The 144,179-nt window shown below is 37.0% G+C and overlaps 2 protein-coding genes across 5 annotated transcripts in view; one reads left to right on the top strand and one right to left on the bottom strand.

The window, feature by feature from the left end:
• The first annotated feature begins 31,624 nt into the window (after positions 1-31,624).
• Positions 31,625-109,738, top strand: LOC145675808 (U-scoloptoxin(01)-Er1a-like). 2 transcript variants are annotated; one of them, XM_081746518.1, is made up of 3 exons: positions 31,625-31,744; positions 92,616-92,795; positions 105,977-109,738. In XM_081746518.1, exons 1-3 carry the CDS (start codon positions 31,664-31,666, stop codon positions 106,217-106,219), a joined length of 504 nt encoding a protein of 167 aa, XP_081602644.1. In that variant the 5' UTR covers positions 31,625-31,663; the 3' UTR covers positions 106,220-109,738. The 2 variants fall into 2 exon arrangements, with proteins under 2 accessions (XP_081602644.1, XP_081602645.1); XM_081746519.1 differs by lacking the exon at positions 31,625-31,744 and adding an exon at positions 88,568-88,975.
• Positions 109,739-123,553: 13,815 nt separating this feature from the next.
• Positions 123,554-144,179, bottom strand: part of LOC145675487 (uncharacterized) — a 184,349-nt gene continuing 163,723 nt past the window's right edge. Inside the window, exons 12-14 of one of the 3 annotated variants that reach the window (XR_014129130.1) lie at positions 141,114-141,182; positions 130,448-130,542; positions 124,042-124,084 (exon numbers count right to left, since the gene is read on the bottom strand). Coding sequence is in view for 2 of the 3 variants with exons in the window: in XM_081745929.1 (XP_081602055.1) it covers positions 123,937-124,084; positions 130,448-130,542 (243 nt within the window). In the remaining variant the exon portion in view is untranslated. Of the gene's footprint in view, positions 124,085-130,447; positions 130,543-141,113; positions 141,183-144,179 lie in introns of all 3 variants that reach the window. The other 2 variants (XM_081745929.1, XM_081745928.1) reach the window with 2 other exon arrangements.

Here is a 144,179-nt window from a genome sequence, read left to right as displayed (position 1 = left end):
ATGTGAGATCATTCCCGCCTATATATAGCTCTTTCTTTCATATGGACAACACGTACAGTTGGAACATTATAAAATATTCGTTTTCAGCCATACGTTTCTTGCCATTCAAAAGAAATAAAAAAATGTTTTAGGAATCCATTTGTTTGACTTCGTCTTTATGTGTGTAACTAAAAGATACAGCGCACTAAACTTTCTCGCTCTAATTTCTTAAACTAAATCATGTTATGCTGTAGTTATTACGGAAACATTTATTTATGAAATACGAACAAACTTATGTTTTACAAAATCTTTGTTCGAACAAAAATCAGCCTCAAAAGTAAAATACTCTTCGTGAACTTTTCAACGACAAATGAATACAATGTACAAAGGTCGTTCTTGCACAGATGGGTATATTGTTTATTAGTTGCAATGCGATGATGAAATTTTAGATGAACATACCTTGATCCTTTAGTAAGAAGACCTTCTACCCAATGTAGCCTCCATCTGCTGTAACGCATCTCGTCCAACGTTCTTTCCATATCTTGATTGCACTTTTCATAAAATTCAGGTGGATGAGTTTTACACCATTTTTTGACACAAGAAATGAGGGTCTTGTTACTGTCGATTCCTGACAGTGCTTTTCCTCGAAGCTGAGTCTTCAGACGACCAAATAGGAAGAAATTCAAAGGAGCGAAGTCCGGACTATAGATAGGCTGAGGCACGACTTCCCATCCCATTTTCATGATTCTTTTGAGTCATCATGGCTGTGTTAAGCTTGGCGTTGTTATGATGGAGTTTGATTACCTTACATTGCAATTCTAGTATCTTGGTGTAGAGAGCACGTTGTATCTTATCCAATGACAAGACATAATGTTCGTTGTTAATTGTGGAACCATATTCTGAAAAGTCTATGAAAATGACACCGCACTGATGCAAGAAAAATGAGTTGATAATTTTTTTGGCCTGATCTGGAAAATCTAGGATTTTTAAACTGCTGCAACCAACGTTCGATACCGCGCGGTCTAACGTGTGTGATTCCCGTAAACCAGAAGCAACTTCCTACGAATTGATGTGGCTTCATCACCGGTTTTGAACAGGAATACCATTACCGACTGCTGTTGGGTTCTTATGTCTACTTCAGTGTCCGTTGTGATTTACCTGTGAACAACAAGAAACAACAATTATTCCCATTTTGAACCCAAAAGATCGTAATATGTTTACTTAAAATTTCATCATGTTTTTTGAGATTTTTTTCCCGTTTGATTACTCTGATCTGCAAATTTTCAACTTTTTTTCTGTTGTTTTCAAATAATATGGTGTATCCAAATTGATTTGCACTTTGCACTTTGATTTTTTCCCTCGCTTCCTATTGTAGCTACGGCTTTCATTTTCTATATGGTTGATATGACTATGTAAGGAACTCGTATTAATTTCTTTTTACCAACATATAATAACTAACAGTGTTGCCAGCGTGGCCGGAAATTCAAAATATGACTTTTTTTTCAAATATTTTGAATTTCTTCTTCTTCTAGGAATGAGAGCTCAGATGCACCAAACATAACTCGTTGCATTACTGGTTCTATTAGCTTTCCAGCAAGGGGTCGTTCATGTCTCTGCAACGATTAGAAGAGGCACCAGGGATGACAACGTCAAGATTTGAATTCCATGGCAGGCGTCTACAGGTTAAAAAATACGTTTTTTTTTTAATTTTGACATTTTCGTGATTTGTGAAAAACGTAACGTGATACACAATTTTGAAGAACATTTTCGTAATCTGCAGAAAAAATCGATTCCAATACATTTCTTCAGTTGAAAACAACAACAACCTTGCATATCAGTGTTATCATTAAAATTATACATATAGATTTTTTTTGCGTTGTGTACAGTTTAACTCCTCTGGGTTTCAGTCTCCCATCTTGTTTTCAAAATATTACCAAATGTAGTAACAAGACAATGCATTGTTGCACATACTACTTAATCTACAGTTTATGTTCGATATAAAGTAATTTTTCAGTTGTATACGAGGCGTGTCCGTGAAATAAGGTCTCCAAGGCGTTGAGGACGTGAGGAACGCTTTGACACGATATCTGGCAACACTGGTGTGTAACTTGGCTCCTCCTTTCAACATCACCACAAAGCAGAGCCCGCTGCGGCGCTCAGTTTGGAGTGGACAGCCATTCGCGGTAGAGCTCCCTCTCCCCAGACAGCACAATGCACGTACAGTACCTGTATAGTACATGTATAATTGCACGGATGCAACATGTGCATCATCTGTATAAATGCACGTCTGTACATGTGATGCACGTATACATCACAAGTCCTATTCAACATCTTCACGTGCACAGGACATGTGCAATGCACACGTACACGTCCTGCACAAGTGATTTACACCTACTGCGCAGGTGATTTACAAGTAGCACATATTCGATTTACACGTAGCACACAGGTGATTTACATGTAGGACAGCGGTGATTTACATATAGCACATAGGTGATTTACACGCAGTAACCAGGTGATTTACATGTAGAACAGAGGTGATTTACACGTACCACATAGGTGATTTACACGCAGTACCCAGATGATTTACATGTACAACAGAGGTGATTTACACGTAGCACACAGGTGATTGACACGCAGTACCCAGGTGATTTACATGTAGGACAGAGATGATTTACACGCAGTAAACAAGGGATTTACATGTAGGACAGAGATGATTTACACGCAGTATCCAGATGACTTACATGTAGGACACATGTGATTTCCTCGTAGTGCAGAGGTGATGTAAAAGCATATTCGAGATGCAACGGAGAAAAGAGTTTATATATATGGTGCCTTACGCAGTAACACCATCTATAACACCATTTTTTTTTTTTTTTTTTTGAGGAGTTGAGTTTAAACAAGGAATAGGTTTTAATATAGGATATACATTTTTGTTGAAGTATTTATTGATTTATGGGACATAATTCATTCTATTAGCATGAATCATCAAATAGTTGCATATTGAACTGCCTCTAGAGGGTTACGCCCTCTCTCTCGGCAAGTGATATACTGAAAACAAGTGCAAACATAAACAACGTTAGTTGGACAATGTGATATAAAGAAAATAACTAGTGCTAAATAGAACGAGTACATTCAATGGTGCTGAAATAGATCTATGTGCATGAACATAAATAATAAACATTGTATGATATTGAACTGTGGAAAAGATATACATATCATGAGGAAAATATTAGCAATAAATAACTGGAAAAAGGTATATAATGATAAATGATATATAAGACTACAAGGTGAACATAATTGAAATTGTAATTATTTTATCATGATTGATGAGATGAAAGTGCCTTATACGCCACAACACAGTGAAATGGTTAATAGTAACGAATGCATGTTATTCTTCTGTCTTGGGGCGTCTCAAGACTGATGTAGACATGGGGAGCCCAGATTAATGGTGAGGGAGAACAGTGCAGCTATGGAAAAAGATGAGGGACGGCTTGATGAATGATCTGACGTTGAAAGAATCTACGATGAAAGTGATCCATAGGAAGGTTATTGACGTGAAGTGTGATCAATAAACTCAACGGTGTATGACAATATTTGAAAGAGGAATCCTGCTCAAAATCTATGAAGATTGTGTCCAGAAAAATATCTTTATGAGATTCTAGGCATTTGGCTATATATCGCTTACGTAAGAGTGAGATATGTTCTACAAGTGGTGGAAAGTCTATTCGATTGTATAGTTCTCGGTTGGGATATGGTAGTTTGATGCGGTATGCTAAGCGTACTGCATGGCGCTCCATAATTTCGAGCCTACTGTAGAACTTAGATTTAGTTGGAGACCAAGCAATATGGCCAAATGTAAGAATGCTGCGCATGAACGCTTTATATGTGTTGATAAGCAATTTTGAATTTAGCCCCCAATGCTGTCCTACTAGCCTGCGAAGTAATTGCAACCGATTTTTTGCTTTAAGTACAAGTTTCTGGAAATGAGCAGTCCATTGTAATTTATTATCGTACGTTATTCCTAGATATGTAACTGATTTAGATGGTTCTAATCTGTGTGTTCCGACAGTGATATCAAGACGATTGGGGTTACGGTGAACTTTACTGCGGCATTTAGGTGGTATGATGACTAGGGTCTGAGTTTTCTCTTCATTGACGGTGAGCTTCCATTTCCTACACCACACAAGAAAGTTATTAACTGTAAGTTGTAAGGTTCTATTAATTTGTTGTATAGTTGTTCCTAGAGTTAAGAAAGCGGTGTCATCGGCATATTGGAATAAATAAGTAGGAGGAGCAGGTACTGGTACGTCTGATGCATATAATATGTAGAGAAGAGGTGACAGGCTGGACCCTTGAGGTACCCCGGTATATGGAAATATAGGATGGGAGATGGAACCGTTGATACAGACATATGCGATTCGATTGAGTATGAATGAAAAAAATAATCTAACGTAAGTAAGGGGAAGTCCAAATTTTAGCAATTTATAAAATAAACCATAGTGCCAAATTCGATCAAATGCTTTCTCCAAATCCATTAAAATTAGACAAGATGGTAGTGATCTGTTATACTGGTTTACAAGTGTAGTCGTTAATCGAAGCAACTGATCATTAATACTATATGATGGTCGAAATCCGGTTTGGAAAGTGGGAAGAAGTTGACGGTCTTGCAAATATGGATGTAAGCGTTTCACTAGAATCTTTTCCAATATTTTCCCCAGTGTGGCAGTTAGTTGTATCGGTCTATAAGAACTTACAGAATTCGGAGGCTTGTTCGGTTTTAGGAACATACATACTTTAGAGACTTTCCACTCAACTGGATAATATCCTGTACGGAGAATAAAATTATAGATAACTGCAAGAAGCAGAAAAAACTGTACTGAACATTCCTTGATAAGTCGGTAAGATATTTGGTCAAAACCAGGCGCTGTATTACGTTTTCTTTTGATACTCGTCTGAATTTCATCAGAAGTTATAGATACTGTTAACGGTTGAGTTTCATCTAAGGTATGTGTAAGTGATGGTTGTAAGAGTTGAGTGATGTTTTTTTCAGAAACTCTAGGGCTATCTTGATGTGGTTCAACAGGCGGAGTGAATACAGCTTGTAAATGAGAGGCGAAAGCGTTGGCTTTATCGCGATCTGAATGTAAAGGATCGTTGTTTTGAAACAGTGGATATCTTGTTGTTTTTTGCTGTCCTGTCAACTGATGGAACTTTTTCCAATAGCGTGTGGGATGAGTTTCATCGTTCAGTTGATTACATGTGTTGTGCCACGTCAACCGTTTATGGGCAACAATATAGTTGTGCACAGTACGTTGCCATCTACATGCCTGTGTTAGATATTCAGGATTACGAGTACGCTCATATTGTCTATAATAATGACGAGATTTTCTGACTAAATGCAAATATTGCGGAGGCAAAATTGGCTGATAAGTTTTACGGTGATAAGTAGGAATGTTGTTACGTGCGCTGGTGGTGATGGCCTTGGTGAGTGTAGTTATGGCTGCGTTAAGAGTCTCCTCGGTATCCGGTGGTCGTACAGTTTCTAAAGCAGCGTCAATTTCTGAGCGATATTTCTGCCAATTCGTTTTGTCGTATAAGTATATAGTGCGTTCTGCTGTATGAGAAATATTTTTAAAACAGCATTGACTGTTATTTTTACCGGTAAATGATCACTACCTATGCAATCCAAGACTTCGATATGACACCTGTCTATGAGTGAAGTGGTGGAAAGAACAACATCCGGTGTAGTTTGGCTACTTGGTCTGGTGTGTTTCGGAAGGGGATATATGTGACCATGTAAGTGAAGTGCTATATGGTCAGCAAACTGCCTCTTTTCCCTCTCGGAGCGGCTATGGATATTGATGTCTGCTAGTATCAGTAGATGCCTGTATGATTGAAACAAACGGCTGAAATACTCGAATGGTATCACCTGTCCGGGACGTACATAGATTGTTGCTATCGTAAGTGCTATGTTAGGTAGATAGATAGTGGCTATAAGATGTTCAGGAAGTTGATAAGGAAGCTGAATCTGATGCTGTCGGTAAGATAATTTGTTATTGATGCCAATTGCAACTCCACCTTGCGCTCGAGCATTATCTACTGGAAAATCATAGCGCAGGAGTTGATACCGTGGGAATCTCGATAGCATTGATGGTTTTAAAGCCGTTTCATTCAAAGCGAAAATATCAATACATTCTTCTAGAAGCAAGTGTTCGAAAAGAGTTTTATGTTGTGGCAATGATCGAATGTTCATAAATAATAAAGCCAAACCCATGATGATGACACAAGCTATTTGCTTAGACAGCAGTTTCTTTTGGAGATATGTGAAAGTGCACATAGTTCCCGGAATATGTGGCATACAGATTAATATTGAAAATGCTCGTGGCGGCAGCGATAACATGTTCGAGGATGAACTGTCGTTGAAAAGGAAAAATATTCTGAAGGACAAGCGTGAAATATCGGAGGAAGTTTTCAACTGTAAGACCTGCTGCGATTGATTGATGGGCATGAACCGGTGGATCAGTTGTACGTAGTGGAACTGTGAGTTCAGGATGATCTGCGGGTGGAGCTGGCTTAGCTTTACATTTGTAGCTGTATGTAGGATGTGACCCGGGACATACAGAGCAGTGAGCAGGCTTTTGATGATTCGGACAGTCTTTGGTCTCGTGCTGTTCGGCACAGTATCCACACTTAGGAATGTTGGGACATTTTGACGTTACAAGCGAGTTATAAATCTGGCATCGTTCGCAGCGAATAGGTAGGGGCGAATTGGTACGTGAAGGTTCGACTCTGTGCCTTTGCTTAAAGATGTACGCTCCCTCCTGAAGAAGCGTATCAATAGATGATTTATTGGAGCTTAGCACACAAACCATGTACGTAGGTCCCATTTGATTTCTGATGCGAATGCATTTATCGACAGGGATGCCTTCAGCTGTAAGCTCTTCGAGTACTTCTGCATCAGTTATCTCAGGTAGAACACCACGGATGACAACAGATAGCATTGGATTTTTGGACGGCGGAGGTGTTTGCTTGACTTTACTAGTAAGCTGCTTCATTTTCGCATTTTTACTAAAGATTTCATACCTAGCTTTGTTGCGTAGTGTGGTTCCAAAGTTTTGATCCTCTGAACGTATAATGACACCATTCTTGGTGAAGACTATCTGTTTGATGCTAGCACGGGGTAGGTACTTAACAACTTGGTTGAAAATGAGCCGTGGATTATTGTACTTCGGATCGAAATCTGTTAACAGAAATGAATAAACAGGTGCACGTTGTGCAAAGTGATTGTTAGGGGTTTGGTTATCAAGAGTTGCATTAGACGAACATTGCGTAAGGTTCCTCAATGCTGGTAGATGGAGCAACATAGTGCAGTGATTTAGAGCGAGAGCGTTTTTCAACGGATCCGATACTGCTTTCAGAAAGCTGTCTACTACGGCGCTGTTGACGGGGATCCCTCACCTTATCCCCCGGAGGTGGCGGGTCTGGGCCCTTAACTACCGGAGGCAGGCGATGCATGGTCTCTCGGACCAGTAATATCCCAAAAATGCAATAATAAGCACTCGAGTGGCTTGAATCACGATTAGAAACTCAAACTATGATCGAGTTGTCCTGATAACAGAGATGATAAATAAGTCTCACCCTCCAGTACTGAAAAGCACTGTCAATCCCAGTGAGAGCGTATACGTGCTGGTCTCGATTGTGCGTATGCAACACAATGCCATAGGAGGCACGTTAACACTTCTCAGCTAGGCTAGGCTTGGTTCAAAAATCAGCTTGTGACGTATGGTACGTCAAGCTGCTAAGTATGTTCGGTCTAACACCAAATACATCACCTTCAAAGTATTTCACAAATAACTAATAATTGTCAGTGAGAATTTTACTATTGGAGTTTATTATTTGCAACGAGCAAAGTTTTAAGTAGTATCTTTGACATGTTTGCCAAGTAACAAATAACGCAACATATTCTGCTGTAATAGGTCACGAAAATAATGTTATAAACCTATGAACTGTCTGACAGTAGTTTTAACGGTACAGTGCTGCCATCTGTTCATCTTGTATCCTAGCTCAGAGGACGGTATGAAGTTTTTACAATCATTCAGCTGTCACTCGTCGAAAAGTCTCTATAATACCGCTTGAAGGAAAAACGACACCTACCAAAAATGGAGGTTACTTTATATTGTTGATTAGAATCAGAGTAAAAGAATGAAAGTAAAACTACACACTTGCACGGTATTATGGACGTCTCATACACACGTGCAGTAGCCGTGCAAATGCACATGTGCACACAACGGCTTAAGCACCGGTAATTTAAATGTGCTTCATCTACGCAAATGCACATATGTACATGCACGGCTCAAGCATGGGTTATGTACGTGCGTGCGCTGCATCCACGCAAATGCACATGTGTACATAACGGATTAAGCACGGGTTATATAAATGTGTGCTTCATCCATGCAAATGCACATGTGCACATAACGGCTTAAGCACGAGTTACGTACGTACGCTGCATCCATTCAAATGCACATGTGTACATAACGGCTTAAACATGGGTTATATAAATGTGTGCTTCATCCATGCAAATGCACATGCGCACATAACGGCTTAAGCACGGGTTACGTAGGTGCGCTGCATCCATGCAAATGCACATGTGTTCATAACGGCTTAAGCACGGGTTATATAAATGTGTGCTTTATCCCTGCAAATGCACATGTGCACATAACGGCTTAAGCACGGATTACGTACGTGCGCTGCATCCATGCAAATGCACATGTGTACATAATGGCTTAAGCACGGGTTATATAAATGTGTGCTTCATCCATGCAAATGCACATGTGCACATAACGGCTTAAGCACGGGTTTTGTATGAGTGCTTCATCCACGCAAATGCACAAGTGCACGTAACGGCTTATGCACGGGTTATATAAATGTGTGCTTTATCCCTGCAAATGCACATGTGCACATGCACGACTTAGTCACTGGTTATGTACGTGTGCATAACCCACGCAAATGCACATGTGCACATACACGAGTTATGTATGTGTGCTTAATCCACGCAAATTCACGTGTACGGCTTATGCACGGGTTATGTATGTGTTCATCATCCACACAAATGCACATGTACACATGTACGGCTTATGCATGGATAGGGCACATGTGTCGTACACGTACGTGTTGTCTGGGTCGCTTCTCCCGCCAGGTACTAGTTGTATGCAGTGATCCGTTATTTGAGTGCCAAGGTCACTATCCCTATTGACATTCATAGTCAGTTATGCGAAGTGAATGGGTGAAAATAGGTGAGAGAGAGTTCAAGGACGGACGCACAGACATCCATGATGAACAACGTTCTGGTCGGCCTTAGTTTACGGCCGAAACAATTGCAAAAGTGGAGTAAGCAGTGATTGAAGATCAGCAAGTGACAGCGCACGAGCTGTAAGAATGAATCCCTGAAGTCAGTAAGAATACGATTCACATGATTTTGACTGAACATTTGCATGTTCACAAGGTGTGTGCGAGGTGGGTCCCAAACTGCTCACCGAAGATCATAATTGACAACGTGTTGAAGGAGTCCACGGATACCTAGAGCGCTGTGCAGAACAGGGCGAGGAATTTTTGGAGTAAATTTTCACGGGTGACGAAATCTGGGTGCACTACTCGACACCTGAAACTAAGAAAATGTCGCGTCAGTGACAGCATTCGAATTCGCCGAAGCCGCGAAAGTTTAAACAAACAGTGTCTGCGTTCAAAGTATTGGCCAGTTGTGCTGGACATAAAAGGTGTATTGTTATGCTAGTTTATGCCTACCGGCACAACACTAAACGATGATTGCTACTGTGATATTTTAAAAAAACTCATCGTGGCATTCAAAATCGAAGGGGAGGGAATGCTAAGGAAGAGTGTGTTTTTATCAGGACAACGCTCGTCCCCATACTGCCTGTGCAACAGTCAATCTCCTGGCCCAATTCGGATGGAACATCTCCTCTACTCCCACTACAGCCCAGACTTAGCACCTAGTGATTTTCATTTGTTTCCTGAGTTGAAGGCACACCTGAGTGGAACGCATTTGCAGACTGATGACGAGTTGAAGAACGAGGTCGAGTACTAGCTGCACAATGTGTCGTGAGCGTTCTGCGACAAGGGTATACGAAAAATTCAAAAGCGCATGCAAAAGTGTATCGATCGCAACGGTGATTACGTCGAAAAATAACTGAAAGTCTAGCCTTTGCATCGATGTAACATTTGTTGCCAATAAACGTGTTTTCTATGTGAAAAACAAACGGAAACCGTATTTCACGAGCACGCCTCGTATTACATCGATTGTTCTTACATGTGCTACATCAATTCTATACAAATACTGTGCATAAGCTTTAGGAGTAGTATGTATTTCGTCGCTTCTGTATTAACAAATATGATCTCAGGGGGATGGTAATATGTTGCCTCTTCTAAATCTTCTTCAAAAATGCCCATTTTCATGATGTTCCCCCTGACATCGGAACGTGTTAATCTTACCTCCTGGAGCGAGATCAGGTAAGATTAGAGATGCTGCTTGGGAAAGAGGGTCAGAACTGTTACGAGCCTGGAAGAAACATTTGCTTTACAGGTTTGAAGAGAAAGAAGAACGGTGTGATCCCTGAGATCATATTTACCCAACAAAATATTCTCTATATTTGTGTTGTAATATTAAAGCAAGTAGCATTGTCACGTATACGTACAGGACGTGAAGGTATTGCGTTCGTATGAAGTGGTATTTTCTCAACTAAGATTGAAACCGGAAGGGGTAGAAATCTACTATCACTTCCGGTTTACCAGAGAGATATTCTTGTGACGGCTAAACCGGAAGTAGTTGATTTTTCACTTCAGGTTCGAATAGAGAGTTAGGTGAGAATGTGGTATGTATTCTTAAAACGGTTAATCGATTTTTTAAGAAAAAACTTTCTCACTATTTCTTATCGTTTTTGCTTCATGTAAATAAATATTGAAACCGGAAGTAGTGAATTTTATAATTTCCGGTTTTAGTAGAGAGTTAAGCATCGAGACGAAATGTTTTCTTGGGACACTTAATCGATTGCAGGAAAACGATACTTACTATCTATTACTGTTTTTGTACTATAGCGATCAATGTAAAAAACCGAAAATGGCTTATTTCTACCACTTCCGGTGTCGGTATCACCTCCAACAACGACCTGAATTCCTAATGTTTGACCCCTCTGCATCCTGACTAAGCTTGATGGTGGTGCATCAAACAGTTGTTGAGATTTTTTCTCTCTGATGGATGATAGAGTAAATACTGTATATAAGGAAGTTTTGGTAAACTAAACTCTTTAAAAATTAAAACTATGCCGAAAGGCAATTATAAATTGAATGCTTATACTACAAAATTAATCATTATATTCAGTGTTCGAAGTGGGAAAAAAAAGCAGAGGCGGTATATTTTATTACGATTTTGACTCGACATACAGGCTATCTAAATGTTGAAATACACTGAGGGTATGCTGCCTAAAAGATTACATTTTTATTTATATAATGACTGAACGCTATTGGAGAGCTTCTCCGCAGTTACAGGAATGGGCATGGAGAGACTGATTTCCTACCAATAACTTTCTTGAAAAAATATCCTCTTATGTTGTATTATAGAAAACTATACACGAAAATGAGATTTATATCAAAAACCGAGATTTATATTAATAACTTCGTGCGGGAAAACTCCCGCATCCTCCACTCGACTGAGGGGTATTCCAAACCTCTGGAAGATCCGCTCCTCTCAGCAGACAACCTCTAAATCCGCCCATACTTTAAAGATGATATTTACATGCATTCAGGCCAGAACACACACACACATATACAAACATGAGAAACAATTCAATATGACACATCAAAATATAAACTAGAGGATCTTCTTTGAAGACAGTTCATTTTAGAAACAAAAGGTAGGAAAAATATAACAAAAATGTTGGTGGTGTCAACTTAGAGATTATTTCTACATAAGAAATACAATCTTTTTATTCGCAAAGCTATTCCTCAATTACTGTGTATAAGAGTGGATTCATTACAGGCATTTAGCATCTACTCTCCAGTGACTGTGTCTTGATCACTGGAAAACCAGAGGCGGTATGGCATACCATCGCATACCGTCTCACTTCCACCATTGATTATGTTGATTTGTTGGCTGTGAAACAACTCGTAGAGATTACTATGACAGTGTCGCATCAAAGACAGATTTCCCCAAGAATGTTAGGAATAGACAATGGAAACGCATATCATAAAAATATCTTGTTCAATATTCTCCGGCTTTTTAAATTTTAAAAGATGCTTACCATCCCTGCATGTATTAATACATTATCACAGTGACGTACGCAGAAGTTCGTCAATGGAGGGAGGTTCAAGCTCCCAAGTTCACTTCATGCCAGGTGTTTATATATATGAACATGGTAAACATTTATTCTCACACAATATCTTCATAAAGACAGTGGCGGACCAGTAAAAACTGAGGGACCAGCCAGAACCGAGACTGTGATAGGTATATCATAAGTTTACTATAAACTTTGAAAAATATAAAAATAATACCTTAAATTATTTTGTCACTCAAAAAGCTTGGGGCTTGGTCCCATCCCCAGGGTAGATCCGCCACTGGATAAAGGAGGACTAAAACTCCGAAACTCCCCTTGTGTACGCTACTGCATTACCATCGACATAATTACAATTGTTTTAAAGATATATATCCACCTAAAGCAAGAAAATTGCATCACCTTTTTCGTACGTGCAGTTGCAGCCTCTAGTCAACAGGAAACAGGTGAAACTGGAATCTGCCTATTTAAAGATCCAAGTAATGAACTCAAGTAACCTGACTGGAACAACAAAAAAAAAAAAGTTTATTATTTCCAGACTATTTTTGAACTGTTAATTCTTGAAATCACGGTTAGTTAAAGTGATATTCTCCTCAAGTAATAAATTACTAATGAAGAAGGCATTTAAGTTATGCGGTGATAGTTTTTTTTTTTTTTTTTTTTTTTAACTTGTAAAATATAGAGGAAAAAGTAGCATATGACGTGTACAGAAAATAATGGTGCACGGACATTGGGACAACCTGTTATGTGCCTCGCCTCTTTTACTCCTTCGCAAACGAACAGTGATATATTTGTTCTGTTAACCTTGGGAGAAGGTTGAGCACCAAGTCAACAAAACGATCTGAAAGCCTTTTTCTGATTGTTCTGCAAAGGAAGATGCTTTCAAACATGCTGAGAGGATTTGCTTTATTAGTATAACGGTTATATTGAACGATGCTTGCTATTTTACGCTGTTTTTCCTCTACGGTATCTTGCAACCAGAAGATTGATTACGCCATTCGCGTTGGCAGTAATGCGAGAAGGCAGATAATGAATTGTCTATACTCCTTTGTGCTTGTATGCACCATATCTTTCTTGTCTCTGGCCGGCTGGAGATTTCCTCGACCTCACCCTATCACGCGTATTAGGTTACTTTCTGCATGAAACAGTGTTACCAGTAATAACGAGTGGCCAATACTGTTTTACATAGACAGTCATATCACTTAGACTTTCAGTAATTTATATCGCTCGAAGTAAACTGTTCATGCTCGTGATGGCCAATTCCGGAATTTTTACTTTCCAGAATCTGGAAAGTAAAATCGGGAAATTCCGAATTTCGGAAAAATTCCGGAATTCAGAAAAATCCGAAATATAGAAACTTCAGATTTCGAAAAAAATTCGGATTTTTTTCTGAATTCCGTAATTTTTCCAAGATCCAGAAAGTGAAATTTCCGACTGCAAAAAATTAATTTTCCGCAATCCGGATACCGGAAAATTTTGGCCATCCCTAGTTCATACGAAATCTAAACTTATACTCAGGGATGCCCACAAGGGGGGGGGGCTATGACGCAAACTGCGTCATTGAAATATTTGGGGGGGGGGTAAAAATCTATATAAATATGTTTGAGGGGGTAAAAATTAATCGAAAATATTTTTTTATGGAAGAACGCCTACGGATAGGCAATTGAGGGGGGTGTCATGGACATGAGGGGTGTTGGCACCACTGTTATAGTTAACGTTTATTAGGAAGCGAGAGAAAAATCAATAAAGAAATGTGATGAAAACAATTGTTTCAATAGGAATAAAGCGGTCTTTATCAACTATTGAAGTAGATGCTATGAAGTTGAACATGTGACTGATTTCTTTTCTTTGTCTAGGCACTAATATTAACAAAAACCGGCAATTATGCAAAATAAACCACCAAAAATGGAAGGTAAATGTATTACACCACATGAAGGACTGCAAGAAGGATTTTTATTAGGCCTAATATAAGTAAAAAATGAAAATGAAATTTTTGAGTTTTACGTCCCACGTTTATGCCGGCTAGGCTTATAGAATAATGTGCCTGTGTGTATCTATGACTGTCATCAGCTTTTCTTATACAAAGGAGTGACCTAGAATTACCAAATTTGGTACACAGATCTTTAGATGATTACAAAGTGTAATCGGCTACGAAATCCTTTTTTCGAATTTTGGCACGGGGGCGATTATGGGGTGTCAAATGTATGCATAGAATGAGATAATAAATTGCCGGAAATCCGAATATTAGTTTTTTGGAGTTGCTGAGATGAACAGTAACACTTCCGACACCGTTCAGAAGTCTAACTTTAGCCCTGCCTCTTTGTGGGGTTGGTAGGGAGACGTGAAAATAGTATATCCAAAATGACCGATATCAGTGTCAAATCCACAGTTTTCGGAATCTTTAAGCTGATTGGTGACAGACTCGATGACATTTGAACCCAAGTTTAGCCAAGAAGGGACATGGTAGCTGGTCGCGGAACGGGTGTTGCTCTTCGATGTCTATTTATTTTATTTACTTCTTTACCTTCGAATACAATATATTTCATAAACGTTATGCTCCTCTTGCGTGCTATTTCAGCTACTTAATAAGTCTAACTTTGTAAGTTTCATAACCAGAGCTCTTCAAAACGAAGAAACAAAAATTAAATTACAAAAATTAGAAATCCAGTATCAGTGAGTTAACTAACGGGTCCGCAACGCAAGGGGGTTCACGGGAAAAAGTGGACTCATTTACGTTCCGAAGATAAGCTTCATGATATTACCATGTTAAAACTAACTTTTCAAGCTTCATATTATTAGACGCTTTTTCCTCAATTTTGTTTTCTAGACTTCTAATATTATCAGATTAGAAACCCATTCAATTTACGGCGAACACTTTGTATAGAGACTGGAATAATAAGCATAAGAATTAAACAATATTCAGTAAATTTTACCTGGAACTAGAGATGCAAAACAAGTCGGCCTTTTTGAAATGGACTTTTTTTTCAAACTCAAATTTCCTTCTTCAAGTATTACTTTTGTTACCCAGTAGTGCATTGCATAATTAAGAAAATGCGTTTACAACGTTCGGTACTTGTAAATCGTATCTTCTGTTGACAGATGCCTGTTTTGATTGGTTTTCAAACTGGCATTACAGTTGTTGCCACCAATTGTATATTATTCAACCATCTTAGCGCAAATGTTGTTGAAGAAACAAGAAAACAGAACAATGAACTAATGAATGATAGAAAGCAAAATATCAAACAAGAAACAATTTTCAAACGTTCCTCAAGAAATGTGTGGAGAACGACGTTTTCGTAGTATCATTCGGCTCAGTATAAGATGGTGGTACAAAGGTGTGATGGGAGTCACTACATTTCTGACGACATAATAACATATACTTTCTTTCGATTAAGGGAAATAGTTATTCACAGACTATTTTATAAACGTGGAAAGTCAAAATATATTGAGAATTCACCCTAAAATTTAAAAAAATAACACATTATACATAAAGTTTTATTTCTATATTTTATTATTATTATTATTATTATTATTATTATTATTATTATTATTATTATTATTATTATTATTATTATTATTATTATTATTATTATTATTATTATTATTATTAACAACAACAACAACAACAATAATAATAGTGAACGTGGGAAATTCACATGCAAAATGGGATTTTATAGCTTTTCAGATTTTCACCACTATTTAAAAAATATTGGGTCTTTGGAGGTAAATATTTTATTGTGCTTAAATGATTAAAACAGCATTAGGAAACTGAATATATACCATTTTGTTCCACAAGCTCCTGACATATTTCTAACAACCCTATAATCCCGTTAATTATGAACTTATGTAGTTTCTGGTCAGAAAATTGTGCCATGTGATTCTCACGGCTCTCTGTTGAAACTAACTTAAAACAATTCAGGTAGTTCTGCAAAGACAATATTATCAGACCAATTATAGTCTGATAGAACCAAGTCCGTGTTATACGGTGGATCCATTAAAACTTCCTAGCCAGACTTTCGCAAATTCTGACGGGTCATTAAAGATATATGCGGTCTGACGTTGTCAGCGTGGTATATGACCATCTTATTGTTCACCATCCGAATCTTTCTGTTAAATTGCTAGATGCACGCTCTATCTGCCGACAGTACAGATCTGAGTATATCGTTTTGCCGGGCAGCAAGGCCTTTTAATCTCGCCAAACACATAGCATAACCTTCCTGAGTGTCAGTGTGAGCTCGCTTTGATCACGATCATTGTCACACATTGTTGTTATAGGTCATCCACTTATCATCACTCGTGTAGATCCTTTCAAAAATGGCACTCGATCGAAAAATGTGTAACACGCTTTTTCAGGCCAGCCACCCTGAATGAGGTTTTCCTGGGTTTTCCTCATTCACACCAGGCAAATGCCAGGGTGGTACCTAAGTTATAGGTCTCAGGCCACTTCCTTCCTTTCCCAATCCTTTCTTCCTTTCCTTTTCCCGGATTGTGTTCTCGCCGAGGGACGTCATCCCTCAGAAACGTGAAGGGCTGAATGGCCTTAGATGCCGAAAGCCCAGAAATCTAAATCCCATCCCCCCCCCCTTTTAAAAATGATTCGAGTTCGTTACATTTCAGTGGAGAGTCTCAGATAGAGTACATTCGATCGAGTACATGTTTCTAAATCAGATCATATGGCTTCCAAACATCGAGCTTTCTCCAAATTGCTGTTTGGTTTTGGATGTTTAGATCATTGACGATATAATGACTGCTACATGCCGGTCTTGCTTTACTTTTGCCAGAATATCCTTCACTTTTTCTGTGAGTGGTCGCTCACTGCGAGGAGCATCTTCGACATCGAAATTCTTAGAATGAAAGCAACAAAATCATCTTCTGACTGTTGGTGCTGATAACGTATTTTTACCATACACAACACAAATTTCTTCACAATCCTGCAATTATCGAAGCAAAATTGAAAAAAAAAAAAAAAAAAAAAGGATATAGTGTGGTCTGCAAGTGGGCGTACCCCTAATTGGTGTTTTCTGACGGTTTTAGGCTTTACCCACATTTGTTTGGTAACATTGCTTGGCATTGTCTGGCAACATTGATATCCATGTTCATTTTGTTTCCTGCTGTTTTCTGCTTGGTAACAGCGTATTTGCAGTGAAATTGGAGTAATCAACAATGTGTGATCAAAAGTCTATATAGCATTGAACAAAGATTAGTTGTTCCGGTTTGGCTTCACGAAAGGCTGATACCATGGAAAGTGTTAAAGCGAAATTTACAGACCGCTTTGGTATTAATCCACCAAGAAAAGCAACAATGTTGGGCTGTGGAACACGCCTTCTCCCTCGTGACTCCGGAGTATCTCCGCAAAACATCTGCGAGAACTTGGCGCAGAATTCAGCTGTGTTACGATATGGATGGTGATCATACCGATGTTTATGACTCTTAAGACTTCAAGGTAACTGTGTACAGACATTCTACCATAACTAACACTTCCGGACCACCCTATAGTTTTATGTAGGCAGTTCACTCATCTTCACAGCACAATACATTACGTCTCATTCTAACAGTTTCGACACTTTGGGCGATTGTTAGGCAGGATCTCAGTGATGCCAACCTGAAACTTTATAAAACCCCTTCTCGAGAGACAAAAATTCCCATTTTTTCTTGAATTTCTGACACTATACTAATTAGCAAAACTTCAAAAATATGAAAAGAGAAACTCCTGTATGTCACTCACTTTCTTCAATGTGTGAGTGTCATATATTCCGATCTTCTAAGCTTATCAAGTAGTTTATCTTTCTTAATTCAACGAGATAATTCATACGAGATCAGAGTACAATTCTCGCGTTCGTTTAAGTTGTTTTTTTTTTTTTTAAAGCTTTACAAGTCATTGTGAACATTACCTTCACACTAGCATGCATTTTCCAGTAGCAAAATGTGAAAATGTAACAATCAGCACTAATTCCATATTTACTGAAGACCCACTAGCTTACTCCTTGCCCATAGAGGATGGCAATGTTGGCGTAGATAAAGTAAATATATTAAATATCCCTATATAGTGCCAATTTCTACGAAAATCCGCTTTATCACTATTCGAGAAATTAATGTCAAAATATCCCACGAATAGGATTTTTTCCAAGGGTTGGCATCACTGCGACTGATACAGTATATCCTGAGGTTTAAGACACTAAAGCCATCTCGTGCACAAAAAGGGTCAATACTTTTTAGACAACCTGATAGATTGGACTAATTTTGTTTGTAGCAAAGGGAAAATGTTATTTAACGTAAAGAAGTGGATTTCATTTCGGACTTTGTTTGAAACTATAACAGACTTCCGAAGATTAAGATTCATTATTGAAAGGACAACTATAAAGAAAAAATAAATGTACGAATAAACAATTAGAAGTCCTCTAGAACATAAAGATCCTCCAGAACAAAAGGTTTGTTATACAACTTGTCGCTTGTATGGGTGCAGAATTAATTAACAAATTTTGAGGAAAATGGGCATTTTTGTACTCCATGTTTCTTCCAAAGATTATCCAAAAATCATTATGAAGACAATGCATTTGTTTGTAAATATTCTTTTATTGTTGTAAATAACAATGACTTACACAAAACTATAAATTATCATAGTAACACAAAATTTTGTGTGTAAAATGGTGACACGTATATATTAATTTGGTTCACTTTCCAAGGAAACTTGTAGAAGCTAAATGTGTAAGTATTAAATAATGTGTAAGAAGTAAGATAAGTACAGAAGCTGCTTAAAAATTGTTATATTTATTTAAGAGCCATGTTTTTCTCTTGTGATTATTCAACATGCAAGGAACAAATAAAGTCCTGCAGGAAACTAATACCCAGTAACGTAACTACTATGTTTATGAAAACAAAGTTTTGGGTGGAGAAGAGTTTTGTAGTAGCCTTTGTACTCAATTATGCTTGAATTGGTGACCAGGTGACTAAAGATGACGTCCATACAGGAAACTGCACTCTGTTTGCTATGAATTATCATGATTATCATATGTATTCTCCCGTTATTGGTAGGTCACTTGCAGCAACTAGCTTCCATACTCCATGCTTTTCCGCTGACTTCTTCGTTTTCACATACGATTTTTCTATTTTGATATCGTCCATTAATTGTAACCTCCTTACCCTCCGTCTCTTTCCTGCCACCATACGCTGTAACACCTCCCTCATGCTGCAGTTCCTTTTTAATCAATCTCCCAATCAGTTTCTCTTCCTCTTCTCAATAATAACTGTCCTTCTCTTCTCCACCCTCTCATTCGTTTTCTGCTCAACACAGCTAATTATCTTCGTTCTTCTCCACACCCACATTTTGAAAGCTTTCTGTCGTTTCTCGTCATTTTTGTGTAGGGTTCGTGTGGAATATTGTACAGAATAATACTCCAGATGAACTACTTTATAAGTTTTTTTTTTTTTTTAGTTCTATTCAAGGTTCCACAAAATAAACTTTTCTTCCTTCTGAAGGCTTCTTTCGCCATATTTGCTTTTCTTTCACGTTTACACTTCGTATCAGTACTAACAATACTACCCAGGTATCACAAATGAGTCACCTGTTCTATTTTCTCCTCTTCTACTTCTATATTTGACATGGACCGCTTCGTTCCAATCATCATCACTTTTGTCTTTTTAACATTTATTTTCATTCCATATTCTTTACAGCTCTTTCTCAAGTTTTCTAATATCTTATAAGATTTTCACATCAGATTCCACAACAAGGGCCATATCATCTGCAAACCCTATACACCTATTCATTTTACCTCCTACTGAAATATCGTCTTCATTTTCTAGGCTCTTTTTCACTATCTCTTCTAGATAGATATTAAACGATGCAGGCGAAAGACAGCATCGCTGTCGAAGTCCCCTTCCAATTGCACTCTCCTCTGTCATTTCCTCCCCTATTCTAACACTTACTTGTTGGTTTACATATAAGTTTCTCATGAGTCTTCGACCTTTCCATTCCAGCCAGGAGCGTCATTTCAGATTTTGCTTGGGGGGGGGGGGGGGCAAGACCCCTTGATATTAGTAAAATTTCGCGTTTCTCACTCATTTACTACTATTCTATTGATAAAATCTTCCCTGCACCCCCTAAATGACGCCCCTGATTCCAACTTGAAGTAGTATAACTATTGGTAGTAATAGAGTAATAAGATCAAAGATAGAATCTGTTTCTCGGACGCTGAATCCACATTAAAAAGCCATTACTATCTCTTTTACTGTTTCTGGTCTACGGTGGTAAATTGAAAGCGGAATCGGTTTGAATATTGTGTTAAAAGAGGAGATAGAACAAAGGGCGCCCATGTTGTGGTTTCCAGGGAGGGGCAAGTATATGCGACATTTCAAACGTAGTCTCAAATTTTGCGATAACTATTCTAAAAATCTATTGGGTTTTCGATCTTCCGAAATACAATTTCCTCTAGAGGGGGGCGAGCGCCCACCTTGTCCCCCTGGATGGGCGCCCTTGGATAGAACCTATTCTTGGAACGCTGAATTCATTCCAAAAATAGCTTTGGTGTGTTGTCTTTAGACGCTGTATCGCTTGCTAAAAAGTTTCTAGCTACAGTATCTGTTACTATTTCTTGTTCCATGAAGCTCACCGTTGAAACCAGAAACGGTTGATTTTACCACTGCTGGTTTCAATAGATGATTAACGAAAAAAAATCCAATCTATTCTTGCGATACTGAATTGATTACGAAAAACCGATTCTCGATATCTCTTACTATTTTTGTTCTGATACCTGTCGGCAGACAGATTTATGGAATGACATATAATAGACGTTCTATAAGACTTCCTACAGTTATGCTAACCATACTTTCGAAGGCTAATAATAATAATAATAATAATAATAATAATAATAATAATAATAATAATAATAATAATAATAATACGTCAGTTTACTTCTTCTATCATTTTGTTTCCTGTGTTGATTCTACATCTCTGCTAAACTAAGTTGACCTAACAAGTAACTGAAGTGACGTACGCCACATACACTATGTGTTCGTGCATAAGGAATTACATTTAATTTGTTTACGAATGTTATTTGGCGCGTGATATATCAGTATTGTATCCTGTATATAAAGGATGGTCCCGCAGCCCCTGAAGCATGGACATACACATTCCAAAAAGAATCTTAAGCAATCACTTAACAAGGAAATGCAATATCCAGCAACAATTGATTTTTAAACAGTTTTGTTATCATAACAGCACAAGGCATCAAAAATATTGTTGTGGACGCTGAAGGAATTTTCGTTTATCATACGCCACATATTCATACATCGCGTGTGTGTACTCTTCATGTCTTGCATTGTTTATACCTCAGCAAAACGTATGTCTCTGTGAATGTATTTATCTTCTACAGTTGTCGCTTAAGATAAACGTAAAGTACACGTGAGTTCAAAAGCCGTGAAATTGGCCTTCCTAGTTGATGGTATTAGAGTTTAAACACCCAAGGAATGTTTAAACAAAGGTACAAATAGTTGACATGTAGAATATTGTTATCAACAATACGTATATTGTCGATGTTTAAAATACTAGAACCACATGACTGTATAAACAGGTGAGAATAGCTTCTTGTTCGCAATATGGTCAAGTTTCCATTTTCAGTCTCATCTATATATTAAAATGCTAGAAAAGCATATGTTTGTGGGCGTTTATACGTTTGTGGCCAATCCTTTCGACAGTGAGTTCTCGGGAACCATAGGCTCTAGAAAGAAGCCATTTTCACTGATCGATTGCAAATTTTGTGTAGATTGTCTAGTTCTAATTGAATATTAAAAAAAAAAGTCCGTTATTTCTTTATTACATTTTTAGGGGTACACTGGAAGTGTTGAAATTTTAAACAAGTAAAGCATCATATCCTACGCGTTATACATTCCAACACCACATATTTTGTATACAGGGGTTGTTTGTCTCTCAGGCGTTTGTTTCACGACCGAGTGATAATGAAAAACAAAGGTTAACCATTTCTCCAGTCTAAAATGAATCTTTAACGTTTGGAGTGTTTTTCCCAATGAACACCACATATCACTGACATAATTAATTGTGCGTGTAATGTATTTACTTATTACATAGGTACTACATGCAAGAAGAAAGAAAACACTGATCCTACATGAATTTGAAACTCCAACCGGAAGTGGGCTTAAATCTTGCAAACTGTGCGAGATATTGAATAAAATCTCCCCTTTATAATACCCCTTGCCGATTTTTATCGACGTCCTTCACTTGTGTCTGTAAAGGGACATGTACAGATATGAGGAATGACGAGGAGACTCATGCTTATATGTGAATGATGCGCTGTGTAGAGGGAGCAGGTTCAGCTAGTGGCCAATCATTCTGAATGATTTTTAATTTCATGTAAGAATCATGAAGTTTACAGATATTTGAATTTTAATTTTCAATTTTCGTACCATGCTTGAGTGTATTTGGCATTAGTATACTGATTGCGAAAAAAAAAAGGTCCTTTATTGATTTCAGAAAATCTGTATTACAGTTTACTTAATGTTGAACAGCTTAGCGGTTAACCTCAAATGAACTTTAACAACGTTACGTCACGACATGTTTAACATTTCATTTAATTCATGTTCCCCCTAAATAACAATATTTTTCAACGAACGTAAAAAGTTCGTTACTGAATATTCTCTATGTCCGTGTGTGTGTCTGTTATTTGCGAATTTTTCAATTTTGAGCCCTCCATTGGAAGAAGCGTCAAAAACTATCTGAAAGCACTAATGGAATTTTTCGCGTCACTCTTACCACTCCTGAGATATTGGCTAAAAAAGTTCCGATTTCTGGAGACTTAAGGTGCCATATCTCGAAAACCATAAGTCATAGAGAAACTATATTTTGCGAATTTTTCAATTTTGAGCTCTCCATTTTGATCATGTGTCTTCGTAAAACAACATATCGTAGAACGTTTTAACAGAACTCTTAAACAAAACATGTGGAATAAACTACTGCGGAAGGAGAGTATAAATGTATAGATATATTCCAAGAATTGTTTAAAGAAAATGAAATGAAATCTTTGAGTTTAACGTCCCACAGTTATGCCGGTTAGGCTAAAGGAGACGGTGATAATGAGTAATGAATGAAATGCACTGGAATGAAGCAAGTGGGAGGAAACGGGAAAACCCCGAGAAAACTTACGCACACGGTGTTTGTCCACATCGAGCCCGGTACCCCAAGCACCAGAGGTGAACGCTCTACCACTGAGCCACCGCGGCCCCCAAATTGTTTAATGAGTTTAATAATAAAGTACATAGAACAATTGCTACAAAGCCTGTAGAAATTAATAAGAAAAATTTATTCTATTTAAGATTGTTCGGACAATGCTCTTGGAGCATTCTCAACTGGTTTTGATCTAGAATTAGATTAGGTCTAAATCCCATTTTTGATAGTTAATAACTATAAGCGCGAAAGGTTCACATAGAAAAATATTGTACATGCATACGCTAAATTGCGTTGAAATCGGATGACTTCTATAAATCACATTAATCTCAGCCCCGTAACCACGTCTCTTGGAGACCAAATAGTGTGCTGGGGAACGTGTTATCTTGAATCAACGTCTATATGTAGTCCCCAAATGTACCGCCTACAAGCCTCGGTAGTGATTCGGAACCACGCTAATAGTTGGTATCATCCATCGTGACCTCGCTGCTGCAGAAGGACACAAAAACTCGTGTTTCTTTTAAGCACTTCGATCTTATCCTGTCCGTCCGTAAATCTCGAAAATACCTCGTACATCACCACAAGTTCTGACCACTATTGCGAAGGTCAAAAGTTGGGGAATTAGAGCATTGATGAATGTGATCCATCCACTGGAAGTGGCAGATATCAACCACGTCCGGTCTAAACGTTCATTAGTATAGAGCAGTGGTTCTCAACCAATTCCTATCACGCCCCCAGTTTATTGCATCCTCTTGTCACCGACTCCTTTATAATTACTGGTTTGTAATAAGCTTGTGCAGAATTTTTAATATCCCTATTGCGGAGATCTCACCTGGTTCTATATGGATATTAAACTCCTTCACTGAAGAGGCCATCAAAGTAGCTTATCTAAATCCACAACTTCGTAACTAACTAATAGAAGTCCTTGCAACTGGTTTTCTGTAGGGGTCGCGGTGGCTCAGTAGTAGAGCGTTCATCTCTGGTGCGGGGGGTCCTTGGTTCGATCCCAGCTCGCGCCAAGTGTACTTTGTGGTGGACAAACACGGTGTGCGTGAGTTTTTTCGGGGTTGTGCCGTTTCTTCCCACTTTCTTCATTCCACCATTTCATTAATTTGTCATCATCACCGGTTTTTTTTAGCCTAGCCGGCATAACCGTGGGGATAAAACTTACAGATTTCATTTCATTTTTTAAATTTATTTCTGTAATGAAGACTTGGACAAGTTCTGGCTGAAGAGAAGAGAAGAATATCCTGGTCTGATATCTGCTGCTTCAAAAGTAATAATTTCATTTGCTACATCGTACCTTGTGAAGTTTTTTTTTTTTTTCATGGTAAGCATTAAAACAAAGACAGGAAATCATTTATCACTTGAAAATTATTTGATAATGTGCGTCATGAAGATTGAACTGGATATTGTCGAACTAGTAAAATCACACTATGCTCAGGTATCTCATTAGCTTTCAATTTTAATTATATTTCAATATGCGTGTTTTGTTGCATTTGTCTTTTTCTGGTATTTCAATATGAAGTTCTCATTAGTTTCATATCGTACCTCTTTAATTTAAATTGATTTTTAAACAACTCTGCACATGTTGAAAATGTTTAGTAGATCTATTTTTTGTTGTTCTTAACAGTATGTATAAAAATTAAAAAAACATGCCTATCAGAACCAAAGTAAAACTTAGATTCAATTATATTTATCTCTTCCGTTTGTCTGCGCGACCATAAGATTGAGAAACCCTGGTATTAACAGATATTAGGTAGCAACAACAGGTTTTCTCCAATTAATTGACCCTCCTAGGAATATATCCCATGTCTATTCTAATCTCTCTCTCTACTAAAACCGGAAATGGCAGAAATCACTAGCACATCCGGTTTCGGTATTAATTGAGAAAAAAACACGCCATACGAACGGAACTGCTTTACGTTGTGTACACGTGACTGTTGCTTGTTTTTAAACATGTGAAGAACGAAAATAGTAATGGAGGGAAAATTCCAGGTGGGATAAATGCTAAAGTGTGCCTCTTCAAATTGATCAAAGCTATTGTTTAATGATGTAACTTAGTGCTTATTATTGTTTTTCCTCTGAAAATTATAACGAAATACGCTGCACTGAATGCAACCTAACATTACACAAAATCAACTAAATTTCCATAAAATCTTCCAACAGCTGTGTGGTGGTTCCCCTCAGAGAAAAAAAGGGCGGTGAGAATCGAATGCCGGAAATAGATTGATCGGAATGGTAATAATACGTTTAATGTTAAGAACATGGAAACTTGTCACGCACCGCGCTACCAAATTGAAAAATAACATGTAATTTATACTTCTTACTTTTTAACATGTGCTAAACATAATTTGAGTATTACAAAGAATAAAAGAAAGAAGTCATGATGAACGGTAGCTGCAAATTTCAAAAGTACTTGAGCAAACAAGGGAGACCCTTAGGACACGAGTGCAGAGTTGGTAATTCATAGAATCATAACAATCGTTCCCAGTGATCACAATTACAGTACTTTTTACTAAATTGTATGGAATCCCTCCTATACTCTTTGTCGTTTCTTTATTAGGTTCACAAAAGGGGAGATACACTATATTGTATGTTAGAAAGTCTGTTACTCCTCACGATAACTCTTCAACAGAAGCGAATTTTTAAATTATTTTTTGGCAATGGATAACTGGAGCGATTATTATGGTTCAGTTCGTTAACAGAGTCAATCCCTTAAGAGGCCCCATCAAAGCGAAATTAGAATACCGCTAATTTTACAGTAATTACGTGATATCTTCACATAGATAAAAGATAATCGAAAAGCTGAACAAGAGCTCGTAAGACAATATTATTCTACATGAGATACTGTTATCAGGACTCACTTATCTGCTTTCGATTTGCAGCCATTTAGAAAATCGGCATTTATTTTAGCGTTTCTAAATGGCGGCAGACTGAAAGCTACTAGGTGACTCGTGATAACGATACCCCATGTAAAATAATATTGTCTAGCGCGCTCTTGTTCCACATTTCGATTATCTTTTATCTACTTGAAGATATCATGAGTAGTGTAAAATTAGCAGTATTTCAATTTCTCAGTGATTAAGCCTCTAAGGGCTAACGATGATTTACATTTGTCGATTAGCACACACGATAACTTTTGATTTCTTTTCTTGCAGTAATACCTATAGCAATTATGTTGCCAGAGTTCGCTAACAGAATCAATCAGGGAATGGTGAAATATGTCTGTCCGTTACTTCACACAATATCTCTTGAATCAAAGCGAATTTTTGAATATATTTTTTGCAAAGATAGTAGAAGTTAGACATCACGCCACGAGATGGCAGCAAACGCGTTGCACCAGCTCAGATCTACCGGGCGAAATTGAAATGTCTAGTGCGTGATCCTCTTTACTGTGTTCCAGACTATTAAAGTATAGCGTGTTTTTTTCAGCACTGAGATCATATCAGACGTAGAGTTACAGTTTAAGGTACAATCCGAACCACCGTAATTTCTAAGCTCTCCCACTAGGAATCGAACCCGGAGCCAAGCGCACCAAAGGTGTACGCAGTAGCCACTAGACAGGTGAGGAAGGCTATATTATTAGGATCACACATTTCAGACTTATAATATTGTAATGTTAACATGCCCGTTACTTCAGACGATAATCCTTGAACGGAACGGAATATTTCAATTCTTTTCTCGCAATAGATACAGCAGGAGGAGACACGAGTTCGATTCTCGGCGGGAAGTCATGATGTCTTTCGGATCACATGTTAAGCTGTAGGTCTACGTCTCATATAGGCACGCTGCTGAAAGGGACGCTAAGCTGAAATCAAAATTTAAAAAATCAAACGCAATATATGGCTTCGCCGATTATCTCAGCTGAATTCCTTAATGAAATCAAACCATTAAAAATATCTTAAACAGAAAATGGCGACTTACATCTTCCCGTTAGTCCACATAGTAACTTGAATTCTAGAGCGCAATAGATTACTTGGACGATTTTCACGGTTGAATTTATTAATGGAGTCAATTCGTTACCTTAAATGGTAACGGTGACTTTAAAGATATATATCCATATAGTCCATTTTCTACTATTGAAACGAAGGCAATAGATAAGATGGTAGCAAACATACTACGGCGATTGACATTTACTACACGACATTGAATTTTGTATAGACTGAAATAGTGATGTCGTCATTTCCTCTCCGTTACCATGGTGATTGCCATGTTTTTTATATATATATACAAACGCGTGAAGCGAATGGTGTATTTTAAAATCTAGCACAAACAAGGACAACGGCTGTAAATTTATTTACAATTATAAAATGTTTTAACGACTAATAAAGTTATTGGAAAAGGGTACAGATTTAGAATATGGAAATGAATTTAGAAAACTACGAATAAAATCAGGAAAATTCATAGAGAAAGAGTAATATCTAAGAAACTTATTTCTAAAAAGCGCCACATCTCTAACTGATAACATAGAAATCAAATAATTAATGTAAACGTAAGTATCATATAATCCACCTCAAGCAGCAATTATACACAATATAAACTCCCTAACGTGCAGATTAACAAACTATCGGGACAAGAAAAACTGTAAATATATATGATTTTTAAAAAGAAAATATCTTTTAGAACAATGTTATTTCTATTGGGACATTTACTTTTCTTATGTCCATTTTTGATAATGGAAGTGCACGATATTAATGTCTACATACAATATTACAAAAGAAAGGCGAAAAAGCAAGCCTTTGGAAGTTTTCAATCCGGACCATCAGTGGATATAGGTCAGATCTTTTCTTATATTTCCTATCAACTTTTTTTAAAGCATCTAGAAACAGTACGATAAGAAAACATCCAATTATGAACGATTCAGCATATATTCTAAACAACTGTTAAACATTAATCCTGTTCACCTATGCAATGTTATGATACTTATATTAACAAATCAAGAATTTTCCAGAATTATTTAAGGTTAATATCTGATTGTCAACAAGATGAGTATATTTGTTTTCTCTTTTTCTTTTTCTGGGGGCGCGGTGGCTCAGTGGTAGAGCGTTCACCTCTGGTGCTTGGGGTCCCGGGTTTGATCCCAGCCCCCGCCAAGTGAACTTTATCGTGGGTTTTCTCGGGGTTCTCCCGTTTCCTCCCACTTTCTTCATTCCACCATTTCACTCATCTCTCATGATCACCGTCTCCTTTAGCCTAACTGGCATAACCGTGGGACGTACAACTCAAAGATTTCATTTCATTTTTCATTTTTTCTTTTTCTTTTTCTATATCTCTGTTTTTTAGTTACATTGATTAGAAATATTTAAAAAGAAACATAAATATTTCATTCACTCTAATGTTTGCAATTCTAAGATATTTCATCACTGTTTTCGCTTTGCGTTTAGGTCCTTTAGGTATTTAGGGTACTTGTTGTTTAGAAAATAAAATGGCGATCATCATAGTAACGAGAAGGATATGACGTCATACTATTTCAGTCTATTGTGTGATTCTTTTCATTCTCTACTAGAGTTTATTATCCTTGTTATACTTTCAATCTATGGTCTGCATAAGTATAGCAAGGGTCCGTCCTTCTGTCTGTCCACATGTATCAGAGCAAGAAAGGCAACAAATAGGGGAAATGTTTCCGGACATGTATTCAATGTTTCATTCATAGGTTCCATCTCCACCGTGAGCCTTGTCTTCAAGTTGGAAATGGTACAAGTAAACCATTTCCAGTTTCAATGTCCATCACATAAAGCAGAAGGGGTAATGGAGAGCGAGAAGTTTCTTTTTTTATTTTTTACAATTTACTCAACGTCCCATCATTTCTGCTGCTATAACCCTATTTCTTCACTGAAACCGGAAGAACCACTTTCGCTTTCAATATTGATTTTTATAAAGCATAAACGGAAAAATGGCTTTACGAGATAGATTTAGCTTTCCGATAATAAGTTTCATCTCCAGGTTTATACTCTATTCAAACCGGAAGTGGTGCAAATCTACAATTTCCGGTTTCGACACTAATCAGAATAGAACAAAAAAGGAGAGAAGGTATTTTTTTGATATGGTTTCAGCATCTAAAGGTTAACTTCACACTAACTAAATCTGGAAATAGTAGAAATTTCTACCACTTGCGGTGTTAATATTTATTTCCATAGAGTGAAAACGGTAGTAGGAAACGGTAAACAGTTATATATATATATACTGTATACAGTGGCGTATTTACGATTTTGTTTCGGGAGGGGCTTTGCTAACTTTCGGGGGGGAGCTTTGCCTGGAAATGTGAAAATTCTGCAAGATATTTCATTTACTTTACTATACTAAGTAAGATTTCGGGGGGGGGGGACTTAAGCCCGGAAGCCACCCCCCTAAATACGCCACTGACTGTATATATAGTTTGAGAGTGGCAAGAATAGACTCTATCTCAGTTCATATACTAATACTATAACCGGAAGTAGTAAAAACTAATATAGTTTCCGCTTTCTATGTTGATTCCTATGGAGCAATAACTCTAAAAGATAACTGTTTTTGGTATGGATTCACAATATCCCTCGTTTCGTCTCTATTCTCGACTCGAAAACGATACCATACTTAATATGTTTCTAATCCCGGCTCGAAGTTAAGATGGTACTTTTCGTCTCGTTTTGGAGACAAGACATTTGTCGAGACTCACGAACAACTCTAGTTCACGTAAATCTCAAATCTCAAACATTGTTTTAATGTTACATAATTGATATTATAAAATTATACATTGATAAAGGGGTTGTATTAACTAATGAAGAGCACTTGTTAACATTTAAACATATGCAACTCAATATATAATATATTCCAATTATCAAAAAATCAAACTAAAGATTTCAGTTTAATATCTCACGATTATGCCCTTTAGGTTAAGTAGGGCCGCGGTGGCTCAATTTTAGAGCGTTCACCTCTGGTGTGTGGAGTCCCAGCTCGCGCCAAGTAGACGTTATGGTAGACAAACTCCGTGTTCGTGGGTTTTCTCGGGGTTCTACCGTTTCCTCACACTTTCTTCATTCCAACATTTCCCTTATTTTTCATCATCATCATCTCCTTTAGCCTAGCTGGCATAACCGTAGGACGTAAAACTTCAAGATTTCATTTTTCCTTTAGGCTAAGGGAAATGATGGTTAAGGCAAGTGAACGATGATAGAAGAATTAGTGAAATGAGAAGTGGGAGGAAACGGGAGGACTCCGAGAAAGCCCTCGGACCACGATGTTGTCCAACACGAACTTACTGGGCGCGGGATTTAACCAAGGGCTCCATGCACCAGAGTTAAGCACTCTAGCACTAATTCAAGAACAAAGATGTTTTAAACGTTGGTATATCACATTCTTAGTGGATGTTCGTAACGCAGAAGAATTCTGATTACTTCCAGATGAAATTAAGAGAAAAGTGAGATCATCAATTTTGTTCATGAATTTACAAAACGGAACGAAAGGAGAAAAAATTTTCAAAAAATCGAGACGAGATGAGAGAGTCTTCGAGAATCGTGAGATAGGAAGCTTCTACAACCATGAGAACAGGATGATAAAATCTTATTTTTCTTCTCATCTCGTCTCGGAGGCACAGGTTGCATTTTCGATCTTGTCTGTTGTCCATCTTTTGCAACCGGAAGTCTCCCTCGGTTCTACAATGTAAAACGATTATCAAAATACTTTAACTTTCTTTATTAAAGAAATTTCTTTCGTTTTTTCTTTAAATGTTAGTCTATTTTAAGGAAGGGTATTTGAAAATATACAAGTAAATTACAACGCGAAACCCATGAAATTACTAATGAATACGGTAATTGGCGTGGAATTTCTGTTCGTGGCGGGAGTGTGTGTACGTTGGAGCAGCGGAGATTCTCTTTCAATCGAGAGTCCAATGAGACGGCGACGCAGGTGAGGAGCGACTGTGCGGCTGGAGTCCTTCCAAGGCCTCGACAATCCTTTTACACAATGACGTCTTGTGCACGGGGTCTCTTGGCTTACGGCGGAAGATGAGATGATGTTCAGAGGAAGGTTTTGGACCGCACGCACTCGCCTGGAAAACAACGAATCTCCCCTCCCCCTCACTCTTGCACTTCGTATGGGCCTGTACCTTCCCCTTTGCCCCCCGAGATCTTTATAAAGGAATTGCAAGCTCTCCGGAAAAATTCTGTTGCTTCTGCACTCGCGGATTCTCCTAATGCATCACCTCACAAGCAATATGTGTTCGGTTTGGTTTCTTCTTCTCATGTGTGTTGTGCTCACTTCACAGAGGAGTGTGGTAAGTGATTTTTTTTCCTGTTCCATATTTACATTTGTTCTTGGTAATGTGGTTCCCACAAGCGCCACTTTGTTAATCTGTCTATTGAAAATTTCCAAACACAGTTTACGTAATAAGTACGTACGATCAAATAAAATTTTGTAAGCAGTAACTCGGACACACTGCCTACTCACATGCAATCCAATGGTTACAATTTTCCGTGAGCCGTCCTGTGTTCGATTCTAGGTAGGTGCTCAGAGCTATTCAGAAACTTACAGATTGGTTCATTTAGGAAGTAGCGAACTCTGGCCTGAAATCTCGAAAAGCATGGATGGAAGCTTATGTACAGTTACACAACACTATTCACTAGTGTTTCTTCCAAGTATACTTCTGGGGGGAGGTTGTGCCCCGGAGTTAACCAACCGCCTCCTGGAGCTAAGATAAACTAAGTTTCGTTTCCATGTCTCTTTAGTACACGGTACGTCGTTTAGCAAACGGTATCCCAGTGTAGCCCCTTTGCATGTTGATTGCCTAACCCCCTCCCCAGACAAAATTTAATGAGAAAACACTGCTCATCCCCCGTGTTATAACCCTCTGACAGCGACCACGGACAATTGCGACATTGATCGTTATGGAGTTCACATGTTACTATCAGTAATTATATGAATACAGAAGTAGACCTTCCTCAATTATTCACAATAGTAGTTCCGGAAGTATGGAATCAACACCATGTTCGGAGAAAACATAATACTGTAATATATTTTATCTTAAATTGAGCAAAACATAAGCTAACAGTTTATAACTAAGACTGCACCGACTGAAAATAAAATAAAAGAAAGGAAATGAAATGAGATATTTTACTTCCTACGGCTATGGCCTTTAGGTTAAATTAGACGAATGATGAATGATAGTGAATTAATGGGAAAGAATTGGTGGAATGAGAATGCGGGATGAAACAAGAACTCCGAGCCTGACCTGGGATCGAACCTGGGACTCCTAGCACCATAAGTAAACGTTCTACCACTGATCCACCGAGCCCCAATTATTAGTAAGGGCTTTTTCTTATATACTTAACAATATATTATGATTTTTACTCCTTTCGACCTACAGAAAGTCTTTTCTGAAACCTTCCAAACTATAAAGAAGTTGGGCTAGTGGTTAGCATTCTTGCTTCCTAATTGTGAGGCCCTTGTTTGGAATCTGGTGGCTGGACATCCTGGCTGAGATTTCACATGCTTTTTCTTTAGTTTTACGAGGTGAATGGGATATTACCTTAAACAAGAATCCTGACTGAATTCCCTTCACTTCTATTTCCATTCTCTCCATTTTTGTTGTTTGTTGATCGTTAACCATTCCAGAGTTAGCTTCTCAAGCTGTATCACGAAGTTTGCCCAATATACATAAACACGTGACTGCATACACCGATCATCTTACTGTTAGACTCATCATCCGCATGATATTCGGTATTGTTTTCATGTTTCTATTACTGAAGTTTGACTATTCCCTACTTCAGTTCAGATTTTGCATAATGAAAGGGTACCAATGGTTTGATGTAAAATTTGAATGATATTTACCTAATCGGAAATCAAACTCAGGTCTTACAGGTCAAAGTTAAAAGCGCTAACCACTTAGTCACCAGGACATTAACAAACACGGTTGCTTAGTCACAGAGGATCACCTCTATTGCGAGTAGAAATAAAAAAAAAACGGCTTTCTTCCTTTGGGATGGAGTATTTTTTCCAAAAAAGCTTGATTCTTGGAATTTCGCTTTCTTTTCTTTTTGCCTCTTGCGACTTTTTCTATTCAAGTTTCGCCTTTGTTTTCCTGTAGTGGACTCTACAATTTAAAAAGTCCCTTTACAAAATCTGTGAACCCTTTGTTAAGTGAGGGCTGACTATGTTGATTGCGTTCGTAACTAGCATATCGTCAGTTCCCAGGAAGTATAAGTTATACAACCCCACACATCCATGGTGTCAATTTGGTTGACTAAACACCTAATCCAGTGCCCAAAAACCATAGGTCATACAACCACACCCATCCATGGTGTCAATTTGGTTGCCTAACCACCTAATCCAGTGCTCAAAAACCGTGTAAGTTATACAATCCCACCCATCCATGGTGACAATTTGGTTGCCTAACCACCTAATCGAGTGCTCTAAAATCATGTAAGTTATACAACCCAACCCATCCATGGTCTCAATTTGGTTGAATAAACCACCTAATTCAGTGCCCGAAAACCATGTAAGTTATACAACCCCACCCATCCATGGTGAAAATTTGGTTGCCTAACCACGTAATCCAGTGCCCAAAAACCGTGTAAGTTATACAACCCCGCCCATCCATGGTGACAATTTGGTTGCCTAACCACCTAATCCAGTACCCTAAAATCATGTAAGTTATACAACCCCACCCATCCATGGTGTCGATTTGGTTGCCTAACCACCTAATCCAGTGCCCAAAACCATGTAAGTTATACAACCCCACCCATCCATGGTGACAATTTGGTTGCCTAACCACCTAATCCAGTGCCCAAAAACCGTGTAAGTTATACAACCCCGCCCATCCATGGTGACAATTTGGTTGCCTAACCACCTAATCCAGTACCCTAAAATCATGTAAGTTATACAACCCCACCCATCCATGGTGTCGATTTGGTTGCCTAACCGCCTAATCCAGTGCCCAAAACCATGTAAGTTATACAACCCCACCCATCCATGGTGACAATTTGGTTGCCTAACCACCTAATCCAGTGCCCAAAAAACCGTGTAAGTTATACAACCCCGCCCATCCATAGTGACAATTTGGTTGCCTAACCACCTAATCCAGTACCCTAAAACCATGTAAGTTATACAACCCCACCCATCCATGGTGTCGATTTGGTTGCCTAACCACCTAATCCAGTGCCCCAAAACCATGTAAGTTATACAACCCCACCCATCCATGGTGTCAATTTGGTTGCCTAACCACCTAATCTAGTACCCCAAAACCATGTAAGTTATACAACCCCACACATCCATGGTGTCAATTTGGTTGCCTAAGCGTCTTAGTCAGTGCCCAGAAACTAAAAATCTCGTCAAATGTATTATATGAATTACCTAAATTCAAACTGGCAGACAAAAAAAAGAAGTATCACAGAATAAGAAAGAGATAAAATATCATTGTGGTTTTGGTATAAAATTTCGCTTGCATTTCGTTCTCTGTTGGGAAAACTAACTCTTTTAGTTTAACGTCCTACGTTTATGGCCTTTAGGCTAAGGGAGACGGATGATTAAGGCAAATGAATTATAATGGAAGAATTGGTAGAACGAAAATGTGCAAGGAAACGGAAGTACCTCCATAAAACCCACAGAGTCGATGGTATCCACCGTAAACTTACTTGGCAGGGTATCGAACCAGTGACCTCACATACCAGAAGTAAACACTCTACCACTGAGCCACTCTGCCTGACGCAACTCCTGGAGAAACGCGGCCCATCAGTTGAGTAACAGACTTAGGAAAAGGATGAGTCACCAATCCGATACTCACTGTCTTCGAACGAAGTAAACTACGAATTCCACATTCTGACCGTCTGTATTTTTTTGTATATTGGTTTATCACATACAATATTTACTAGACCGGTACATCTGTCAGAATCATAGTTCTTCGTCCAAAGTAGAGGCACGGTGGCTTACTGATAAAGTCATCACTTCTGGTGCGGGGGAAACCTCGTTCGATCCCAGACCATAAAAATTCGTGGTGGACAACATCGTACCCTGAGTTTCCTCAGGATTATCCTGTTTTTTCCTACATTTTCATTTCACGATTTTTTCGCAGTATTTATCTTTTGTCTATTATCTGTCTCCATTATTGGATCGGATTTATCATCCTTTCGGCAGCGAGGCTATATGAGACGTGGAGCTACAGCTTAACATCAGATTCGAACCTCATGCGCTCCCGCCAGGAATACAAGTCAGGTCTCTTATGTCAAAGTCGTGTACGCTACCCACATAGCCATGAGTGATCTCTGTGTTCATTGGAATACAAGGCATAAAAGTTAAATGTTATGGACTAGTTCTTCCTGCAATAGCCAATTTTGTTTGGAGACGAAGTAGATCAATCAAATATGTGTATCTATCCTTTCTTTTTCGAATTCTATGTTATTCTAACTTGGACTACGTACTGTGACTTTTGTTTGCTGAAATACCGTATTTAATTGTATTGCCTCAGTCAACATTTGATAAAGTATCCCAGGAATTCGTCAGTTTCTTTGGGGGTCACACTTGCGCCACTCCTGCAGCACATTGAATTGTGCATTACTGGCACCTACGTTTAAAAATAATGGACATTTTCTTTCTACCGACTTTGATCCGACATTTCGTTCTCCAATTATGGCTGTTTTCGCACTTTTCAGACAAATTTTTCGTTGGTCGTAGCGATGAAAGAAGCATTTGTGCACCCAGATTGGTGTATACTTTTTGTCTTGTCTTGGTGTCCAGATCGGTGTTCTTTTGAAACACCCTATATATATCAGTAGTATTGTAGTCAAAGAAAAACTTTCTCTTGAATTCGATTTTAATTTACGTCTAAAAAGATTGTTTTTAAAGAGTTTCTCGGCAAAAGTTTCTCCATCTCTGTAAATCTGAATAAACTTGAGGATTTTTTAAAAGTAGTCAAGTCTTCCTAAGTAATATAAAATATTCCAATTCACTTCAAGATTTTTTTTTTTTTTTTTTTTTTATTCATTCGCTCAGCCGCGTTACTGTCAGCCGGTGCCTTGAGCATTCAAAACCGGCGAAGTATCATCATTGCGAATGATTTCTCTTTTGGGTTTATTTATTTCATAATTTTGAAGAAGGAAAGGGGAGGAAAAAGGGACGTGAAACTAAAACAAAGGATTTGACAAAAAAAAAAAAAAGATAAAACAAACAAACAAACAAACAAAAAATAACTAAACTTAATATTTGCTTAACTCTACTCTCATTTCTAGTCTTGTGAGATTTTGTGTGTTTTTTGTTTTATTGAGTTTGAGTTTGTTACGTGTGTGTAGTTTTGTATGTCGTATGTTTTGTGTTTTGGTGTTTACCTATTGGTCATCTTCTTCTTTCTTCTTTTCTTCAGGTTTTCACTCTGTATGTTTGGTTTCTCTGGTTTCTGCCTGCATTTCTCTCCTGTGTGTTCTATTTCACATTTGCACTATTTACACTGGCTTTTCACCTGTAAATTTTAACTCTTTTCACTATCCTGCATCAACACTACACTACACTCACTACGGATATTGACACTGACTGCTTTTGATGAAATCACTAACCTTCACCAACTAGTACTTACACTATGAAACACACACACACTACACTTACTTTTATCTAAATTTTCACATTTTCAAAAACTTTTAATTTTCTTATGCTTCTATATAAGCGTTTCCTGTTACTTTTGCTTTGATGCTTTAGTGTTCTCAGTTTCGTATCAATGCCAGTTTCTACCCATTTGTGCTGGCTTGAGGTCCAGGGCCCACTCAGAGCACTTAGTGCAGGCCCTGGTCCGTTTTATCCTTCGGCCGGCACGCCCGGGATGGGCCGTCCTATTTGCGAGAGTTTCTCTATGTTTTCTCTCTGAGACACTATCCTCGCTTCACCTCTACTCATGCACTCACGCAACATTCACTCTTGCACCGGAGTTCCTTTCCAAACCGAGAGGCTGGAGGTGCAGCACGCATTCTGGTCCTCGGCGAAAACACGGTAATCCAGTGCTTGGGTTCCAGGAGTCTTTTCTCCGGTCCGAGGACTTCTTCACACATTCTTCCACTTGCACTCATCCTTCTATTCTTCTTCTGTAAGTTTTTCGTCTTAGTTCGGAGTATTCATTTGTCAAATTTTCCAATTTTTTGCAGTCTTCCTCTACTTGTATTATTTCTTTCAGCGGTTTTTCTCTTATTTGAGTTCTTAATTCTAAAATTTCTTCTAATAATGGACACCACATGACATGGTGCTCAGGAGTTCCTTCTTCTCCGCATTCACACATTGGACTGGGTCTTAACTTGATTCTGTGGAGGTGTTGTTCGTATGGTCCATGGCCTGATAGATAATGAACCAATCCATATGTTGGATTTAAGTGATTTATTTTTAGTCTGTCGACGATGCTAGGAAAGATTCTATGTAATCGTTGCGCTCCACTGTATTCCTGCCATTCTTTATCCCATAGTTGTATTATGTTGTCATTAATTTCTTTCTCGTCTTTTAGATCCCTGTTAAAAATTTCTCTAATTTTCCTTTTCTCTTCTTTTCTTAACCAGTAATTAGTTGCCCTTTGCAGTAACACATAGTTCATTGGTTGGATACCAAGGATTATACAGAGTGCGCTATGCGAAGTAGTGTTAAAAGCTCCAGACATTCTGATTAATAGGTTTCTTTGTGGTCTATTGATTTGGTTTCTGTAGGTCTTATTTCTTAATAGTCTATCAATCCAAACGCTGGATGCGTACGCCATTGTAGCTGACAGAATAGTTTCTTGGTATAGTCTTAGTATTTTTAATGGTAACCTGTATCTGTTTCTTGCAATAGTGGTCAATTTATTCGCTACACTGTTTCCCCTTTTTACTATATATTTCAAATGTTCATCAAATTTTAGTCTATCGTCTAGCATTATGCCAAGGTATTTTATGCTTTGTACTCGTTCTACTCCTACTCCATTTAATTTTATAGTCGGATTTCTTTGTAGTTTTGTGCCGAAAATTAGATATTTGGTTTTCTTTGATGATATCCTTAATTTACTCTCCATACTCCATTCTTCAAGTGTTTCTGTTATCTTTTTAACTTTTTCTTCTAATTCCCTTCGGCTGTTTCCTGATGTTGTTATTACGACGTCATCGGCGAATGCCACTATTTTATCGACTTCTTGCTTTTTGTTTATTTTTTCTAAGCATGGTTGTAATTCTATGTCCCATAGTAGGGGTCCTAATATTGATCCTTGCGGGCATCCTTTCTCTGTTTTAATTACTATGTCGCCCTCTTCATTGGGTATTATTATTTTTCTGTTTTCTAGATAGTTTCTTATCAAATTCAGTAAGTATTCTGGCATTTCCAGTTTTTTTACATTTTCAATCAAGGATGGAAACCATAAATTATCAAATGCTCCTTCGATGTCAATGAAGAGCGCTAATACATATTTCTTTTCGTATATCTTTTCTTTGATATCATCTAGGAGAGTGTTTATGGCGTCTTCTGTTGATTTTCCTGCTCTGAATCCAAATTGTAGTTTGTCTTCAGTTACGTTTCTGTATTTTTGAATTCTGTTTAATATTATTCTCTCAAAAATTTTTGATATATTTTTTAATAAGCATATAGGTCTATATGAGTTTACTTCGGATGGATCCTTTTCTGGTCCCTTTGAGAGAATAATTAATTTTGATGCTTTCCACGGCTCTGGAATTTCTTGTTTCTTTATTAGTAGGTTGAAAAGCTTCGTTAGGTAGGGGACCCATAAATCTTTAGTCTTCTTGTATATTTCGTTTTTGATGCCATCTAGACCCGGAGATTTCTTGTTTTTAAGTTTTCTAAAGATCTTTTCTATTTCTTCGTTAGTAACTTTGTCCGATTCTGGTACAGTTCCTGTATGCTGTTCACCCATTTTGTTTCTTAGCACTGTGTTTCTTTCTGTGTCGTTATTGTCTTCATCTCTGGGAAAAAATTTGTTCGCTAAAACTTTTAGGGTTTCTTCTCTGTTTGAGGTGTATGATCCATCTAATTTCTTGACTGTATTTAATACTAATGGGTTTATTTTTTGTGTTATGAGTTTGTATGGAACACCCCATGGATCTATTTCAATATTTTTCTTTAGGTAAAGATCCCAACTTCTTTTCTTAGCCTCTAATATTGCTTCCTTATATTTATTCTTTGCGTTTCTATATTTTTCTAATCTTCTTTCCTTTAGTATTGGGTTGTAAGTTGCTTGATAACTTTTCCTGGCTGACGTTGCAAGTCTTTTTAATCTTTGTAATTTCGGTGTCCAAAAGTCTTCATATACTCTTCTTTCTTGACTTTCCGGAGTAGCCTCTTTTAAAGCTTTTTTTGTTGCTTGTTCAATTTCGTTGATTATTTCGGTTAAGTTTTCATCTTCATTTATTTGGGGTAGATTTAATTTGTTCTTGAAAGTAATCCAATTTGTCTTAGCTATATTAAATTTGTTTTGTTCTTTTCCATTTTTTTCAATTTTCATATCAAATAGTATTATTTCGTGGTCGCTGAGAGTGAGTTTATCTCCAATCTGCCAATTTTCAATCCTACTTGTTATTTCAAATGTTCCGCATGTCACATCAATATGAGAGCTGCCTCTATTCCCTACAAAAGTTGGTCTGTTTCCTATGTTTGAGATTACAAGTCCGTTTTGCATTACAAAATCTTCAACTATTTCTCCTCTATCATCTGTTTCCGGGGCACCCCATAAGATTGATTTTGCATTTGTATCGGCAAGAATTAATATTTCCGTATTATTCCTCTGCCATATTATCTCTTGAATTTTGTCTATGAAGTCACGTGTTTCTAAGCTGTATTGGAAATACGCATTTATTAGCCAGAATTTCATGTTTCCACACTTAACTTCAGCTGTTGTTATCCAGTTATTACTATATTGGGTTAGTTTAAGTACTTCAATTTCTCTATTCATGAAAACTATAACTGTTTTAGATTCCTGTCCTCCGTACATTATTTTTGAGCTTGCTGGAAAGGTTGTTAATTTCCCTTTTAGTAAATATGGTTCTTGTATTGCTACGATATCAATCTTTTGAATTTCTATTTGTCTTCTAAGTTCCATTGTGGCTATTTTACTTCCTTGTGCGTTATTTTGCATAATTTTCAAATACTTCTGATTTTTATCCATATCTCGTATATATGTAGGCATCCGTTCCTGATTTCGTTGGGTCGAAGTATACTCTACCATGCGCACGCACCAGTTGTTTGTAAACATTTTCTAGCGTCCAGTATATCCCTCGTCTCTCAAAAACCTCATCCACTAGATCAAGTAACTCCCATCCGTTTGCTGGGAGATCATAGATTCGTAGTTCAATTCTATCGGCTTCCTCCAAGGTTGGAAATGTTATAGTTCTTCCATTTATATGAATATCTCTTACTATCTGTCTTAGTGCAGTCATTAGGATTTGTTTTTCTTCCAATTTTGCTAGCCTATACATATGGTTTATATTTTCGTATAATTGTACATTATTTATTAAGATTTCTTCATTTATTGGTTTTACTGGAGTATTTTCTGTACTTGAAACTTCCGGATCTTGGATTTGTTGTATATGTTCTTCTTGAATTGGGAAAAGATATTTTTCTTCACCGTGGACAAATGATTCATTAATGTTCGGGGTCTGTTGCATACATTTATAATTCTTTTCGTTAAATTTCTTTTTCCTGTTCTTTTTTCTATTTTCTAGAAGTGTTTCTAGTTCTCCTTTTTCCTTGTCGTTTTTTGTTAACTTCCCCATTTCGTTTTCTTCAGTTTTTATTTTCAATTTTTCATTTTCTTTTGTATCATATGTTTGTGTTTCTTTATCTCTCTTTTCTTTAAGTAGTTGTCTTTTTCTTTCTAGAAAATTTTCCAATCTTTGTTTGTCCCTACGTTTCTTACTTGGGCTTTTTCTCTTTGTATTTACTAATTCTTTCTTTTTACTCTCCATAGTTTATTTTAGAAATTATCCTTTCTCTGGCTACTTTGTATGAGACACATTCTTCCGTTTGTGGGTTTTGACATACTTTGTGTCTTAGTTTACATGGTATACATATCTTTTTTCCTTTGTCTTCACATTCGTCGCTTTTATGTTGCAATGAGCCACAATATCTGCATCTCACTTTTTCCTTATTGTCGCAATATTTCGTAACGTGACCGAATTCTTGGCAAATAAAACATTGAGGAACGACCAGAAAATCTTTTATTCTATGTGCCTCATAATCGATGTAGACTTTTTCTTTTTCCACTAACAGTTTCCTTATCTTCGGTTCAACTTCTATCACCAAGTGGCATCGTTTCTCTTGTTTCTTTCCTGCTCGAAACCTTGCTTTACTCTTTTTGGCTTCTTCCATCTCGTTTTCATCGAAATTCTGTTCGATAAAAGCTTGGAGTAGTTCTTCATCCTTTAATTCAGACGGTACCCCATATATGATCATCAACGGGTTTTTCTTCTTAGTTTCTTCGCACTTGAAGTTTTTCCTTATTTCTGCTTTAGCCATTATTTTCCTAATGTCTTCTTTCGTTGCGGTTTCAAGTACTACCATATCTCTGGTAGTTCTTAAACCAGTTATCTTTAATTTCTCTTTTCGTGGATCAATAACTCCTGTTAATCTTTCCGCTGTTTGTTTTGATGTCTCTCCTTGATTCGGTTTTATTATCAATGCCGGTTTTGTTTTTGCTTGCATTTCCTGTATCTTCAGTTCTTTTTTCAGTAGGTTTTCTTTTTTTCACTTCAAGATTGAAAAAGATTTTAATACATGAAAATCTAGATAAAAATCCTCGTAAGAAAGGATTAAAGCAGTGGCGTAGCACACTTTTACGCCCCCCCCCCCGCAAAGTATAGAGAAGGGTCCCTAGTTGTAAAGCCGACAGAAGTAAGGTTGAAGTTCTACTTTAAATCTTTATTCATCGCAAGACTTCGGGGCCCGTATACCTCGGCTCCCCCCGCACTGCGGGGGTTGCGGGGGCAGCTGCTACGCCACTCGATTAAAGCCATTCCTTTAAGAGAGTATTAGGATTATTAGGAGTATGCTTTTTTCTCGATCCACTCTAACAGGCAATTTACAGAGGTTTACCACTCAAGTGTAAACATTCCCTAGAGAACGACTCGCTAAAGTGTTCGTTTTAAAATTAGTTTTCTACCTAAGACAATGGTACTCAATCTTACACTATGCGTCACTACATATAGTGTCCTTTGTGTAACAACAGATATTCAATTTTTTTTTCTTTCAAATGGTACAGTACAATACGTATTGTATGTCAACTGATTCTAAGGGAGACCTGCTTGTCACGGGTTCGAATCCTGCTCGGGGCATGGGTGTTTTGTGTTATTCCTTTACCGCTTATTTCATAATCGTCTTCTTTGGCTTAACCGTAAGAAGCACAATTGAGAAACGAATAAATTAATAAGTATGGTTAACAACAACGATATTTTAAAGTGAAAATGGCTTTGAATCTATGTAAAGCTTTTTAAGATACGTAAATATATTGATTACTGAGCCAGCATCAATTAATAGTGTCCTGTTTTAGTAATAAACAAGTCTTGTCCTTGAATCCCATGGCCAGTTGTGCGTGAGAATCTTCTTTTCTATGTTCTATCCTACGAATGCTGGATTGATACCTTGTAATGTGTATCTCACAAATCTCGTTCATTACTTCCCATTTTTAATATTTCTAATATTAAATACCTTCGTCGCAGTATGTAAAACCAGTGTTGTTTACGAGGCGACAAATAAAGTAAAATTTGTAAAACTTTCAACTTGTCACGATTGTCGAATTCTTTCTCCTCTCATCTCAATTATTCAAAATATTTTTTTTGTCTCGTCTCGAAATTTTTCTCCTGTCGTTTTGTGAATTTATGTACAAAATTTATGCCTTGATTTTTTCCTTTATTTCCTGTAGAAGTTATCATAATTCTTCCGCTTCTCGAGAGGTCAACGAAGGGTGTGATATAATAACATTGAAACTAATTCTATGGCCTATGGAACCCGGAGACTAAATGCCGCGTTCACAAAAGCTCTCCACTGACTTCTATCCTTAGCTAATTGGATCCAGTTTCTACTTTGTATTCATATTTCTGCGACATCCATCTTAATATTATTCTCCCATCTGCGCCTAGGTCTTCCTAATGGTCGTTTTCCGATTGGTCTTCCAGTCAAGACTTTGAAAGCGTTTCTACTTTCTTCCATTCTAGCTACATGACCCGCCCACCTAAGCCTCCTAGACTTCACGACCCTAACAATGTTGGATAGACCATATAAATTATGTAGTTCCTCGTTATGAAGTTTCCGCCATTCCCCATTCCCGTTCCTCTTGGGTCCGAATATTTGTCTTAGGATCTTGTTCTCAAATACTTCCAGTTTACGTTCTTCCCTTAGAGTAAGCGACCATTTTTCGCAACCACACAGAATAACGGGCATGATTATCGTTCTATGCATTTTAAGCTTCAAATTCTTCGAGAAAATTCGCGACGAAAAATATTTTGAACTGAATAATAACACAAATTCCGTGGTTTCAGTCAACATTTAATTTCCTCATGAATATCGTTTTGATCTGTGAATATTGATCCTAAATATTTGAAAGTATCCATTTTATCGAAAGTATTATTTGACACTTTAACGCATTCATAATTTGCAGTATTACGATCAAGTCTGTTTATTATTGAAGTATGACTTTTGTGTGACTTTCGTATGCATAAGCGTTGATAAATGCTCTTCATTTTGTTCGTACAATCACATTATAGTTTTTATACTGTAAATGATGTAACACTAAAACAGTGTTGAAGATCTAAGATTGGGGTGAACCAGTGTTGCCCTAGAGACTCGAGAAATTTTTCATCTCGAATCTAAAGACCTTCTTCTTTTCTTTTTCGAGACCAGATGAAAAATATGTCGCCTCATAGACTCGTCGGCAACAATATATTGAGCGTCGTTCAATATGTAAACGAAGGTTTGACACTTGAATCTGATCAACCGTATAAACCAGTTTTTCCCAACCGGTATGCCGCGGCACACTGGTGTGCCGTGAATGGGCCGCTGGTGTACCGCGATTAATCGAAACAAAAATATTAATTTTATAGCAATCAAATTGCAAACGTAGGGAAAAATGTATATTTCTATTTCACATTACTATGAACCTCTACTATCAATCTACAATTTTAAGTTTCATACCGGGTTACTGTTCTGTACATTTCTAATGTTGAAAAAAGTATTTGTTATGATTGTTATGACCATTATTGCTTCTTTATTGTTGCAGACTATTTCGTAACTGGAAAATTTAAAATATTATTCAATCCTTTCGACAAATTACCTACATTTGTGTTTTAAAGGTAAAAGAGATTTGTTCGTTTGTTATTTAGTGATCTTCCTTCTTAGTAAAAAGTTGGATACAGTTTTTGAAAAGAAAGCGTATTAAAAAAAAAAAAAACCTGAGTCCAATATTTCATTGCAATTGTTTTCTATTTTTAAATTAGTTGAAAAATAAACATAATGATTTACCAAGGGGGAAAAAACAGTGATAGAGCTTTCTTCTCTGTGAGAAGAAGATCAATAATCGCAGAAAAAAATACCACTGTGTTTTATATTTACAAACAATAATATCTATAAGTGTGCCGCGAGAATACAAGTAACACCCGTAGTGTGCCGCAAACTGAAAAAGGTTGGGAAACGCTTGTATAGACGATTACATTTATGTGTATAAGTTTGTGAAAGACGTTTCTTACTGCGTCAATGAGATACTAGAACTGGCGCCAAAAGAAAGTGGTTAAATGTAGTTTACTATGTCAATCAGATAAGAAATGAAAAAGATATCAGTTCATTCTTCAGAAAATTGATTATTATAATTGTTTTATTAATAATAGAACACGAAGGTTTGTAATAACTTAAAAATGTGATCAAGCACTTAATCTCGACGTCAAAGATCACATCGAAAGTGGTCGTCAATCGAAGAATCACCTGATTCAGCACTGCTTTTAGGTCACAAAGATATGCCGAACAGTTAACAACACTGGGTGCTTCTAAAGAAATTGTAAAATTTCCTAACTGAATAATCTCGGTTAAAATAGAACGATTTCTCTCGAAGTCCTCCGTTTCTACTCCATTCTCCAGCTATCGTTTCCTTTCACAATCATTTATTTGTGTCAATCATGTTTTCTTCATCCTAACTGTGTAATTTAAACCTACAGATTTAATTTAATTTTTATGATTACTGTATACGATGGCGTACCAACTGGAGGTAGATTTTCAGGTTTAAATTTCTCCCTTTCAGCAACGAATGTAGAAATAACCACTTATCATACTAATATATGCATACAAACACTTGAAGTGATATGACTTTGGGAGCTTGAACCCCCCCCCCTTTAAAGAAATTCTGCATACGCTACTGGCTGTACATAAAAAATATACTTATAAAGAATACATTGTATAACGCGGTTAATTGATTGCAAGAAAAGTCAGTGTTGTTCGAGGTTTATTTACGTATAGCCGTAAGCACCCGTCGTTGTCGACTCTAACTCAGAACCTGGATAAAAAAACGATTGCCGACTCTTAATTCAGAACATAGAGCTGCGGTAGCTCTGTTCTAGAGCGTTCACCTCTGGTGCATGGGGTGCCTGTAGTGTTGTCAACAACTCGAGCAGCTCGGTTCACAGTTGAATCACCTCCGAGCCGAACGGAGAGGTGAGCCGAGCCAACAGCTCACCCAACCGAGTCGGTTCGAGCCCTCGGCTCAGTTGTGCCGAACCAAGCCAAGTCGATGGCTCAGCACAACCGAGCCGGCTCGAGCTATTGGCTCAGTTGAACCGAGGCGGAGCTCGAACTGAGTCGGTTGAAATCCCTAGGTCCCTGGTTCAATCCCAGCTCGCGCCAAATGAATTTTGTGGTGGACAAACACCGTATACGTGGATCTTTTCGGGGTACTCTCGTTTCCTCCCACTTTCTCCATTCCATCATTGCATTCAATTCTTATCATCATCTCCTGAAGGGGACACATAGCCTCGATGCTGACGTCCCCTTTAACTCCTAATCAATCAATCAATCAATCAATCAATCAATCAACCAATCAATCTCATCATCATCGTCTCCTTTAGCCCAGCCGGCATAACCGTTAGACGTTAAACTGAAGGACTTTTAATTCAGAACATTGATTAAAGGAGAGGAAAACTCCTTACTGCATTCCCTGGTTTATCCTCTGATGTTATATAAATCCGCACAATCATGGAGGAAGCTCATGGGGTTGCATACATGCAAGGCGTCGTTACAACTGTGATAAACGTGCAGTTTTATTCCCCGCCCCAAAGACAACCCCATGAGCTAAAAATCGAAAAAAGAAGAAGAAAAACGGCTCAGTACAGGATCAACCTGATAAAGATCGATCTTTGCTGAAAACTTGATGGTTATAGGGTACTCTTTCCTGTGTGAAATGCTGATAACACGAAGGCACACACATATACACACCTACACTTGCACACACACACACACACTGTTTCAGTAAGTTAAAGATGGGTTTAATTGAATTTCTTCATCAGATCACGAAAATTTAGGATGTTTTTTTCTTAAATATAAACAAAGAGAACAGATACTCATTTTAAACATATGACACGGTGAATGCACAAAGGATTCAAGTCCACTTTTCGGTGGTTTTGATCTGATTTGATTTTCAGTTTAGTGTCCCTTACAGCAACGAGGCTATACCAGACAGACCTACAGCTTAACGCGGGATCCGAACTATATGAGTTTCCGCCAAGAATCGAACCCTGATCCCCAGCGCCAAAGGTGCGTACGCTAACCGCTTAGTCGCGAGGGAGCTCACACTTTTGTTCGTTTTAGACATATTTTACGTTCAAAATCTCCATATGAAGTCCCTTTCAGATCTTACAAGATCCATGTCCAGACGTTGTAAATAACTCTTTCATAACGTAAAAAACTGTTCACTTTTCCATGTATTTAAATGGACAGTGTAAGCTTTATGACTCTTTTTCTCAAACTTTGCTAATTGGATTGCAATCTCTTGTGCTCTGAATGAAGCATATAAAAAATGTATGTAGAAGAATAAAAGAAGAAACAACTATTTGTTGAATTGTAAGAGAAACTGACTTGACGGTATATCGTATAGTGTCTTGCGCAACCTTATATTACGTCAAATAGTTGAAGCTAAAAGTGATGGGTGATTAATGAAACTCAAAACTGGTGGAATGATAATGCGGGAGGAAACAAGAAACAAAAAAAAACATGCACACGATGTTGTACAGTACAAACTCAGTTGATCTGAGATCGAACTAGAGACCCTTTGCACGAGAGGTTTAGCGATCTACCACTGAGCTAACATACTCCATTATTCAACTGTGATTAATACAGTCACATCAGAAGCTAATAAATGACTGGCTCATGGCTGCCGCTGTGAAGGGCAGTTGCCCTCCCGGATTTTCGAAGTGTGTTCAGTTCTTGGAAACACATATCAAAACATACTAATTTGTTTCCATTGCGTAAATAACTGTTATTTTACATGATGTATTATGTGCACGCGTGCATAAAAGGGTATGTCTTTCCGAGTGCGCTTCTGTATCGTTCTTTTTCTCACCCCCATGGAATTGTTCTTTTTCTCGCCGCATGGAATCGTTCTTTTCTCCACCCTCATGGAATCGTTCTTTTCCCCACTCCCATGGAATCGTTCTTGTTCCCACCCCATGGAATCATTCTTTTCCGGATCCATATGGAATCGTTCTTTTGCCCATCAGGCTCGTATTCAGGGGGGTCTAGGGGGCCGAGCGCCGTAAATTTTTACTGGCCCCCTAAACTTTTCGCGATAGGCTTGCAAATGATCTATAATAAGGTGATGAACTATGATATGGTCGGATCGGGTCCTCCCTAACTTCTACCGGCACCTCCTACATTTTTGGGCTGGCTACCGGCCTGTTGCCCATCCTCATGGAATCCCTCTTTTGCCTCAATTTGGAATAATTCTGCAGCCATCCCTAGACTGGGCTAATACAGCATTTTCATCTACAAATGCTTACGTGCCATCTACTGCTTTAATTTGGTTATTTAAGAAAACAATGAATTGGCAATCCTATTGGTAAATATGCGTATATTAGAAACTGTGCTATATTCCAAGATAATAGTTCGCTGAGCTTTGTAAATGTCCGGAAAGTTTTCCCCTTTGGGCACTCCTTGGATTAATCTCTGAAATTACTTTCTTTTATGTAAAAGAAGAAGAGAAAACAAAACATTTTGACTCGTATTGTAGCTTCTGGTAAAAGATCTTCCAGAATGTTCATTTTTGTGGATACAACAAAGAATGAAAATTAATTAATGATCATTGAATAAGGAAGTGCAGCGTAAATGGTAAACCCCTCCCTCCACACGGGGACACTCAGCACAGCGTAGGTAGAAGTAGCTCCTTATGTTTCCCAAGATTAACGACAGGAACAGCAGCTATCCACACCACATAACAATAAGAGGCTATCCATTTACAGTATTGTTTGATGCGAGTACAACACGAAAAACAATTAATTTTCTTTTTCGAGTAAACAATCTGTTGGAAGCATTTCAAGTGTCCTTGAAGGTATTCCCTTGAACTTCGCACGATGAGAATTCTCAGCAGAAGGAAAAAAACAATCGTGAATCAGGTGAAAACGCTTCGTCAGGGGAAGTGAAGCTACGGACAACACTCCATTCTCATATAACATCACACAAACAAGTCTTACACTTAAAAAAGACATCTCGCATCTAACGCTTTTTTCTAATTATTTGTTCCTTTTGGTGGATTGAATGCAAGTCACTTAAGAATGTCAATTTATACCTCACAAATAAATAATTAAATATTTTTGTAATTTCATCGTTTTCTTAAATAGTTCTCTTATGTCGCTGAGTAGTTCGCTTGTATTTCCTTGATGCACTTGGTCCTAGTGGGTTCGATTCTCGGTAGACCAATAGCTATATGATGCTCTCCCGTATTGTGAAGTAATCGGAAGTTATCTTTAAATAACTCTTCCTTACTCTTGTGTCCGTTTGTCTCTTAACAGATATCAGAGTATAAACGGTCAAAGCAGTGGTGGATCTACGCCGGGGTCGGGGGGCCTAACCCCCCAGTTTTTTGACAGAGAAAAATAATTGAAGCTATTATTTGTAGATTTTTGAAAGTTTATAGTAAACTCATGGTATACCTATCATAGTCTGGTTCTGGTTGCCCCCCTCCCCTAGTTTTTACCTTCTAGACCCATCTCTTGGTAAAAGATAGGAGACCAATGTTCAGAAATCGAGTCAGCGTCCCAAGAATAGATTTAATTTCCTTCTTTAACGGGGGACAGACATCTTTAGAGACGATAGAAGACGATGCTTGAATCCCTTAATAAAACAAGTAACAATGTTATTTAAACATCACTTAAAGAGTCTTAGTTTGTTTTATATGGTAGCCGGAAGTGGCCTTGACAATGAAGCCGGAAGTAGTAGTAGATTTCTACCATTTCCGGTTTTACTAAAGATATTATAGTCGGGCTCGCTATCTACTAACGTTTTCACTCTATAGCTATTATCGTTAAAACCGGAAGTAGTTGATTTCTACCACTTCCGGTTTTACTAGATGGGTAAGAGAGAACATGGTATCTAATACTAGAACGCAAAATAGATTTTAAAAATTGCTTCTCGATGTCTTTTATCATTTTTGTTTTATGTAGACCAATCAGTGTTGCCGACGAGAGGAGAAATAAGGGTCTCTAATTTTGTCTCGTATTTTTTTTGTCGAATTCTCGTCTCGTCTCGTTTCTTCGAAAGTTTTTCTCGTCTCGTTTTATTTTGGAAATTTATGCCCCGATTTTCTTCTTAATTTTATCCAGAAATTGATCAGACTCCTTTGCGTCACGAGAGATCGACGAATGGTGTGATATAAAAAAAGTATATTTGTTATGGGAGTATATTATGTGATGACTTATGTATCTTTAAACGCTGATAAATACTCTACAACATGTTCGCATAATCATTTTAACAATTAATACTTTGAACTTTAAGTATGTGCACATAATTGAGATTTAGACACTGAGTCCAATGGCGATCGGAAATTTTATTTTCCGGATTTCGAAAATATTCCGGAATTCGGGAAAAATCAGGAATTCGGAAAAATCCGGAATTTAGAAAATTCCGATGTCGGAAAAATTCTCTAATTTTTGTGAATTCCTTATTTTTTTTTCGCGAGTTCTGGATTTTTTCGAAATTCGGAAAGTGAAATTTCCGCCGGATAATTTTGGCCATTCCTAGTTTGCGTCGGTCCAACGCAAAATCAGCGTTTTAGTTTGTGATAATAGATACAGTTTTACCATTAAAATTTTGCGTATTTTGTGATGCGCTACGCTTCGCAATTTTTGCAAAGGCTAGTAAGAAATAAGGTCCTTTATTTTTCAAACAAGTTTGTGATAAGAAACTGGAATCAAATTATCATATTAAGGGTATCATTTGGTAATAGTTTTAAGTACGTATTGTCAAATTTGCTTCTGATTAAGAATGAAAATTATAAAAATACATGATGCCAAGAGTTTGACAATAATTTCTATCTAAAAGGGGTGTTCCCTGGTATTAACCCCCCTCAACAAGATTTTATCTACAAAAAATACCATATCAATATTTGCATACCAAAATCATGAAACATTATCAACTTGAGAGATTGGATTGATGATATTCTTCGTACGCCAGTGGTATGATTGTCATTGTTTAACTTTTAAACGCCCTTTGACGCAACTGCAGCGCCAAGGCTTCAAATCGCAATACATCTGCTCCTAATTAAGCTAGAAAGATAATTTTGGTACCAATAGTTTCTGAAGGATGAAGCTTTCCACCGGTACGCATGTTATGTATGTGGGGGGTACCACGCGGAGGGTGAGGGCAAAGATTATGTTTTTTTTTTTTAATTTTGCATCTTTTTTTTCGAGAGCCATTTCCCCCTTGGGGGTACATTCATAAAAATTGTTATGAAGCAATGAAGTTGTTCACTACATGGCAATATCCTGTATGTGTACTTGTTGCTTATATGCAAGAGGAGGGGCCAATTTATTCAGTCTCAATTCTTTGATGTAAATTACATTTATTTTCATGACGGTTCCATACAGTTTTTCTTTCAGAAAAAATGTTCCGGGAGGAACACTTAGTATGCGGAGGGGCACACATTATTTTCACACGGTACTATTCTATTCATTGTTATATTATAGATGTATTAGTTTGTCTCGTCCGGGGGCACTCTTAGGGCTCAGGGGACAGTGCCCCCAAAAACATATATGGAAGAAACACGTTCCATACAGAGTTGGCGTGGGTCAATGAAAACTTCACCCACGACCCACTGACCCACCACCCACCGTGACTCACGGCCCACTGACCCACCACCCACCGTGACCCACGACCCACTGACCCACCACCCACCGTGACCCACTCTGACCCACCACCCACCATGACCCACCACCCACGGTGACCCACTCTGACCCACCACCCACTGTGACCCACCATGACCCAGCACCCACGGTGACCCACCATGAACTACTCTCATCCACTTTGACCTACTCTGACTCACCAAAATCCATCGTCATCAACTCTGAACACGATCCACGGCCTCTTCTGAACTGACTAAAGAGTTTACAGTTGTAATAAAACAAGACTGTGAAATTGTCACTAATCGGAGTTTGAATTTCTAGTCAATCGCTCAAGCACCACTCTGATACAATAACGGTGGATCTGACCTTTACGATATAAAATGGTAAAGTGTTTGTCAGTAAGGAAATTGAAACAGTTCGAGGTGGGGGGAAATTAGTGTGTGCCTAAAATATACTTGTACTAAGAGAGTATTCTTGCAAGTGTTAATTTCTGAACGCATTCCACACGAAACTTCTATTCGCAGGAAAATATCCCTGTACAATATGGAAAAGGTTATGGTTTCTCAGTTCACAGTATTTTTCTCACCAAAAACTTGAAAAATCAGTTTTTCATAGTGTATAAAGATGCTCTGGTACCCTATGTGAGAGCATTTCCATAAAGCATGCTCATAATTGTAATTTGTGTAATCACTAAAACACCACGTTAAATTTAAGTTACAAATATGCATAATTTCAATTATTATGAATATTTATTCAAAGTAATTTACCTAAAGCAAAGAAGGGACTTACTAAAAATTAGGTACAAAGTTGAATAACATATACAAGCCATTAGTAATACAAATATACATTTTCCGTAACTCGTAATTTTCCACCTTAAAACAAATCTGAAATCGGATTTATTTCCTGTTGGTAACTTTTTCGTGGTAAATCGTCCGCAGCGGAATGATGTCCATCCTTCAGCCAAGAAATAACTAGCTCGTCTACTTTGAGCTTCTCTAGCGGTGGGCCATTAACATTGATGAGCAACTAGTTAGACAATGTTTGAGCACTTAATCTATTTCTAATATCAGTCATCTGTAAATTCATAAGGGGAAATCCCCGTTCGCACTCTGTCGTGGAAATTGATAATACATCTACCCGATTTCTGCTACTTCTCATCGACAATCTACTAGTTAGACATAAGTCTGATAACGATTTTTCTCGGTCAGTTTTGAAATACTCAGCAAGAAGTATCTTCTCTCTATCACCATACAACATCTTTTCCATATCGACCATGTCAGTTGGCAATGTCGACCCAAGTAGAACAGAAACTTCATCTACCACGCCTTTGATAGGGAATCTTGTGAATAAATATCAATTAAAGCCTGATAAACCGATGATTTCTTATTTGTTTATAAATTTAATTTTTGTAATTATATATGAAGGTTTGATACCATTACCAACTTCCTTCCCCCATCTAGAAAGCGAAAGAGAACGAGGTTTCTGGAAAGTATTCAGAGGTGAATGGGAATTTCCCTCCTTCTTCAACTTCAATTACCACACTGCTGTTTGCCATGTGCCAAATTACGATGAATTTCAATTAAATTATCATAATATAATTATTTCCTTGTTGAATTATCAATATTTTTCAGTGGAAAAAAGGATGAAATTTCAAAGTTCCAAATCAAAGTAAGTAGACCAACGTAAAGGAAAAAAAAAAGTGTAAAATTTTCCATACAATTATGGGTACAATCCAAACTTCAAATTTCCGTACTTAAGCTCACAGTACAAATTTTATGTCCATTTTTCTCACAACTTTATGGGTTGATTGCCCTGTGCTGTGAGCGCTCCATATAATAAACATAAGCTTCAGCAATTATTATAGCAGAAAGCAATGGATATATGAAGCCAAGCACTGTATTTTTTGTTTCTGATTTTTTTTTCTGAAATAACATCGATCGTTTTCGATCCTTTTTACAAACCAACTCACTACCAAGTTTCCATATAGAAAGTGCCTTCCCCCAGACACATAAAGGAGAATTTAAAAAAATGCTAGGACACATTCTGTTTATTTTCAATAAAGAGTTAGTACACTGAATTTCAGCTCCGTAAGTTTAACGGCTTGCGAGATACTAATTTTTTTTCGCAAAAATTCGGATCCTCACTACCTCCTTAGGATATTATGCATTATAATAAAAGCAATATAACATCCCAATTTGGATTAAGGCCTAACTACAACCAAAAGTAATTTCATTTGACTTTGCAATTTGACCGTGATGATCAGGCACACATAGTTACATTCAATTTTTTATAAATAATTTATATATTACAGTGATTCTAAAATGTATTTTTTCCAGTAGTAGCTCTAAAAGCCCACAGGTCTCGAAAGCCAAGTTGTAGTGTAAGTCCTATTGCTATTATTACAATTAAAAATATCAATATCCAAAAGTGCCCGGTTTTCTTTTCACTTGGTTAGATATACTCACCTCAGGTAAGTAGACAGAAACAAGTGGAAAAGAAAGGGAAAGGAAGGTCTTGAAAGTAAAACGGAGACAAATTTACTAGTCTTCAGAAGATATTCTCTACAATACAGTGAGCAGAGAGGGTCGGTAGATCATACTGAGTCGGTGGGTCACAGTGGGTCACGGTGGGTGGTGGGTCGCAGTGGGACATGGTGGGTGGTGGGTCACGGTGGGTGGTGGGTCACAGTGGGTCATGGTGGGTGGTGGGTCGCAGTGGGTCTCATGCTGTTGACCCACGACCCACTGACCCACTCAGAGAACTTGACCCACTGACCTACCGACCCACTGACCCACTCAGAGAACTTGACCCACTGACCTACCGACCCACTGACCCACTCCAACTCTGGTTCCATATAAGACAATTTTTCAATGAATTGGCCTACAAGAATAATTGTTGTTGCTGTACATGATGTGTGCAGCAAAAAAAAAAAAAAAAAAAGCGCATATAACGTGGTACTAAGCTGGAGAAGGGGCGAATGTCAAATTTAATGATTTTTTTCTTCTACGCATAACATTATTTGAGAATATTTCCTACACAAAATGAATTCATTACGCTTTTCTTTTTAGCAAAACAAAAGTTCTAATTTCTTTGACAAAGACACAAACTCTCACATATATTTTAAGGGTTTTATTTCTGCTTCTTCTACGAATAGAGCGGGAATTGCACAGATATTACCTCGTTGAAATCTGTGATCCACAAGGTTTCCAACGACATATAAATCATGACTCTGTAATAATTAGAGATTCACCAGCGGCCCCAATGCGAGAGTCTACGATTTCGATCAAATCCCTGGGGGGGGGGGGGGAAGAGGGCGTAGAAAGGTTAATAAGAGCAAGCACTTGTAATTTAGTTTGTCGTACGAGAAACAAAAGTATTATTTCTAACTAAAAGAAGATTGAACCTACGTCTCTCATTAGTTAAGGTCCATGATACCACTGAGTTAACAGAAAAATGAGTACTTCTACCTCGGTAAAAGTTATGAAAAATCATTCTTGATATGGTTTTAACGTCTCAAAAATATATTCCATATTCGTCTGTATCCTATTGAAAAGAAACTGTTCATATCTCTTCTGGTTTTAATGCTGGGTTTCTGCAGTTTCGAGGTCTGCCATACTTTCGCAATATAAAAATAGCTTATACATGTCACTTGAGGACAATATGTGTAAATGCTGACAGTATACTCTTAGGCACTCCAGTAATAAGGTAGCTTCTTTCCTAAGAGGAAACTTAAATTGACAGTCGAGTTTTCACTATTCATTTGTCTCCATAGTTGTGTGTTTTAGCATCAAAACTACAACCGAAAAACAGGCGAATGTTGGACTTGAACTTAGAATTCATTTTGTCTATATCTCATGAGAAGGTGATGACAGATGACGGGGGAAAAAAACAAACAAATGAGAAAAAGAAGTTGTTGATGCCTTTATGTAAGAGTGGAAATGACGATGACGTTGAAACTTGGGTTCATTGTTTTCTTGATTCGTTTATCGTCCGGTCATTGGTCACAGCACAACTTCCTCAATAGCTTTTTCTTAACAATTATCGTTTCCTTTTTTCATAACACTTTTATTTATTCTTTTCTAGATTCTCATATTATATTTCTCAACAAGCATTTGAAGATGTTGAAGATGGCTATTTGCAAACAGTAATTATACGATAAAATTGTAAAACTTTATTACTACAACCATTTAAATGATAGTAGCGTAAGGGTGACTCAATGGTAGAAAACTCATCCCTAGTGCGAAGGTCTCGAGTTTGATCTCAGTCCATGTAAGTTTGTTAAGATTAGAATTAGCATTTAGATTTCTGTGCTTTCGACATCTATGACAATGTTAGCCCGTCACGTATGAAAAATGATGTCCCTTGGCGAGCACACTATCCGAGGAAAGGGAAGGAAGGAAGCGGCCTGGGACCTGCATGTTAAATACCATCCCCGTATTTGTCTGGTGTGAATGAGGAAAACCTGATTCAGGTTGGGTGGCCTGAAAAAGCTTTTTAAAACTTTTTCGACCGAATATCCCAACCGGGAATCGAACTCGGGATCTCTCATACCAAAGGCAAAAGCGTTAGCGTGATTTTATGATGGGTATCCAACTTTCGTTAACGACAAATCTTTTTATTGACGAGGGTTTACGGAATTTTGCTATCGAAACCGAAACTTTTCGTTAAAAAAAAAATGGAAGTTTTCCCACAAAAACTGAATAACTGAACTCTCTATTAGTAGAAAAAATTACCTGTATACCATTTCATTCTATTGAATTTTATATTAGATATAATCTATCAGCACGCGGGTATTTATATAACTTGTTTCAACCAATTACACTATTATCTAATAACACAGAAGAGAATCATAAATGGAAAAAACATTAAATTATCAAAAACTATAAATTTCTCATAACAACATTTAGGAATTAGGCGAGTATTGGACTGTAGTCTGGGGCTGTAAATTGGATTCTCAACTAATTTTAGAGGTTACAAGGAAGCAACAGACTTACCTTTTACTCTAATATAGGGATGGGGAACCTTTTGGTTGAAAGGCCACATTGACAATGTCCATTTCCCAGGAAGGCCGCGCAACATAGTTTTGAATACATCTAATTTTTGTATTTATTTTAGTTATTCGTCGCATATCTACATTAATAACTTGCATGAAAATGTGTAAAACTGTTACGCATTAAAAAGATAAACCAAGAAAATTTATCATTTATTTATTTTTTGCTCATGTATTTCATGTTCCTTACCAAATTTAGGTCCCTGGTTCGATTCCAGCTCGCGCCAAGTTGACTTTGTGGTGGACAAAGACCGTGTGTGTGTGTTTCTTCGGGGTTCTCCCGTTTCCTCTTACTTTCTTCATTTCACCATTTCATTCATTACTCATCACCGTCTCCTTTAGCCTCGCCGGCATAATCGTGGGACGTAAAACTCAAAGATTTCATTTTTACTTACCCAATTTAGAATTTTTCCCAACAATCTAAGAAGGTGACATAGGTTCCCACCTCTGCTCTACTTCGTGATGGTGACTCCAAATTACTGAATTTTTCACCAAAAAACTCTGTTGATTTGATTTGGGGATTAGCGTCTCTTTCAGCAGCGAGGTTATATGAGACGTGGACATACAGATTACCGTAAGATCCGAACCACATGAGCTCTCGCCGGGAACCGAACGCGGCTCAAGCTTAACGTCATTGGACAGCTGACAGTTGAAAATACAGAAGTGCAAAAAGTAATGGAATCTTATAACAAGACGTACGGTATTTTGCCATGAAGATGAGTGAACTCTCCGTGAAACTATGCTACATTTTATAATTTTATTTCGATAAAAGTGCAAATGTTGCCCTAGCCCGTGATAAAATTTGTGCTGTTTATGGGGAAGATACATTTTCAAAAGCAAGAGCCAAAAGCTGGTTCATTCACTTTCCAAGGTGCTACTCGAAGTGGATGACCTAAAACGGCAAAAATAGATGATATTTGGGCAATCGTTGATACGTAAGCAGAATGGCCTAAACATCTATCAGTAAAAAGTGTTGAACCATTTGGAGAAAGCGGATTATAAACGATTCTTAACCCCTTTGGTATATGCAACCCACCTTACTTTGTTGAATTTCTGGTTGAAGCATATTTTAGGATAATTTTTTCTCGAGATATATATATATATATATATATATATATATATAGAGAGAGAGAGAGATATATATATATATAAATATAGATATTAATTTTATCAATATTTCATACATAAAAACCTTTCTTGGAAATAGCTTATTCTATTAGTGCAAACCGGATTGAAATATCACGAACGCTTCTTGATATAATTGCGAATATTCTTACCAATATACATGCATGTTAAGCTGAGAACCTTTTTTTTAAGAAAAAAAAAAAGTTGCTTCAAAGGGGAGAAAATATGTTATTTCCCTTAACTATTTTGACAGCTGCTTTTTTATTTACTTGGAAGCAATTTAAATTATGTACACCTCTATCTGTATATTTTAAACAGACTACATACCCATACCACAGAGTGTCCAAAAATTCACGCAAGAAGTAATTTTGATAGAAAACACAGGTTATAATTAAAAATCGTATTTTTTTTTTTTGTTGATTCATAAAGCACACAGTGTAGGGTTATGTATGGAATGACATATAGTGTAAATGGCTTCCACAGCTTTTCTGGCACATACTTACTCTTTTGTTGAAATTTTCCATGACCGTTTTGCATAAATATGGCTGAATTTCGTTGATACACCGCTGAAATTTCTTCCCTCAAGGCGTGGGTGGTCGTGAGCATGTTGGCATAAACCTTAGACTTCAAAAAACACACAAAAAAAGTCGAACGGTGTTAAATCGTATGATCTGAGCGCACAATTCCGGTCACCAAAAAGGGAAATTACAGGTTCAGGAAGTGACTCATGCAATAATTGAATTGTTTCTTGCTCTGTATGGCATGCGGCACCGTCTTGTTAAAACCACATGTCGTCCACATCTATATATATTGCAATTTATGCACAAAATACTAGTTTATCATGTCGCGAAAACAAGCACCATTAACTGTTACTTGCCTGACCAGCCGCATTTTGATGCCTCCTCCCCAAAATCCGAACCAAACATTGACAGGTTGTGGATGCACTTCTTTCTCAACAATCACTCGCGGATTTTCTGAGCTCCAAATGTGACAATTTTTCAATTAATCTCTTGACAATTGATGAAGTTAAATCACTATTTCGATCATATTTTGTACAAAAATTGTGAACTGAGCTGCCAAATCTTCATTATTTTTAAAACATTGTTCAGCAATGAAAACGCGTTGCTCTTTCGTGTAGCGCTGCATTTTTAATCGCCCTGAACAGTCAGTTATCACACTGTTTTTTTTTTTCGTTACAAATAGCGCAAAAATCAATTCTTGCGTAAATTTTGGGGACACTCATTAGTTTCACGACTGAAATGGAAAGAATAAAGCTTTGTACCGAACCACATTATGCATTCCTAACAGTAAGTTGTTAAATGTAAAAGCGCTTCGATTTGGGGATAAAACGTTTTGTAGATGCTAAAGTCAGACAGCAGTGGGTTAAACTGCAAATTCGAAAATTATTTGAATTGTTGCTTAGGAAAGTAGTTGGTTAAGTAGAAAGTAGTTTTTTTTTTTTTTTTTAAGCGTTGTTTATTCCAAGTTCTTAGTGGCAGTCATCAAATTCTGCCTGCAAATCATGAACCTTCTCTAACGGAAGAAGTTGGTGTGCCTTGAAGTTGCACACGCGTCGTTTGGATCTAGAGAAAGCAGCAAATGTTCTATCTTGACAAAACTCTCACTGAAGAAAGAGTATTTAATGCACGATGACGGGAATTTTGAAATATATATATATATTTTAAAGTTCCAGTAAAAGAACAGGAAAGGGGAGAAAAGAGGTTTGGAGCCAGATTAACGGATAAAGAAATAAAGGAACCAGAAAAAAAAGCTAAAAATACTCCTACTCCTAAATAGAAGCAATATTTAACACATCAGGTACTTTTGGAGATCTTGTTTTTGCTCGAAGAGAAAATAAAGTGTGCATTTAAAAATCCGAACTCTACTAATGACATTGATACGAACAGGTTCTGAAATTTTAATAAGAAATTGGAGATCAATTGGCCTCCATTACACGTAGTTCCTTTATCTGTGTACGATTTCAAAGTTCAGTTTGCACCAGGTAACTTTAGAGGTGGAAAATATGAGAAGTTCCCTTATGAGCCACAAATAAAAGGTATGGGCCACCCCACTAAACTTTCTTGCTCCCATATCTTAAACTCAATCTGATCATGCAGTAATCACCGAAACACTTTTAAAAATAAAACATAAACTATGCTATGATAGGCGTTTTTGGAAAACTGTTCGAACAAAACTCGTTCCCAAGAGTAAACACCTTTTGTGGTTTAAAAAAAATGGGAAATAACATACCATATTACATGGTTGTAGATGAAATATTGTTTTAAAAAATATAAACAAAATGTTTGACCCATTTACGAGAAAATGGTAGTTTTAATCTGCATCATCCATTAAACTACCCTTATTTTGGACATTAGGAATAAAATTCGAAAAATGCATCTGGAGAACCTCTTAACAACCTTAAGAGGCAGACTTACTAAAAGATAATACAACATTTACCATTTTTCTTTTGCTTAATTTTCGTAAGTGAAAGAAGATAATGAAATGCAACTTACCACAATTATAGATAATATTATTCTACAATAGAAAATATGAAACTCAAGAATTTTCAGTGTTGCTATCCTAGAAATTAGAGTGTTGCCAGAATAACATTTCCCCAAAAATCTGAGTTAAGACAGCGACTGGAGGAACGAACTCAACTGCATTTAATTAGGTATCATGTTGTTTTGGTATCCTGTGAACTACTTTTTAAATAACATTATTATTTAATTTTAATAATCGTATGTTAAAGCTATTTTGTTTCTTACAAACCAAATACAACTATTATTTAGAAAGTAGTTCGCAGGATTCTAAGACATGATACGTAATCAAATGCAGTTAGTTTGTTCCTCTAGTTGCTGCCTTAACTTAGATTTTGGGGGAAATGTTATTCTGGCAACACTGAAAATTCTTTAGGTTCTATTTCCTGTTATACAGTAGAATAACATTATCTATGATTGTGGTAAGTTGCATTTCATTATCTTCCTTCACTTATGAAAAACAAGCAAAAGAAAGATGACAGATGTATTAGTTTTTAAAGTAAGTCAGGCTCTTAAGGTTGGTTTAAAGGGACAAGTTTTGCCGATAGATGGCACTACAGTCTTCGTATCTCTCCTATGTATTTTTTACCTTTCACGAAAATTTACAATTTCTCTTACAAATTTCAACCTAGAGACTTCAAATTTTTAGAAAAGGAACTTCATAACCTATTAAAGAGAACAATCCGTGCCGATTTTTTATTTAGAATTTTCTTCATTCTTGAAAGGCTTGATTGTTGAAATGGATACCCCAACCTTTAACAATGCAACTGCTTCAACAGTGAAGAAAATTCTAAATAAAAAATCGGCACGGATTGTTCCCTTTAATAGGTTATGAAGTTTCTTCTCTAAAAATTTGAAGTCTCTAGGTTGAAATTTATAATAGAAATTATAAATTTTCGTGAAAAGTAAAAAAAAATACATGGGAGTGATACGAAGACTGTAGCGACATCTATCGGCAAAACTTGTCCCTTTACACTAACCTTAAGTTTAAAATTTGGTCCGGATATATTGAACAATATTGCCTCTAAGCGAGAGTACGAACAGACGGAGGGACATTGAAAATTCATTCTTTGTATAGAGAAAATATATAGAAGACATGAAACATGTAATTCCGTTATATATATATATATATATATATATATATATATATATATATATATATATAGAGAGAGAGAGAGAGAGAGAATAAATGAAAGTGACTATGTTTGTAACTTAATAACTCTTGAACCACCCGACCGATCTCGATCAAAATATCAACATAGATCAGGTTCGCGACTGGGATTTTTTATCAATTCACTCTGCCGCTTAGGGATATATATATATATATATATATATATATATATATATATATATATATATATATATATATATATATATATATTTGGTCTAGGAATTAATTCGTGCGGTTGGTACGCACACATTGAAGCTGTAGTACAAACACAAAATACATAAATACCTTAAGAAAAATATTGTCCATCGCTAGCCACCACTTTCGCCCATCTGTCAGGCAATGTACGGATTCCGTGGCGAAAGAAGTCCTCATCCTTGGAAGCGATCCAGTCAGAGACCCATGTTTCGATATCTTCTGAAGAAGTAAACCGCTGTCCAATCAAATCGTTGTTCATGCAATCGAACAAGTAGTAGTCCGAAGGAGCAACGTCTGGTGAATACGGCGGGTGGGGTAAAACTTCCCATCCGACATTTTCTAAATAGGTTTTGACCGGTTTTGCGATATGTGGGCGAGCGTTATCATGTTGAACAATAAGTTTATCATGTCTGTTCTCCCATTCTGGTCGTGTTCTGGCCAGAGCTTGCTTCAAACGCATTAATTGTCGTCGATAACGTTCTCCATTCATAGTTTCACCCGGTTGCAGCAGCTCATAGTACACCACACCTTTCATATCCCACCATATGCACAGCATAACCTTTGCACAGTGAATATCTCGTTTTGGTTGTGATGGACCTGGTTCACCTGGTTTCACCCAGGCCTTTTTTCGTTTAGGGTTCTCGTAATAGATCCACTTCTCATCACCCGTAATAATTCGATGCAGAAACCCCTTTCTGCTCTGTCGTTGAAGCAGCAATTCGCAAATGGATTTTCGTCTTTCAACGTCTCTGTCTTTCAATTCATGTGGAACCCAATGTGACATCTTTTGAATCATTCCCATGGCTTTCAAGCGTTTGGAGACTGTTGTTTGATCAACGCCTAATGCTGCTGCAAGTTGTTCCTGCGTTTGACACGAATCCTGCTCGAGCAATGCTGTCAATTCTTCGTCTTGAAATTTTTTTGGCTGTCCAGCTCGCTCTTGGTCTGCCAAGCCGAAATCACCACTTCTAAACCGTGCAAACCACTTCTGACACGTTCGCTCAGCTAGAGCATGGTCACCATACACTTCCACCAAAATACGATGACTTTCAGTCGCACTTTTCTGCATGTTAAAGTAATGCAGCAGGACACCCCGCAAAAACACTTTATCAGGCACAAATTGCGCCATGTTCACTTAACTACAAACTGGTGTTGTTGACGCTTTAATCCACTGCCCTATACTACGAACGATACGCGATGACAGGGGTTTGCAACACATGTGTGGATACACGGAACTGTGGGACGCTCCGTTCGTTGTGCCATCTCTTGTCCACCCGCACGAATTAATTCCTAGACCAATATATATATATATATATATATATATATATATATATATATATATATATATATATAGAGGAACTGTACCAAATCCGGGCCCGGGTCCATAAAGTGGGCCCCCTCGATTACTGCTTCGGGTATTAGCGTAGAATGCTGGAAATACGCTGAGATATAGTTTATCGTTACTGCCACATGCAGCGCTGGTTCCTGTGTTGATCAGTTAATCCTTTGTTCTGTAGTCAGCACGTGACTAGTTTTCACGCAGTTAAAAGTTTTGGAGCTCCGGCGAGCAAGTGTTGTTTTCCAAAGCTAGTAAAAAGGTAAGTGAATCAACTATTTATTTATTTAATCTTAATGGTAAGAGGTATGTTTTTATGTAATTAACTAGTAATTTGGACGTAGGGGTGACAAATAATTTGGAGCGAAAGTAAAAACACGTATGGTCGTAAAGTGGGCCCCCTTGTCAGTCCTAAAGCGAGCCCCCTATTATGTTGTGCAACAAGTGAAAAATATATTTCTTACCAAATTCTCATGACTCATGCAATTTATTTGCAGCTTTCAAGGGGACCAAAATGTCCAAAAGAAGTACGAAACTAAGAATGTGGAATCAAAATGATATGGCCAAGGCCATGGATATCATACGAAAGAAAACTATGGGTTGGAAGAAAGCTAGCAAAACATTTCAAGTTCCCAGAGCAACTCTTCAAAGGTTATCCAAAGAAAAATATGGAAATCCACTGATGGCGGCTACGGCAAAACTAAGTCGACCAACAATTCTTGGTCCTGAAATAGAAAAAGAGCTTGTAAAATACTGTTTAGCCATGGAAGCTGCATACGTTGGCCTTACCCGTGAAGATCTTGCGCGTATGGCTCTAGAATTAGCGGAACGAAATAACCTGAGACATCCTTTTGGGAAAGAGATGGCTGGAAGAAAATCGGTAAAGCTCTTCCTGAAACGACACAAGAAAACACTTTCGGAAAGGAAACCTACAGGGACGTCTTATGCTAGGGCACTGGGTTTCAGCAAAAACAACACAATTCTTTTTATGAACTTCTCGAATATGTGTATGCAAAAGCACATTATACGCCGGACAGAATATACAACGTCGATGAAAGTGGAATAGCAATTGTCCAATCTAAGATACCGAAAGTTATTGGCTTACGTGGTAATAAAACAGGTGGCATCTCTTACCTCCGCAGAGCGTGGGCTTCTTATTACGATTGTTATCGCAATGAATGCAGCAGGGTCATATGTTCCACCAATGGTTATCTTCCCTCGCAAAAATATGAACAGTCAACTTGAGAGAGGTGCTCCGCCAGGAACAATTGTGACAGTACATCCATCAGGATGGATACAAACCGATCTATTCACGAAATGGTTCCAACATTTCATCGATACAGTGAAACCTACGAAAAAGAAATCCGTAGTTCTGATTTTGGATGGTCACTACAGCCACAAACACAATATTGATATCATTGACTTGGCTAGGGAACATCACATCACAATTGTTTCCTTTCCACCCCATTCTACACACAAGATACAACCCCTAGATAGGACGTTTATGGGTCCATTGAAAGTGTATTACAACGAAGAAATCAGACAGTGGTTAAAACACAGCAACAGACCTGTTAATGCATATGATGTGATGGAGCTGTTTGGAAAAGCCTACATCAAATGTCAGACAGATGAACGAGCCATCAATGGGTTTCGAGTGACGGGGATATATCCAATGAATAAGGATACCTTCACTGATGCAGACTTCTTAGAAGACGCTCAAAGTAAGGACAAGCTTTCCTACTACGACTTGCCGGGTGAAAGAGACGCAGAATACGGTGGGAACAGTTTCGCTACACAGGACTGTCATCACAATGATCGCCATACCTCGCCATTTATACAACCCTCGACTTCATCACCTTCTCACACCAGTCATCAATGTACAACCTCTGCTCCAGAAACGCTTGGGACAAATCAAACTCCAAGTTCCTGTTCTACATCACAAGAAGAACAAACAACTGTTCAGCCGTTCAAAACTAGCCCTTTCCATATCTCTCCAGTGCCGCGACTCACGAAGAGAACATCTAGAAGAGGACGTAAGTCAAGCATCGCCGCTGTTCTAACCTCGTCACCTTATAAGTCTGAATTAAAGAAAGCAATGGAAACACGCCGAGTGAAACAGAAAAAATCAACAACAACACAATGTCGAAGCCAAGGGCATGGTGGTGTTAAGGCAGTATCAACATCTTGTCATCCAGGAAAAGAAAACACATCGTTGAAGTTTAAAGGAGGAACCAAGGAAGACGATTCTGATTGCGACTCAATCTCTGATAGAAGTGAAGTATCAACAATACCATCAACTTTAAACGTTTCACCGGGAAAAACACCGTCCAAAGATGACGATGGTACCTGCATATTCTGCACGGAAAATATTTTGAGTGATACGAGAGGTGAACTCTGGGTCCAGTGTGTCATGTGCTCTTACTGGGCCCATGTAGATTGTGCTGGGGCTGACAAAGACATTTATATTTGTGACTTTTGACAGTAGCAAACTTAACTATGTGAAACATTTCATTTATAACGTTTTAATTTGGAAGTTCTGGTTCTGAAGTTTGATAGTTCTTTTTTGTGACAAATGAACAGCTCGAAGGAAGGGAGATGATTAGATTTCTTTTTTCTACCTGTAGAATATTTCAGTTTAGAAGTTTGTTTTCAAGTTTGGTCTAATAGAAAAATTGTGCTGTAGTTCAAAAAAGAATTTTGGATTTGCTATTTCCGCCAGTAGAATGTGGAATATTTAAGTTTTGAGTTCACTTTTAGTTTGTTCTTTACATTTAGGAATTTGTTTCAATTTCTTCTAATAAAGTCTTTTAAACATTCGTATTTCGTTCTATTTGAATCTCCAGTGTTTAGAATATTGTTTTTTAGCTTAAATATGTAATTCATTTAAAGCAATACTGTTTTAGCTTTGTGTAATTTATCTAAATTTAAAGGGGCCCACTTTTGGAACACTTTTCTCGAATGCCGAAAATGCAGTCCATATGAAAATTATTTTTTTCTCAAAGTATTTTTTCCCGGATTGTTATGAGAATAAACAAGCAAAGGGCTTACATATCATATTATTTTCAACGTGAGTGCCATTTCTCTCTGATTTGTATTTTCTTAGATATATGGAAAAAACAAAATGGGGGCCCACTTTTGGTACAGTTCCTCTCTATATATATATATATATATATATATATATATATATATATATATATATATATATATATATATATATATATATATATATATATATATAAATGATCGAAAATGACCGATATTAGTGTCGAATCCATAGTTTTGGGGTAGCTGAGACGAACATTCACACTTCCAATGCCGTTTTTAATCCAGATCTAGTGCTCTATGTCCAAAATGAAACGTATTCTTCGCGTCCGAAGAATAGCATTCCGCTGGTAGAATATAAAAAGAAGAAATCCTGACTCGCTGACTGATCAACACCCCCAGCCAATTTGCTTCAGCTAGAAACTTGAAATTTGGACAATACATAGCAATTATGACGTAAGACATCATTAAAGAAGGTTTCTGGAAATTCGAAGTGGAAGAGATAGTGAAACGAGTTTGCAATTATTATTCTAAGATATACATATTTTGGAATTCCTTAAGGTCAGACACATGAATTTCGCTATTTCGATTTTTGATTTTTAATAATTAAATATGTGTTTCAGCCTTTCCGGATACTTGACTTAGGATGAAGAAAAAGGGGATTGGGATAGTAGAAACTGGGAAAATATATGGAATAGAAATCAACATAGAAAAATCGAAAGTCATCTTGTGGAAATACGCCGTTACGAGTCAGAATAGAACAAAGAGAACTTGAAGAGGTCGATCATTTCAAGTATCTGGAAAATATTTTGAGGAGAGACGCTTACTGTACCAAAGAGATCAGGTCAAGAATTGCCATAGCCAAAGAAGCATTCAACAAGAAAAGATCACTCTTAACTAGCAAACCTTAATATTAGACTAAGGAAGAAGTTGGCCAAATGCTATATATGGAGTACTGGACTAAAGAAGAAATATTTAGAGAGCTTAAAAATGTGGCGTTGGAGGAGGGAGGTAGAGAAGATAAATGGACAGAAAGAGAGAGAGAGTAACAAATGAGGCTGTTTTGAAACGGATAGGAGAGAAGAGGACGCGTCTAGCCACCATCCTTCGTAGAAAGGCCTATTGAATCGGACACATGTTGCGAAGAAAAGTTGTGTTCTTCATACTGCCATAGAAGGAAAGGTGGAAGGAAAGCAAGGAATAGGAAGAAGAAGAACACAAGTGATCAATGATTTGAGGAATAGAAGAAACTGATGGGACTTAAAAGAAAAAGCTGAAGATCGAAAAACGTGGAAGAAACATTTCCAGGGTCAAACCTAAAATTAAAGTAGAAAAAAAGCATTAGACTCAGGACCTGCCGAAAGACAAAATACTTTAATAATAATAATAATAATAATAATAATAATAATAATAATAATAATAATAATAATAATAATAATAATAATAATAATAATAATAATAATAAGTAGCAATCTCACAGGTCCTGCGCAAGCGCAGAACACTATTGTTGTCTGAATGATTGAATATGATACAAAATTAAAAATATTTATGGCTAGCAAAGTAGTTTTAAGGAAAAATAGTAATACGTTCTCTTTTTACTGTTACTAAAGCGCTCTTTGATATTGGTCATTTTCGGTTATTTTTATATATCCCTCTCCCCTCCTCATGTTGCGGGACACGCCATCGGAAGTATCATTGTTCATGTCAGCTTCCCCAAAAACAGAAGTATCGCTGTTTATCTCACCGTCCCCAAAAGCTATAGATTCGACAGTAATATCGTTCATTTTTGATAATTTTTAAATGTCTTTCCCCTCCTTTGAAATGTCTCTCCCCTTCCCTTAAGTTAGACGTCAAAGTGATATGAGAAAAACATTCAGATTCGAACTTCATCTAGGTTGAATAAAATTTGATCGAGATCGGTCAGGTGGTTGAAAAATTTGATTATCTCCTTCTCCCACTCCCCTATGTTGCATCGTCAAAGTTAAATGATAAAAATTATCCCAGGTCCGAATGTCATGTATTTTTTTTTTTTTTACATATATGTCCCCCCTTCCCCTTCCTTACATTGTGCCGTCAAAGTAAAATGATGAAAACATTCCAGGTCGGAACCTTATCTATGTTGAAAGTTTGATCGAGATCGGTCGGATGGTTCAAGAGTAATTAACTTTTATTCATTTTCATATATTTACCCTCCTCCCCTCCCCTCCCCTAAGTTGTACCATCAAAATGAAACAATAAAAAACTTCCCAGGTTCGAACTTCATCTATATTGAAAATTTGATTGAGATCAATTGGGTGGTTCAAGACATTAAGAGTCGCAAACAGTCACTTTCGATTTGGATCTGAAGTTTTTTGTTCACAGACACCGCTATTAAGACATAGATAATAATGGTTCACTCAGGTTCCCAGACGAGTTGTCCGATTTTGCGCGAGACTTTTGAGTTCAGACGAGTTCTATATGAAAGACGCAAAAGGAAGAACGCAAAATATGGCCCACAGCGACACATGCAACATTCGCTAGTCTACCAAAATATAAAAGTTAAGAAGCCAATCTTCTGTTTACAGAGGCATAAAATAAATCAAACTGACACGGGAAGCCGCAGACACAACAATTGATGTTAGAATATTCATGATGATTGGTTAGAATATTGTTAATGTCAATGATGGGAAAAATCATAAAATATACATTGTTATGGTCAAACACTCGTGTCAATAAATTAATGTGGTGACGAATGGAAGCCTGAATCGTAAAATATTAGAGTTTTAGCATCATCATATCGCATTACGAAAGAAGAGAAATAGCCATGGAGTTTTCGCATTAGCATATCTATTATGTAAAGAGTGAATCACTTTCTGTTTATGGCTTCGTTGTGTCACATATTACCTTGAACTTCAATATTATATTACCGCTTCGTGTGTGTCTTCTCTTTGTAAGGTGAACTCAGTGCAATTGTAAACTGAAATTTAAACATAATCTTATTCTGCCAGAGCCTAAGCGTAGTTTAGAGACTGAACTGTGTGCTTTCTATCTGTGTGGTCCTGAGTTCGATCATCGGGGAACAGAACCTTGGATAAAACTATTAATAATACCGCACTTTAATTCCACTTTAAGCAATAGGTGGAAGAGGAACGTCATATTGCCTACGACAGTGGTTCTCAGCCCTTTTTGGGGCTGACATTGCGACACACTTGTTTGATATTATTATTATTACCTGTTACAATAGTGAAGCCAATTAGGTTTTATAGCACCGAGCATTGCTACCGCACGAGGTGTTGATTGGTACTAATTACGATTCGATTACGGTTACGATCTCGATTTTAACTAATTATTATTAAATTCTTCATGATTTTAACTAATTATTATTAAATTCTTCATGATTTTAACTAATTAAGTTCTTCATGATTTTAACTAATTATTATTAAATTCTTCGTGGTTTTAACTAATTATTAAATTCTTCATGATTTTATCTAATTATTGTTAAGTTCTTCATGATTTTAACCAATTATTATTAAATTCTTCATGATTTTAACTAATTATTATTAAATTCTTCATGATTTTAACTAATTATTATTAAATTCTTCATGATTTTAACTAATTATTAAATTCTTCAGGATTTTAACTAATTATTATTAAATTCTTCATTATTTTAACTAATTATTATTAAATTCTTCATGATTGTAACTAATTATTATTAAATTCTTTATGATTTTTAAATTCTAAAATTTCACGATACACCATAGGAACTGCGTGACACACCAGTGTATCGCGACACATTGATTGAGAACCATTGGCATACAAAATAAAAAGTACATTTTTAAATTCGAAACGAGACTAATAATAATAATAATAATAATAATAATAATAATAATAATAATAATAATAATAATAATAATAATAATAATAATAATAGCGGAACCAGCGTCATACAGATTTGAGATATTCCAAATTGGACAGCAGTTTGGAAAATTGAAAGTATAACAGACTAAAAGCAAATGAAGGCTCATTCGTCACTTCAAACCTTTCACGTCGAGCAGATATCAATTAAGATCAAATTTCGGTCTAAAGTGCGTTGTATACAAAAGATTCACCCACGGTAGAATATTAATTTTCGTAGCGCTTAAATCAGCAACAAGAAAAGGTGCGGGCCGTAATACAACTCATTATTATGTATTCAGAGAAGAGAAACACGAAAATATGTGAGTATGTAAACATGTGAAAACGATAGAACCCATCTGCAGAGATGATGAACAAATAAGATGATTGAGGTGCAATGCTCTTTGTCGACTGTGGGCGTTGAGGACCGAAGGACTTCGTGAGGAAGATTGACAACTCGAACTGTTTGCAGTGAATGGTTTCCACAGGATACTGCAACGATGTTGTTGACTGTTGAGTAACATCTTCAAATTCTCTCAAGTTGTATTTTGTGGCGTCCCAAGTGGTTGTTGTGTCATCAACAGCCCAGCAAATTAACTTCCGTGAGAAAACACGAGAAAGAATCAGCTGACCCTCAGCTTCCAAGGAAAGAACAAAGGACCTTTCACTGTTCAGAAGCTAACTAAAGTTATTTCAAGTATCAATTTTTACTACATAAATGTCCAAAACAACTTGTTCTTTTTGCTTTTATATTTCTGATGTGTGCAGGTGGCATACATCCTAGAAGACTGGGCTTATCCAGGATTTACCTGGCAAAAATATGTTCCGTCCTACTGAGTAAAACTCCCGGGTTTTGATTGGTTTATTCGAGTTTGACGTCCGTTCCTCATCAGCACCAAGACTATATGACATATAGGACCCAATATTCAAAACTGAATTTGTATCCGAGGTGAATATTCTTACACTGAGAAAAATCCATTATCCGGTCAGCGGTATATTGTACAAATATACGGAATCCTTACGTTTACTACAGAAAGCAGAACGGAGCATACGTTATCTTTATGCTATATACGCACTGCCCTTAGATGTTACATCATTCTGTTGCAGGATGTCTGACATCTAAAAGTCTTTCATAAGTAGAGACCGGATGTTAGGCAAAATACCTATTCTTTAATATTAAAGATATGATCAAAAATAATGTTTTAAAGTTTATATGAGGGGTTATAGTTTCGATTTAAGCCAATTTGATTTTGCCTATTTGCCTATTTCGACCTTTACTGCCTAAATAATTACTTTAGTGCCTAATATTGCCTATTCTATGCATTTTCTTCAAAATAAGCCTTCATTGGGAAAATATATAATTTATGTAACATAATACACACATATTTACGTATATTATGTGTTTGTAAACACAAGCATGTGGTACGTTGCAGTATATAGCTATACAAGATTAACTTCAAATATGTGCACATACTTCGGGAGGTGATTCGTGACATGAAAAAAAGACAAAAGTCCTCATGAATGTCAGGAATCATCTCCTGAAGTATGTGCGCACCTTTATGTTCCGCTCCAATTGTCAGGATTCGATATTCGATTCCAAGTTGGTACCCATGTCACTCGAACACGACGCAGAATTCGACAACATACAACAATACTTTTTGTCCTCTTTTCATGTCACGAATCACCTCCCGAAGTATGTGCACATCTTTCAGGTTCACCAAGTATGTGGAATGCATAACATGCCTCGTTTTTATATATACAATAAAAGAAGATATTCTTTAACAAACAAGTATATTTCTATATTCTTTGAACATTATCTATGACTTGAATCTATTTTTAATGGTATTGAGTATTTATCTTCATTATTTCGAGTTACATTTTAGTGCCTATTTTACTGCCTATTTTTTAAATTTTAAGTGCCTATTTGCCTGCCTATTTTCCAGGTTTTTAGTGCCTAAACATCTGGTCTCTATTCATAAGTTACATACCGTAATTGCGGGCTACTTGGACCCTTTAAGGGGCTACTTGGACCCATACCAAAAACTCGTTTAAAATCCCATATGCAATGCAATAATGAGTGAGTTCAGAGTTAGATTCGTTAGATGGGATCAAAATGCAGGTGAACACACATTGAAACTAGTTCTGTGGTAGGCTACGATTGAGCAGCATTGGTGAGAAAGGTCGTTGACGAAAAGAGTGTATTTATTTACCGCCAAACTTTTATGTGTGGACACTATTTGCAAGGAAATGGAACCAATGCTAAGTAAACACATAAGTAGTTACATATAGGTGAATGAAACTGACATGGTAAACTTTCTCATATACAATAAGATGTGTGCGTAATTAGATTATACAGTATATGAAGTGTGTACATATGACCTGGAAAACATGGATATATTGTCCCACATCTTTTGCTATTGTCCCACCCCATCCTTTGTTATCTTTATCAATGAAAAATAAAGGTCTGTTGTCACGTGTCACACAAGTAAGGACTTTTCATTGTTTCCTTAAGGATACCGGTACAAAATGGTACATCAATATAAAAGATTGCCTGCAGGTCGAAAATATGCTGATTTTTCATAACAGCTTGAAGAATATTTACCAGCAATTCAGTCGGGGAAAATGTCGCGAAAAGAAACAGAAGCTCACTTCAAGATAAGTCGTTCCACCATAGAAAGAAGATTAAAGAACAGGTCAAGGCAGAATCCGGGTCATCTGAAAGTGTTCACTGAAGAAGAAGAATTAGCCTTCGCTAGTCATCTTGATAAAGTTTGTGATTTCGGATTCCTCGTTAATTAACTTGATTTTAGATTTATTGTGAAGTCCTATTTTGCCATGCATGGGAGAACTGTCATTGCTTTCTAAGACAATCTTCCCAGTCGAGATTGAGTGAAGTTATTTTAGAAAATGCACCTCCAGTCAACGACTAGATTCGCTGCTAATATTGATAGGGCTCGTGCAGCTGCAGAAGAAAACGTAATCAGCTATTACAATCATTATATTTGACAGTACCTCTTAACATGTTCTCTTTGTGGTTTGCAGCAAATAAAAAGTGTTGTTCTTGGAACACCTTCGTCCTACTTAGTCTCAGAGCAGATTTCAATGGTTTTCTGTAGGAAAATATGGGGGTGGGTTCAGGTAGCCCGAACGCGAGTCTTACTTGGACCCATTTTTTACAATAATCGCCTGTGCTTTGTTTTCAATATATGTAACTAAAACTGTCCTCGATATGTGCAATAAAGCCTGTAGTTCCCTTAATATGGGTTATGACAATAACTTTCGAGTTTTCGTGGATGAAAATAGGCCGAAAGAACGAATTTGTTCCAAAATTGGGTCCAAGTAGCCCGCATCTACGGTACGTATACGTATGTAATATATGTCAGCTGTATGTTATAATGTCCATCTGTATGTGAGATCCTGATTACGTATATACAGTTCTTTCGTTCATACGGAAAGTACGTTTACTCATATACGGAAAGTAGGTATAAAATATGCTTTTTCCAGTTATACGTTTTCTGTACGTCAAGTCCAAAAACTACAGGCTTTACGAATATAACCAACGTATTTACGTACGCCACATACGAATTTCTTCTCTATCGTGAATCGAACCTAGGACTATCTTTGCCCCTTGCCATTTAACTATATATATATATATATATATATATATATATATATAATATGTTTAGCTGTAGACCTAAAAGCAAGAAGCACGTTGTTGTGTTTGAGCTTACGTTAAAAGTTTTCATGGATTAAGAGAAGTACAATGGATGACTCACTGGACCTAAGAGGGACCGCGGTAGCTCAGTAGTGGAATGCTCGCCTCTGGTGCCTGAGGGTCCTGAATCGATTCTAGCTCGCACCAATTGGACCTTGTGGTGAACAAATTCCGTGTGCGTAGATTTGCTCTGGGTTCTTCCGTTTCCTCCTACTTTCTTTATTCCACTATATCATTCATTCTTATCATTGCCGTATCCTTAATTTCGGCCGCGGTACACAATTCTTTTATTTCAATAGACAGATGATAACCTAGTTTACAGTCCTTATGCAAGGGCATCGATCCTGGGCGGCTGAGAGGCCCAGGCCCCCCAAAGCTCATGTAGACTCCCACCCCTTTTTTTTTTTGTAAATTTGCAATATTAGGCATAATTTGAATGCAATTTGTCTTAATATCATCATATATGCTTTCTGCATCTGAAGCCCCCCCCCCCTTAAATTTACAGAGAAATCGCCGCTCTTGTCCTTATGCTCTAAATTGAATTCATACAAACTTAGTATGCAATTCTAAACACGTGTAGTGCAACAGCAAGAAGGTCCTTCCCTTCAATCGTTGGAACGGATTCCAAGAGAGTTGCCAGCGAATGATCCCTAACCTTCTCGAGGCAAAGTTTATCTCGTTGTAAACAAACAACGATCGACGCTTCCTGTTCCGCGTCTTTGAGATGATCAAACAACAACAACAACAATAATAAAGGAAACAAGAGGCATTCATAATGTTTACCATGTTTTGTTCTCTTTTAATTTCCACACACTGAACATAAAATATCGTTATGATACAATAAGACGAATATTACCAAATCAAAGGATGTTCCACAACAATATTTCTTTCCTTTTGAAAAAAAAAAAAAAAAATCTCTGACCTTGTACTGGGTAACTAAACTATGACGTAACTGTTGGTGTTCTAACCTTCACATACGGACAATGACTGTTTTTGTCTGTAGGTAGATATACACTGCTCATATTTAATTAACAAAAGGAAATTCTCAAAATCCAGAGTTTTGCTTAACAAAAGTTGCAATTGTTGAAAAGGAGGTATTGAAGGTCTTTCGCTCGTTCAAAGGATACAACATCCGTGAAATTGAATGCAATCTTCACTTTTACGTTCCATGTATTGTTTCGCACAAGACGAGAAAGTTCTTGTCTAGTATCGAAAATGAGACGACAAAACGAGACGAGACAAGACATGTGAGAATTTTAGTCACGTTTTCGATCTCAAAAGTACCATGTTATTGTTATATGATTTGTAATACATAATAAAGAGCATTTATTATACTATTACTAAGTATTCTGCCTTTCGGCAGGTCTTGGGACTAATGAGGTTCTTTTTTTTTTCAATTATAGATTTAGGCCTAGCAATGTTTCTTGTACGTTCTTCGCCCTTCAGCTTCCTCTTGTAACTCCCAGTATTTTCTTCTGTTTCGCAAATCATCCACCAATTGTGTTTTTCTTCCTATTCCTCGCTTTTCTTCCATCTTTTTTTATTGCGGTATGAAGAATACAATTTCTTCGCAAGATGTGTCCAATCCAATTGGCCTTCCTACGACGGATGCTAGCTAGAAGCATCCTCTTCTCTCCTATCCGTTTTAAAAACATGTTCGTTTGTTGCTCTCTCTCTGTCCATTTTATCTTCTTTATTTTCAGTGTTTAAACAGACACAAGTCATTACACAATAGGCTCCAATAATAGGACTAGCTCAGGAGTAATACTCCCGGAAGTAAGAACGAAAAACACAGTTCTAATTGGTTGGCGTTATCCATTTCTTGCCACGTTGCATTCAAATAGCAGAAATCAAACGATTGTTGTCATCGGTCTTCGTGGCCGAGCGCTATATGCTAGTAATAAAAATCTCTTTTGGCGTGAGTTCAAACCCGGCCCGAAGAGTTTTTTTTTACATTTTTATAACACTTTTTAAATTAAAATAATAAGAAAATAATGCTAAAAAAAAGTTACGGGTTAGAAGCCCCGCAGGGCTCGTTTTGTTCCCCTTGTACTCTATGATATAAATTTTGAGACCAACTTAAAACAACTGGCTAGGATAGCGCGTAAAACAGCTGGCTAGAGTAGCGCGTGATAAAACGTATTTCCGGGAGCATTACTCTCCCGAGCGAGTCGTCCGATAATACGTACAAATGGTTAAATGTTGTTATATCACAATTTTCGTAGACTTCTAGTGAAGCAGAAGGACTCTGATATTTCTATATAAAATTAAGAAAGAAAAATCAAGACATAAATTTACAGAACAAGACGAGAAAAGCTTTCTGAGAATTGAGTCGAGACTTCTGGAAAATTTACGTGATGACCATTTCTTGTCTCGTGGGAAACACTAGCTCCATGTTCTGTAGCTAAAGCTGATATAAATGTAAATGTAACTAATAGCTGGAATGAGAAGGTTAAAAAAAAATAAATAAATAAAAATAAAAAAAAGTGACAATCCCAAGAATGATGCTGCCCACCATAAACTTCAATGGCCTAGGTTCAAACCTCATACTCCTTGCGCCACCATCATAGGTAGAATATTCTGTTCTTATTGGCAGATCACTTGCTGGAATTGAGAAGCTTCCATGCTTCACGGTCTTCAACTAACCTCTTTGTCTTCACGTACGATTTCTCTGTTTTGATATCGTCCATTAATTGTAGTTTCCTTCGCCTCCTCCCTCTCTTTCCTGCCATCATATCCCCTAGCACGTCCCTCATGATACAGTTCCTATGTCCTGACCAGTTTCTCTTCCTCTTCTTAATAAAGTCTAAAATTGTTATTTTCTCCCCAACCATTTCTAACACCCTCTGATTTGTTTTCAGTTCGACCCAGCTAATTATCTATATTCTTCTCCACACCTACATTTCGAAAGCTTCCAGTCATTTTCCATAATTTTTCCGTAATGTCCTTGTTTCCTACATCTTTTTCCTCCGTCCCTTATTTACTCTGCTTGACACTTTTGATGACTGTTAGACTTGACAGGAACACAAACACAGAAACGTCGAGGAAGTCCAAAGCGCCCCTGCTCTTGAGAGGGACTCCAACCCTCGATCATCAGCGTAATGTAGACTACTCGGCTACACCTAGAGCCTTTCTGTTTCAACTGTGCCCTTGCTGGTGCTGCTGTCGATCTGTGTTTTCCTGTACCTCCCTCGAAAGAGGAGGAACAAGTTGCTGCGGATGAGATCTTTCAATTGTTGAATGTGGAAGCGTTCCCACAATGAATTATTTAACGGACTTCGCTGTGGACTATCTTGTTAGCCATTCTAAGTAGTCTACGATCTTCACTCGTCCATACCAAACCCGACTGAATGACAAATTGGCAACACAGCTGAGATCATTCACTTCTTTTCTCTAATCAAAGGGAGGGTTTCCTCTGTTAGAGGCCGGCGGGGGTGAGGCCGAAGTATGTTTCACATATTTTCCGAGGGCACACCTGAAATAGACAAGCTCTACCAGCATCAGTGAGCTAATGCGTTTCCCTTACTTTTCGTCCTTCGTTTGATTCTTCTCTATGACGTCATACGAATCCAACCGAACACATTCGATCGGGATCAAAATTCACTGGACGGTAGACCTTTGAACCATTATATAAACATGCGAAATATAATATTTTATAGAATAATATTTCTCATCTCTGGACATTTTTCTTCTGTTCAACACTTATAATATTGGAGCCCCTCGTAGATGCATGGATAACTACGCGTTGTCGGGTCAAAGGAGCAGAGTTCGATTCCCAGTAGCTGCTTATGTGGTTCGAATCCCATGTTAACCTGTAGATCCACATTTCATATAGCCTCAACGCTCAACGGGACGCGAAACCCCAAAATCCAAAGCTTATAAAGTAGAATATTAATAGCCTTATGCATACTAACATGTGTATGGAGATGTTTTGTCGTTTCCGGGTCACACTGAGTCACGGTAGAGACCTGCACGGGCCGGGCTTGGGCTGGCCGACACTGATTTCTCTTCAGGTCGGGCCGGGCTGGGGCCGATCAATTGCAATTCTTTAATAATTATTGACTTTCGTTAAACGATAATTGGAATAAAGCCAAACGTTGAAGAAGTGAAAAATGTTACAAAGAATGCAATAGCTATTTACAGTTTGTGTTGCTTAGCGGCTCCACTTTCACTATACAGGATTGCAGTCATTATGCGGTAAATTGAGCTCTGACCTTGACCTTCACTGAACTCAAAATATAAAAAGAAGGGGTGGGAATGTTTTGCCTGTCGCTAAACAATATTGCCATCTTCACTTTATGCTAAAAAAAAATCAATTAAGTTAGATTTTTGTTACAGGGAATGGAGTTTTTGTTCTCTCGATGACAGGCAAAGTTCTAGGAAGCAATGGTACCATTCGGGAGGCAAGCATCAGGTTGTGAACCAGAGTTTAGAAAATGTTTCTGAGGGTTAGGTCAAATTTAGTACTAAATTTTGAGAAAGATTCGGGCTCAATCTAATTTTTTTAAAAAATTATCGGGCCGGGGTCGGGCAAAACACTTTTAAAATTTATCGGGCCCGGGCCGGGCTTGGGCCAAGAATTTTGAAAAACTTATCGGGCCGGGCCGGGCTCGGGCCGAAAATCTCCAAAAGTTTTCGGGCCCGGGCTGGGTCGGGCCTAGGTACGTTCAGGCTGTGTGAACGTCACATTATCTGTGTTATAAGATGATTTGCATATGTAAATTTTTCGTGAAATTATGAATAATATTTCAATTTAATTAGGAATTTGCATATAAAGAATTTTGAGATTTAAATAATTACCAGCGGGAGCATATAACTTCTATTAATATTTCTATGTATATTTATGGTTTATTGTATTATGTAAATGAATAGTAATGTACAACAGGGCAGGACTTAAGTGAGAAGAAATGAGAATTTGATATTAATTTATATTAACGTCTAAGAAGATAGCGAATTTTGTATTTGATATGCTAGTTTGCATGGATAGAGGCAGAGAAAGCTTCACAGAGAAAAAAAAAAACTCAAAGAAAGCAAGTGTGCTTAACGGAGCGTTGGACTCCCACGTTGAGGAGATTTTTGAAATCAATATAACCATCTGAATAAGGATAGAAAACCTATGAGATTCAGATTTTGCTTAGATGTATTGCTAGTTGAATTTCTTAGTGTTGTTATAGGAAGTAGCATACACTAGCACCGCCGAGACACAAGTCCTAGAGAAACAATACTTTAAAAATCATAAAATTTTTAGCATGTCCATGAGAGAAATCCGTATACAAAGAGGTGCTATTTTTTTTAAACACGCCCATTTTTAGCGTGTTCGACTTGTGAAGCGTCGTTTTGCCAACGGAACATTCTCAGAGAAAGAATAGTTGACTATTTTAAAATTATTGACGAGTCCACTTGAACTAGAGGGGAAGCTGTCTAGAACGTTGTTTGTAATGGTTCCATGACAACCGCTAGATGTCTCTGTAAAAATATAGTTATCGTCTGCTCCGCTGATATGATTTGAATGATAATATGTGTTATGTTATGTAAATAAACTTTCTGGGTGTTCCCGTAGTATTAGACATATGTAGTTCGATATATATATTTTGTTTTGTCAAATTGGCTTGTACTAATACCAGTTTAGGCTTAGTTTGTGGTTGTGGAAGGTATGCAGGGAGACGAACACATACCTTTGTTTTTTTTTTTTAAATATAACCGAGAAGGCAATACTGTTACAAAGGAAAAGCGACCTTCCAATCAGTAATATTATGTTGTTTATTATGTGTCAGGCTACTTCAGCCTTATCTAAAGTCATTTTAATGTGTTTACATCTTGCATAGTTCATTTAATTCGTTTAATTAACTTCATTAATTTGTTCAGAAACCAAATCCTTCAAATGCATCCGTTTCTGTAATTCATCATATTCAATGTCACTTGTTCAAGCAGTTCCTGCTATCGCCGATAGGTGGTGTCACCTGACAAAGGTGTTTAAGTAAACATGTCAAGTGACAGAGTTTAAATAATGTTGGTGTTTGTGTTAATATTTATCGTAATTACGGCACAGTGTGTGTCCGTAACAGATACTAAATTGAAGCTTGATTATTAAGCAAGTTAACTAACATAGTGACAGACAACGATGCCATTGAAGTGATAGACAAAGTGGAAAAGAACATGAGCAAGTGTGTTTTTTTTTAAGTTATTTTGGTCACTGGAAACTCGCAGGTGAGGGACGCACCTTCACCCCTATTCCAGTGGAGCGGGCTACTTTGGTTCGGCCCAACCCAGCAGTTGAAAGAAACAATGAAACTGCAAAGGAATAAGACAGTACTCGGGACAACCAGAGAGGTAGTTATTGCTAAATCGCGAGACAGTGCAGATCAAGCACTGCAAATCGTAATAGTGTTAACCGGCAGCTTTTTGGAACTCTGATCATTCAGAGATGTGTGTATAAGAATAGTGCATTAGTTACACACTGATATTCTGTGCGTGTGTGCTGTAAAATGAGCAACCATAGCTAGTTTAATTTCCGTATTTCCTCATTTTTCTCCGGACTAACATTCTCGTGGTGGAATGGGAGAGTTGGAGATACCGATTATGTATATATTTAAAAGTGTGTTTTCTCGAAAGTGATATGAGAACAAGTGTCACATATATCACCATTAACTGAGTTGAAGAGACAAAGCTTTACATCATATTTCGTAAAGTGCTTCGCACCAGTGTCAATTTTGTGCCATGTTTACGTCACACGCAATATCACTTGTTCACGCTATTAACAGTGAAATCAAAAGAGAATACCAATTTTAGTTAAGAAAAAGCATTGCCGTGTTCTATAGGAAATCTCCAATGTTATCGTATAGCATAGTTTAATTAAAACCCATAAAATACAAGAACTGAGCTACTTTTGCTTGTATTAAGTAGGCGGGTTTTGTGCAAGAGAACGTCATGAGAACTTTCGTCAAATAGCAGACGTATTCTATCGTTGTATCACACCAAGGAATACCCAGTTGAACAGCCCCTGGTGTTTACTGAAATTCCATGACAGAGGAAACCTGACGGTTAGCAGAACCAAGGAAGAGGATGGTCCACAACTTTGGGAGAAACTCGACCCAGAAGCGCATTCAGTTGTGAAACTAGAGACACTTCAAGAAAGAAGAGTGCGGCGTGATGAAAATAAAAGTGCACAAACAGTAATACGAGCTCAAAGTGTGAGAAAGCAATATAAAAAGAAATATTTTTTTTTCTTTCTTTTGCTTAGGTCTCTTAGCAAGACCACGCGCGCGAGTGCTTTTGTAAAAATAATTTCTGTGTGCTCTAAAATTACGGAAGTGGTGCATTAAAGCAGGATTACCACTGGAATGTTGACTCCTTTTATTGTAGCAGTTGGCCGCAAGGTAATGTGTTACCCTTTTTGTCTTTCTTGTTTGCTTTTCAGGCCAGAAGCTGGGTCTATCTATGGATCGTAATTGCGATGAGCATATTGTGGGTATCTTTCGCATACAGGATGGGTGTTAAAACCATATGAACCTGTAAGTTAGAGTTTCATGCATAACAGGAATCTTGTTTATCTTTTCAAAATTTTAATTTTTATTCAATCTAAGACTCTACCGACTGACTAAATTCACTAAATTAACTTTGTGGCAGGAGGCTAAAGTAATTTAAAGTAAATTTCAGTTTAAATATTCAGATTCCTCCCACATTTGCATTTTTGCATATTAATAATTTTAGTAATTTATTCAGATTATGCAAATTCACAGTCCTCCGCTCACAAAGAACTTGGCTGCCTTACGCGTGGGGCACGACACACACACCATCCTGGATGTATGTTTTGTTTAGAAATGTCCTTTGCTAAATTTTGCTTTTGATAGTAAATCTTGTGGCAAGAGAAGTAAAGTAAAGTCTTGTTTTCTTTTTCATTTTCTGGTCAGTAAAGAATGTTGCCACAAGAAATGAAAGATACCCAACGTTTTTACGATATTTAGTGCAAGCCAGACGCGGGTAGCAGTAGATGTGTTTTTCTTTCAGGTTGTCGCGCTGCCATCCAGAAAGTTTATTATTTCTGTGTATATTATTGTTGTGTTATATGCATTTATTTTGTTGAAGTGTATTGCCAAATTTTAAACCTTTTGGAGGGGAATAACATTTAGCGAATCAAGTTTAGGCATATTAGAGAACCTAGTTACTTATTTAGAGTTCATAATCACTTGATGGTAGTAACGCGAAGTCAAGCTAGAGCGATGGAAGGCTTTGTAGGCGACAACAGTATTAACGATCAATTTGCGCAAATAATGGAATTTCCATCGGAGTCTCAGGACACCGGAAGCGATTCAGTAGGAAATGTAAACACCGCTCTTCAGGAAGTAGTTCCGCCTGGAGAAGGTACCGCTAGTAATGAGAGGGCTAATGAATCGGAGCAGGTTAGGGAACCGGTTCCTAGCACCTCAGCGCAAGTCACATCTGTATCTGACCCGTGTCTCGCGTCACTTTTTCAAATGTTGAAAGAAATTTCAGGCAAATTGGAATCGCAGGAAAAGAAACAAGAGAAATCATTAAATGACATTTCGAATAAGTTAGAGAATCAAGAAAAGATTCATGAAAAGTCACTTTCGGAAATTTCAAGTAAATTAGAAACTCAGGAAAAGAAGCAAGAAAGAACGCTATCAGAATTAGCAAGTAGGCAGGAGAACGCTAGCAGAACCATGTTAGAGAGGTTAGAGGCTGTTCAAGAGCAGATCACTGACAGTTTCCGGCGTGAAATGATGCAAAACGTGACAAAGCTAGAAGCAAGGATCGATTCCTCAGCGGAAGCTCTGGAATCCAAGATAACAGCATCCTGCCAAGAATTAAAATCATCAGTAGAGGCAACCGAGAATAAAATCAGCGAACTAGAGGCACATACCGAAAGCAGGATAGGCGAGATATCTGAGGTCCTTGGTTCAGACCTCGCTCAGGTCTCTCGAGATGTCAACCATTTACGTGGTGACATGGAGAGAGTGGGGGAGAATGTAGCTGCCGTTTCTACTGAAATAGATAGAGTAAAAGCTACAGTAGATAGTTCAGTGGGCCACTTACAATCTAAGTTGCGTAGAGCAGAACTGAGATGGGAGGAACAGCTGGAACTGTTAAAGGAGTCGGTGCGAGAGAACAGTTCCAGTTGTCAAAACACAGCCTCTGTCTCGCATGAGAGAATCGAAACGCCGGTCGCTGGACCGAGCCATGCGGGACAGTTCCCTGAGCTTCCCAGGCGTGAGAACTCAGACGAGCAGGCTGCCCCTCCCCTTCAAAACATAAACAACGTTAGCAGTAGCAATAATAGTGTGGCGAATTGTCAGGTAGCGTCAGCCTTAGGGCTGTTACATCGAGATCTGTCACTTCCTGTTTTTACAGGAGTCGAATCAGAAATACAGGCCCATAATTTTCTGGTAGAACTAGATAATTACTTCGATTTAACGGGTGTACCAGAAGAGAGACGGTTGGCCTTCTCCTCCCACTGCTTCCGTGGCATCTCACGTCAGTGGATGCAGGTGACTATGAAGAAATGCGCTAATTACCAAGACCTCGTTAGACATTTCAAGAACGCCTATCTTAGCGAGGAGAAACTTGCTAATCTCCGTGCCTCTATTTTGACGTCACGCTTCGAGACACGGGGAAGCAAGAAGCCGACAGAGTACTTGTTGGAATTACTGCATACCAACAGTATTCTCGACCCCCCGTTACCGCCCCAGGTACTGTTGCGAGTTCTTCCACGGCAATTGCCATTCTCAATCTATAGATGTATTGTGTCATCTAAACCTCGATCTATAGATGAGTTGTTGAACATTGTTGGTGAGCTGCAGTCCACCTATCAGCCACCAAGTAACAACAACGGTAGGAGGGGAATAAATTCACTAACTGTAGAGGAAGAAGAAGAAGATGTAGGACGATCTTCCCCCCCCCACGAAACAGTAGGCCGAGTAACCCCACCAGAGACAGGAGGTTCCACAGGGACAATGGGCCTTATTATAATAGGGGTTCACGAAGAGGCAACGTAAACAGAAATGGAAATAATAATGGCAATTGGCGTTCGAGAAATTCCAGTGGTCAGGAGCGTGACACTGGGGATTCTCGAACGAGAAATCAGGGAAATCGAGGACAACGACGTGGAAGGAATAGGGGTCGTGCACAAACTCGCAATAATAATAACAGAAATAGTGACTATGCTGCGGAGGTTAATGAGCTCCGTGTTCATAACGATAGGACTGAACAGTCCTCGAGACAAGTCTCGTCTCGTGGGAATTCACGAGCAAATAGCCCTGGAACTAGTCAACGCCACTGAGAATTGTCCGCATGTTCTCAGAGCGGTGACTGGAATACTGGAGTACTGAATATTCAGGATAAACCGGCGAAATGTATTTCTGAGGATATGCGTAATTGTGTTATTGCATGCAACAATGTTGTAGAAGAAGAAAAAGAAGAAAGTAGTGAAACATTTGTAAAGACGTTAGAGACACTTGAGAATGGGGATTGTGAAACCTGTAGACGTATAATTAGCACGACACATTTCAATCGTGAAGGAAATAACGACATTCGTCAGCCCGAAATTATGCTTTTACAGAGAAATGGGGACAAAATTAAAATAAACAAAGAGTTGTTTGAAGAGACGAATGCGATTTTTAGGAACCTTTTAGATAGTTCGACCGAAAAGCTACCCAATAACAATTTGGTTACACTTCCTGAGGTAGAAGTAGGTCTATTTAATAGCAAAATTCTGCCATTATTGGACAGTGGCGCGAGCATCTCAGCTATCTCATTGCAATGTTGGGAAGAAATACGTAAGCGAGACCCCCCACCAGCGTTCATTAAGTCAGCAAATATTAGAGTCAGTTCAGCGTTCGGTCGCGCCGTCGCTTCGATCATCGGCCAAGTATTGTTAGAGTTAGTGATTGCAGAAAAGGAGTACTATACTTCGGCAATTGTAGTGAAAGGGCTGAACCGTGAACTCATTTTGGGTTCACAGTTCTTTGTAGAAAGTAGAGCGATTTTAGACTACGAGAGAAACGTCCTTTCGCTTAACCATCCCCACCATATAGAAGTTTCTTTTCGAGACATCGAAATAGAGGAAGAAGACCTTTTCATAAGAAAATTATCCTGGGAGTTCGAAGAGGATGTGGTTGATTGTGAGAATCCCACACTTAGTAGTATGTGCGTGTCGAGGAGAGGACCGCTGACTACAGAGCAGTTCGAGCGAGCGTCAGCAGGCGGAGGCCACCAGGGAGAGTTGGCTACCCTGCGCAGCCAGTTGGACGATGGGAAGTTCCCAACTGCAGCCGAACTTGCAAACGTCGTTTACTCGCCACAGGAATGGGCGAAGGTTCGAACCCAGGCTACCCCAGAAGAAATTAGAGATCATGTCGAAAAGTATACTGATTTGAGTGGGGAGGAAAAGCAAAAGTTGTACGACGTGCTCTACAAACATCGAAGCATTTTTGACGAGAAGCCCGATACCATTAGGGATTACCAGCATTCCATTGAGGTGACCGATGATCGAACCATGATGACGAGGATGTATCTTTACCCTCTGTGACCTAGATTCGCCGCTAATAATACGTTTAGTTGATAGATGACGTGGGGACTAGTACCGAAGAATACCACTTCGTTTTAGAGTCCGCTGGTTGAGTGCGAAAGTAGAATGAATTATTGCACCACTGTAATAGAAGAAATTAGCCAGTAAAAATTAAGTTTCCTTGCACGATAGCATAGCGTAGAAAATTGAAGAAATCGTTAAGAGCTTGAAGCCGTGGTGAGCTTCGCTCGTGTGTGTGCCTCTCAACCATCCTGGTTGATGAGTAAAGAAAGTGTCAAGAAAATATATCGGAAAATTAAGTCTTAGTAGCTCTTCCCAAAGGAATATCATTAACGCATTTTCGTCGGTTATGCGCAAAGTTCAGTACGCAGTATTCGAGAAAGCATTGCTGTAAGATAAACGATCCTGAGTTGAGAGAAATATTGATGAAGAGAAACGTGTTCCACCTGAAGAAATACGTTCAGCGTGAAGCCACGCCTCCTCAGGACACAGCTGACCTGATGACGTAGGAAAGGCAGGAAATAAACACAGCACGTCATACAGGATGGAGAGCTGAAGAAGAAAGAATCACTCCCAGACGCACCTCTTTACGTCTGGCTTTCAAGAGAGTAGTTGCGCGGAGTGTAATACAACAGCTGAATCAGGATGTTATGAAAGAGATGAATTTTGTATAGAATTATGATGAGTATAAAGTGATTATGATATGTTAGGGATTATTTTTATGTGTTATTAGTGTTTAGTTTATGATCTTATTATTGCTATGATATATTGATGTATTTAGGGAAATTTCTTGTATAAAGTTAGTATATACGGAATATGTATGTGATTTACGTAAAGTAGATTAGTGCAACTTCTGAGAAAACGCAACGATTAAGCGATTAACGGTTGCATTTCCTTATGAGGGGAATAAATGTGAACGTCACATTATCTGTGTTATAAGATGATTTGCATATGTAAATTTTTCGTGAAATTATGAATAATATTTCAATTTAATTAGGAATTTGCATATAAAGAATTTTGAGATTTAAATAATTACCAGCGGGAGCATATAACTTCTATTAATATTTCTATGTATATTTATGGTTTATTGTATTATGTAAATGAATAGTAATGTACAACAGGGCAGGACTTAAGTGAGAAGAAATGAGAATTTGATATTAATTTATATTAACGTCTAAGAAGATAGCGAATTTTGTATTTGATATGCTAGTTTGCATGGATAGAGGCAGAGAAAGCTTCACAGAGAAAAAAAAAAACTCAAAGAAAGCAAGTGTGCTTAACGGAGCGTTGGACTCCCACGTTGAGGAGATTTTTGAAATCAATATAACCATCTGAATAAGGATAGAAAACCTATGAGATTCAGATTTTGCTTAGATGTATTGCTAGTTGAATTTCTTAGTGTTGTTATAGGAAGTAGCATACACTAGCACCGCCGAGACACAAGTCCTAGAGAAACAATACTTTAAAAATCATAAAATTTTTAGCATGTCCATGAGAGAAATCCGTATACAAAGAGGTGCTATTTTTTTTAAACACGCCCATTTTTAGCGTGTTCGACTTGTGAAGCGTCGTTTTGCCAACGGAACATTCTCAGAGAAAGAATAGTTGACTATTTTAAAATTATTGACGAGTCCACTTGAACTAGAGGGGAAGCTGTCTAGAACGTTGTTTGTAATGGTTCCATGACAACCGCTAGATGTCTCTGTAAAAATATAGTTATCGTCTGCTCCGCTGATATGATTTGAATGATAATATGTGTTATGTTATGTAAATAAACTTTCTGGGTGTTCCCGTAGTATTAGACATATGTAGTTCGATATATATATTTTGTTTTGTCAAATTGGCTTGTACTAATACCAGTTTAGGCTTAGTTTGTGGTTGTGGAAGGTATGCAGGGAGACGAACACATACCTTTGTTTTTTTTTTTTAAATATAACCGAGAAGGCAATACTGTTACAAAGGAAAAGCGACCTTCCAATCAGTAATATTATGTTGTTTATTATGTGTCAGGCTACTTCAGCCTTATCTAAAGTCATTTTAATGTGTTTACATCTTGCATAGTTCATTTAATTCGTTTAATTAACTTCATTAATTTGTTCAGAAACCAAATCCTTCAAATGCATCCGTTTCTGTAATTCATCATATTCAATGTCACTTGTTCAAGCAGTTCCTGCTATCGCCGATAGGTGGTGTCACCTGACAAAGGTGTTTAAGTAAACATGTCAAGTGACAGAGTTTAAATAATGTTGGTGTTTGTGTTAATATTTATCGTAATTACGGCACAGTGTGTGTCCGTAACAGATACTAAATTGAAGCTTGATTATTAAGCAAGTTAACTAACATAGTGACAGACAACGATGCCATTGAAGTGATAGACAAAGTGGAAAAGAACATGAGCAAGTGTGTTTTTTTTTTTTAAGTTATTTTGGTCACTGGAAACTCGCAGGTGAGGGACGCACCTTCACCCCTATTCCAGTGGAGCGGGCTACTTTGGTTCGGCCCAACCCAGCAGTTGAAAGAAACAATGAAACTGCAAAGGAATAAGACAGTACTCGGGACAACCAGAGAGGTAGTTATTGCTAAATCGCGAGACAGTGCAGATCAAGCACTGCAAATCGTAATAGTGTTAACCGGCAGCTTTTTGGAACTCTGATCATTCAGAGATGTGTGTATAAGAATAGTGCATTAGTTACACACTGATATTCTGTGCGTGTGTGCTGTAAAATGAGCAACCATAGCTAGTTTAATTTCCGTATTTCCTCATTTTTCTCCGGACTAACATTCTCGTGGTGGAATGGGAGAGTTGGAGATACCGATTATGTATATATTTAAAAGTGTGTTTTCTCGAAAGTGATATGAGAACAAGTGTCACATATATCACCATTAACTGAGTTGAAGAGACAAAGCTTTACATCATATTTCGTAAAGTGCTTCGCACCAGTGTCAATTTTGTGCCATGTTTACGTCACACGCAATATCACTTGTTCACGCTATTAACAGTGAAATCAAAAGAGAATACCAATTTTAGTTAAGAAAAAGCATTGCCGTGTTCTATAGGAAATCTCCAATGTTATCGTATAGCATAGTTTAATTAAAACCCATAAAATACAAGAACTGAGCTACTTTTGCTTGTATTAAGTAGGCGGGTTTTGTGCAAGAGAACGTCATGAGAACTTTCGTCAAATAGCAGACGTATTCTATCGTTGTATCACACCAAGGAATACCCAGTTGAACAGCCCCTGGTGTTTACTGAAATTCCATGACAGAGGAAACCTGACGGTTAGCAGAACCAAGGAAGAGGATGGTCCACAACTTTGGGAGAAACTCGACCCAGAAGCGCATTCAGTTGTGAAACTAGAGACACTTCAAGAAAGAAGAGTGCGGCGTGATGAAAATAAAAGTGCACAAACAGTAATACGAGCTCAAAGTGTGAGAAAGCAATATAAAAAGAAATATTTTTTCTTTCTTTCTTTTGCTTAGGTCTCTTAGCAAGACCACGCGCGCGAGTGCTTTTGTAAAAATAATTTCTGTGTGCTCTAAAATTACGGAAGTGGTGCATTAAAGCAGGATTACCACTGGAATGTTGACTCCTTTTATTGTAGCAGTTGGCCGCAAGGTAATGTGTTACCCTTTTTGTCTTTCTTGTTTGCTTTTCAGGCCAGAAGCTGGGTCTATCTATGGATCGTAATTGCGATGAGCATATTGTGGGTATCTTTCGCATACAGGATGGGTGTTAAAACCATATGAACCTGTAAGTTAGAGTTTCATGCATAACAGGAATCTTGTTTATCTTTTCAAAATTTTAATTTTTATTCAATCTAAGACTCTACCGACTGACTAAATTCACTAAATTAACTTTGTGGCAGGAGGCTAAAGTAATTTAAAGTAAATTTCAGTTTAAATATTCAGATTCCTCCCACATTTGCATTTTTGCATATTAATAATTTTAGTAATTTATTCAGATTATGCAAATTCACAGTCCTCCGCTCACAGCTGGATTGGGCTCGGGCCGAAAAATTCGGCCCCTGCAGGTCTCTAAGTCACGGATCACGAAATTCATGATTTTTCCCACCGCTACTCTGTAAGTTGGTCATTTAAAATTGAAACGATGGTGGCCAAGAAAAACACGTTTCACTGTATATGTTTTAAACCAAGAATCTGCTGTAAATGTTTTTGTTTATGCATAAGGGGCCTTGTAAGCTTCCGTTCTTCAGTTGAAGAATATACACTCCAAATAATTTGAGGAATTAAAACAAGATATACACTGAAAACACTTCCAATCCTTGTTCACACTGCGACTATAAAGCAGAATGGAAGAAGGGGCGGCAACAGAGTTTTAATTGTCCTTTTCAGATGAAGCGGATATTTGTATGTTAAACCCATTAGCAGATACGAAAAGGAAAGTGTTGTCTCCGACTCTTAAGCACTCTTAATAAGGGACTCCACTGCAATAAAGAAAGAAAGAAAAAAACAAAAAAACTTAATGTTGTTCCGTACTTAGCGGCTATATTCGTCCTTAAATATGAGTGATGAGTTTGTTTTGTGACACGTCGAGCAGTATGGAGGAAAATGACCGACGAATACACTTGTACTTGAGAGCAGCTACACCAGAAGCAACAAAAGTGTAATGGTGACTGTAAATAAAACAAAATAACACGTCAATTACCAATTTGGGAGCCGGAAATCCGGAGGTCAATACATGCAGTGTACTTGTTCCCCCATTAAAATACATCTCTGCTAAACGCAGTAATTAAAATATAAACAGAATCTTTGGTTACATTATGTATCACGTTTTAAAAACCCAAGTAATAGTCTCTTGTGCAAGTATATGTAAACAGTAACATTATCAAAGGCTTAACGATTACTTCATAATGGACTTGAATGAAAACTCTATAAAATATTATTAACGTTGAAAAAAATCCAAGGAGACGTATACCGACCAATAGATGTACTTCAGCTGAACCAAATGATATGCGTGACTTACAGTGTCCGATGATCTCAGAAGGTTCCCCACGGAAGGGGAAGGGAGTTTAATAAATAGGGAATGAAAGTAGTACTACGAAACGGTGCAACGACATTGTGCAAATTTTTCTAAGGATTGGATCGTTGATAATCTCTGTAATCTATGACTTATTAACGAGGAGCAGAAAGTACTGAAATTGCGCAAATTTCCCCCACGACATTGCCAACAACAGGGTTCACAAAATTGTGCGAAATTTTGCACCGAAATGAAACGTACAAGCGCTATTCCATTGTGAGATATACTTGTATTCTATTCTAATATTTACAAAGCAATAGGCTATATATGACTATAACAATTTATACGATAATACCTAGGTAATATATAACAAATCTTTCTCACAGCAGCTAAGACCAGTAAGTAAGATGCAAATGCAAGTATAAGGAAAATTTATAGAAAGGTGAAAGGACAATTACCAAGATACGTGGTAGACACACCTGAGATTAGTAAACAAGTGCTTGTTTGTGATTGGTCAAAACTGGAAAATGTAAACAAATCATTATCTCTGATTGGTCGAACGTCTGTCCACGATATATAAAGGGAACTTTTAGAAATATTTATATTTTTATTTATATAGGGTATATTTGTTTCTCTTATAGTATTCAAATAACTAATTATTTTCACAGATTTAATCTTACAGGCAATCTTAGTTAGACATAATACAGAAAATTATTGACTGGGACACGTTCCCCGTCTTCCTCTATAACGACGCCCGTGTACACATATAATAGGGATAACTGAAAATGCTACTGTCATCCATTACTTTGTATTTTTCCCCTAGAACGACTTGTTTTGGTGACTGTTTTTATTAGTCGAAATGCTTATGGTAATGATTTCAACGTTGCACAACATTTCTTGTGCAATTTCCAATTTCTTTGCCTGCTTTATCGTTAAGGCTTTATCTGTGTGAACAGATAACGGAGTGAAAGTTTGCGCAATTTCAGTACACCTCCACCAAAATACTGGTAATTAAGGTCGGACACGATGAAAAAAAAATACTGCACGATATAAGGTCGGACACGGTATACGATAATTTTAAAGACGAAAATCAATAATTTTGTTGAGGTTGGAAACTCTGAGGCTGAAGGTTTGCATTACTTTTAGTACAATTCTCGTAGCTAAAGAACATAATTTTTCTCAACGATCGGAATTTTTTCTTTCTTCATTCAGTTAGTATAAGGAAACAACACCTTAAATTTGGCTATTTTTGCTGTACTACTTTCAACCCTGTGAATTGGAAGTCCCCATCCGGAGGAAACCTGATATCCCCATTGTTGTATTTTAAGGAATAATTAACACTTTTGATCAGAGTATATACACTTATTTATTAAAACTAAATTACAGTGTACAGCGGAATGGGTTCGACAACTTAAAGTTATCTTAATCACAGAGTTAGTGTCTGATGAAGATAACGTTAAGTTGTCGAAACCGTTACACTGTACACTTTAATTTAGTTCTAATAAATTAGTGTATACAGGATACGTTCACGAAGTTTCAAGACTGGTCTCACAATAACAAATGTATTATACACTTTTGTACAACAAACTTAAAAGTCTTCGAAATATCACCCTTGGGCATCAACACACCACTGTCGGCGTGTTTTCCATTGATCATAGATTTCCTGCAAGTCTTCGCGCTCAAGACTGTAAAGGGGCCTCGTCGAAACCGCTTGAACCGCTGGAATCGTGTCGAATCTCTTCCTTACAGGTTTATCTTGATTCGGGGGAACAAAACAAAGTCGCTGGGAGCAAGTTCGGGTCTATAGGATGGATGCGGCAGTGTTGCCAAGATCTGAAAGGGAACAGATTCGACACGATTCCAGTGGTCCAGACGGCTTCGACGAAGTCTCTTCACAGCCTTGCGCGCGAAGACTTTCAGGGAGCCTATGAACAATGGAAACACGCTGACAGCGGCGTGTTTGGTGTCCAAGGGACATATTTCGAAAACTTTTAGTTCTCTGTACAAAAATGTGTAATACACTTGTTATTCTGAGACTAGTCTTGAAACTTTGTGAACGCACCCTGTATACTCCGGTCAGAAGTGTAAATTATTCCTTTAGTGAGTTCCAGAGTTGTGATGGATAGAGTTGCTGTATCTTCTTTACAAGTTATGCCATTATGCTTTGTTATACTGCTGCATAAGGACTTGTAAATGTCTGAATAGTTTTGAGTATAAATAATTGCTTTACTATGAGATTACTTGTTGCCTAAATATTTTATTTGTTTTTATTTTTCAGACGAAAAGAGAAGTAGTGGACCACAATGACCCGGTTGCGTTAGCAGAGGCCATCGCTTTGATGATGGAAGGACAACTTCCGTATCCACAGTACAATCCCGAAAATCTTCCGAAATCCAGTTTCAGCTGCAAAGATGTTCTACTGCCTGGATACTATGCGGATCAAGAATTGGATTGCCAGGTGAATGTTCAAGAGGGTTAACCGCATAGTTATTCAAAAGTATAGAACAACTAAAAGTATTGTGGTTCAAAATCTGGGACAAGATTTTACGATAGATAAACCAGAAAAGCGTTTCCTCACTATTAGTCTCCTTGTTCACCTCAATAATAGGTTGGTGGGCAACATGGAAATTTTATTTTTTTCTTTCCCTTGGGAGTGCTGTTTTATACTTTGATAAGATCTCTTCTTCGTAACTGCATCATGATATTCTATCCTTGGTCTTCCTCTTCCTGGTTTTCCTTCTGCCTTTAACCCTATCAACACGGTGATCCAATCAGAGTGCCGAATAAGATGGCCAAGCATGCTGTTTCTTCTTTTTCCTATTATCTTCATGATCTGCCGTCCTTCATTAGCTTCCTTTAGTACGTCTCCATTCCTTTTCTTTTCAATTCTGCTCCAACATCACATTTCAAATGCTACCAGCTTGGATATTTCAGATTTTCTCAATGTCCACTTCTCTGATCCGTAAAGCGCCACGCTCCATACCAGAGTCTTAATAAATCGTTTTCAAACGTCCAATAATACATTCCTCGATGTTAGCAGTTCTCTTTGTCTATTGAATGCTTATTTAGCCTGTGCTATTCTTGAACTTACGTCTTTTCCATTTGTTCCGTCCGAAGATATTAGACTTCTAAATAGGGAAATATCTTCGATTTTCTCTCCCTCTAGCAGCCATACGTTTGCTCCTTCCTGTCCTGCTCTTGTGCAGTTTATCACTTTAGTTTTCTTCGTTATTAGTACCATTTATAAATTTTGGTTAGCTACGTAGATTAAAGTTTTATGTCCCTTTCATTAATGACAAAATATATAGGTCAACAGCTTAATATAAGATCGAAACTACAAGCGTTTCGAAATCGTACTAACAATGTAGCCACGAAGTTGCTTTTTATATTTTGCACACGACGCTTCCCCTAAATTTATTGCTCTTGGGAAAAAGGTGCATCGATTAGAGTTCAATATTTGTTTTCACCATCAAGATTATATGTACGAGGGCCAGTCAATAAGATGTGGATATTTATTTTAGTCATTTGTAGGTTGACTTACAGCTTTCTGCGCTCGCAATCCAAAATGAAATGAAATGAAATCTTTGAGTTTTACGTCCCACGATTATGCCGGTTAGGCTAAAGGAGACGGTGATTATGAGTAATGAATAAAATGGTGGAATGAAGAAAGTGGGAGGAAACGGGAGAACCCCGAGAAAACCCACGCACACGGTGCTTGTCCACCACAAAGTTCACTTGGCGGGGGCTGGGATCGAACCCGTGACCCCAAGCACCAGAGGTGAACGCTCTACCACTGAGCCACCGCGGCCCCGCGCTCGCAATCCAATAGATGGTACCATTGTCCTTACTTCTGGTAGGTTTCAGCATGTTTATACCGGTTAAAAAGACTTAACAGTATTATAGTTCAAAAAAGACTTAACAGTATTATAGTTCAAAAAAGACTTAATAGTATTATAGTTCAAAAAAGACTTAACAGCATTATAGTTCAAAAAAGACTTAACAGTATTATAGTTCAAAAAAGACTTAACAGTATTATAGTTCAAAAAAGACTTAACAGTATTATAGTTCAAAAAAGACTTAACAGTATTATAGTTCAAAAAAGACTTAATAGTATTATAGTTCAGAAAAGACTTAACAGTATTATAGTTCAAAAAAGACTTAACAGTATTATAGTTCAAAAAAGACTTAACAGTATTATAGTTCAAAAAAGACTTAATAGTATTATAGTTCAGAAAAGACTTAACAGTATTATAGTTCAAAAAAGACTTAACAGTATTATAGTTCAAAAAAGACTTAACAGTATTATAGTTCAAAAAAGACTTAACAGTATTATAGTTCAAAAAAGACTTAACAGTATTATTGTTCAAAAAAGACTTAACAGTATTATAGTTCAATAAATTTAAGTTACAAAATCAGAAGTTCCGACCAGAAGCTGCGCTAGTGACACTCAGTTGATCGAAATATTGCATATTGAATAAAGCACAATAGACTATCAGATAAAAAAACACACACTTATTTACGGTGTATGTGTATTGATAGAAGAAAAACACACACACACACACACAAAAAAAAAAACTATGATTGAGCCTACAATACTGACTGAAGTGCAGTACTGTAATTTATAAACACAGTTACTAAATAAAGGACAACACATTTGGCTTTAAAAAAACTACTTAAAAATGTTTTGTGGAGTTGTATATTGTTGTGGAGCACCGGCGTAACTGATAACGAAAATGACTTATTCCTTGAAAGACGGTCAGTTAAAGAGAAGTTCGTTAAGAGGAGTCCATATATAGAAGGTCTGGCTTCTTAATTTTTCTAAAATGAAACGTTTAAATGTTCATAGCCCCGTTATTTAACATTTTAAAGACAGTCAATAGTTTACGGGAGCTACCGGTATGGTTATGTGTGAAAATGTGCAGCTTCTATCCAGGGACGTCATTTAGGGAGGGCAGGGATGACAACTGGCCCTCTGAGTTAGAAACACATCCTTTCTAATAAATTGTACACTAATCTATCTATTAAAATGCTACAATAGCAACTAAAAGCCCCTGAGTTCCAACATATAACTTTGGCTTTCAAATCTTTCATTTACGGTTATGTGTCATTTCACGTTTAACAGGGACAAACTTTTTAAGTATGTGTACTTTAAATAAATCAGTTAACTAGAACTTTTTCACAAAGTTTATGATATAAAATTATTGTTCAAACCTTTGTATTTTAGCAAGTCTACTCTAAAATCAATGCACGTGAATTGTGCTTCCATCTTCCGAGTTCTTTTAAACTATATGTTGTGGACGTTTATATGTTTGTGGTCAATCCTTTCGACAATGAGAACTCGGAAACTACAGGCTCTAGAAAGATGACGTTTTCACTGATCGATTGGAAATTTTGCGTAGATTGTCCAGTTCTAATTGAATATTTAAGAAACATGGCAATTATTTCTTTATTACATTTCTAGGGTACACTGGAAGCGTTGAAATTAAAAAAAAAAAAAAACTAAAGCATCATATGAGCTCCTCCGTGGCTAAGCGGTTAGCGTACGCGCCTTTGGCGTGGGAGACCCGGGTTCGATTCCCGGCGGGAGCTCATGTGGTTCGGATTCCACGTTAATCAGTAGGTCCACGTCTCACATAGCCTCGCTGCTGAAAGGGACGCTAAACTAAAATCAACTCAACTCAACTAAAGCATCATATCCTACGCGTTACACATTCCAACACCACATAGTTTTATATAGGGGTTGCATATTAGGCGTTTGTTTCATGGCCAAATAATAATGAAAAAGGAAGGATAATTATTTCTCCAGTTTAACATGAATCTTTATTTTTGGAGTGTTTTGCCAAATGAACACCATATATAACTGCCATTATAATTAATTGTGTATGTAATGTATTTGCTTATTACATACTGCATGCAAGAAGAAAGAAAACACTGGTCATGCATGAATTAGAAACTCCAAATGGAAGTAGGCTCAAATCTTGCAAACGGTGCGAGATATTGAGAAAAAACAATCGAAAAAATCTCCCCTTTATGATAACCCTTGCAGATTTTTTTTTTTTTTTTTTTTAATCAAGACGTCTTTCACTTGTGTCTGTAAAGGGACATGTACTTATGTTGTGAGGAATGAGAAGGATATTTATGTTCATATGCGAATGATGCGCTGTGTAGAGAGCGCAGGTTCAGCTAGTATACTAATAAAAAAACCTGAAACTCTTATTCATTGTACACTCCCCGGCAAAATCTGAAATGATGCTACAGCTACTATCTTCAACTCTTAGAGTTGCCAACTGGTCGGTTTTTCACCCGCCTGGCCGGAAATATTGCTGTTATTTTGATTAAAGGCGGTGACCGGTACAAACTTCTTACCAGCCCCTTTATGACCGGTTTTTTCAAAATTTGTATCTAGTTCGAAACAATTTCATCTAATTCAAAGCATAGATTTAAAAAATAACTTTCATTCTGTAAATCCAAAAGTGTCATCTTTCACCATCTATCAACGATTAATATATTTTGTTCATTTGTTAAGATAATTTTAAATATATGACAAGGACTGTATCAGGGTAAATTTGAAATTTACTTGTAAGGAATTTTATACATTTGTTGAGAGTGAAAAATGACTTCTTAAAGCAATTTCCTGCAGTTGAAGTATACGTAAGTTCAAAGAGTAAATTTCATTTTGTAAATCCAAAATTGTCACGTAAAGATTAATATACTTTTGTTCATCTGTTTCGATAATTTTAAAAAAGTGACAGTTATTGATAAATACAATAAAATGATCAATACTTACTTCAGTTTCTCATTTTTAGCACAGCATATCTATTAAGCATATTAGTGAATGTACTAAGGATATGCAGAACACAGGTGTTAATGCACTTTTGTTCACGATACTGCATTTCCTTCCCATGGATGAGACCGAACAGAGATACTTCACACTTAGACCTATATCATAGGGAATGTTGAGGGGATGCCGTTTTTTTTTTATTTTTAAGAGTTGGCAACCCTATCCTTTCTATAGGCCAGTGGTTCTCAACCTAATTCCTATCACGATCCCCATTTTTTCCCATCCTCTTGCCAGCGACCCCTTATAATTTCTGGTTTGTGATAGACTTGTGTGGGACTTTTAATATAGCTATTGCGGAGATCTCACGATATCCACCTATTTCTATAATAGTAGAACCCATTTCCTGTATATAGTGGATACAGTAACTTCCCTAAAAGCGAATGGATTAAAACCAAATTTTGTCAGTTCATCCATATTACAAATATCAAATCCAATCCGTCGTACTGTTTCAAAATGGAGGCCATTTGAAAATTTTAAAGCTTCATAACTCCCTTAATTTTGGGTCATGTGATTAAAAAAAATAAAGTGATTTCAAATTTTGGTTAAAAGGCTTGGACAGTTGTTAAAAAAGTTATTGAGTATTTCAATTTTCGAGGGGCCAACACTTTGAGTTACTAGCGAAATCACACCATGCTCAGGTATCTCATTAGCTTTAATTTTAATTGTATTTTAATATACAGGTTTTGTTGCATTTCTATTTTTCTGGTATTTCAATATGCAGTTCTCATTAGTTTCATATCATACCTCTTTCATTTAAATTGATTTTTAAACAACTCTACACCTGTTGAAAATGTTTAGTAAACCTATTTTTTGTTGTTCTTAACAGTATGTATAAAAAATAAAAATATGCCTATCAGAACAAAATTGAAAATAATATTTAAAAATGTTTTCTGGTGTTAGATTCTAATTACATTTAACTTTTCTGTTTATCTTCGCGACTCCCAGGTTGAGAAACCTTGTTCTAGAACAATCAGCCCTTTCTTTCTAAACGATAGAATGAATAGGTTTTGACATATGATTAACGTCATACTAAAGGCCTCACTAGTGCAGGAAAAATATGTTAGTCGATCTCTTTAGTGTGGCAATAATCACGCGTCAGAAAGACTCTGCACAAGGCTCAATATGTTTGCTTATAGAGCCGGGCAGTTTTTTTTTTTTTTTTTTTAGTACCAAATAGTTATTACAGTGAGGCACTACAGATTGACTTATGGTTCTGGGCCCTACCAGGCCCATACATACTTTACCTCTGTGCAACACGAATGCAGATAACCCAACAGATTTTAAACTGCTGACATATAAAATAAATTGATTAGAGCCAGCCAAACAAATTAGGCTATGTGCTGTGCAATGATGGTACTATGATATGCCAGCCATTTGTAGCTCACTTTGCAAGGTATTTCTCTCTTGTGCAGTGGAAGGGACCAAATTAAGCTCCACTAACTGTATGAGAGGGCACACAAATTGCCATTCATGGCATAATGTATGTGTACAGTGCAGAGGGTTTCATGCAGCTCTCACTCTCGTGCACGAACTGCCCGACCTTGTGAATGTCACAATTAACAATGCTGTTGCGTGCATCCAACAGCTGGGATTTGCCAGGAAATATCACTGAACCGTGATGACGAACGCTTTTGTTTCTAAAATCACAACAAGGATGTCTGTTCGATATCCTTCCGTTGCATCAGTCACAATACAGAACGGAACAACCTCCTGCTGACCTGCTGTTTTGGAAATCTAATTAGCGTTCAAATTAAACAACTAAAATATCCTTGGTATTAAAGGTCTATCGGAAACAAGACGACTTCTTCGTTAGCTAACCCCTGAACGCCGAAAGAACGAAAAATAATTTATATATATATATATATATATATAGGGTAAAGGCACCGAATATGGAATACTTTTTGTTTCTTGTTTATTTCTCAGAAATGCGTATTCCAGAATAAAAATATTATACATCATACTACTTGTGGTACCTTTGCAAAACAAAATACAAGTATGAAAGTTTGTTCCTCATTAATGATTTTTTACAATATTACAAAATTGAAAGAAACTCAATTTCCCATATTAGGCACACCCCGTTCCTAATATGGAATATCACCTGTTCTTAAAATGGAATACTAGAACACAAAATGTTCATTTGATTATAATGCAATATCTGGATAATTCGAGGATGGGCACGATCCCTGCCCAGACCGCCTATCCTGGCGCCGGCCTTTGGTGAGGTTTTCCCTGCTTTTCCTCAGTATCATTAGGCGTATGCCAGGATGATACTTTTCCTTAGGCCAGGGTCGAGTCCTTTCCCATTCGTAGACTTAACTTAAAGGCCGATGTGATCTCGGAGCTGGAGGCCCGAACACTTCCTTTGTTCCTTTCCTTAAGCTAATAAATTTATTTACTGTATTTGTTTCTTTAAGAGTAGTAGTAGTAGTAATAGTAGTAGTTATTACAATTAGGAATATTCCATATTAGGATCCTGCTAGTATTCCATATTGGGAAAAATCGCCATTTTTGATAGTTCTCTTCCTACACACGCATACGTGATTCTCTATGTATTGAATCTGTATGCCTTTCTGGTACACTATATATGTAATCTAAATATCACAAACTCAACAATAATACATAACTCTTTGCGTACATTCATCAGTCTGGAAAGATACGTTCGAAAAACTCAAGTTCTTCAGAAAAATATTCTGCAACAAAAGAAAATGGCTTGTTATCGTTCAGCAGCAAACCACTCATGCGCACATTGAGGGCGCCATGGTGTACAAGTTTACGTACAGTCCACTCAGTGGCAGAACATAGCAGACAAAATAATCTGGTATTTCATATTAGGAACGTATTCCATATATGGCGCACCCACCCTATATATATTCAGTTATATATTTACAGGAATTAAGGATAGTAAAATTAAACCAACTGAAAAATATGCGAAAAGTATTTTATTCCTATTTATTTCCAGTATGCTGCGGAAAGGCAACTAACTACATTACGGCAAATTCTCGAGAAAAAGTTTGACCCGACATAGACACCATTGTGTTCCTGAACACCAAGAATATTTGTGTCACACATTAAAAAAACAAACAAACAAAAACTGTTTTTCAGCAGAACAAAACACGAAACCAGTAAAAACGCAGGAATACGCTGTTCTGTTGCCGCCAAAATCCTCACGATCACAGAAATACGCAAAATCGTCAATAGATAAGTAAATAAGCAAAATGAGTTGAGCGAGTAGGTCGTGAATTCGTTGCAATCGACATCCGCGGCAGGCTTGCCAAGCACACGATAATTTATCGCGATATACAATAATTTTAGAATGCACACTTCTTTGCAGTTTTCGAATGTGTAAATAAATTGTAGATGTGCATTATAATTATATAACCCACACTAAGGTTTTTAACAGTCATTTTCACTAAAATCAATCAATAACGATTTAGAATTGGCAAATGGCAACCCTGCGTCCATTCTTTAAACTCAATTACGTTTATGAGAAAGTGCAAGTATTGTTGTTCAGCGTGGTGTTAAATAAGGATACTTAAAAATGGTTAGGACAGTGACGCCGATTTGGAGTTCGAAAAGAGCTCCTTCGTGGCTAAGCGGTTAGCGTGTACGCCTATGGCGTGAGAGACCCCGGTTCGATTCCCCGCGGGAGCTCATGTGGTTTGGATTCCACGTTAATCAGTAGGTCCACGTCTCATATAGCCTCGCTGCTGAACGGGACGTTAAACTCAAAATCAAGTCAATTCGAATTCGAAACTAAAGATTACTACCTAGATAAGTTTACTATATATTACTGCTATTATTAGTATAATACTAGTAATAATAGCAATAATATAATAATAATATAGCAATAGTATTATACTTGTTTCTACAATTATCAGTGCATAACGAATACACGATATTTTTTGTAACACACGATAATTTTAAAGATGAAAATCGATAATTTTTTTGAGGTTGGCAACTCTGATCTACGGCCACCGCTATACACTGGCTCACAACCAGTGTTGCCACACTTGGTACAATTGTACTAAATTCAGCCCTTTTTGTCATTCATCGGCCCGTTGGTACCACGCTGGCATTTTCAGCCCTTTTTGTAAAAAAGTTGGTACAATTCTACTCAATTCAGCACAATTTAACATATACTTGTCACATTTTCAAAAGTGTCAGTAAGACTTTCCTACATCTCACGTTGCTCATACAATTGTGACTTAAAATTAATGAAATGAAATGAAATTTTGAGTTTTACGTCCCACGGTTATGCCGGTTAGGCTAAAGGAGGCGGTGATAATGAGTAATGAATGAAATGGTGGAATGAAGAAAGTGGGAGGAAACGGGAGAACCCCGAGAAAACCCACGCACACGGTGTTTGTCCACCACAAAGTTCACTTGGCGGGAGCAGGGTTTGAACCCGAGACCCGTAGCACCAGAGGTGAACGCTCTATCACTGAGCAACCGCGGCCCCTGACTTAAAATTATTAATAATGTGTTGTGATGTCTTTCAGGGAAGTTTCTAGGACACTGGACCGCTTTCACATTTTCTACAAATGTCAGTTTACTTACCTTACATTCTTCTTACAGTCTGTTATCCTTCTTCGGTTGTGAAATAAACGAGAATAAGGCGGATAATTATACTTTATTATTTTATATTAACGTACTGTTTACACACGAACTCGGAGATGATTGATTTGTTCCTCGTTATATATATATATATATATATATATATATATATATATAGGCCAGAATGCCGTTTTCGTTTATTTCACTTTGAAATACGGCGCGTTTGATTTTCTTACAATACATACCAAAGATGATAACCATTTTCCCAGTAGCGGATCTAACCTGGGGCCGGGGGCCAACCCCCCACTTTTTTAGGTGACAAAATTAATTTAAGCTATTTTATATTTATTTGAAAGTTTATAGTAACCTTATGATATAACTATTTATCATAGCCTGGGTACTGCCTGGCCCTCGTTTTTACCTTCTAGATCCGCCACTGTGTTTTCGCTTTTAATTTGCGGCCTCTGTTATATTTCCTACATGTGAAAAAAGTTTCATTTACTTCCTACTTTTTGGATGTCTTTGAAAAGTAATTTTTAAAAATGTAGTTTCTTGATTTGTACTCTTGGAACAGGGGGGAGAGTGTTCTAGAACTTTACCTCTTTTAGTTTCGTGTTATAAAGCCATGTATTACACTGGTATAAAATAATGAATTCAGCCCTTTTTGTTCCAATTTGGTACTATTTTTCAGCCCGCTCCAGAGCTAGGACTGTGGCAACACTGCTCACAACACAACACGCATTAGTCGTATGAAGCCAATTCACGACAGTCGTCCAAAAGGGGCTAATGTGCGGCTCCATTCCTGCCCTGTGGATCGGGATCTAATATGAAGTACGCCAATTGTCTTGAGGTTGTAGGGCAGGGCCGTTTCTTCCGCTTAGGCACGCTAGGCACTTGCCTAGGGCGAAAAAGATTTGGGGGCGCAAAGAATTGGAGGGCGAAAAAAGAGAAAAATAAAAATACGCTGGTGCAGAAAACGTCATTTCCGTTTCGGTTGAGTTACCTGGTTAAACAAACTAGGTTTCAGTCGCTAGTGTAAATGTGATACGTATAATTTTACTTTTGTTAATTGAAAATAGATTTATATTATTCTTAATGCATCTAAGGATAATAGTCTGAGGATAACTGGGGGACAAAAACAAACTATTAACTGTACTAATATTAGGAAAAAATACGTGTTTTCTTATATTAGCAGACAAAAGCGGAGACTCTGGAAATGATTCCTTGTGCACTTTTTAATTATAGTCTAATAATTTACGAGAAACCTATAATGGCAACCTCCGTCCATTTAGGACTACTAGCTTGTCGCTCAATATGATAAACTGAACATCAACATGGTGAAATAATAATAATAGTAATAATAATAATAATAATAATAATAATAATAATAATAATAATAATAAAGAAAACAGCAACTATAAAATACTTTTGATGAGTTCAATGTATTATTATTAAAAGCGCGCCCAATAAATTTTAATCTTCTGTACACACACGGGATTATCTTGTCACTTGCTGATTTAGTACCGTTTGTTTGTAACCATCATGGCTGCGTCCAGTCAAGGTCACAGCAGACGACTTTACCTAGGGGAGGGCGCAACAATTTGAAGTGCCTAGGGCGCAGGGGAGGTTAAAAACGGCCCTGCTGTAGGGATCACCCACACTAAAAATACCCAAATTGCGTTATATAGCTAACTACTGTAACTAAAGCCTGTGACAAACATCTTGGCATTTCAGCTAAACGAATAAGACGCAAGCTCTGACGCGATGTTGTCGAGTGCTAACGGATGTGGTTATGGCTAAGCAGACGAACTACAGCGCGATCAGGTGGCAGAGGATAGACGTGGATGTGTACAAAATAAACGTGGCAATACCACTGGCCTCTCATTTGCTAGCAGCATTTAAAGGGAACTTAGAGCGCCGCCTTCAAATGCCAAGATGTTTGTCACACCGTTTAATAAAATTATTTATGAAATGTGAAGTTTGAACATTCTCATGCAATACCGAGGTTATGAGTAAGATAAAGTACTATATCTTAATGTTAAGGAAGGGATCGAGACGACACGGCATTGCATACACTCTCGATCGACAAATAGCTGTCTTAATTTCAAGTCTAGTCTCAACAGTGTACACAATTAAAAATGTACAAGTACGTGGATAAGTCAAAAAGTTAATTGCACACACTTCGTAAAAACCTTAGGTACAAGGATATTTTGTTGAAACTTGGTGGCAACACTGCAGACATTTATCTGCAGCTCGTGACGCGGCAGTCGTACTTTACTTTCCTCTTATCAGGGACGTAGCTAACGGGGGGCACAGGCATCCCCAAATTTTTGCTTGGCCCCCTCAAATATTTATTTAAAATTATATGTTACAAATTGTTTTTATCCGACAGTAAATGAAAAAATTATCCACAGTGAACTGAAATTATTCATACTTCTAAGAAAAGGTTATTTTTAAATCCATTTATAGGCTATTTCTTAACCGTTAAGTAAACAGTAATAAGAGTATAAGATCAGTAACTTTGGGGGCCGGGCATCATCTTCGTTAACATTGCAAGATTCTTCCAGCCTTTAGAGTGATTCAGCCTGCGAATGCACTTTTTGTAACCGACTAAGACAAAACTGAAAGGTCGATTAGACTGAGAGGCCAGGAGGATGTCCCCTTCACCCCAATTGCTGGGTTTTGCAACATACTACTTTATGTTTTAATTGTTTTACGAGAAGGTATTGAATGCAGATTTACCTTCTTATTTTTATTATGTTCACCAACGATTCTGATAAAACAGAGAATATAATATGTCAACTATTTAGACCCTTAGCTGTGCTGGCAACACTGCGGCTGACCGGGAAATATATAGGGAGTCCGCAAATTATCGGAGGTATGTGTGTGTGTGTGTATGGAGGTATGTGGCATTTACAAATATGCCCCCCCCCCAACTCAGAACTCTGGCTACGTCCCTGCCTCTTATTACGAAAAGAAAATGGTTGAACTTGTTGATGTGAAATTAAGCAGCAACCAAGCACAAAAAAACTCCTGTGAGGATTTGGATTGTATAAAGAGCAGAAAGTCAATAATTATTTCTTAACTAATTTCATTAGTTTTACAGTACACCGATAAAGCTAGAGTGAAAATTATGTGAAAATATTGCATTCTCAACGAGTTTATGTATCTACAAATTTTCAGAGCTCTAGTCTGAATGGGTGAACGTGAAATTTAAGTTCCAAGCTTTGGCTCAAACAAACAGAAACGTAGCCTAATAAAGCACTGTAATAATAATAATAACCTAAAAAATTAATTGATCATGTCACAATTTTTTTTTATAAATATAAAACACCCATTTCTCTGGTTCTGTACAATTTATATAGGGTGTTTCTAAACAACACCGACAACGTTTGGGAGGTGATTCCTGACACCAAGATACGACGAAAAGTATAGACCAACCTGGGTGCACAAATTCTTCCTTTCAGAGTTATAGGCTGTCGAAAACATGAAAAGATGAACTTTAAAGGTTCATAGCTCCAATACTATGGGTCCTATCGTAGTCAGGTCAAGACTTTATTTAGGAACTAATATGTGGTAGTTGGTAATTGGAACACTTCAAATCATATGCCCATAGCAAAACTGCCTGTATAAAACTTGTTGCGGAAGTACCTTAGGATTCTGAAACATGGATTTGTGGATAAGGCACATATTAATTCCTAAGTAAAGTTTTGACCCGACTACGGTAGGTCCCATAGTGTTGGAGCTATGGATATTTTTTTCATGTTTTCGGCAGCCTATAACTCCGAAAGGAAGCATTTATGCACCCTGGTTAGTCTATACTTTTTGTCTTGGTGTCAGGAATTACCTCCCAAACTTTGTCGGTGTTGTTTTGAAACACCTTGTAGAGAGTTTGCTGCCAAATTTTTCCTGTTCTCATAATATAGAACATAAAACAATTTTATTTTAAATTAAAATTTAATCTTACTCAATCAATGCTATTTTTTATGTATACAATTATTCTTAAACATAAGAGTCGGAATGCGAATGACTTCCACAGCATGTAATGTAAAATGTGAAAATTTTATTCGAGTTAGCAGTGTTGCTTACAATTATTAAAGCACATCAATGTGTGTTAAGGAGGTGACCTTAATATGCCACTTATAAACTTAACAACTTCCGCATAACATTAGTACTTAGTGGAAACTTTGTTCATAGTATATCTGGACCATGATATTAACTTAAATTTCATATTCATTTTTCAGGTTTTCCATCATTGCGACCAGGACCGAGCAATTGAGGGAATCCACGTTTGTCCCAATATGACGGTGTTCAACCAAGAATATTTTACCTGCATGTGGGCTCCAACCGTGGATTGTGGAAGAGCTCCTGAATTTTATAGCCTCAACGAGAATCTCTTCAAAAGCCCTTACATTGATTTATGGGGGAACACAGTGGAACGGTACGTTGAAGGACCACAAAATCCGACGCCTAAGCCAAGATTTTAAGAAGAATCACAAGAATCATCGTGATGACCACCGCATAAAAGTTATCATATTGAAAATAGTAGATCTCTAATCAGCAAAAGACAGGACTATATATTTAAAAAAAAGTCTAATTTAAGTCTGTTCTATAGAAAGAGAAATTGTGGTTGTCTTTTCAGGAAAACATGTTCTGAATCTGTAGGGCACTTTCTTCTCTATGCTGAATGGACTAAACATCCATTTATGGCATTGAAACCATAAATGTTTATACGAAAAGCAGTGGAGAAAGCACTACTCAAAACAAAGGAAATTTAATATTTAAAAGTTCTTTCCTGAAAATTTGGAACCCACTACTAAACGGAAGACATTTTTGGCATCCTCAGTTAAGACTTCTTTTACTGCATATGCAAACAGGCCAGTAGGTGTTTGGGACCATGGAATGCAGGGAAGGGATGGGAAGTAAGTTTTCTTTGGTACAGTACCTTAATTATTACCAGTACTATGATTTGGGGTTCATAAAACTTTGGTGAAAAAAGAAGAAAAATTTCTTAAGAGTTTCCTAACCTTTATCTGACCATGAAATTCCGTATCTTAAGCCAGTCAACAAATTGAAACATATTCTAGTAATCTTGACATAGCTTATTGTGAGCAAAAGCGATCTATATATATATATTTAAAGTATTACAAAGATTTCTACTTTACATTTTCTGATAATTGCACAATTGGTAATAGGGATATCTGGTGATTTTGATAAAAAATATACTTTCTTTGGATAATAAAGACGGGGAATTTCTATTAATATTTGAGGATCCAGAAATTCATATTCCCAAACATGTTAGTGCCAATTTTTCATAGTAAGAACTTAGGTTAGTCTCTCTTCAAGATCAGTGGTAGAATTTGATGAGAAATACATGAGATTTTCATGAAGTTTAGTTTTGGAAAGTTTACTTTCATGACAACTCTGAAGTTCGTTGTTTTCAATTTACCTGTTATCAATCAAGAGTTATTTTGCGCCTTCTTCATTAACGAATCGTACATAGAACAATACATTCATTTTTTTACAAATTACTTTTTCTGTAATGATAAGTATAAAACTAAAAAAAAAAAGGGCATATCAAGCTCTCTGGCCATATTTATATAAAAATACTCAAGACAAATTATTTTGTTATTTACACATAAATAAAATGATTGATACTTTACTAGTATCATCAGGAGAAACCACATCAACATTAAATGTACAAATCCAATTTTAAAAAAATGAAATATCTAAATCTCCCTAAATTAATTTTAAAAGGAGCAAAATAAACAATTTATTTTAAATCAATTAAATTTAAAAAAGTAAAAAGCTGTCAAGAAAGTGAAACATACCCCGTGCCAAAATAAATGTTTACAAGATTTAGGTATTTTTTCTAATAGTGCATAGGAGAATATAAGAATATATTATGTACACTGTAAAATTATATGTCTTCAAGAAGTTCCTGGAATTATATGGTTTAAAATAACATATACTTGAGTTCCTATTTTGTATATACTGTCGGATCTATAATATTGCCTATGATGTTGTAATTTATCTGAGGAGCAAAACATTATTTGCTGATCTGAGTTTGTCACCATACTGAAAATGAAATATTTTTCGTTGTTTTAACCCGCAGCCATTTTGTATTTCTAAAAATATTGAATAAATAAAGATGTATTTGATGTGCAATGGCATCTTAGCACAACGAAACGATAGATACAGTCGCCAGCAATAGTCATACTCGTATCTACTTATTCTTCTGTAGAATTTGAATATTTCAGTCTGTATAATAATGGCTCTGTAAGTAACTTAAAATGGCTCTCTTTTCCCGAAATTGTTAATAAAAGAGTAAGTAGGCACTGTTGTTGGTGGCTGTACGATATTTATATGAGTGTATAAAGTAAATGATTTGCTGTCCTCTAAATATGTACTTGAATTCAATAATTACCGGTAATACGAGGGTTGTTCGGAAATTAACCTCCGATTGGTTAAAAAAGAAACACCAAAGTAAGTAAGAATAATTTATTATATACATCTGAAAATTATTTCTTTGCTCTGTTTTTACAACATAGTTTCCGTAAACTTATTATATCTCTGCACTAGCTTAGAAATTCCATCAGCAAAAAAATCTCTCGCCTGTGACCACATCTTTCAGTTCCTCATCATCACCAAAGCGCTGAGATCCAAGTCACTTCTTCACATGCATTTTGAAAACTCCGGGATTGTGAAACGTCGATTTTCACGAACCCTTCCATCAATTTTCTGAACGAGTTTATCAGTGAGCACTGATGGCCTGCCACTCCTCTCTTCGTCATGAATGTTTGTTCGTCCAATTTTAAATGAACGAACCCATTCACACACAACTCTTTCACTCATCACACTTGGTCCATACACGGCACAAAGTTCAAGATGAATATCTGCTACCGAATATTGTTCTACCGTAAGAAAACGTATAATAACTCGCACCTCGCATTCGGCGGAGTTTCCTATGGCAGCACACATTTTGAGACGCTACAAAAGTGGAACTAGTAATCAGAAAACCTTCACTCTACCATGGATCGATGCTGACTGATCTACCGCGCACGTCTATACTAAAATGGTAGCGTGCCCCCAGTACTTCACGCACAGTGACCAATCGGAGGTTACTTTCCGAACGCGCCTCGTAGTATTGTATTTGTTGTATTGGTGGAACTATTGTTACAATTATTGAAACATTTGTAGTGTAACCAATTCTTTACTCCCGAGTTCAAATAAACGTTGTGCCTGTGATTTCTATACGCTGTTAAATTAATGACACATTACAACAATTAGTATAATGAATTTGATTAATTATATTTATTCATATATACGAGGCACATCCAGAAAATAAATGTATTAGATTTCTGTAGATTTCAAAAAAATTATTTAAAAGAAAACTTCTACATCCTTACATATGTGAATTATTTTTCCATGTAGTCGTCATCCCTCTCGATTCACTTAGTGAGACAAGGGATTATTATTATTATTATTATTATTTTTTATGCATTGGTCAAAGAAGTCTGCCGCCACTTCTTTTGCCCAATTCTTCATCTCTACCTTCACTTCCTCGTCAATTGAAAATTTTTTCCTATCGATGTGCATCTTCAGGGAGGTGAACAGATGATAGTCTGAAGGTGCCAGGTCAGAGGAATGCGCGAATCAGTCAAAATTGACGGTCTTCCACTCCTTTGTTCATCGTGTACATTACTACGACCGTTTTTAAATTCCCGACACCACTCGTACGATTCATAATTCCTTCGCCATAAACTGATTTAATCTCGTTAAAAACTTCAAAGATTTTCCCTTCACAACGAGATAACGGATAACGCTGCGAGTCTCGCACTTGGTGGCAGATTTTATCAACATCTTTCACGAGAGACGTTACTGTGGCCACAGTTTCGGACATACTGACGCGTGATTGGGCTCGCTGGAAAGAGTAGAAATTAAGCTACACAGCAATGTGACCAACATAGCAATAAAAAATTTCCTGTGACCGCGAGAGCCCTAGTATTTTGTGGACGTGCTTCGTACTTATATATTTATTTTCATGAACGTAAAGTATTCTTTGATAAATATTCTTTAAATGACAAAAAAAGTTACATTCTAAACGAATAATTTGAGAATAAATAAACGATAACTTGAAATTGTTTGAATTAAGAAACTAAACTATTAACGTGTGCTACAAATTTCTAACCGGAATGATTTAGTATCTTAGAAACTTTTTATATTTGGGGGCAGAGCGTAGCTCATCTGAAATTTGTAACACCGTGTATTTAGTCAACTCGAGGATGAATTTAACAAATCGTCTTAGGATAAGAAATGAAATACTCAATTACTTTTGGATATTTTCGACATCACACCACAAGCTATTAGGATTCGAAATGGTCTTAATTATAGAAATATACTACATCGTAATGGCACAGAAACTTAACCATTATGGTTATCTAACATCGCAAATAGATGCAGTACTCACAGGTAGTTCAGCTCAGTTCAACTCCAAACGATGTCCTTCCACTCTCCAATCTTAATTACAACTCCCCGATTCTAGTCTTCATCCTCAACCAGCACAACCCCTTTCCGGGATTCAGGTGCTTCCTGGTTGTGGCGAAGAGCTTAGCTCAGGTCTCTTTCTGCAATCTTTTACTTCCTTATTTCCGTATAGGAAAACTTCCTATAATTGTGGTGTGATGCCGACGTTATCTGTTTTTATTTTTTTTTCTAAGCAGTATGACTATAACTTCCTTGTTTTATAATAAACAACATAAATTAGACAAACACATGTAAGGATTTTGGGTACTTTACATTACCCCTGTCTCGAAATTTTGAGCACGATTCTATGTGCCAAAAAGGAAAAAAAAAGATTACTGTCCACCTGTATAAACATAAAAAGTAAATAATAATTAAGTTCGTCCATTATCTTCGAACACTCTGTATATATAAAGTTTTCTTTTTACTCGTATGTATGTATATATATTCCACCACCAGCATTGTCCGTCACCAATAATATGAATATATGTTGTTTGTATCACATGAGTATTCTGCTGACAAGGTAATATTACAATAAATGTAGGTTAATGTCACTGTATCCTGTCTGTAAGAAAGAAAAAAAAAACACATTGTCACAAAACACTTCGCACTCTGAATGAAACAAAACACTCAGTTTATTTCACTAGTTATGTGTGAGTTTGTGTTTTTCGTCATCTGTTCCTTCCTATACTGGAATACATGTTACTTGGAGGTATGTATTCTGTCATATGTATTTAATTGTCATTATCACTGAAGTCCTCACTTCGATAATTAGTAGTAGTATTTAATCCTTTGAAAGCATAGATTCCTCACGATCCTGTTGTTCGGCTCAGTCCACATGGTCCATTGTTGATATCTGACATTGAAGATAAGGCATCTATGGGAAACTGCTACTGTTGCTGTTCTTTTGTTGATGATGTTGATATGTTGTTGTGTAGGAGTGATTATTGAGTGTTTTTGTTTATGCGTGTAGTAAATACATTTATTTACAGATATTAAGACAAGCACAACTGTTAAGTCTGCACCATTACTTAGAAGTAGTGAAATGAGTCCCTTTTTTAATGTTTGAATAACACGAAGTTAGAAGAAATCATTGACATACCATTAACATTAAGAATTATAGTAGGCGTAGAAGGCTTAATTGTTGGATATACATTTAATGTATCATCATAGAGGTGTATCGAAGAACAATCTGGGGTTACGTGTGAATCTGTTTTTGAAGAAACATATTTGACAGATCGAATATGTGAATTTGAAACGTTATTTGGGGTTAATTTAATTTTGAATAATTTGTATATTATAAATGACAAAATTATTAAAATGATTATTAAAATAGTAATTATAGGGATGACGAAAGTATATGATTCCATTGTGGAGCGTACCTAGAAAGGCAAAAGAAAAAAAAAGATTCAGAAAATGAAGTTGTTACTTGGTTATTCTTCTTTGAAATATGCTTAGCATAATTTTAATAATAACCAAATATTTCTTTCTTTCTTTCTTTTTTTTTTAATTAACTAGTTTCTTTGAAGGATGCTTTGCATACCTGTTGCCTAGTTAATCTGCTGTGAAATAGACTCTACTTGAAAATTTGCTTTGCAAAATTTATATTCATAGCCTACTCACGTTTCAATAACAATATTGTATTTCATTGTTTATTTCTTTAATCATTTTCAGGCCTGTGAATATGATTACTTAGTTCAGTTACTATCTTATTCAGCTTGTACATTTTAATAACTAGAGCTACAATAAGAATTAGTAATAGAAATCCTACTAGTATAAAAATAATTCCAATGCTATAAGTAATATGAGTATCAAAGTGAGCCCATATTGGCATAGTAGGGTTCACTGTCAAATTCGATAGTTGAGAAGAAAGGTTCTGTAATTTATCCAAGTAAAATTGGTTTCCTACATCCCATTGTGAAAATGAAAGATTTATAGGTAACTCTATGTGATGATATGTAACTTCTACGGTATGTCTACTATCTAAGATTATTTGATTTGCAATCACTGAATCGAACGCATTGTAAGATAAGAAATAAGCTCTGTGTTGATCGTCTGAATAATTTGAATAAACCGGTGTTTGGACATTTCTAGAGACAACATGAACAGTTGTTAATGCTGAAAACAAAATACCTACTGGGGTGTATAGATAAATAAATTTGGAGTTTGTAGTATACTTTACTATATAATAACGACTAATTAAAAATAATATGAATAAATATTGAAAAAAAATCTTTGAAGATTTTTTTTTTATTAATGCAATCACTCTAAGTTTGTTGAATGTCTATAAATAGTAAATTCTCTAATTTCCTATATCGCGAAATAAGAAAGTTTTCGGCCTAACTAGCTTATCAAAGAAATAGAATAGTCCCAGGAAAGAAAAATAAGGGTATTGATTCCTTTGTGTTCGAAAAGGAAAACCGTAAGGCACTTACACTCACGGTGTCCGAAGAAGAGAGACTGTTATCGCGCAGTCTATTCGCACTTGCTGAGTGAACAAAAGAAATCAATACGAAAGGCTTTCACCAGAGTGACCTAATATCCCTATTCTAGACTAACATATGATCCTCTTCTTTTCCAATGTACCATCTCGATATTCGTCCAGTGGTTCTTGATTTCGCTTCTATTGGTGGTCATCTTTCGTTGATTGAAGATCTGGTTGACTCTCAAAGTTTCGGCGTGGGAACATCTTAAGTTGATAGTAGAAACTTGTTTCTTCTTTGGGCGTCGTCTGTGTCCACCGGCGTCTATGGGTGTCATCTAGCGTCTTCGCTTGTCCTTTGGTGCTGATCACATCATTCATCATGTTTCTTAGTTGTAGATGTTGAATTGTTTCCATAGATGCAAATCTTGGAGAATTTTCTTCGTCCCATGTGTTGTGGAGCAAATTGCCTACTTTCCAGGCTAATGGATGTTTATGTCTCAGCGTCTTCTTCTCTTACTGATGAAATCTTCTTTAAAGATCTGATGTCCACTTCATCACGTTTGGCGTTATTCTTCTTATTTTGATATTCTACGACGATTTTGTTCGCACTGTTAGTGAAACCTACAACTGTAGCTTTCTTGTTATATTTGTGACTGAACACTTCTGGGATCCCTTTCTTTTTCTGATGGTCCTTCACTAAGACAACATCCCCAATCTGGAATTCTGCTTGTTTGTTTTCTTGAAGAAACTTCTCAAGTTGCTTTTGATAATTCTTGATCATATTTTGATAAGCCTCTTCTCTTATCGTTTTCAAAACTTCAATGCGGTCTGCATTTTCGATGTTTTGCACTGGAGTCTGAAATTCATTTTCCAACAATGACCTTGGCTGATAACCATGTAGCAAAAAGAAATTGCTAAATTTTGTTATCACGTTTGTAACATTATTTAACGAAAAGGTGAGTGCTGGTAAAAATAAGTCCCATGTGTGTCCTTTAGACGATACATAGTGTCGTAACGCTTGCTGAATAGTGTCTGCTGTTTTCTCCACCAAACCTAAAGATTCGTGCTGATTGACAGCTATGAAATTCAATGTGGTTCTCAACCTTTCTGAAAGTTCGGCCATTATTTTACTGCGGTGTCCGGGAAGTCTGTCCAAAAAAATTTTCTCTGGCAAACCATACTTGAGAAATACTTTCCGATATAACGAGTCAGCAATTGATTCTGCTGTTAAGTCTATTAAAGCATCTGTTACAATATACCTAGTACAAAGATCACATGTGATGAGAATGTATTTGTTATGCTTTTCAGACAATGGGAAAGGGCCTACCTGATCGATTTGGATAGTAGAAAAAGGCTGTGATTGAGCATATGTCTGTGGTAACATTTTTGGAGGTTTAGTGACTCTCTTATTTAATAAACAGGATGGGCAACTTCTAACCTTGTTTCTAATGAACGTTTTCATGTGTGGAAAATAAATTCTATGCAATGCATAGTTATATGTTCTCGTTTGACCTTGATGAGCAGAGGTTAATGGCGACTTATGAATCATATCAAACACTTTGTTTTGTAACTTAAAAGGAATACATAGTAAACGTTTGGCTACGTTTGCAAACTTATGTATTCGGTAAAGTTTTCCATCTACTAATTCATAGCATTTCGACATTCGTACTGCATTGGTGTTAGATGAAACTTCACCCGTTTCTAAATATTTATAAATATCTCCAAAGAATGTGTCCTCTCTTTGATAGCGGCCTATATCCTGTGGCTCTGTGAAATTCACTAAACATTTGTCTTGATCGATATTTTCTACTGAAATATCTCCCGGCTGTACGGGAAGTAGTGTGTAACGGCTAAGTCCGTCAGCTATATTGAGCTCACTTTTTACATGTATTGGCGTGAATTGATAATCTGATATATAAAAATACCATTTCAAAAGTTTTGGTGGCAAATTCTTACTGGTCTTCAGAAATGTTAGAGCTCTTGAATCTGTCTTCAGATAAAAATGTCTTCCAAGCAGGAAGTAACGAAATGCTCGAAATGAAGCTATAATTGCTAGAAGTTCAATTTCTAAAACACTCAATTTTTTCTCTGATTCTGTTAACAAACGAGAGTAGTATGAGATAACATACCATTCACCTGAATTTTCATCATCTGTCTGCAGCAAAATTGAAGAAATTGCTGTCCTTGACCCGTCAGTATACAAGCACAAGGGTTTGTTTTGATCGTACGGTGCAAGAGCGGGGGCTGCTAGCAATTTCTGTTTCAAAAGTTCAAAAATTTCTTGATGTTGAGCGGTCCATTCAAACCTTTCTCGTTTACGAACGAGCTTTTGAAGCGGTTCCGTGATTTCTGCATAATTGGGCAGAAATTTCCGAATATAATTACAAAGCCCTAAGTAGGATCGTAATTGTTTCGTATTTTTAGGTGGAGGATAAGTTTCAATAGTTTTCAAAATTCTGTCTGAAACTTCAAACCCAAATTTTGAAATTTTGTGTCCCAACGCTATGATTGATTTCATGAGAAACTGTGATTTCTCTACCGACACTCTTAAACCATAGATTCTCAGTCTATGCAACAGTTGTTCTAGAACTTCTACAAATTTCTCTTCAGAATTTGAAAATAGAAATAGATCATCCACATATAAGGCTATATTGTCGGGCTGTAAATTAGCTAGTACAACTGACAGGAACGTATTAAAATAAAAAGGAGAATTTACATAACCTTGTGGCATACGAAGGTATTCGAATTTTCCAAGATTTGGAATGCTAAATGATGTAAATTTCCTTGATTGAGGCTCTAATTCTAATGTGAAAAAAGCATTAGAGATATCCAAGTATCCGTAGTACAAGTGTCCTGACATAGTTGACAGTATTTCACTGACAGGAGGTAAACTAACACTATGATATAAAACTCGTGAATTCAATTCTCTCAGATCAATAATCTTGCGCAGTTTTCCTGACGGTTTCCTAAGAAACATAACCGGAGAATTATAAGGCGAATTGGATCTTTGTATCACCCGTTGTTCCAATAACGTATTTATAAATTGCGTAACTTCCGATTTCAGTGCATGTGGAATTGGAAATTGTTTGCGTGAAAACGGAATTTCTGTGTTAAGTTCAATTTTACATTGAAAATGTCTTGCTTTTCCGATCCTGTTAGGATTCCACGTAAACACATCAGCAAAGCGGTAGCAGAGGTCTATTACTTTTTCTCTATATTCAGGACTGGCATCTTGACCAATATTTAATTTAGAGATTTGAAATAACTGTTGTCCTTCCCGTAATAATTCCTCATCCACATAATTTTCATCTATTGATTGGCAACATTGATTTGACTCTTCAATTTGAACGTCTTCCGCTTTTCCGATTACAAAATTCTTATGAAGAACGACTTTTGTGACTAAAGGGTTAATAATTTCAACTACAGGTTCGTTTTTATTTAAAATAGCTCGCGGCACTAAAATTCCTAGTTTCTCAATTATAGACATGTCTGGCTCTAAAATCACTTCTTGACCTGATTTCGAATTAATACATTTAAGTGGAACAATTATTCTTGTCCTTGGAGGAAGATACGTCCTCTTATGAATGACGAACTTTGGATCATATGCCTCTGTCAACAAACAAAATATTGGCTCTGAAACCTGATGACCCGTATTACTCTGTTGTTGTGTGTTACGAGGAGGCTTTCCATATCTAAACAAAGATAGCATCTTATTAAGGTAATCAACACGGGCGTTATGAAAAATAAAGAAGTCATTTCCTAAAAGAGCTTTCGGACCAAAATTTTCCACTATTCTAAACCTGTGATGAAAGGATCGACCGTTGATTAGAAATTTGATTATGGCTGTGTGTTTCAGCTCTATAGGTTCACATGAAACGCCAACAACTTTCGTAATTTCCTGTGACAATTTAGTTTTAGGAGATAGCAATGATTTATCTAAAATTGATATTGTACTTGCCGTATCTGCAATTATTTTTAATGGTTTCTTTCTAAGTTGAATTGTAAATCTAACCATGTCCCCTTCAATTTCTAATGGAGTCTGTATCTCTTCTCCCTGAACATTCTTTTGTTTATATTGACGGTGTATACTAGTATTATTAATATCTACGGGTGGGCCCTTTTTCTTGTTATCTGTACATCCACCGTCTGCATGTACAGACGTTGTCAGTTTAAATTATGAGTTCCCTGTACCTGATTCATTTGGGAAGGGTTTTGTACAGGAACATAATATGTTGTACCATTACTTTGCATGTGATGTACACCCTGCATTTGATTAAAACTAGGTACTTGTTGTACATGAGGCACATTAGTATGATGACAACAACACTGGTTGTTATGATAATTTGCGCGTCCTGATCTAAAATTACCGCGACCACCACGGCCTCGAAAATTGTTATTTTTCCCTCTAAAATTGTTGTATTGAGTATTGTTTCTACCCTGATTATTCTTAAAATTGCCTCTCTTACTAGCTCGAAAATTATTTCTGTTATTCTGATGGGATTGAGAATTATTTTGCGCACAGTTGGTGTTTAACTTTTGCGAATCTGAAGAACCGCCTTCGATTTTCAGCGACAATTTTTCTATTTCTTTCTGTAACTGGCTAATGGAAGATGTAACCTCGTTACTTTGAGATGATGATGAAGGTGTGTTTGTGTTCTGAGTTTCCGAGTGTTCTGCTCTGTGTTGTTGTTTCTCTACTAATTCTCGAATTGCTTTCCTTTTATTTTTCCTGTGCCTATGTGACGTAATCTCGTCCTCGGACTCGGACGAAGAACTGTCAGTAACCGTAGATTCTGATTCAGAATCAGATGACGAACACCTACATTTCCCTTTTCTACACTTCTTCTTATACGCTTTCTTAATACGTGCATCTATTTCTCTCTTTTTCCTATTTCTAATTTTACATTCATTTGCTTCTAACGTATAGAGAGCCTGGATAAATGCATCTAAAGTGTCAAAAGACTCATAACCTAGGTGTTGAATATAGTACGGTTTCAACCCTGCTGTAATGATTGAAATGATCTGCTCTTCTGTCAAAGTCGGAGCATGTTTGTCTACCATGGATAAAATATCATAAACAAACGACTGAATGGGTTCATGCTTTTTCTGAATCCTATTCTGTACGGTAGAGAAAAAATCTACACTATCTCTAGCATTCTTGAAACATTTAATTATCTCAGCTTTACAATTCGCGTAGGTTGTTTCATCTGTAATGTTCTTTCTCTTTAACAAAGTTCGCAATTGTTCTTTTAGTTTCCCTGGAAACGCGGTGATTATCATTTGTTTTGCTATTTTATCAGTCCAATTATTTAACCGTACACAGTCATCATATTCATCAAAGAACTGCTGTATCGTGATTTTGTGTGGTTTAAATTTCGGAACTGGATAATGGGAATTGTATACATTAACAATAGGATTTTGAGCTCCCTGACCTTCACTGTGTTGTCCCTGCATTTTCTTAGACTTACTGTATTTCTGTTTTAGGGGAGGGATTTTTACTTTTATTGGAATCTTTTTGTATCTTAACGTTCTAAATTGTCCGTCTGAATGTTCTGTATCACTGCTGGAAGTATTATTCATATCCTATATACGAACAGAAAATAAACCTTCTCATTGCGGCTAATTTTGCAACCTAAGCAAAGTACACTGACCATTAGTTTGTAAATGCAGCAAATTCCTATATGACAACAAGAATCTTGGTGTATTGTCCGTTTCTTTAGTAACAAGAGGAAATGAATCTCGCAAGACTATATAGCATTATAACAACTGACGTCTGTAATTTCAGCATACTATGAGAGAGAGAGAGAGAAAAAAAAACATGAAACTCCTTTTACTCAACTTGACAAACTGATGTTATCGTCTAAATAATTTAAACTACGCGTGATACGCTTCATTCCCATATGTATGAGGCATCGGAATCAAGCATGATGTATCTAATTTAATGTAACTTGAATGGCCTATAAAATAAGCGAGATCTCCGAAATCGAAGCATATGTGGTAAATGACCATAATCTAATTAATGTTGTCCGGAATCTTAATTTTACCCATAAATGGATAAAACCGGATGCTTCCACCATAACGTGTGCTACAAATTTCTAACCGGAATGATTTAGTATCTTAGAAACTTTTTATATTTGGGGGCAGAGCGTAGCTCATCTGAAATTTGTAACACCGTGTATTTAGTCAACTCGAGGATGAATTTAACAAATCGTCTTAGGATAAGAAATGAAATACTCAATTACTTTTGGATATTTTCGACATCACACCACAAGCTATTAGGATTCGAAATGGTCTTAATTATAGAAATATACTACATCGTAATGGCACAGAAACTTAACCATTATGGTTATCTAACATCGCAAATAGATGCAGTACTCACAGGTAGTTCAGCTCAGTTCAACTCCAAACGATGTCCTTCCACTCTCCAATCTTAATTACAACTCCCCGATTCTAGTCTTCATCCTCAACCAGCACAACCCCTTTCCGGGATTCAGGTGCTTCCTGGTTGTGGCGAAGAGCTTAGCTCAGGTCTCTTTCTGCAATCTTTTACTTCCTTATTTCCGTATAGGAAAACTTCCTATAATTGTGGTGTGATGCCGACGTTATCTGTTTTTATTTTTTTTTCTAAGCAGTATGACTATAACTTCCTTGTTTTATAATAAACAACATAAATTAGACAAACACATGTAAGGATTTTGGGTACTTTACACTATTGTGTTATACAACCTTTTCCTACAGAATATTTAAAATGAACCAACATTGACAATTTCCATATGTAAAGTCACGAACATAAATAAGTGGAGGTAAGCGTCTTTATTTCTTATGGCTCCAATCTCTACTTATTTATGTTCGTGAGTGTACAACATATTTGAGAACAATACTTTTCTTTCTTCTCTTTTGGTGAATTAACTATGTTTCATACCTACTGAAAATTACTTACGGATTATTGCTTTTGTTGTGAAACTGGTAAACGATGTTAAACGATTCAGATAAGTGAAACAAAATTCAATGACCCTTCTCCTTACAATAATAATTGTTTTAAAATTCAGTAAAAGTATCAGATCTGAGGAAGAACTGCCTATATGTTAAAATTTTTCAGGAAAAAAGTATCAGATGTGAGGTAGAACTGCCTATAGGTTAAAATTTTACAGGAAAAAAGTATCAGATGTGAGGAAGAACTGCCTATAGGTTAAAATTTTACGGGAAAAAGTATCAGATGTGAGGAAGAACTGCCTATAGGTTAAAATTTTACGAGAAAAAAGTATCAGATGTGAGGAAGAACTGCCTATAGGTTAAAATTTTACGGGAAAAAGTATCAGATGTGAGGAAGAACTGCCTATAGGTTAAAATTTTACGAGAAAAAAGTATCAGATGTGAGGAAGAACTGCCTATAGGTTAAAATTTTACGGGAAAAAAGTATCAGATGTGAGGAAGAACTGCCTGTAAGTTAAAATTTTACGGAAAAAATATTAGATGAGAAGAAGAACTGCATATAGGTTAATATTTTTACAGAAGAAAAGTATCTATCTATTTTAATTATAAATGAGTTCATTAGTATCGATCAAATGACTAATAAATTTTTATTACAGTATATTACTGTAGTCAATTACTGGATTCTATTTACTAAGAAGTTCCTAATACCGTGTTACTTTCACTTTCTTGACAGTCCCTATGATTGCATTTCTGTGAACTTATACTTCTAAAATATTGAAAATTTTCTTGTTCTGGCAAATTGTACATAACATTTCTGTGATTACAGGATCAAATTACGTAATAAAAGTTGTTGCAAAGATCATATAACTTTTTTTATTTCCCAAACGCCTAGAATAATGAAAAATAAAATTTCTGTTGTTTCTGAAAAGAAAGTTCTAATGGGAATAATTTCTCCGACTCTTCTCTCAAGTACAGAGTAACTCACTATGTGAAGCCGATTCTAAACTCAATAAATAAATACATAAATAAGATCATGATAGATACGCCTGAAGAAATTTACCATTACATACAAAGTTCTTATATAAGAATATCAATACTCGATATATCCTTTCTCATAGAGGTCAGAGCTGGTCAATGGTAGCAACTATAGCCATGACTTGTCGAACCTCAACTACATCATATGGCAACAGGGTCAATATACAAAATCCTTGAAGCAACTCCACGGGAAAAAATCACATAGAAAGTTCATGTATTTTGGTGACAAATTCCAATTTTCAAAGTTTTTTGATCATCCCTACACGGCATAATAGCGACAGTGCTGCTATTACGACAGAAAGATGTAACTATGTCACATTTCCTCTGTGCTCCTACAGAGTGTCCGAGAAGTCCTTGTATCGGTAGGAGAGCAAGTTGTTCTATATTATGATACTTTAGGTAGGTAGGCTTACCCTGTAAGTACTGTCTACACAGTATTGTAAACTACTGTTCACTATTATTTCTGAGCAATTCATTTTTGAAAACCATTTCTTTAAAAAATTGAAATGTGAACTAAAATGACAAATATTAAAACGTGTGGAATTATTTTATGTTACAATACGATGTAATAATATATTAAAAGCAATATTGTAAAAACTGACGATGTTATACATTGAATTCACTAAGTATTTCAATTATAACACTAATCTATCACAGACAGATGTCTTGAAGCTTCACTTTGAGACAAGTGTAATCTTAAATTAACACAGGCCTTGGGTTGGTTCACACGATTTCAATGGATCACATATATATTCTTAAAGAATGCTCGAAATCGAATCGAATGCACAGAAAATCGAATTGAATGTAATTCGAATCTGCTTCAGCTGCATACCCTTGTTCAATGCCAACACGTGCGTCCTTCATTTCGAGTCCAAGAAGTAGGTTCATGAGAACGATGACAAACTAGCCAGCATCAACATTTTCCTTCCAATAAGTGCCTTACTGGGAACACACACCTGGCCATGAAGCAAAATAATCTTTCGGTGGACTTGTATTTTGGATATTTATCTATACAAGGGCAAGTAAACATCAACTAGGATCGGATCTTAAAAGATCAATGTAACAGAACAGGCTGGTCAGACGAACCAACCAGTCGACTTGATCCAGCCATGTTCCAGATGGTCACAGAAAGTGAGAGAGCGAGCGAGCGAGCGAGATAGAGAGAGAGAGAGAGAGAGAGAGAGAGAGAAGAAACACAACTAGCTTCTTTTGTAATGCTTTCTAGCGCGACCAATTCATAAGTGTATAAAGTTTTCGCGACTACGGACTAGTGGAGTCTCAACTCGATAGCTTACACGTGTTGAAAATGAATGTAAGTACGCCGAATTGTCTAGGTGTTTTATCTGCGGTGGGCCGTAGTGCCTGCTTGTCCTGACCACTCATTATTGTCTTTTACCTCAGAAAAGCACTCAACAGAGTTTTCACATAATTGTTTTATGCCATTTTAAATGTGCTTATATACTTTTCCATTTCCACTACTTGCTCTACCATTCTACTTAGCCGCAAGACGCAACTCTTTAGGGCTACCGAGAGCCTATCAGAGACGTTGCTTATTGTGGCGTATGTTATTCTTCGATTAGTCATCACAGCTACGCTACACTGTACAATTATGCTCATCTTTACAGCATTCTTCCAAATGTGACTTACCTTGATTGCCAGTTTTCAGAATACTGGAAGTCACTGAATTGCCTACACACCACTGTATTGGTGAAGTGCAGTAAATATCTTCTGTTGAAAGTATTTTGTTACTTCGATAGGTTGGTCTTGTTAAGTATTCTGCCTATTGGCTATTATCATTATTATTATTATTTTACTCCTTAGGTTCTGGCTTGGAAATGTTTCTTCCACGTTTCTCAATCTTCAGCTCCCTCTTTCAACTCTCAATATTTTCTTCTATTGTCCAAACCATCGATCAGTTGAGTTGTTCTTCCTACTCCTCGCTTTTATTCCATCTTTCCACTTTTAACTTTAGTACAATCTGAATTGGATCTTGGCTACGTATGTGCATATATACATTGTATGTGCACGCTCGACCTTAATCATAGGAGCTTTGTGGTGGACAAACACCGTATGCGTAGGTTTTCCCGGGGTTCTTCCGTTTCCTCCCACTTTCTTCATTCCACCATTTCATTAATCTCTCATCATCACCGTCTCCTTTAGCCTAACCAGCATAACCGAGGGACGTAAAACAAAAATTTCATTTCATTTTCCTAGTCATAGGAGCTAAATACATGGTTCTGATTGGTTGAAATTATCCGTTTCTCGCTACGTAGAATACATATAGCACAAATCAGACGAATAGACATAGCACAAATCAAACGAGAATTGCTGTCCGTCTTCGTGGCCGAGCATGCTACCGCAGGGCTAGTAATGAGAATTGCTTTTGTCGTGGGTTCAAACCTGGCCCAAGGAAAGTTTTTATTATTTTTTTAAAATTTTAATAACACTTTTATCATTAAAATAAGATTTAAAAAAATACCCATTTGCCCTTGTACGTAATATATAATGGATAAAAGATGATTTACTTACGTTACGAATAGAAGTCCCGCAGGGCTCGTTTTATTCCACCTTGATCCCCATAATACCACATAACCTTACGTCACACTCGGATGGTGCAACTTAGATGTAAATCTACCTTCACCGGCTTCCTTCTGACAAACTTAAAACAGTTAGCTAGGGTAGCGAGTGAATAAATAAATAAATAAATAAATAAATAAATAAATATATATATATATATATATACGCGATGTATGTAACCCTTCCGGCAAAAGCTTGCGTTGAAACTGACCCAATAGTTGCAAAACAGTTGGTATGCATTATTTGCTAGTACTTGTACAAACCTTGCATTTTCTTCGTAATTTGCAATAAAAACACATCAATAATGGCATTCAAATGAATCATAAATGAAAACTCAAGTTCTTTAAAACAAACAAATTATATTAGAAATAATGTCAACAACAATATAATACAATGGCATCAACTGGGTCGAAAAGTAATGTTATAATAAATCATGATATAATAATCATAACCTTCCTGTAAAAATGACCAAGGTTGTTTATATCAAAAAAAGTAGTTTCAATCACAGGCTTAAAATTACAACTGGCATAATTAAAAGAATTACCTTGGCAAGCTTGTCTCAAAATGCAACATTTGATTTTGTAAAAGTCTGAAATTCTTACAAACCAATTTATGTAATACTGAAGTCGATTTTAATGACAATCACTCATTCTTAATAGGAAAAGATATTGCACCTAACATATTGTAAAAGAACTCTTGAAAATGCTTTTCCTACGTTTCTATACTGTTTACCACTATATTAGATTTCAATTCTTGTCGTATTAGCTCCTCAGCTTTGGAACGGTTGCTCATATTATTAACTTTCGCTTGATACTTAGGTCCTTTCCCAGCTCCTTTACCTTCCAGAAGTTCACAAACTCTGTAAGCAAAGGATAAAAGTAGATCAATAAATCTTTTCAAATACTTTTTTCTTCAAAGGTTCTAATTTTTATTTGCTTATAAACAAGCACAGTGCATGAACTTTTTAGGCAACCATAAGGCAGACAATTATGAATTATGGCGATATTGTACATGAACTAGTGAGATCATATCAGCATATGGAATGTCACTTAAACTGCATTTCCTAAACGACCATTTGGACTTTTTCCCGCATAACTTTGGTGCCATTAGTGACGAACATGGTGAACGCTTTCACCAGAATTTCCTCAAATGGAAAAGCGTTATTAAGGGAAATGGAGCGTAGCAATGTTGTCTGACTATTGCTGGACTTTACGACAGGACTTTCCTGAGGTAAAGTTTCGCAGGAAATCGGGTAGAAAACAGTTTTAGTAAGTTTCTTAATTTTTACTTACTTCTATGCTGCTCATTCCTTTGTGTACTAATGCCGATTTTTAAAATCTTTAGGTAATAAATTATTGATGCGAGACCATGTCTTTATGGCAAATACAAACAATACGTAAGCTGCCATAGGCATGCACAAAACCACTTTCACATGAAAACTGAGGCCGATGGAGAAATTCTGCAATTTTATCTGGATTCAGGGATATTTTCTTCCAGAAACAGTTCTTTTGTTCTTGTGACAGAAACTTTATTTTTTTCTTGTATATCTGTGTAGTCAGACCACTGTATCAAGAGGGGCGAAGTTAGTGGGTTAAGAGATAGTGTGCGGTCCACATGATTAGAAGTTGTGTACGCTGAGGATAACTGAGGCTGGAGACTTTTGTATGAACTAACTATTATTTCATCCATTCCAAAGTAAACAGATACGCTCAATTTTACTTTAAAATACAAAGCGTGCATAAACATTGAAGCAAACTAAAACTCTCTACTTGAAAACTATTATGTTTATTAACACAATATTTTCTGTGTACTTACAGTTTGGTTCAAAGTACTTTCTCTCTGCTTGTGAAGGTTTATTTCCAAAACCTTAATTATGCATCATTCACACCCAAATACTGTTGCGGTATTTTTCGGAAACCAACATTTGTGTTTTCACAGTGTTCATCCGGGATGTTCAGACTCATACAACTGATTTTGGTGTTGGGGCCATCTAGAATAGCTGGCTCCTGTGCATATGCATCGGTCTTTACATGTCCTCACAATCAGTATGGTAATCTTGCAAGATAAAGCGCAGGTCCTCTTCGCCCAATTCATCTCTCTCAAAGTTGTTCGTTAAGAAACTTCCGAACCAAGGACAAATGTGGTGGTGCTCCAGCCTGTTGCACGTGGACCTCACTGATGCCCTCCCAAATTCTGGCACAAGGAATGTTGTAGTATGTTAAGATAGCTGTTATTTACGTGTCTTTCTCGAAGAAAAATGGACCAATGATCCACTGAAACTGCACACCACAAATTGGATTTGGGACTACCCCATGTAGGCACCTCGAATTCATGTAGTCTTTTAACTTCTCAAATTCAGCAGCTACGCTTGTTGACTTTCCTCGAAACAACAATTTGCCCCCCTCTGAGAGAACTGAAGGACATAATCACCTTGTAAATGGCTAAGCATCATCATCGAAAGCATACTGCCATTATTGGAAGGCACTTACCGCAAATTGAGAAGTTTCCATACACCACGATCTTCAGCTAACCTTGTCGCTCCCGATTACGTCTAACCTCTTTCGCCTCTTTCTCTTTTTCCTGCCTCCATACCTTCCAGCAGATTCCTTATGCTATAGTTCCGCCTCAATCAGTGTTTCAACCAGGTCTTCTTCCTCTTTTCAATTGTATCTAAAATGGTTCTTTCCACCACTTCTATTTCTAATACTTCCTCATACGTTTTCCGTTCGACCCAGCTAATTCTCTCCATTCTTCTGCACATCCACATTTTGAAATCGTTCAGTCGTTTTTTTAATTTTTTTTTTTTTTGCGTAATTTCCGAAAGATTTGGTTAAGACGATAATAATAGTGTTGGTTGAGAAATCGAACTCATAGAGATGTGATGACTACAGAACTATTAGTCTCACATCACATGCAACAAAAATCATGCTTTGAACACTGAACAGAAGGTTCAACAAATGAAGGAAGAACAAATGAAGTAGAGGGGGCAGAGTTCGAGTAGGAGAAGTAAGGGCACAAGAGATGTAATTAACTTATTAAGGATAATTGGTGAAAGACTTATAGAAAAAGGTTTATGTTGTATTTATTGATCTAGAGAAGGCTTTTGACTCTATGAATGGGAGTTCTAAAGGAAGTTTAGTTGGAATGGAAAAATTGAAGACTTATAAGAAACTTATATATAAACCAACAAGTAAGTGTTAGAATACGGGAAAAAAATGACATAGAAGAGTGTGATTGGAAGGGGAGTTCGATAGGGATGTTGTCCCTTGCCAACATTATTATATATATATATATATATATATATATATATATATATATATATATATATATATATATATATAAGAAATAGTAAAAGAAGGGCCATACTATTTCGGTAGACAGTAGAATGATTAGGTCTATGCGGTTTGCAGATGATATGGCGGTCGTTGGAAAATTTGAAAAGGAAATTAATAAAAATTAAGGAATGTTAGAAACTTGAGAAGAATGTGGAATGAAACTAAATAGGTGACCAGAACGAAACTGTCTGTATGAAATATAGAAGTAGGAGGGAACAGAACACGTGATTAGTTTTCGGTACCTGGGTAGTATTGTTAGTGATGACGTGAAGTGTGAACGTGAAATAAAAGGAAGAATAGGAAGGACGAAAGCAAAGATAGGAAGAAAAGTATATTATTTGGATCTCGAACAGAATAAATAAAAAAGACTCATTTTAATGTTTAATGTGAAGTATTGTACTCTTTGGGGCACAAACATAGATATTATGCAAAAGCAGGCAAGCATTGTTTCCAGAAATTAAATTCTTATATCACAGTCTTCGTCTATCAGATCGTGTATAAATTTTAACTTGTAGGATCGGACCTTCATCTTCTTGGTCACGACCGTGTGTATCGTTGACCTTAGCATTCCCAGTTTCATGGATTTTCGTATACACAATAAGACGACACTTTCCTGTAGTGCTTGAATCATATCGTACCTCGTTCTTGGCCTTCCAATGCGTAGCAAATCTAACTCAATTCCCGAAGTCTTGAACTTTACCTACTACTCCTCGATACCTGTCTCTGGTGTTTATTTGAAACATTCTCTGCACTGAAACGCAATATTTTAACCCCATAAACACGGACATTACGCAAAAGTGACTAGAAACGATTGAAAGCTTTCTAAATGTGGGTGTGGAGAAGAGTTGAGAGAATTACCTGGGTCGAGCCACGAGAGAACGAATGAGAGGGTATTACAAGTGGTGAGGGAGAAAAGAACAATTTTAGATATTATTAAGAAGAGGAAGAGAAACTGGTTGGGACATTGACTAAGAAGGAACTGTATCATAAGAGACGTGCTCGAGGGTATGGTGGCAGGAAAGAGAGGGTAGGGCGAAAGAGACTACAATTAATGGACGATATCAAAACAAAAATCGTACGTGGAGACGAAGAAGTTAGCGAAAGAGCGTGGAGCATGGAACCTTTTCAGTTGAAGCAAGTGACCTGCCAATAACAGCAGAATACCTATGATAACGATGATGATGATAATTCATAGCAAACAGAGTGCAGTTTCCTATATGGACATCATCTTTATTCACCTGGTCACTAGTTCAAGCGTAATTGAGTACGATGACTTACACAACTCTTCCATTTCTTCATCCTCATCCAAAACTTCGTATTCATAAACATAGTAGGTACAACGGTATTAATAGGTTGACTGCCATGAGCATCATATGTGGTGCTCACCTTATTTTTCTGTGGGGCCATGAGCACCATATATGATGCCCATGCTTGATATCACAAAATTACTAACCTATTCAGGTTCTTGAGCATCATATATGATGCTCATTGTCACAAATTACTGTGAGACCTTGAGCATGACATATGGTGCTCGGCTCCCATTGGTACATTTTCGGGAGAAGCAAAATATCGCGACAAAAATGTGACATGACTATCCATAATTGAGCCAAAGGTAAGAAGAAATGTGTGGCCTCCTGAGACCAGTACCCTAAAATCACCTTGGCAGTCAACCTGTTTTAAGTATTAGTTTCCTGCAGGACTTTATGTACTATTTGTTTGTTGAATAATCTCAAGAGAAAAAAAATAGTTTAAATAAATATAAGAATTTTTAAGTAGCTTTTCTACTTATCTTACTTCTTACATAATATTTAATATTTAATACTTACATTTGGCTTCTACAAGCTTCCTTGGAAAGTAAACCAAATTAATATTTACATACCTACATTTTACACAGAAAATTTTATTTTTGTTACTATGACAATTAGTTTATAGTTCTATATAAGTCATTATTATTTACAACAATAAAGGAATATTTAAAAACAAATACATTGTGTTCATAAAATCCGGTAACACTTTCAATTTTTTTTTAAAGATAATCTTTAAAAGAAGAATGGATTATAAAAATGTTCTCTTTCCCCAAAATTTTTTAACTTCAATTCTGCACTCATACAAGCGGCAAGTTAAACAGGATGGTCATAAAGTCTCTCCTTGATAACAAACCTTAATAACAAGGAAACTAAAAAAGGATAGAAGAATGCGGTTTGCGGCAAATAATAGAAAAACTCGTTTTTTTTTTTTTTTTTTTTTTTTTAAACCTGATTTAGAGAATTTCCACATGTGCTGCATTAGTTGCCCTCAAGACATCCATGTGATATTCAATCTCCATCCATGTGTTACTCAACATTTCAGGAGTCCCTTTATCTAATGCGACCCTTATCCTGTTTTTGACTGTTGCAATATCACGGATAGGTGTTGCATAAGCCCTGATTTTAACATAACCGCACAGGAAGAAGTTCGCAACGCAAGGATTTCCGTGGGCTTCGGGTTAAAGCAACACAAACAGCATCCACACGTTCCTCACTAACACTCGGTCTACCGTTTCTATCACGATCTAAAGCACTTCGTGTTGCAATTAACTTGCTATACCATTCTTTTATCTTCTTAACATGTGGTGGCTGCTGTCCATACTCTCTCCTGAATGTTCGTTGAACTATTTCATGATACCACAACACACACACTTCGCTTTCTGCTGTGCTGACGCCATTTTTAAACAAATGACTGTCACGTTTTGGTCAGCTGCAGTAGATAATAGCACAGGCTGTGGCAAAATCTTGAAGTATCATACAAGCGATGTTTTCAGACCACATACTCCTATCATTCTTTATTTCTTTGTTATTAATGTTTGTTATCAGGGAGAGACTTTATGTCCACCCTGTATAGCAAACATTTTGTTCTGGAAGGAAAGAAATCAAATTCTATTTTAACTGACTGACAAAGAAGCAGGGGCGGATCCAGAGGGGGGCGATCGGGGCGATTGCCCCTCCCCAGAAGAGGAAACTTTCTTATTTTATATATATAAATAAAACCCATCCCAAAGTTTGGAGCCCTTAAAAGTAGTAGTATGACAACCCACCGCCCCCCCCCCAGAAGTCGGTCCTGGATCCGCCCCTGCAAAGAAGTAAGAATAACTATAATTTGCATCCTCTGACAGGGCGCATCCCAAGTATCCACGTGTAAAATCCTCTTGGAATTTTTTTGCTGTGCAGAAGCGAAGGGACATTCTTTTGTTGTATACACCACTTTAACATGTTTTCGCAACACTAAATAAATAATACATTCAGAATAAATGACGTTATGCTTCACGGGTAGACAAAATAGTGTATTAAAACAGACACGATTTAAACAAACAAACAGACAAACAAAAACAAGCTTTATTACACGAAACATTTTGATCGCCGTGACGCAACGTCAGGTGTACCGTATATTAAAAGTAAAAAGAACATTTTAATTAATTTTCCTAGAACTAATGGAGAAAGAAATTTGGTCAAAACAGTTTGGAAACAAAGTATCGTTTAATCGAATTTTCAGGTTAACCGAATCTTAATTAAAAAAAAAAAAGCCAAAAGAATATACATATATATATTTACAAATTCGATTAAACTTCACTTAACACAACTTACGTTTAGCAATGCTCAGTTCTAATGTTTAGTTTTGATGCCAACAACGTCTTCTCAGAAAAATCTCTATTCCAGTTTAACCAAATTTTCGTTCAACCTAAGCACCATCGGCCCTATCAAATTTCGTTAAACGGGATTCTACTGTAAATAATCTTATTTAAAAATAAAAATAAAATAAAAAAGATATACGTAGGCAGAGACAGAGAAAGAGAATCAACATCAAACAATATACTATCGTACAATGATTAATTAACTACTACTGCAACTTACTTGGGTCCTAATATTTTGACTTTTTCTGGATCTCCATGTAGTACCATATGTCCTGCACCTTTTTCATCACCAACTGTTAGGAACAGTAGAATGCGCTTGAAGAAAAGAACAAAAATTCTTTACTGTCGTAGCTTATCGTTTTTCAAGTAAGGAAGGAAAAGGAGAAACAAGTACATAAATAAATTTAAAAATAAAATAAAAAGGTTTCCTTATTCATTCTACAACTCCGCTATCCTACAATAAAAAGCAAAATTTGTTCGACTAACAGAATCCAATGATAAAGTAAATACATTTAACACAATCTACAACTCTTATACATATCTGTTGCGACAACATGCTCACGGGTATTTCTGAAATATATTCCGTATTTACTCGATTAGAAGCACCTCTCAAAATTTGTGTCGGTTTTAAGAAGCCGTTTATTATATACAAGTACCTCCTATAAGATCACTACAGAAAACTCACGCACCTACTGCTAAAGGCTCATCATTGGCTGCCAAATCAGCCACTTGTTAGCAGTACTTTATCAGACATAGAGATCTAGTAGCATCTCTATCCACTCTGTAAATAATATCACAGTTCCTATTTGTTTGGCGAGCACGAATTCCATAACTTTTCCAAGTTTCTAAGTCATTATTTACAAATTTTTGCAAGGTCTATTTATAATGTAGAAAAAGCAAGTACATTTTTCCCGATCAAAGGGTTCCTCACCTACTATGCATGTATTTAATTATATATATATATATACACACAGCGTTTTATTTCTGAAAATAAAGATGCCGGTAAGCTGCACATCTGGTTCATAATGGTTAAACAGTTGCATACCTTTCAGGATATTATTATTATTAACAATAATAATTACAATGTTCAGTAGCATATCACTGCAATCTTGTAACTAAAACTCTTACGCATATATATAAATGTGCTTTTAAAATGTCTGATTCTTACATTTTAATTTTTTTGTACAATAAAGGTAATGATAATCAATATTTCTTAGCGATTTGTTTCTTGCTTTTTTCTCTTTCTGTAAACGGGTGAAAGTAAGCTGCTATTGTTTTGTTTTCAAAAGGCATCACGAGTTCCGCAAACACTGAATTTCAATAACAACACATACACAGTGCATTTTCACATGATGTTCTTCAGAATACAAATCATGCTACCAAAATATTCTAGAAACCTCTGCTAAATTCATGGATAAACTTCGCGAAAAAATCTAGGGGATGTTTCCACTTAATCCTCTTGCTAATAATGAATACAAGCAATTAATTGCATAAATTAAAATAGGAAGTGAGTAAAGGCTCCTCTGCAGAAAAAAATGAAATGAAATATTTAAGTTTAACGTCCCACGGTTATGCCGGTTAGGTTAAAGGAGAGGTTGATAATAAGAAATGAGTGCAATGGTGGAATGAAGAAAGTGGGAGGAAACGGAAGAACCCCGAGAAAACCCACGAGCACGGTGTTTGTCCCACACAAAATCCACATGGCGCGAGCTGGGATCGTATCAGGGACCCCAAGTACCGGAGGTGAACGCTCTACCACTGAGCCACCGCGCCCCCGGCTCCTCTGCGGAGAAAGTACGTAGGTGGAGTCCCAACAGAATTTTTGTACTGGCTTTCAGTTTATTCGAATTTCAGCGACAGACAAATTTGTTGGGATTATTTCGTCGTGGAAGGTCAGTCTTTTCAGAATACAATCTGGTGAGTTCATGGTCTTTATGCTTTATATTACCGTGCGAAAAAGGAATGAAAAAAGGGAGGAGCGAGAACGTGTCAGTGAGCTAGAGACAGAAGGGCCCAAATATTTGTAGTCTCTGTATACAGTTAACTGATTTCAAAAAGGAACAAAGATTCGCAACTATCTCTACATAGAAGGGCAGCGGTGGCTCAGTTGAAGAGCGTTCACCTCTGGTGCATGGGGCCCCGGGTCCAAACTCTGCTCCTGCCAAGTGAACTTTATGGTGGACAAACACCGTGTGCGTGGGTTTCCTCGGGGTTCTCCCACTTTCTTCATTCCACCATTTTATTCATTTCTCATCATCACCGTCTCCTTTACCTTAGCCGGCATAACCGTGGAACGTAAAACTCAAAAATTTCATTTGATTTTTCTCTCTACATAGAAAAAAGGAAACGGAAAAGAATAAAACTCTGATTTGCAATAAAATTATATTTTAACTATTTGGTATTTTCGAAACTTATCGTCACTTACTTTTTAAGACAGAAGAGGAAATATTTCGTTATCATCGTACCGTTACGTACCGCCAGAAATAAAACCCATATCTATATCTATATCTATATCTATATCTATATATATATTATGTGTGTGTGTGTGTGTGTGTGTGTGTGTGTGTAGGTAGAGAAGTTTTACAAAACAAACTAATTCATTTTATAAAATATCTCCTACTAAATACCCGGGTAAGGCAAAAAGAGAAATCGGATCTCAGAAATAAAATTCCTTGACTTTTCCAGGTTTTCCAGGTCGGTGGGAATCCTGATTATGTTTGAACTTACATGAAATGTTATGAGCTAAAAACAACCGATATTAGAACTTTATTTTTACATTGCCAAGATATTGTTGTAATGTTACTGTTATTATGAACTAGGTAAATTTATCATCAAAATTACAGTTAAGAAGCAGGAACAACAAAACAACCTTAAGGAAAAATACGATTAAAAAGCTTCTACAATTTGTCTCCTCCCCCCAAAAATTAAGTATTTTAACTCTATGTTTTCTTGGGGGGAAGGGAGGCAATTGCATTCGAGTAAATATGACATATTAAAGAGATTGTTAAATAAAGAGAAATTATTTTGAGATAAAGAGAAATTATTATTACTAAGAATTTCAGTTTCCTATTCAAACTTCCTAATTTACGTAGCGTAATACATTTATTCCACGTGGACAAATCGTGCAGCCAGAATGGAAGAAATCAGGAACGCTTTCAAAGTTTTGACTGGAAATTCAAGAGGAAAACGACTATTAGGAAGACCTAGGTGTGGATGAGAGGACAATATTAAAATGGATATCATGGGTTAAAATGGAAATAGGAATACAAAGTAGAAACTGGATCCAGTTGGCTAAGGACAGAAGTCCATGGAGAGTTTTTGTGAACGCGGCATTGAACTTCCAGGTTCCATAGGCCATAGAGTTAGTTAGTTTATATATAGGGCTATATCTATATATATAGAAATAGGAATACAAAGTAGAAACTGGATCCAGTTGGCTAAGGACAGAAGTCCATGGAGAGTTTTTGTGAACGCGGCATTGAACTTCCGGGTTCCATAGGCCATAGAGTTAGTTAGTTTATATATAGGGCTATATCTATATATATAGAAATAGGAATACAAAGTAGAAACTGGATCCAGTTGGCTAAGGATAGAAGTCAGTGGAGAGCTTTTGTGAATGCGGCATTGAACTTCCGGGTTCCATAGGCCATAGAGTTAGTTAGTTTATATATAGGGCTATATCTATATATATAGAAATAGGAATACAAAGTAGAAACTGGATCCAGTTGGCTAAGGACAGAAGTCCATGGAGAGTTTTTGTGAACGCGGCATTGAACTTCCAGGTTCCATAGGCCATAGAGTTAGTTAGTTTATATATAGGGCTATATCTATATATATAGAAATAGGAATACAAAGTAGAAACTGGATCCAGTTGGCTAAGGATAGAAGTCAGTGGAGAGCTTTTGTGAATGCGGCATTGAACTTCCGGGTTCCATAGGCCATAGAGTTAGTTAGTTTATATATAGGGCTATATCTATATATATAGAAATAGGAATACAAAGTAGAAACTGGATCCAGTTGGCTAAGGATAGAAGTCAGTGGAGAGCTTTTGTGAATGCGGCATTGAACTTCTGGGTTCCATAGGCCATAGAGTTAGTTAGTTTATATATAGGGCTATATCTATATATATAGAAATAGGAATACAAAGTAGAAACTGGATCCAGTTGGCTAAGGATAGAAGTCAGTGGAGAGCTTTTGTGAATGCGGCATTGAACTTCCGGGTTCCATAGGCCATAGAGTTAGTTAGTTTATATATAGGGCTATATCTATATATATAGAAATAGGAATACAAAGTAGAAACTGGATCCAATTGGCTAAGGATAGAAGTCAGTGGAGAGCTTTTGTGAATGCGGCATTGAACTTCCGGGTTCCATAGGCCATAGAGTTAGTTAGTTTATATATAGGGCTATATCTATATATATAGAAATAGGAATACAAAGTAGAAACTGGATCCAGTTGGCTAAGGACAGAAGTCCATGGAGAGTTTTTGTGAACGCGGCATTGAACTTCCAGGTTCCATAGGCCATAGAGTTAGTTAGTTTATATATAGGGCTATATCTATATATATAGAAATAGGAATACAAAGTAGAAACTGAATCCAGTTGGCTAAGGATAGAAGTCAGTGGAGAGCTTTTGTGAATGCGGCATTGAACTTCCGGGTTCCATAGGCCATAGAGTTAGTTAGTTTATATATAGGGCTATATCTATATATATAGAAATAGGAATACAAAGTAGAAACTGGATCCAATTGGCTAAGGATAGAAGTCAGTGGAGAGCTTTTGTGAATGCGGCATTGAACTTCCGGGTTCCATAGGCCATAGAGTTAGTTAGTTTATATATAGGGCTAAATCTATATATATAGAAATAGGAATACAAAGTAGAAACTGGATCCAGTTGGCTAAGGATAGAAGTCAGTGGAGAGTTTTTGTGAACGCGGCATTGAACTTCCGGGTTCCATAGGCCATAGAGTTAGTTAGTTTATATATAGGGCTATATCTATATATATAGAAATAGGAATACAAAGTAGAAACTGGATCCAATTGGCTAAGGATAGAAGTCAGTGGAGAGCTTTTGTGAACGCGGCATTGAACTTCCGGGTTCCATAGGCCATAGAGTTAGTTAGTTTATATATAGGGCTATATCTATATATATAGAAATAGGAATACAAAGTAGAAACTGGATCCAGTTGGCTAAGGACAGAAGTCCATGGAGAGTTTTTGTGAACGCGGCATTGAACTTCCGGGTTCCATAGGCCATAGAGTTAGTTAGTTTATATATAGGGCTATATCTATATATATAGAAATAGGAATACAAAGTAGAAACTGGATCCAGTTGGCTAAGGATAGAAGTCAGTGGAGAGCTTTTGTGAATGCGGCATTGAACTTCCGGGTTCCATAGGCCATAGAGTTAGTTAGTTTATATATAGGGCTATATCTATATATATAGAAATAGGAATACAAAGTAGAAACTGGATCCAGTTGGCTAAGGATAGAAGTCAGTGGAGAGTTTTTGTGAACGCGGCATTGAACTTCCGGGTTCCATAGGCCATAGAGTTAGTTAGTTTATATATAGGGCTATATCTATATATATAGAAATAGGAATACAAAGTAGAAACTGGATCCAATTGGCTAAGGATAGAAGTCAGTGGAGAGCTTTTGTGAACGCGGCATTGAACTTCCGGGTTCCATAGGCCATAGAGTTAGTTAGTTTATATATAGGGCTATATCTATATATATAGAAATAGGAATACAAAGTAGAAACTGGATCCAGTTGGCTAAGGACAGAAGTCCATGGAGAGTTTTTGTGAACGCGGCATTGAACTTCCGGGTTCCATAGGCCATAGAGTTAGTTAGTTTATATATAGGGCTATATCTATATATATAGAAATAGGAATACAAAGTAGAAACTGGATCCAGTTGGCTAAGGATAGAAGTCAGTGGAGAGCTTTTGTGAATGCGGCATTGAACTTCCGGGTTCCATAGGCCATAGAGTTAGTTAGTTTATATATAGGGCTATATCTATATATATAGAAATAGGAATACAAAGTAGAAACTGGATCCAGTTGGCTAAGGATAGAAGTCAGTGGAGAGCTTTTGTGAATGCGGCATTGAACTTCCGGGTTCCATAGGCCATAGAGTTAGTTAGTTTATATATAGGGCTATATCTATATATATAGAAATAGGAATACAAAGTAGAAACTGGATCCAGTTGGCTAAGGATAGAAGTCCATGGAGAGCTTTTGTGAACGCGGCGTTGAACTTCCGGGTTCCATAGGCCATAGAGTTAGTTAGTTTATATATAGGGCTATATCTATATATATAGAAATAGGAATACAAAGTAGAAACTGGATCCAGTTGGCTAAGGACAGAAGTCCATGGAGAGTTTTTGTGAACGCGGCATTGAACTTCCAGGTTCCATAGGCCATAGAGTTAGTTAGTTTATATATAGGACTATATCTATATATATAGAAATAGGAATACAAAGTAGAAACTGGATCCAGTTGGCTAAGGATAGAAGTCAGTGGAGAGCTTTTGTGAATGCGGCATTGAACTTCCGGGTTCCATAGGCCATAGAGTTAGTTAGTTTATATATAGGGCTATATCTATATATATAGAAATAGGAATACAAAGTAGAAACTGGATCCAGTTGGCTAAGGATAGAAGTCAGTGGAGAGCTTTTGTGAATGCGGCATTGAACTTCCGGGTTCCATAGGCCATAGAGTTAGTTAGTTTATATATAGGGCTATATCTATATATATAGAAATAGGAATACAAAGTAGAAACTGGATCCAGTTGGCTAAGGACAGAAGTCAGTGGAGAGCTTTTGTGAACGCGGCGTTGAACTTCCGGGTTCCCTAGGCCATAGAGTTAGTTAGTTTATATATAGGGCTATATCTATATATATAGAAATAGGAATACAAAGTAGAAACTGGATCCAATTGGCTAAGGATAGAAGTCAGTGGAGAGCTTTTGTGAATGCGGCATTGAACTTCCGGGTTCCATAGGCCATAGAGTTAGTTAGTTTATATATAGGGCTATATCTATATATATAGAAATAGGAATACAAAGTAGAAACTGGATCCAGTTGGCTAAGGATAGAAGTCAGTGGAGAGCTTTTGTGAATGCGGCATTGAACTTCCGGGTTCCATAGGCCATAGAGTTAGTTTATATATAGGGCTATATCTATATATATAGAAATAGGAATACAAAGTAGAAACTGGATCCAGTTGGCTAAGGATAGAAGTCAGTGGAGAGCTTTTGTGAATGCGGCATTGAACTTCCGGGTTCCATAGGCCATAGAGTTAGTTAGTTTATATATAGGGCTATATCTATATATATAGAAATAGGAATACAAAGTAGAAACTGGATCCAGTTGGCTAAGGACAGAAGTCCATGGAGAGTTTTTGTGAACGCGGCATTGAACTTCCGGGTTCCATAGGCCATAGAGTTAGTTAGTTTATATATAGGGCTATATCTATATATATAGAAATAGGAATACAAAGTAGAAAATGGATCCAATTGGCTAAGGATAGAAGTCAGTGGAGAGCTTTTGTGAATGCGGCATTGAACTTCCGGGTTCCATAGGCCATAGAGTTAGTTAGTTTATATATAGGGCTATATCTATATATATAGAAATAGGAATACAAAGTAGAAACTGGATCCAGTTGGCTAAGGATAGAAGTCAGTGGAGAGCTTTTGTGAATGCGGCATTGAACTTCCGGGTTCCATAGGCCATAGAGTTAGTTAGTTTATATATAGGGCTATATCTATATATATAGAAATAGGAATACAAAGTAGAAACTGGATCCAGTTGGCTAAGGATAGAAGTCAGTGGAGAGCTTTTGTGAATGCGGCATTGAACTTCCGGGTTCCATAGGCCATAGAGTTAGTTAGTTTATATATAGGGCTATATCTATATATATAGAAATAGGAATACAAAGTAGAAACTGGATCCAATTGGCTAAGGATAGAAGTCAGTGGAGAGCTTTTGTGAATGCGGCATTGAACTTCCGGGTTCCATAGGCCATAGAGTTAGTTAGTTTATATATAGGGCTATATCTATATATATAGAAATAGGAATACAAAGTAGAAACTGGATCCAGTTGGCTAAGGATAGAAGTCAGTGGAGAGCTTTTGTGAATGCGGCATTGAACTTCCGGGTTCCATAGGCCATAGAGTTAGTTAGTTTATATATAGGGCTATATCTATATATATAGAAATAGGAATACAAAGTAGAAACTGGATCCAGTTGGCTAAGGACAGAAGTCCATGGAGAGTTTTTGTGAACGCGGCATTGAACTTCCGGGTTCCATAGGCCATAGAGTTAGTTAGTTTATATATAGGGCTATATCTATATATATAGAAATAGGAATACAAAGTAGAAACTGGATCCAATTGGCTAAGGATAGAAGTCAGTGGAGAGCTTTTGTGAATGCGGCATTGAACTTCCGGGTTCCATAGGCCATAGAGTTAGTTAGTTTATATATAGGGCTATATCTATATATATAGAAATAGGAATACAAAGTAGAAACTGGATCCAATTGGCTAAGGATAGAAGTCAGTGGAGAGCTTTTGTGAATGCGGCATTGAACTTCCGGGTTCCATAGGCCATAGAGTTAGTTAGTTTATATATAGGGCTATATCTATATATATAGAAATAGGAATACAAAGTAGAAACTGGATCCAATTGGCTAAGGATAGAAGTCAGTGAAGAGCTTTTGTGAATGCGGCATTGAACTTCCGGGTTCCATAGGCCATAGAGTTAGTTAGTTTATATATAGGGCTATATCTATATATATAGAAATAGGAATACAAAGTAGAAACTGGATCCAGTTGGCTAAGGATAGAAGTCAGTGGAGAGCTTTTGTGAATGCGGCATTGAACTTCCGGGTTCCATAGGCCATAGAGTTAGTTAGTTTATATATAGGGCTATATCTATATATATAGAAATAGGAATACAAAGTAGAAACTGGATCCAGTTGGCTAAGGACAGAAGTCCATGGAGAGTTTTTGTGAACGCGGCATTGAACTTCCAGGTTCCATAGGCCATAGAGTTAGTTAGTTTATATATAGGGCTATATCTATATATATAGAAATAGGAATACAAAGTAGAAACTGGATCCAGTTGGCTAAGGATGGAAGTCAGTGGAGAGCTTTTGTGAATGCGGCATTGAACTTCCGGGTTCCATAGGCCATAGAGTTAGTTAGTTTATATATAGGGCTATATCTATATATATAGAAATAGGAATACAAAGTAGAAACTGGATCCAGTTGGCTAAGGATAGAAGTCAGTGGAGAGCTTTTGTGAATGCGGCATTGAACTTCCGGGTTCCATAGGCCATAGAGTTAGTTAGTTTATATATAGGGCTATATCTATATATATAGAAATAGGAATACAAAGTAGAAACTGGATCCAGTTGGCTAAGGACAGAAGTCCATGGAGAGTTTTTGTGAACGCGGCATTGAACTTCCGGGTTCCATAGGCCATAGAGTTAGTTAGTTTATATATAGGGCTATATCTATATATATAGAAATAGGAATACAAAGTAGAAACTGGATCCAATTGGCTAAGGATAGAAGTCAGTGGAGAGCTTTTGTGAATGCGGCATTGAACTTCCGGGTTCCATAGGCCATAGAGTTAGTTAGTTTATATATAGGGCTATATCTATATATATAGAAATAGGAATACAAAGTAGAAACTGGATCCAGTTGGCTAAGGATAGAAGTCAGTGGAGAGCTTTTGTGAATGCGGCATTGAACTTCCGGGTTCCATAGGCCATAGAGTTAGTTAGTTTATATATAGGGCTATATCTATATATATAGAAATAGGAATACAAAGTAGAAACTGGATCCAGTTGGCTAAGGATAGAAGTCAGTGGAGAGCTTTTGTGAATGCGGCATTGAACTTCCGGGTTCCATAGGCCATAGAGTTAGTTAGTTTATATATAGGGCTATATCTATATATATAGAAATAGGAATACAAAGTAGAAACTGGATCCAGTTGGCTAAGGATAGAAGTCAGTGGAGAGCTTTTGTGAATGCGGCATTGAACTTCCGGGTTCCATAGGCCATAGAGTTAGTTAGTTTATATATAGGGCTATATCTATATATATAGAAATAGGAATACAAAGTAGAAACTGGATCCAGTTGGCTAAGGATAGAAGTCAGTGGAGAGCTTTTGTGAATGCGGCATTGAACTTCCGGGTTCCATAGGCCATAGAGTTAGTTAGTTTATATATAGGGCTATATCTATATATATAGAAATAGGAATACAAAGTAGAAACTGGATCCAGTTGGCTAAGGACAGAAGTCCATGGAGAGTTTTTGTGAACGCGGCATTGAACTTCCGGGTTCCATAGGCCACATTGTGTGTTAGTTATTACATTTATTCAGGCACGTATTTACATATTTTGCGCTCGTGTTGTAAATACTTCCCCCCCGAAAACGAACAATATTAGAGTTGAATTCACAGTCTTTGGAGTCGCTGAAATGAATAGTGAATTTTAATCCAATTCAACTTTAAGGTCATACTCCACTCCCCAGGAAGGAGCGACATTTTAAAAATAATCGAAAACGACAAATATTAGTGTTGAATTCATAGTTTTCGTGATCGCTGAGTTTAACGGTATTACTTTTCATGATCTTCAAGTTTATCCTCATCCCTTGGGGTGGAAGAGATGACTTTTTAAAAATAATCAGATAAGCTATTTAGCAACTACTGTAATTAGAGAGAATTAAACACATTTACATATTTTATTGCGTTTGCGTGGGACTCTGCGGGTTGCTAGTTTTAAATATTACTTTATTGTGAATCTTAAAAAAAAAAAAAAAAAAAAAGCCGCCATCTAAATTCTGCCGTCCTGTGCTCGAACACAGAATAGTACTTACCTAAATACGGGCCTGCATTTATTCGGTATTTCTACATATACCTCGCTCATATCACCAATGGTCGTCTATCTGTAAGTTAAAAATACGCCTAAGCCACTTGATCTGTAAACTTTCTTGTCAGTCATAAAACGTTTCTGTGAATATGCTACCGTAATTGTAGTTAAAGTTTTATTTGGTAGGCGTTTAACGTTCTTTTCAGCACCCACTTACAGATTTATTTATTTATACATATTTCTCGACATCTATGACTATAAGCTCATCACGTATGGGAGAATGACGTCCCTCAGCATGCATATTATCTGCGGAAGCACGCAGCCTGGGATCTGTAAGTTAGGTACCTTCCTGGCATTTGCCTCGTGTGAACGAGAAAAACTCAGGAAAATCTAAACACAGGATGGCTGGGCTGAAAAAAAAGTGTTGTTACACAGTCTCGACCGAGCGACCCACTAAGTTAGAGAGTCGTCGACACACACTTTAATGTAGAACTCAAACCTCATGTTCTCACTGAAAATGGAATCCGAGTCAAAAATGAAGTGAATGATTATCTAAGCATGATGGGTGTTAGTTCTTAAGTTCTAGGGTCAGGAATATATTCTACAAACTAGAATGTTAATAGGATTAATATATGTGTGAACACAGAGAGATGGGTAACAGTTAATTAATGTTCAAAAAAATGAAATGAAATTTTTAAGTTTTACGTCCCATGTATATGACGGCTAGGCTAAAGGAGACGGTGATGATGAGAAACGAATGAAATGGTGGAATGAAGAAAATGGGAGAACCCCGAGAAAACTAACGCACACGGTGCTTGTCCACTACAACGTTCACTTGCTGCGCGCTGGGATCGAAGCAAGGACCCCACGCACAAAAGGTGAACGCTATACCACTGAGCCACCGCAGCTAATTACTGTATAAGTTGTGGAAATGTTAAATATCAATGTAGATAACACATTTTCTTAAGGAAAGAATTACTTGGACATTTGTGTTAAGCCTCAATATACAATATAATTTATAAAAGTTAAAGTTTATTTACCTGAGTGGTGACATTTAAAACAATGCAATATATAATTTAGTTTGTTTAGTTATTTCAATGTAATTTCTTTTAATCTTTTAATTATGTAACAATTTAAAATTTAGGACAACTGTATTGCTTCGAGCAAACAAAGTAGTTAAAGAAATCCTGGACTCGGAAAGGGAAAGAAAATATTAATTTCATAAAGTGTAGGACGTGCATAAATTTATCAGCTTTCTTAAGCTGACGAAGCTAGAATTAACAGCAAGGAATTCGCATAGCCCAATTCGCTCTCGCTGACAAAATGTTAAAATGTATTTCAACAGCCAATGACATTCCGAGGTTTCGAAAATTTCATATTAATGCATGTAAAATATACGATGTATAAGATAATATAATGTTTTCCATTTAAGTATCAAGCGATAGAAATGCATTCTGTTAACGATCAGATGACTAAAGAATTTATTTTGTCGAGTTATAAGGTTAACAAACTCTTTACGATTTCTTACTGAAGGTTATGACTTGTTGCATGTTTATGGGAGTTATTTGTGGAAAATGTAACAACTCTTACTGCATCCCAATGCACTTCGATTGCACTAAACGACATTTTCTTTTTTTTTTAACTTCTCAGAATTTCATTTTGCACTTTTCCCGTAAGCCCAATTGAAAAATGATGCGGTTTAATTATTCGTAACAATAAAAATAACATGTAACAACCAAAATATTACATACAATTATTATTATTTATTTAATTAATTATGAAAAATTACTTATTTATTTAATGTTGAAAAAAGAATTAATTGTGAGGGGAGAAAATATTAGGATTTAGGATTTGGATTTCTGGGCTTTCGGCATCTAAGGCCATTTAGCCCTTCACGATTTGAGGGATGACGTCCCTCGGCGAGCACACAATCCGGGGAAAGGGAAGGAATAAAGGATTGGGAAAGGAAGGAAGTGGCCTGGGACCTATAAGTTAGGTACCACCCCGGCATTTGCCTGGTGTGAATGAGGAAAACCCAGGAAAACCTCATTCAGGGTGGCTGGCCTGAAAAAGCTGTTACATTTTTTCGACCGAGTGACCCCACCGGGAATCGAACCCGGGACCGCTCGCACCGAAGGCGAGAGCGTTAGCGACTACGCTACGCGGGGCCACTAGGGAGAAAATATGTAGTATATGAAATAATAAAAACGTGAAAAGTAAAATGTAATTAAAACAAACAAAAGGATAATAAAAATAACAAGCAGAAGGTACCACTATTAAAGGAGTGAACTGTATATTGAATTGTATATCTTCATAGATCATTGATGATCGTTGTCATGGTAACGATAGCAGCAATATCTTTAAAAGCCACAACACAGTTAAAGTTGACAACAATGGAAACTGACAGAAATTCCTACGTATAATACTGGACACAATAATCAGATACCTAATCACAGCTAAATTCCATAGAATCGTTGATAACTAACCAAATCTGATATGCCATGTTAAAAATAGCAAAAACAATGCATTTAAAGGCCACAACACAGTCAACATTACGAACAATGTAAACTGCGACAAATTCATATGCACATAATATTAGAATTCCATGTACAGTCATCAACAAAAGTTTTTTTTTCAATTTGATGAAATTAGTTTTGTAAATGACTTTAGAACGAAAAGACTATTTGAGTACAGTTTTCAGTAAATTAAAAAGAATGTGATTTTCTGTACGTTCCACCCACATCACTGTTATTCCCAAAATAAGTTTTACCAAATGGAAAGAACTTCTGTCGTTGATTGTACATAATAATAGGATACTTAGAGCCTTTCTATCTCAACTATGCTCCTTCTGGCGCTGCTGTCGATATGTGATTTCCCTACGTCTCTCGAAAGAGGAGGGACAACTTGTTACGGCCGAGATCTTTCAATTGTTAGATGCGGAAGCGTTGCCACAATGAATTATTTCACGGATTTCACTGTCCTCTGTCTTGTTATTCATTCTAAGTAGCCTACGATCTTCACTCGTCAAGACCAAACGGCTGAATGGCAAATTGGCAACACAGCGGAGGACATT

This window comes from Thermobia domestica, chromosome 18 (assembly GCF_964235325.1).
Source record: "Thermobia domestica chromosome 18, izTheDome1.hap1.1, whole genome shotgun sequence".
Taxonomy (NCBI): Eukaryota; Metazoa; Arthropoda; class Insecta; order Zygentoma; family Lepismatidae; genus Thermobia; species Thermobia domestica.
The sequence above is the reverse complement of the archived record's forward strand: the minus strand, read 5'-3'. Positions and strand labels throughout refer to the sequence as shown.

Excerpts from the sequence above, each read along its gene's own strand:
- LOC145675808 (XM_081746518.1), top strand. The coding sequence starts at position 31,664 with ATGCATCACCTCACAAGCAATATGTGTTCGGTTTGGTTTCTTCTTCTC. Across the intron at positions 31,745-92,615 it reads TCACTTCACAGAGGAGTGTG|ACGAAAAGAGAAGTAGTGGA; the intron begins GTAAGTGATTTT and ends TTTATTTTTCAG. Across the intron at positions 92,796-105,976 it reads ATCAAGAATTGGATTGCCAG|GTTTTCCATCATTGCGACCA; the intron begins GTGAATGTTCAA and ends TTCATTTTTCAG.